The following is a 121,896-nucleotide window of genomic DNA, read 5'->3' as shown; positions in this document are numbered from 1 at the left end:
ACTTCACTGAGATCCTCACCTGAGCCTAAGTTATTGGCTACGGAGTGTTTCTCACAGTAGCAATCATGAGAGGTCTATGAGAAGAGCATGGTGGCCTCGTTCTCTTTTGTCAGGGGGCAGGTGGGCTTTGTGAATCCCAAGGGAAGAGGCATGCCTGCGTGCAGCCCTGGACTAGAACTCTCCCATATCTGCCACTCTTACTGAGGTGGGTCAATTTTTTTGTTGGTTGGCAGGTGCCTCACTGCACTGCTCTCAATTGCTTTTTAGGGTCAGTGGTAGCTCACCACACTTCGTGAGGAAAGCTGGGGCTCCAATGAGTTATGCCAAGCTAGGCACTGCAATACTGCATGTTAGTACCATCTGCAAGGCTGCCTGAAATGTTTTTTAATGTTGAAGTTCAGAGTGGTATGCATGGCATCTGGAGCAGAAAGGTTTCAGTAGCTCTCTAGACGGATTGTAGAGTACACAGCAGCTTTTACAACCTGCAAGTAGGATTACTTCAGCTGTCTCCAGCTTGTATCTGAAGTTTCACACCACTGTGTCAAAGGACAGATATAGATTACATCAAAGCTGCAGCAAGAGAAGCTGCTTGTGGTTGCATCAATATGAGCCAGCCACGTCTCTTCCAATGCCTGAGGATTAATGGCCATTTTAATGGAAGCCTTGGATTAATGTAAATTGCATCACCTTGTAACCAAGACAGTATTGCTTTGTGGTATTTCTGCAAAGCTACCTTTTGCTTTAATAATCTGGATTTTGGAATTGCAGTACCTCCTTTAAATATGATTTTCCACCCCTGTGGGTTCTCGAGTATGTTCCTAATCATGTTCAACCTGTCAGCTGCTATCTTCAGTGCGGTTGCTGGCATTTAACCATGTAATAAATGACTGAGTCTCAAATAGGATTGCAATTAAAGTTTACAATTTATTAAATGAATAGAGGCAAGCAAACAACGCTGGGTGCGCTGGGAGTCTCCGCTCCACCAAGACGCACACCTATTACATCAGGTGGCTGGTTTTTATGCTCCTAGGCTAATACATATTCAGCACCACTTTTGGAAAAGGCAGGGTTATTATAATTAGTTTCCCAGGAACCGAATCATCCCACAGACGCATGCATATCAGTCTCCGGTGGTCCCTCTGGGGGGTCGCTCATACTGAAGGCTCATAGTCTTCCCCCCAGGCTTTATCCTTTGGTTGTTCTTCAGCTTCCCCCCCCCCCCCCCCCCCCCCCCCCCCTTAATTTGGTGATCTCTTAGCTCGGATATCAGAGACCCGTGCAGCGCCCCATGCAAAAGTCAGCAGTTTTTGAAAACTCCTTTTTCTCTTATCCCCTAGACCCGAGTCTCAAGGTTTACCCTCCAAACATTCTATTGACATGAACCGCTAGACCATTCTTTTGCAAGGTACAGGAAGTATATACATTAACCACTCTGTGACTTGTGGTTATACAAGGGTATGTAAGACAGAAGGTCACATTTCATCATGCGGCTCTAGCATTGTTCTATATTGACACGAATCAGATGAACAGATTTCACAACCGGTGTTCTATTTATGGAGAAAGCGGCTGCCAAACGGGAAGGAAAATCTCGCGCTCGTTGTTTTGTTACTGAAGTAACTCGCCCTGCAGTCAGCATAACAACCTTGTGAAAGACTGGTTGTTAGGACCCTGGAACGACCTGGGGAATGCGCACATCCCAACCGCTCGGACGCTGTTTTCCCAGCACGCCTGGTGCAGACCGCGAGGAGGAGCTGTGCAGGCCCGTCCCGCCGGCACGCACACAGGTACGGCAGCGCGCCGGCGCCACCGGGGCACCGGGGAGCGGCCCGGGCTGGGCCTCCAGCGGCTGCCCGGCCCCGCTGAGCACTGCAGGCCGCCGCCGGCCACCGGCCCCGCCGCCTCAGGTGCCCGTCCAGGCGGGGGCAACGAACGGCGCGGCCTCGCTCGCCCGGCCCGGAGGCCAGGACCGCGGCCCCCGCGGGCCGTGCCGAGCTCCCCGGGCCCGGTGGGTGCAGGGTGCGGGCGCCTTGTCCGGGGGAGCCGGCTCCAGGCTGAGGGGAGGGGCCGCGGCGGCACGGGCAGGGTCGGGCCGGGCCCTGCGGCAGGCTCAAGGCTGCGGCTCCTCCCCGTGGCCCGGCCCGGCCGGCTGTGGGCTGCGCTCGCTCCGGGCCGGCCTCGGGAGGTGAGCGGGCGGCGCGCCCGGGGCCCGGCGGGGGGAGGGCGTCCGGGGGTCTCCGAGGTTGGCGCGGGGCCGGGGGGGGTCGGGGCCCGCAGCGTGCCGGGGCCCAGCGGGCGGAGCAGGCCCGCGGTGCCGGCTGCGGTCAGAGCCACCGGCCTGGGCGTCTGCGGCGCGCCCCTGACCGGAACGGGGGCTCCTGGCGCCCAGAAGGGCGGTCCGAAGCCTCGGTTTCGGCAGTTCCTCTCTTTAATTCTTTCCTCGTAAGCGTTATTGTGCTAATGCATATTAAATCGCCCGGGTCTGACTGCAGAGGTGTAGAAAAGCAGGCGCCCTGTTAGTGCAGCTTTGTCTTCTTATCTTTTCAGCATGCTCAGCTCTCCCTTGCTCTGCTCACCTGACGCCTCTCCAGGTGATAACACTTAAGCCCGTCTGTGCATTATCCCCTCTGCCTAGGACACATCTTTACATGCCTGTGTTCATGAGGGTTGGGCGGAGCACGGTTTCCACCTGGTATTTCTGTGCAGGCAAAAGCAGTATGGATAAATGTGACAGGGCTGGCAGAGGTGTTCTTTTGCCATTAGAAGATTGTTTATGGAGAACAGCTGAGAGACTTGTGAAGTGACTGGGATTAATTTTCTTTGCAGAATCACCCATTTGTCCAGGTGCAGGCTGTATGGCTGGTGAGGCAGTGCTTAGAAGAGCAGTTACGTGGAGTTGTAGGCCGTACAACTCCGCAGCAACTCCACATTCAGTTTCACTACGTCTGCTTTGGCTTTGTGAGTATTTCTGTGTTTTGTTGGGATGAAACATGCCACTATAGCTGCAGAGCAAAGCTTTTATATATATTTTTGTCCTGGTTTCAGTTAGAACAGAGTTAATTTTCTTCCTAGTAACTGGTAGAATGCTGTGTTTTGGCTTAGGATGAGAAGAGTGCTGATAACACCCCAATGTTTTAGTTGTTGCAGAGCAGTGCTTATACTAAGCCAAGGACATCTCAGCTTCTTGCTCTGTCAATGCTTCTGCCAATGGGCAGGCTAGGGGTGCAGCAGGAGCTGGGAGGGGACAGACCCAGGACAGCTGACCTCAACTAGCCAAAGGGGTATTCCATGCCATCTGACGTCATGCTGAACAATATATAGGGGTGGCTAGCTGGGGAGGGGGGCCGGACTTCTCGGGGTTAGGCTGGGTATCGGCCAGTGGGCAGTGAGCAATTGCATTGTACATCACTTGTTTGTACACATTATTATTAGTAGTACTATTATCATCATTGTATTATTATTATTATTATTGTTATTATTATTTTCCTGTCTTATTAAACTGTCTTTATCTCAACTCATGGGCTTCACTTTCCATTTCTCTCCCCCGTCCCAGAGAGGGAGGTGCGAGGGTGAGCGAATGGCTGTGTGGTGTTTAGCTGCCAGCCAGGTTAAACCATGACAATTTTTTAAACCAGATCAGTTTTTATGTAAATTTTCATTAGATTTAATGTTGTATTTAGCTCTACAAATATTTAATTATTGGGGTCTGTGTATTGAGTTAGTTGAGCAGTGTCCTGGTTTCGGCTAGGATAGAGTTAATTTTCCTCCTAGTAGCTGGTATGGTGCTGTGTTTGGGATTTAGGATGAGAGTAATGTCGATATCACACTCACATTTTATTTGTTGCAAGCAGCACTCTCATTAAGCCAAGGAAAGAAAGACTACAATAAGTTGATACAGAAAGACTATGATAAATTGTCTGTATGATCATATAGCTAAGCAGGAAAGCTGTGCTCTGATTCTGAGGACACTCATGTGGAACAGTCTTTTGTATTTTGCTGTGTGTAATCCTAGGATACATTTAATTTCACTGAGGGGATTTGTAGTAAACCTGCTGCCTTATTCCTTGTATTAATTAAGAACATAAACTAAGTAATAATTACCAAGAATTCCAGCGGCACTAACTTTTTTTCTGAGAAATGATGGTGGAACAGCTATATGGAACAAGATGGCCGATTGTTGCTAGTAATCCACTCATTGAGTTGCTTTTGAGGCTGGTGTGAAATATTTTCTTAAAGGGATTGTCAGTAGATCAGTTTGTTTGTATTTGGTAAGCTTGTAAGCATTTGAATCTTTTGTTTGCTTGTGTCGCTTCTCTCTGGGTTTAAGGATCAGACTGTGCTGTTGGAAATGGGCTTCCAGGGTAAGGTAAGTCTGATAAGTCAGTCTGTGAGGATTTGTTTGTGCAGTAGCAGTAATACAGGTTTCCTCTGAGGATTTGTTTGTGCAGTAGCAGTAATACAGGTTTCCTCTTAGGCTAAGGCTTTGAAAGGACAGCTAATATAAATATTAGCCTACTGAGAAATTAATCGCATTAAGCTGCAGGATTTCACGTTTGCTTGAGAAAATTGTGTTGAACATCTTGCAAATCCATAAAAGTGTAATCACTGCTAGTGAGAGTGGTGGCAGTTAAGGTGTGGATTTGGTGTTTTTTTTTGTTGTTTTTTTTTTTTTTGAGCAGTTTGGTTTCTCTTGTGTCAGCGCCATGCCATATCAATGGCGTGAGGCTAAGCTGGTAACATGTCCCTGACTCACTTTGACAAGGCATGCAAGAGGGCCTCCTGAGGCTGACTTAAGCACATTGCTCCAGTGTTCTTCACACAGCCCACCGGCTTTGTGTCCCTTAGTCTGACAGCAAAACAGTGGGGGCTATGTGGCCATCACCTCTGTGAAACTCTGTTACTGCGTCCTAGTTCATAGAATCGTAGAATATCCTGAGTTGGAAGGGAACCATAAGGATCATCAAGTCCAACTCCTGGCACCACACAGGTCTACCCCAAATTTTAGACCATGTGACTAAATGCACAGTCCAATCACTTCTTAAATTCAGACAGGCTTGGTCCAGTGACTACTTCCCTGGGGAGCCTGTTCCAGTGTGCAACCACCCTTTTGGTGAAGAACCTCTTCCTGATGTCTAGACTAAACCTCCACTGCCTCAGCTTAACACAGTTCCTGTGGGTTCTGTCACTGGTAATTAAGGAGAATAGGTCACCTGTCTCTCCACTCCCCCTTGCGAGGAAGTTGTAGACTGCGATAAGGTCCCCCCTCAGCTGCCTCTTTTCCAGGCTGAACAGGCCAAGTGACCTCAGCTGCTCCTTATATGTCTTCCCCTCTAGGCCTTTCACCATCTTTGTTGCCCTACTCTGGACACTCTCCAACAGTTTAATGTCCTTCTTGTACTGTGGCGCAGAATAGAGCGGGACAATCCCTTTCCTCGACCGACTAGCAATGCTGTGCTTGATGCACCCCAGGATACGGTTGGCCCTCCTGGCAGCCAGGGCACACTGCTGGCTCATATTCAGCTTGCTGTCAACCACAACCCCCAGATCCCTCTCTGTGGGGCTGCTCTCCAGCATCTTGTCGCCCAGTCTGTATGTATAGCCAGGGTTGCCCCGTCCCAGATGCAGGACCCGGCACTTGCTCTTGTTAAATTTAATGTGGTTGGTGATTGCCCAGCTCTCCAATCTGTCCAGATCTCTTTGCAAGGCCTTTCCACCCTCATCCAAGTCCGCAACTCCTCCAAGTTTGATGTTGTTGGCAAATTTGCTCAAAACACCTAGTCCTACATGCAAATCCTTTAAAAAAACATTGAAGAGGACTGGCCCTAAAATGGAGCCTTGAGGGACCCCACTAGTGACCATCTCTCAACCTTATGTGGCCCTTTTTATCACAACCTTTTGAGCCCTGCCCGTTAGTCAATTGCTCACCCATTCTCTGGGTGAGCAGTTGACCCTCTGAATAGTGAGCAATAGTTCTTTGAATCACATAGCCATATGAAGATTTTGGTATGTGGCTAACAGGACTAGGAAAGTTGGCTCCTGTTGCTCTGAAATATGTCTAAAGTAGAAGACAATTAGGTTCTTTTACTTAAGGGGATTTGAGGGACTTTTTTTTTAATTATATGATAAAGATGGATCAAAATATAGTAATTACTGAGGCAGTGAATGGATACTGTGGTTATTTAACTTTTCCCCAAGGAGCTAGTGCTTATTTTAAAAAACATGAAGGCAAAACAGTTCTTCCAATACAGAAGCTAAAGAGCTTCTATTGTCTAGCAGAACAGTGTAGCCATTGTGTTGTAGTAATCAGTAATGTAATTTACCTCCCATCAGCGGGAGGGAATGGATGTAGTGCTATCTGTAAGTAGGCATGGTCTCAGTTCTTTTCTTAACAAGTGCTACCAAGCTGCAGTCACTGCTTCCGAGCCTTCATGATTACTGAGTGGCTTCTGATCAGGAGCTGAAAGGGGTTGAACAGCAAAGTTGTAGCCCCGCCTTCCATAGCAGAGAGCGAGGTGTGTCAGTGAATAAGACACAGGAAACTGGCGCTGTGGTCATGTGCATTGTAGGATCCGTGGGTAAACAGCATTCACCCATGGATCTAAATACTTGGCATACTGTGCAGGTCTCCAAAATGAGATTTATGATACCTCTCATCTGTAATAAGAATGTATAAAGATAAGTGTCTTGGGAAAAAAAAAAAAGCTGCAAAAAAAATCTTACTGAAGAGTGGCATGGGAAGAATGCTAAGCAGAGTCAAGTGTTGCCAGTTGTTGCATTTGTTTTGTTCAAGTCATTTATCATTCAATTGGTGCGCATTGGGAGAGGGGACAGTACTGTAAATATTTGGTACTCTGTGGTAAATTAAGTCATTTGGTAATGAAACACAGAGGTTGTGTAGAAGGAATTGGATAGATACAAGGCTCTTATTTCCAATACGTGTCAGTTTACAACATGGCAAATAAATACCTCCTGACATGCAGAGTGCTACAGCAAGATACTTAATGCAATACAGTTACCACATACTGTTGAAGCAGTATAATCTTCCAGAGCATGTTACTGAGAGCTGGAAAGGATGCTATGTCCACTTGTTAGCATTTATGGTGCTTATGACCTAGACTAGGACTATTATTGTCGTTAGTTCTGATATTCTACCACCTGCAGTTATCCAATCCTAAATGACATTATGGTTCAATCTACCATTGTTGTTCGGGAATCTGAGTATTTACAGTTTGAGCAGGACAAGGAGGAAAGACTGTCAGGAACATGGAATTTTCTGTGTCTCTGCTGCCGTGAGCTGTAGCACAGTTTGTTTGTGGAACAGCGGCTGCTACTGCTTCACATTCTTGGCTGGTGAATCTGAAGTGCTGATGTGGCCTGGTTCTGCTTTTGGTCTAGGCCCCACATGATACTGCAGCCTGTTTTAATTTGGCTTAAAGGACCTCTTTTAGGTGGACTAAGACAAACATGCACAGACTTCTCTCTGCCTTCCTCTTCCCTAAAGTTGCAGAAGAAATGAAAGGTGATAAAGGGCCTTTCAGATATAACAGTGACTCCAAGCCCGTGACTGTTTCCATGCTGAAAGATGCCTGCTTTGGTTGGAAAGACAAAGGTTAGTTCAATGTGGAAGCATAAGTCCTTTCCTCAGCTGTAGCTGCTGTACTGTTTGACCCAGTCACAGTATCCCTTGTGAAAAGCATGCTTAAAATGCATACTTCTTTGTTAACAGGTGTCCTTTGTTAACAGGTGTAACATGTGGTGTCCACTGAACCAACCTGGTAATAGTACAGCAATAGGGAAGTGGCAGCACAGTTCATTCTGAGTAATGTTACCCTATGGCCTGTGCCTCATCAGAGAGGACAAGGAATGACTTCTCAGGCAGCGAGCGTTGTCCTGGTAGGTGTGCTCCTCTGGACTGCCTAGCTGAGAAGAACAGGGCTTGCAGCTGTGGGTGCTGGCTGATGGTAGTGGTGACAGCCTCTGCCTTCTTCAGCAGCTCTCTGTGCCTCCAACAGTCTCCTACGCAAGGACAGCTGGCCTGGGCCAGCCTGGTTGTGCCAGCGGGCATGGTCTGGTCAACCTTTTGTTGCCCCTCTCCTTGAAGCAGGGCTGACCTGCTTTTTCCTGTCCGTAGGGTAGTGTGACTGAGGAGAGCTCGTGTGAGAGTTGGGCAAGGAAGAGACATATGAAGGTGCTGGTGGCTGAGGAGGAAGTTCTTTGATTCCACAGTGTGTGGATGGATTAGGGGTGTTTATCAAATCCTGCATCTGTATCCCAAGGATACAGAGAATTGTGGTAGGAGTTTTAGGACTGAAGTGTAAGTAATTGCATTTTTTCAACCAGATGTTTCTTTTTTTTTTAAATATGTAAAGCAAAAGGCAGAGTAATGTAGCCTAAAAATCCAATAATTTCTAATACTTGGAAAGTTCATTACTTAAAAGAATGGTTCTTGAATCAAAAGAGGATGGGCCTAATTCATCTCTTTACATTAATTTTTATATTCACGTAGTTCTATCAACTTCAAGGGAGTTGCTCATGAATTTATGCTGTCAGTTATAAGTGTTGAATTGGGCCTAAAAATTTGGTGTTATCCTTGTAATGTGTTGCCGATTGTGATTTTTATGAGCCTGCATATGTAGAGGCCACGCTTCATTTTTTCAAATCAAGATGAAATTTGTTTTTGCAGGATGGCTAAAAGCGTACTTCTGCCTACTTTGTTTTTTTTCTCATATATCGTTTGTTGAAAGATGTATATGTATTCTCAAAGAGAAATTACTAACACTGGATGTCTTGTAAGATTGATTTACCCGTTCATAGTGTTGCTTAGTAGAACTTGGAGAATATTAAACTACTATACAATCCAAGTTGATTTGCAGTTACTTAAACATAGTACTCACAATACAGAATGTCTTGCTTCAGTTGTAATAATATGTGGACTTCATCGCTTTCCTCTTGAAATGCTGAGGAGTGAATTTTAGTGGTTCAGTATGACTTGTAGGCATTGTATTTGATTCTTTTAAACATTTGTATGTAGCTAGGGATTCTACCATCAGTGTGAATATGAGAAAGAAATACAGAGATGACAGTGTAGCAAAAGGAAATTATCAGGGTCTAACCAATCCTCTGACAGGAATCAAAGGTATTTTGTGATGTGTAATTATTTTGTCATATATGATTTGCCAGCAGTGACCCTCTTTGTGTTGCATGTTATATAAAATGCAGCTGAATCATGGAGGATTCTGGTACATTAAGATGATGTGTGACAGGAGGGTGAGACAAAGGAGCTGCGTTTTCTCCTGTTCTTGGACCAGGGTTTTTGAGATAGCCTTGTAAATAAAAGTTCTTGGAAGATCTCTTACCTGTGACTTGTCTCTGAGGAGTAAAAGCCCTACTTTGCACATGAGCAGGCAGTGTCTTCTTCCTGAGTTCTGACAAGTCTGCTGAAATCAGTGAATTGTTGGTAAGGTATTTAAATACTAAGGGACAACTCATTAACTGCAGGCTATTGTTGCTCTACTCCAACCAGTAGAACCCTGTATGTTGACACTGAGGTAACTGTTAGCTTCCCTCCCCAGGCTTACATTTATAGGCTTAGAGGCAGAAACAACTTAATTTTTGAGGCGCTTCCCTCAAATGAGAGCAGTTCTTGCTCCTACTCAACCAGCTTGAAAACGTGAATGTCTCTGGCCAAATGCCCAGCACTAAACAGTGCTTTGAACATGGTCGCACAAGTGGCTTGTAATGGAAAAGTTTTTTTTTTTTTTTAAACAAACAAACAAAACAAAACAAAACAAAAAATAATAAAAAAAAAAAAAACACTTCTGGGACTTTCTGAGTGGTTTTCTTTACGGTTTTTGCATCCAAAGTGATGTCTGTGACTTCTGCTTTTTATTTGCTGAATACAGATCCGTGTTTTCCAGTAATTAACTCCAGGGTTCTTTGACCCTGACTTTGTTGAAACATACTTCCAGCATGAGAATAACCTGAAGTTTTCCTTTCATGTGTGGGTTGCATTACCTATGTTAACATTTCCTTTCCTAACTTGCGTGCGCATCTGTAGCCTTGTTTTCCTGTTACTCCTTCACTTAAAATTTTCTCTTAATGGATAATGCTTTTTGAGCATATGCTTAAAATACATTTAAGCATATTTAAGATAGAATGCGTGGAAGTCAATGGAAATGCTCGCTTGACTGTCTTGATTGTGTTCCTTGCAAAGCTTACTGGTTTAGATGAAGACTCTAAGCTGCGGAGCACATAAGCAGATCTGAAGGGCTGATCTGAATGAGTGGCAAGAGCAGACAGTATTGAGTGCATAGAGAAATCGTATTTGCTATAGTATAGTGTCCTCTTTCATCTTCCTACTCTGCAGATGCCTGGTCAGGTGCTTAAAGCAAAAGTTCTGGCACAAAGTCACTCGCCTAATGCAGAGCAAAAGATAGGTTTGCCAGCTGTTATTTTCCAGTTCAGTCTGTGCTCTTGGGCCAGTGTGGCAAGGGGCTGCCTTTTACACTGGCTTCATGTTAATTCCATAACTAAGCCTTGTAATAACTTCCGTTTAGGAAAAAGGCATGGACTAAAGTTTGAGTACACTTGCTGACTGATCTGGACCTGCATGTGGAAGAAACTGCTCACCAACTTTTGCAGAGAAGTTCGATTTCTAAACTGAATTTCTCCTGGTTGTATTTTTCTAAAAACATATTTATTCTTGTGAAGATTACATTAAGTAACCCTCCTGCCAGCTGGGGCCTTGGCATGCCTGTATGTGGAACTTCCCGAGGCTGCAATTCCTTATGAAAAGTTAGATGTTGGCAACACTGAGATGCAAGTACTTGGTAAGATGTCATGGTAAGCTACATGTATTTTAGCTATGGCTGATTAGGGATTTTTTTTTAATTGCTTCACAGTGTACACAATAGTTAATGGAAGATGGAAGACCATAACTTGAATGCTTCACATAGCTTCAAAGGAGGAAGCCAGGGTATATGTTCTGTGTTTGCTAAGGGCCACACCTGTTTGGTTTGTCTATCTGGAAACCTTTAGGGTACTGCAGGTGATTTAATTTGTCTGTATGTGTGCCACAGTATAAACCCTACTTTGTACACTGCTTTTATAAGTGTCTAGAGACAGCTCTTCAAAGTGGTGGTTTTGGAAGTTAGTAAGTGTTCAATGAGAATTGAGTTTTGGAAGGTGTGGTTAGAAAATATAAATTTTCAGTCCTGTGACTTTTATTGCTGGTAGTTTGAACTTGATTGACTTAATAGCTGTGGTAAAACTCATATCCTGAAGTGTTTCTCTGTGCCGTTAGAGCAGGGAGTTCCCACTGAAGTCCTTGCAAACTGGTTATAAATACTTGACATGCTAGAGAATTATCTTTGAGCCACAAGTAAACCTTTCCACTAGTTAATTGAACAACTTTATAAGTTTAACATATTAAGTTGTTCACGAATGTGGGTCAAGACTGCCGGACCCTCTCCAATGGCATGGAAAGATTCCATCTGCGCCTCCCCTGCCACATGAGAAATGGGCCATGGCTTTTGTTTAAACTGGGGTAGAATCCAAGAAACTTTATTTTGACAAAAACAATGAATAACCTAGTGAACAGTAGCAAAGTTTGAGTGTTGCCAGCTTATCACAAGGAGCTACATGGAAAGCCTTGGTTCTAACTCAAATCAGTGGTCTTTGTTTTGCATAGTAAATGCTTTACAAACTGCATTGCTTGGAATGTTCGGATTATCTGACCAATTCAAAACAAAATCACCGTCAAGACAGCAATAAAACTTCCCTTGCTTAATTCAAACTTTGTGTAATGGTTCCATAAAAGTTATTAATTAATAATTAAGTTGTTTTACTCTGCTAAATGCACAGCTCATCCATTTTGGCAGGGATTCCCTACAAAAATACTTTCATCATTTGTTTTGCAGCACATCCCTTAAAGTACTTTATTGCAATTTTTTTTAGAAGGTATGGACTGCCAAGAAAAATATTAGTTTGTTGAAGTGTGGATTCATTTTTTTCATCATCTGTATGAAATATGTTGTTTCACCCTTTGGTATTTCATGAGTGATGGCACATGTTAGCTATTGCTTATAGTGCATTTTCCTTACGGTTAGCAACAACTCTAGAAGCCAAGAAGTTTGTTTGGTGGGGTCTCTTGCATGTCTTGTTCCTTGCTAAAGTTAGTACGTTAATACATGCATACCCTTTTAGCAGACATACTGGGCATCCTGCTTTGCTGATGGTTATTTTCTGTTTGTCATGCCACAGTTTAATCTTGTGAACCATGTCATTCACTACTCCACAGTGAGTTGGAGGCATGGTTTGTTTTTAAATATGACAGCCTGAGAGCCACTTTGAAGCTTTTTAAATTTTTGCTTGATTTCATGACAAGGAATACATAATGTTGTGTCTACTTTCACTGATGTTCTGTGTGTTGCTTGTATAATGTGTGTTTTGCTTAAGGCTTAGAGTTATATTACGTGTTTTAAGAATGGCAAGTAGGTAATAGTTGTCTTTCAGTAGTTGGTGATAATGTTCTAAGAATGACTAGAACATTTTTAGTTCTAGCATTGACCACCTAACAAAGTTCAGTGCAGGTTTTTAATCGTACCACAGGAGTACAGAATGCAAAACTAAGGAAAAGTCTTGGCTTTGGAATAAACAGGCTATGCAGTTTAACTGCATTGGGCATAGGCATTAATTGATTTGGATAGAGAATTGAAGAAGGTAGTCTTAAAATATCAACACGCTGTTACTTACAACCTTTTGTGTCACAACTAAAAGCCTGGGGTTTTTATCAGTGTAGTTAAAACTTGTGCTGGCAAGCAACATCTTGGCCATGATAAGAAAATTCCTTGTTTTTTTTTTTTTTTTTTTTTTCCCTTTGTTGAACATTGCAGTTTCCAAATGTGGATGGACATTTCATTCCCCATTGATAAGGGTTCTGTTCTGTTGATAAGGAGGTTTCCTTTCAAGGTAGGGACAGACTGGCTACAAGCATTTCCTTTGTCAAGGCTCTTTGTGCCCTTTGAGATCATCAGAATGGGAAGATACCCTTTATTTCACTAGTAAATTCACTAGCTCAGTTGGAGCACTTTGCTGAAATGTGGTGCGTGAAAAGTCCAGTGAGTTTAAGAAAGGTAGATCAGTGGTACAGTTCATGCTCAGCAAACTTTCCACTCAGCCAGGTGTGTATACTTTATACTGCTGTGTATATTTATACTTAGCTATGTATGGTCCATCAGTTTTTCTCTGTTCATGATTTTCTTAATTGAGGCAATTTGTTAAATGAACTCTAATGCAGTGTAGGCCATTAGATTGCATTTAACTCTTAAAGCTGTGGTAAAGATTGTAAGCAAATAAAACAAAACTAAAACACTAAGTCTAGTGACTTAGTGACAAATGAGGTTTAACAAGAGCAAGTGTAGAGTCCTGCACCTGGGAAGGAACAACCCGAAGTATCATTACAGGCTGGGGAATGACCTGCTGGAGAGGAGCTCTGAGGAGAAGGACCTGGGGGTCCTGGTGGATGACAGGTTGACCATGAGCCAGCAGTGTGCCCTGGTGGCCAAGAGGGCCAATGGGATCCTGGTGTGCATTAAAAGAAGTGTGGACAGCAGGTCAAGGGAGGTAATCCTTCCCCTCTACTCTGCCCTGGTCAGGCCTCACCTGGAGTACTGTGTCCAGTTCTGGGCTCCCCAGTACAAGAAAGACAGGGATCTCCTCAAAAGAGTCCAGCAGAGGGTCCACAAAGATGGTACGGGGCCTGGAGCATCTTCCCTGTGAGGAAAGACTGAGAGACCTGGGTCTGTTCAGCCTGGAGAAGAGAAGACAGAGGGGATCTCATTAATGTTTACAAATATCTTAAGTGTGGGAGACGGTGGGATTTGGCCAACTTCTTTTCAGATAGGACAAGGGGCAATGGCCACAAAATGGATCACATGAAGTTCTGCACCAACATGAGAAAGAACTTCATAGTGAGTGTGACAGAGAGCGCTGGGACAGGCTGCCCAAGGAGGTTGTGGAGTCTCCTTCTCTGGAGACATTCAAGGCCTGTCTGGACGCCTACCTGGGCAACCTGCTTTGGCAGGGGGGTTGGACTCGATGATCTCTTGAGGTCCCGTCCAACCCGTTCAATTCTGTGATTCTGTGACTTTCGGGTTTTATAGGTTGTTCCTGGTATCTGTGGAGTGTTATTTATTCTGAGTGTACGATATTCAAAACAAGATATACCGTGTGAATTTTTTGAAAAGTTCATTATGTATGATATCAGTAATTAATGCAACTTTTCTCCTCAACTGAGGAAGCAGGACTATATCACTGTGAATCTGGGGAGCAGGACGGTTTAGTTCTATTACTAGTTAACTGGACTGAATGTATGGCGTTAAGTGCTACCAGATAGAGATACCACTGCAAAATGTGCAAATAAGAGACAGATCCCTGCGGCTCCAAATGTATCTGCTGTCCTGCCTTCTAACCTTCCCACTTCTATGCCAGTAGCCCAACAAGCTTACATATGTGAATATATTTTCTGTCTCCCACTAGCAGCTACACCGCTTAGTATTCAAACTCAGAGTGAGCAAGTGAATCAGTTCCAGCCTTTCTGGAAGATTCTGGCCTAAGCTTTTGGAAGAGTTGGTTTGGGTGCAGTTGATTGCTAAGTACTTGCCAGGCTTCCAGCAGCACCGGATGTTCCGCAGTTGCAGCAATACCAATAGTGACTGGAGTGTGCAACAGTTCTTAAAAAACATCTGCAAGTTTACCACTCCAGGCAGGACTGTAACAGCCTAAGTTTAGACATTCCGTTAGCTAGCAGTATCTCCCAAATACCATTTACAGTTAATGTAAATCAGACATTTCTGTCTTTATCTGTGGCCTCTAAACTGTTAGATAAGTTTTTAGCAAAACTGGATCTATTAATAACCAGCAATATGATTTGATACTGGAGCTGAAATGTTGACTATTTGGTACTTAAAATAATGTAACTTTTAATAAAGTATCTTAACTATGGCATCCTGTCTTGGAAACTTTCCATGTTTCTGAGTTAAGTGTGGATGATATAACACCCTTAAATGGCCTGGGCCAGGATAGGCAGTCTGAGGAGACTTCTTACAAACTGTTTCCTTGCTTTGAGGTGGTATCATGAGCAATTTTTCTAGAGGCTGTCACTTAGGCAAGAGATGAAGTAGTCCTCTGGTCAAGTGTTTTCTGTGTTCAGGACAGGATTTGATTGGGTTTTGGGAGAAAACTTTGTGGAAGAACAGCCAGAGAGCATACCATGCATATCTTTCAAATCCTCAGTGTTGTTTAAACTCCTTTCTATTTCTACTCATAGAATTGTCTACAGCTATCAGTCAGTTAGCTTAATGCCTTTAAGTACTTACATAAAGCTATTCCGGCAGGCAAACACTAATTAAATGGAAGTATTTTGGGGTTAATATGAGGCAGATGTGTAGTAGGCTTTTTTAAACAAGTTGTGTGGTTAGCATCCAAATATGAACAGAATATAGCGAAGTTGTGTGAAAATCAGACCAGGGAATGCCAGTGACAATGAAATAAGCATGAGCTGTGTTCCAGAAACCTGAGGCTCCTTTGGCAAGCCAGCAGTACACTCCCACAGTAATGTGCGTTATTTTGTCATATGTAAGGAGAACTGTCAGCTGACAGTATTGGCTGTTTTAAAATTACTTTTCATCTACAGTTTTCCTGACATCATGACGAAAATAATGCAATTATAAGCTTAAGCTGCAGAGCTGTCGCTTAGGTTGAGAGCCAGCTCTGCAATTGACTTTCCAGTGCTAGGAAAAAAAAGGAAACAAGGTAGGAACTAGATCTGTCTCTTTTACCTGACACTTATGTGTTGTGGTTTTTTTTTGGTCATACTTTTTATGGAATACCAGTGAAATAAGAGGTAAGTTATCTCAGTTAAATATATAGCCTTGGAAACATATAAGATATATAGCTGTAGCCTTATTATTCCTCCCCAAATCATCTGTGCCTGTTATTGTGCTTTTTTATCTAGATGCTAATTGAACTTTGCACAGCAAAGGATTTCTCTACAAGAAGTGTATTTTTAGTAGAGCATATGATGCTTTTTTGTTGTTTGTACTGTGAATCCCAATCTTCCATTGCATCATGTTTCCATTACATTATCTGGTAGTCTGTTGTAGTGCTGCATGAGTGCTGGAAGTGTTATTACTACCAATCTTTAACTTGAAGACTGTTAACGGAGAAACAGTATTAATTCACATGCTTTGATTTTTTTTTTTTATTTAATAAAACTGATAGTCAGATATAACATTGTATTTGGTAGCAGGAAGAAGCTTCCTGAGATGTTGATACATCATGTGTTGACTCCTACCAGTATTTTCTCTTGAGACCTGTTGAGAAGAGAAAAGGTGTATTATTCATACAGGAATGAAGACTATGCTTGACTAGGTGTTGATGCCGGGGTAAAAGGTATTTCTGCCTGTAGGGTGACGCTTTGGTCCTTTTGCTTTTACTAGTCTACTGTGTGATGGCTAACAAAGAGAACTGGTTGTCAGTTGAAAGCTTTTGTCTCAAACATGCCAGCTTTAATTAAAGGCGATATGGTCATTTGCTTTGCTACTTAAACCTGTTTTCTTTGCTTTTCAAACAGTCATTAACCCCAGCAGGGCCTTAGACATTCCTCCTTCAGATCTAGTTGAGCAAAATACTTGCATTGGAATCAGTGCCACTTCAGCATGTTAAGATTTTGTGGGTCTGTGTATGAATGTGGAGGCTAATTCCTAATTGCACATCAAAAAAAACCACAACACTATTATTTACATGTTGGACCTCTCAAGGCTGCACATAAAAATCTTGAGTTGTTGGAAATGTGCAAAGTTAATGTTTTCAGGGGCAGTCTCCAAGGTCTAGCCTTGGTGGTCATGAAATGGCAAATTAAACTGTTCCAGGTTTGAGCATGATCCTGTGGTGTCAGTGTAATTTGTGTGTGTGTGAAATGTGTGAGTGCAAGGATAGGTATGATTCTTTGGGAGTTCACATGTTTGAAGAGACTGGAGAGATGCTTTTTTGTGGCAAGTCGCTAAGAAGCATGGCAGCTGTTTGAAGCTGCTCGTAGGCTGTGTTTCTGATTAAGAAGCCGATTAAGAAGCAAAGGTGCACTGAATGAAGGGTTCTGACAGAAGGCTATTGCTGCTTAACTCCACAGTGCTGGTAGAATGGGATTGTCTGGTGCTGTATGAAGCTGCAATGGTAGGAAGCTTAGGCTAATGTCGTAAGTAAGATGGGCACAGGAGAAATGAAATCAAAGAATGGAAAGTGACTTGCCCACAAGTGCAGTAATGGGTTATGGTTTGGATCTCTTTCTACTATATGCTGCTGAATAATAGATTCCCCAGATAGGAAGGAGCACTGCAGTTGCATTCTGCAGAATATAACTTTTGTCTGAAGGGGAAAAGGAGAAAAACAAATGGTTCTATCCCTCTGAGCTAAGGATAAATGCTGAAACTATGAGCTGAATGAAGTCAAGCTGGCAGCTGACAGCAGCTGCTTCTGTTATGCTTTGGGCTGCAAAGGGAAACAGAGTTTTGCTCCTCCTTTTGAACCCTATGGGGGCGTTATGGAGCCCAGCTGAATGCAGCCATGCCTCTGGGCTGATGAAAGAGAAGATGGAAGAGTGCACTGAGGCTGATAACCACTTCCTTGCTGGGCTTCATAAAGATTCACCTTCTCCAGTAAGGGCTGCGTAGAACCTTGCATGCAGGAGGTGACAGGACTCGGTGGAAGCAGTGATCCTGCAAGTGAGGTCATGGTCCATGAACTGTGAAAGAATTAACTAAAAAGAAAGATACCTAGTTCCTTCTTGTTCATTTTAAGAGCAGTTAATAGGCTTTATTGATTATGTGTTTTTTCACTGTACAGAATTGGTGCAAAGAAACTGTACAAGAGTAACTGGTATCAGATGTAGAAGCAATAACAATGTCATGCTAGGTCTTGAAACTGTAGTATATAACTGCAAGAACTATTTTTAGTCATTGGCACCTTTGTTACCATCTGCAGAAAGAATTTTGTTTCTGTTAGCTGTGTTATTCAAACTATTTTTCTCATTTGTAAAAGGAGAAAGTAAACATTCCTGTATGGTTAGTCCCAGCTCTCTATGTACAGCAATTGCCAGTGTTTGTTGCTAGCAGTCATGGAAATCTTCTGGTACCAGTGTGTCAGCAGGAATTAAACCTAGAAAATATCTTCTCATATGACTGGTACGTTGTTTTCTGGGTTTCATCACATTTAATCCATGTTAGCATTTGTTAGTTTCACTCATTTGTATTTCTTTACCTAACTCCTACACTAGAGGTTTATGTTATGTAAACAAAACTTGTGGAGTCATCAGTGTGTTTTAGTTCAGAATGGTCTGTTGTTGGTACTTTAACCCAGTTTCACTATTTCACTGAATGAGGCTTATTTTCTTCTAAAGCACTTATTTCGAAACTCTGTCCCTGGATAGAGAAGAGAAAACAAATTGTTTACTCAAGGAAATGAAGAGTGGAGAATTAAACACCCACACTTCCTTCTTTAGAAGTTCCTCTAGCAGTAGTTTTTATGAACTTGTGAATCCAGCAGGGAAACAGAAGCTTTTAGTAATCAAATAGGTCTTGATGTGGGTGCTGGTGATGCCGGGGAAACAAACTCTAAGGGTGATAATCTTCCCTATACCCCTGGGGGGGTCAAAACTAGGCAGGACAGAGAAAGGAAAACTGCTGATCCCAGAATCTGAAGAGCGGGATGTAACTTTATTCCTCCCTTGTCCAGATGAAGGCAGTCTGGGAGAGGCTTTAAGCCTTTGTCTCTGCTGTAAGAGACAGATGGTGGCTGTTGCATCAATTTCTTATTCTTTGTGGAGTATGTCCTAGTCATTTGAGGAACTTGAGGAAAGAAGCTAGGTGAGTTATTGGGGCTATGATCTTGGACCACCACCTCAATATAAGCATGTTGGAAGGGGAAGGAATATAAGCATAAGGAAGGGGAGGAGTGGAAAGGCATCTCAGACTTCTGAAAAAAATGCAAGGTCTGGGAGATGTCATACAAAATGAAATATGTTTGTCTTTCCAGGGTCCTTGTGCAGATGTTAGGAAAAAAGGAGTAGAAAAGGAGAAGAGTCTTAGCTGGAGGCAGGAAATAGCAAAAACTGCAAAAAGTGAAGAGAACTGCAAGTCTACAGTGGCAGAAGAAGGTGCATGAAGATGAAGGGGTTGCCCAGGGTAGTTATCAGAGAGGAAATGTGTGTATAGGGAAAGGTCAGAGGGAACAATTGTCTTCTGAAGGAGGGGCAAGAGGAGCAATGTGAGGACAGGAAGGGTGGCCTGTGTTTACATGACTTGGAAGTTGTGCAGACTGAAACCCAAGCCAGGGAGGCTAACCTTGTCAGTCACACATTGTATAGTACTAAGAAAGGAAGAGGAATTGAATTGGTTTGGGACAGATACTTCAACAGCCTTAAGCTTTGAATTTCCTGGGTTTCATTGGCATGTGTCATAACCTTTTTGTTTTCGCTCTATTTTATTTTTCTTTTTGCTGTCAGGAAATTGAACAGAAGAGGAAACAGTAAGCAGTATTTGTCAGAATAGTATGTCATCTTTGGTTTCTCTCAGGTTTTGTTGGTAAAAATATAATTAGAAACTAAATTGTAGATTCTGACTATTTGAAGGTCTGAAATTACCTTGTCTGTTAAAAAGAAAACATCTCCCAGATGATTCCCCCCTTCCCCATTCCCAAAGTAAGAAGTACGAGAGTGTGAGTTGTTTGGGAAATCGTGTTGAAAACATTTTAGAACACAGGTGTTGGTTGAAGTTGTGGGTGACTTTCCTCATAAAACAATCATTCTCTCTATGTAGTCATAGCCTTGGCCTTTAAGGGAAATCATGAGTGTCTTAGAAATGATGCTGAGGCTTAAATTTACTTGCTAATTTCCATACTCTGTACCAGTAGAGGTGCTAGCTTGGTTGCATATTATGAATTCCCTTCCCCTTCTGCTACTAGTTTCTGGAGTATAGAATATTTACTGTTTGTCTTTCTCATTTCCTTAAATAAGCACTTCATGACTTGTTAAATCTCTTCCCCTGCAAACATATGTATCTCCTACAGATAGAATCTAATTCACTCTTCAGATACCCAGTCACCTGCTCTTTTAGAGGAGGTTCATATGTACTTCAGGGAAGACATTCAGACATAAACCACTTTTTTTTTTTTACTTAAATTTTACTTCTAATTAGTTTGTAAAATCTTACTTTCATTTTAGTACTGAAAAAGAGATTATATAACTGAAAGCCTGTATAATTTTTCCAAATATACCAGTTAGCATAAAAGAATCGTAGAACGTTTTGTGTTGGAAAGGACTGTAAGGATCATCAGTTCCAACCGTGCTGCCATCTGCAGGCTTGGTTCTACAGAACTGTCAATGTGCTCTGCTTCTGCCCCTGTCCTGACCTGTTGGTTCCTCAAACAGACAAGGAGCAAGAACTGTTCAGACTTGCTTTGTTTTTTCTGGGATCTTGTGTGTATGTTGTGTGTGGGTTTTTTCTCCTAACTTTATGAAACAAGTCTAGGCATTTCATCTCCTGTGATGTGTATATGGCATAGCTGAGAGTGCTGTGCTTTGGGGATTACACTGTTGTTGGCACTCACAGATATGGCTCAGTCTGTGTTTTATGCTCTGTACAGTCAGTGATTCAGGAACAATTTCACACATTCTCAGCTTGGCAGCAATTTTCCTTCTCCATAATACAGGTTAGGAGCACTGTTTTGTAATATTGTGGAAAGTGAGGAGTCTCTGTGCCCCTTCCTAAAGCCAGGACAACCAACAATACAAGCTTTCTGCACTAAGTCGCTTATCCATTTGGTGCTAATGGATCCTAGCTAGGTTAGGCCATTGAAGACTGGTATAGGTGTAAATGTTTTGCTGTCTCGTATGCTTACATGGGAGGTCTTTGGGGTACGAGTTTGGTTTAAGTAAGTAGAAGACTTTCTTGCAGTCTTTTTTGTGTGCTAAGCAAAATAAAGACAAGTGCTATAGTTCCTTTTTTTTTTTTTTTTTTTCAGTGAAAACATACTCATTTGTTGATAAATACATCTTCTATTTAGTTCTTAACTAGGCCTCTCCTGACAGGAGAGGTGCTCCCAGCCCTTGCTCACCTCGGTGGCCCTGCGATGGACTCTTTCCAGTTCTTGTGCGTGTCTCTTGACCTTGGGGGTGCACAACTGGATACAGTACTCAGGTGTGGCCTCACCAACACTGATTAGAATGGAAAAGATGAATGGTTTAAAAAAAAATAATAAAAAAAGGTTGTGATTTTCTTCATGTAGGCTGTTTGATATCATTAACCTTTTGGTCAGAAAGCAATAGTGAAGATACAGCTGGTGGCATGCAATGTTCTTGGACACAAAGCACATCTACAATGGAATGGCTTGAGTCTGCTCAGGTTAGTTGGTTGTTGCTGACCTGGTTCAATTCAGTATGTAGGACGTTGCATTCTTCAACAGGCAGGATGAAAATTAATCCTCCAAGATCCAAGGATTTCGGTGCGTTTACACTAGCTGACCCAGAATGTTTCATCTGCTTGTTTTCAGAGGGGAAAATAAAGTTCAGTCTCTTTTTTTTTTTCTCATTTATTTAAAGTTATGTAGATGTTCGTATATTATTCACGTTTTTGTACGTGTTTTCCAGGCATTGGTAACTAAGTAGTTTTCTCAATAATGCTGTCCCTGCAGGCAGTGGACCACCAAATTTTTCTTGCCTTTGTTGATGTGTAGCTCCAAAAGTACATCAATTTGTTTGCTCAGATTTTGTCTTCTGCACCTGGAGATTTTTCTCACCTAGCATGAATTTGTATACCCTTAGATACATTTCATTTGCTGATAAAAACAAAGCTAAAAATCGTATTTATTGATCATTTAAGATGATATGGTACTCTTTGATTTTACACTTCATAGCACAAGTGTAATAATTTCTGTGTGATGAGAAATCGGTTCCTTCGGTGAAGAGGCATAATTTAAAAAAAAAAAAAAAAAGGTTTTCTCTGATAATCTAAACAGTATGCCATCAATACCAAGAATAGATACAAGCTTTTATGTAGATCTCGGAATAGCAGGTATGTTCAGTGACATATGGGCTTTGTCTTGATTCTTCCTGCATGCCAATTAGTGTGCCATATACTGAACCTCATTCCAGTACTTACAGGCATCAAAGGAAATTTTTCCATGGATTTTTGAGACACTGCAAGTCACTTTTTTAGGCATTAGCTACCTCCTGAATGACAGTTTACTCCTTTTAACTACAGAGATAAGCAAAAAATATTCTTTGCAAAGCATTTCTTAAGTATTAGGAAAAAAAAAACAAAACAGTTGCAATTAGAAAATTTTCTTACAGAACAATATTTGTTAAGCAGGTAGTGATACAACAAACACACCTATAAAGTGCTATTGCATTATAATTGAAAAGCCACATTTTGTAATTTTTCTGTGCAGTACAGACTTTAACATGCAATTGTTTTATTATTATTAAATAGCGAAGCATCTAAAAGGTACAGTGAGTTATGTATTCATTGGGGAGGGAATGCAGCCTTTGCAGTTATTTTCAGGTTGCTTTAATACATTGCAATCCCTGTCTACTTTTTGCTTTTAAAGTCAAATATCTTTTAGTTCTGTCTGCCTTTCATTTTTTTCCTTCTGTGTGCTGTTTTACATAAACAAGTGAAATCCTTTACAACCAATTACATCAGGAGGAGTAAACAATTTTCAAACAGGATTTGTTTTGCCCTTTCTGGAAAGAGAATTGTTCTAACTGGAAATCAACTGAAACAGGCTGCTTGGTGTTTCTGAAAACACTGAGCAAATGAGCCAGAGCCCCGGTGTACTTAATGCTCTGCTGCACTGGAGGATGTTTTAAAGTGGAAGTTGTGCATGTTCTAAAGTGTTGGGAAACTGATTGCCTAGTGTTTACAGGACAGTGGGGTCTGATGATGAGGGCGAGACGTGCTGTCATTGCTGCTCCTGCCAGTCTGAGAGAAGGGACTGTGGGTGGCCTGCAGCGCCTGCTCTGCCTCCACACCCTGGGCCTGGGAGGAGGCCACGCAGTGCCACTGCTCGCGCGCTTGACCATGCAGAGAAGTCGTGTTTCTGTTGTTGGACTAAAGTGAGTTTTTCTCTATCTTGCTCGATTGTCTGAGATGCTTGGGCAGCATGTTAGGATTGCAGTTATCTAAAGAAAGGAACATTTTGTGTGTGAACTGTTGATGCCCAATGTAGGAGGAGTGTGGTGTTTATTCTTGGGGCAGGTGAGCGTGTGACATGTTTGTACATGTTTCAGGAGGTTTCAAGTGGCCCAGTGAACTTAAGGCACCAGAAATCAGTTCTGGTTTAAAAAGAATTATAAGATGGAGCATCAGCCACAGTCCTGGTTTTTGTGTCTGAATAGCCTGGCTTATTCCACTGAAGTTGAAGAGCCTTGATGGAAGCCTACTAATCGTTCTAAAAAGCATTGTCGTGGTTTAAAGGAAGAACAGGCGAAGGCATGCTTCAGCTGGGGCAGCTGTGTCCTTGGGCTCTCCCTGCAGCCAGGTCAGGAGACCTGCAAAGTGTCTATGCTTCTATGCTCTGTCCTACACCCCAGAGCTGCTGCGTTCTCCCCACTGACTGGGCTTCTTTGAATCAGATGTGGCCCTTGCTGTCATCTACTGGTGCAATGTAAAGCTCTGCAATCAAGGAAGAGAAGGCAAGGTATGGCATTCACGCATCAAGACAGAAGACACACAAAGTTTGGCAAATAAACGAACTAGGAGATATTTTACCATGTCTAGTAGTGAATTTCTCATCACTTCAAATGTGTACCTCAACTGTTAGGTAAAGATCCCTTGTATGCAAGAACCCTTTTGCCATAGCGTGGGTGCAAGTTCAAGTCTGATCCCTTACATAAAGGTGTTGTGGGATTTCTTCTCCTGTTTGGTACAGTCACAGAATGGTGATAATGGAGAACGCTTGCATTAGGCCAACAAAGCAGGCATCCTGGTAGGGGTCTGTTATAGACTGCCAAACCAGGATGAGGAGACAGAAAAGGCGTTTTACAAGCAGCTGGTAGAAGTCGTGCAATCGCCAGCACTTGTTCTCGTGGGGGACTTCAACTTCCCAGACATATCCTGGAAATACAATACAGCTCAGAGGAAGCAGTCTAGGAGGTTTCTGGAGAGCATGGAAGATGCTTCCTGATGCAGCTGGTTAGTGAGCCTACCAGGGGAGGTGCCCCACTATACCTTTTTTTCACAAACAGAGAAGTGGGAGGATGTGGTGGTCAGGAGCTGTCTTGGGCAGAGTGACCACGAAATGGTGGAGTTCCCTACTCTTGTCAAAGTCAGGAGGGGGATCAATAAAACTGCTGCCTTGGACTTTTGGAGGGCTGACTTTGAGCTGTTCAGGATGCTGGTTGGCAGAGTCCCTTGGGAGGTGGTTCTGAAGGGTAGAGGAGTCCAGGAAGGCTGGGCACTCTTCAAGAAGGAAATCTTAATGGCACAGCAGCGCTCTGTCCCCATGTGCCCAAAGACAAGCTGGCACTGAAGATGACCAGCCTGGCTAAACAGAGAGTTGTGGCTTGAGCTTAGAAAGAAAAAGAGGGTTTATGACCTTTGGAAAAGAGGGCAGGCCACTGAGGAGGACTATAAGGATGTTGCGAGGCTTTGTGGGGACAAAATTAGAAAGGCCAAAGCTCATCTGGAGCTCAATCTGGCTACTTCTGTCAACATTAACAAAAAGTGTTTTTATAAATACAACAACACGAAAAGGAGGACTAAGGAGAATCTCCATCCTTTACTGGATGGTGGGGGGAAACTTAGTTACAAGAGGTGAGGATAAGGCTGAGGTCCTTAATGCCTTCTTTGCCTCAGTCTTTAGTGGCAAGAGCAGTTGTTCTCTGGGTACCCAGCCCCCTGAGCTGGTGGAAGGGGATGGGGAGCAGGATGTGGCCCTCATAATCCACGAGGAAATGGTTGGTGACCTGCTACAGCACTTGGATGTATGCAAGTCAATGGGGCTGGATGGGATCCACTCGAGGGTACTGAGAGAACCGGCAGAGGAGCTGGCCAAGCAACTTTCCATCATTTATCAGCAGTCCTGGCTATCGGGGAGGTCCCAGTCAACTGGTGGCTAGCAAATATGGTGCCCATCTACAAGAAGGGCCGGAGGGCAGACCCGGGGAACTATAGGCCTGTCAGTTTGACCTCAGTGCCAGGGAAGCTCATGGAGCAGATTATCTTGAGTTTCATCACGCAGCACCTGCAGGGCAAGCAGGCGATCAGGCCCAGTCAGCATGGGTTTATGAAAGGCAGATCCTGCTAGATGAACCTGATCTCCTTCTGTCACAAAGTGACGTGCTTGGTGGATGAGGGAGAGGCTGTGGATGTGGTCTACCTTGACTTCAGTAAGGCTTTTGACACCGTCTCCCACAGCATTCTCCTCAAGAAACTGGCTGCTCTTGGCTTGGACTGGCGCACGCTTCGTTGGGTTAGAAACTGGCTGGATAGCCGGGCCCAAAGAGTTGTGGTAAATGGAGTCAAGTCCAGTTGGAGGCCAGTCACTAGTGGCATCCCCCAGGGCTCAGTACTGGGGCCAGTCCTCTTTAATATCTTCATTGATGATCTGGACGAGGGGATCACGTGCACCCTCAGTAAGTTCACAGATGACACCAAGTTAGGTGCGTGAGTCAATCTGCTTGAGGGTAGGGTAGGAAGGCTCTGCAGGAGGATCTGGATAGGCTGCACGGATGGGCTGAGGTCAACTGCATGAAGTTCAACAAGGCCAAGTGCCGGGTCCTGCACCTGGGGCACAACAACCCCAAGCAGAGCTACAGGCTGGGAGCTGGGTGGTTGGAAAGCTGCCAGGCAGAGAAGGACCTGGGAGTGATGGTGGATAGTCGGCTGAATATGAGCCAGCAGTGTGCTCAGGTGGCCAAGAAGGCCAACAGCATCCTGGCTTGCATAAGAAGCAGTGTGGCCAGCAGGGCTAGGGAGGTGATTGTCCCCCTGTACTCAGCTCTGGTGAGGCCGCACCTTGAGTACTGTGTTCAGCTTTGGGCCCCTCGCTACAAGAAGGACATCAAGGTGCTTGAGCGGGTGCAGAGAAGGGCGACGAAGCTGGTGAGGGGTCTGGAGAACAAGTCCTACGAGGAGCGGCTGAGGGAGCTGGGCTTGTTCAGCCTGGAGAAGAGGAGGCTCAGGGGCGACCTTATCGCTGTCTATAGTTACCTTCAAGGAGGCTGTAGCGAGGTGGGGGTTGGCCTGTTCTCCCACGTGCCTGGTGACAGAACAAGGGGGAATGGGCTAAAGTTGTGCCAGGGGAGTTTTAGGTTGGATATTAGGAAAAACTTCTTTACTGAAAGGGTTGTTAGACATTGGAATGGGCTGCCCAGGGAAGTGGTGGAGTTACCATCCCTGGAGGTATTCAGAAGACGTTTAGATGTAGAGGTCAGTGATATGGTTCAGTGGAGGATGTGTTAGGTCAGAGGTTGGACTGGGTGATCTTGGAGGTCTCTTCCAACCTAAATGATTCTGTGATTCTGTAAAATAGCCTTAAATGTTTATGGTTCTGGAGAAGAGACAAACATCACATAGCAATTTGAAAAATGTTAATATCTATTTTGGCAAGATCTTAAAAATGCAGGTGAAGGGATCCCCTTCTGCCCTTCCATTGTTGTGTTTGTTTTGTTTAATTTTAAACCATTGGCTGTTTACTTTAGCAGAAAAATCCTATTTACGCTTTTTCTTAGAATCATAGGATCATAGAATGGTTTGGGTTCTGAATCCAACCCCTTGCCATGGGCAGGGACACCTTCTACTAGACCAGGTTGCTCAAAGTAGGTTCCTGCTGTCTTGTAGAGTTTTGCCTGTCCTACAGATGTTGTGTGCGTTTAATAAAAAACTTCATGTGCTGATTTTCAAAAGCATGCTATGGTGTCCTGACTTGGCTTTCCGTGTAAGTTACATGCCTGTATTTTTTTTCCAGACTTAACAGTACGGAAATTATGGTGTGTGTAGGTAATTTTGAGGTGCACAAAAGCAAACTGTAGAAGAAGGTGATGTACAAGGTACTGCTGTCTAATAATAGACTAAGTGTAACCAATCACCTAATGCTAGGCCACAGACCTACTCCAGCAGGTAATGGTGTTTGAGCTCACCGGACCCAAAGTAGGTCAGGCGCACGCTCCCCCTCGCCAACTGGAGGGATGCTGCCTGTGGCAGCTCCAAGCTCGGCTTGGTGCCGGTCTGGGAAAGCAGGTGGTAAGTAGTTACAGCTTGGCCATGGAAAGCATCACGCTTCTCTGGGCTTCACAGGATGGGAGGCACCGAGGGGTGCTTTTCACAGGCCGAGTCCAGCAGGTGGTTGCCTCGTGCCTACCCCCCAGGTGCAGGCGCTGTCTCCCTCTGCTTGTGACTCAGTACTTTGTCATGAATTCTGCGTTTCTTCTAGATTTTGGTGCTCTGCTGCAATTCAAGCAATTACATTTTCTTGCTTCCTGCAGTAACTGCAGCTCAATGTTAAACACTTCTAAAAGGTTTTAAAACATTTCTGAATGTCTTTGCTTTAATATTTCCTGCTTCTGACAGAAATAACAAAGGGAAATTACCAAAGTACTTCAAGAAATTTTAGTTTTGTGAGATAGTCAGGGTGGGGAATTTGAGATGAATACAAATCTTCTGAAAGGTTGTCCAGACCTAAGCCAATCTTACAAATGTATTTCTCTGATATCTCTACAAGTAAAACAAGACATGAACGCATTAGCATATAATCATTCTCTTATAAGAGACCTGGTAATATTATATATAAAGAGGAGAAGGTTGAGGAAGTTTTTTGGAAAGGGTGCAAAGAGAGAGCACTAGCAGCAAACACAGTCCCTTTGATAGTGTGCCACATCCAACAAAGCTTAAAGGTAGGATTTTCTGAGGATGTGGGTGTTACCTAAGTATATGCTTCTGTTGGAAAGAGTGATGCAGCCTGTTTGTTTCAGTGGGAGTGGTCAGGCCAGCTCTGGAGTAGTGTTTGGGTGCTTTGAACATTTGACTGCAGCACAGATAAGCAGGTAGAGATCTGTGAGCGGGACAGTAGATCTATCCAAAATCTAAGGGGTCATAAAACCTCTCCTCAGAGTCCCATAATGAAAATGTGTTCTAAGTAATTCCTCCTTATCCTTTAATGTCTTAAAAGGCTGCCAATGGGCAGGATCTTGAATGAAAGGGAAAAATAAGTCTGTAGGCAAAATGTTGTTTGGGGGCAGAAGCAATGGCTAGCTGAAACCAGATGTGTAAAGATCAGTTTATAAATTTGGCAACGACTGTTTCCTTTTCAGGTTAGTCAGAATAACTTAAGCCCTGATGTGTGGACTGACTCACAGCCCCTGCATGCCCGAGCCTGTCTGTATAGTAATTTCTTGAGCAGTTGCTGATATTTAATGGCTTAAAGCATAGTGAGGTGAAGGACTCCTTGGAAAGATGTCTGTGATTTTAACAGCATTGTTACGTTAGCCAGGATGAGGTACATTGATACTTCACGATGCAAATACCGGCATTGGAAATGATCAGCCAGGAGAATGGAGAGCAGCTGTGACCTGTGATGAATGAGCCAGCTGACAATGTTGGAAGCAGAAGGGTAACCTTTGCATGGAATGTGTGGGGAGCTGGGGATTGGCCTCTTCTCATAGATAATTAGTGATAGTACTAGAGGGAACGACCTCAAGTTGCACCAGGAGATGTTTAGTTTGGAAATTGAGACATACCTTCTCAGAAAGAGCAGCCAGGCATTGCTCAGGTCGCCCAGGGAGGTGGTGGAGTCACTGTCCCTGGGGGTGTTCAAGGAAAGGTTGGACGTGGTATTTACGGACATGGTTTAGTGAGTGATGTTGGTGGTAGGGTGATGGTTGGACCTTGGAGGTCTTTTCTAGCCTTTATGATTCTATGAAGTATGTGTATCCCCTGGCTGGGTCTCAGCTCATTGCTCCTCAGCTGATTTTCCATACTGTCCTCCTCCCAGGAGGCTGCTGGAGCCCAGAGCTCAGCAAGCAGAGCAGGCACATCTGGTGTTTGTCTCTTGTCCCTGTTGCGAGCCATAGGACAGTGACCCTAACTGGATGCCTGTGGAAGAGTAAGAATAGGATTTACTCTCCCAGGCTCCAGCTGATGTCTATACGAGTAATGTCCAGAGTCAGAAGACATTGAAAGGTTTAGTGATCTTCAGTCCTGTCCTCTTTCAGCCCACAGAAATTCAAATCTCAGATTAAAGCTGTAAGTGAAATAAGAGTCTAGGATTTTTTTATTTTTTTTAAAGATGGAACTACCGTGAAGTCTTTGACTTGGCTGCATTTCTGTAATTCCCATTTCATATGTAAACTGTCTGAGTGACTGCCCTGCTACAGATCTTGAGCAAAACAGAGCAAAAAGCATCCCAGCAGAGGAAGCTTTATTCTGCAACAAAATTCCCCAATGCTGTGAACTGCCTGAGAGGAAGAATTATTGCTGTTGGGGTATACTGTGCCTTGGTCTCTCCGTACCAAGAAATGAAACTTAAGAATGAAGGTGCATGATACAGCAACTTAAGGTTAGAAACGTAAAATGGTATGTCAGCAGGTGTGAAATAACGGAACCTTATTTTGCAGACTAAAATACTTGCACACCATTTAATTTTGCTTGTTTCCTTTAACTACCTTGTATATTCTTCTCCTTTCTTCGAGGGGAGAGTTGAAACTTCCTTAGAACAATTTATTGAGGTATGCAACTTCATTGAAGTTGGAGGTATTAATTTGAAGGCATTGCACTTCGAATTTTGCAAAATGCATCTTGGGATACAAGCTGGGAATGGGAAGCATTGCTCACTGGTGATCATCTCACTTTTTCAAAAAAAAAAAAAAAAAAAAAAGTAGTGAGAGCATTGCATATTTTAGCTTCCGCTTTAGTTTTTTGGAGAGTTTTGTTTCCTGCAAGTAGTGAGCCCTTCTGCCTACATGTATAGTGTATGTCTATCTTTTGTAATATGCTTTTAACTCATTGTGGGCAGAAATGCCGTTGCTCGTTGCTAGTGTACTGGTGACAAGCATAATCTTCTCAGGGGAGTAGCTCGCACAAAGTCTCATTCAGGTAGCAAACACAGAAGTAAAAACAGTGCTTGAAACAAAAGGAGGTTGATCAGGGAGTGTTTATTTCCATTTTTTTCCAACACTTCAACTGAAATGACAAGGTGCAAAAATGAGACACTGCATAAATACTGACTTGTCATTTTTGCTGTATGCAGTATTTGTTTTTTACAAGCACAAATAATGTGCTCTTGAGCCATCTGAAAAGAGAAATGATTGTAAACCCTTTCTGCAGTCAGAAGAATGACGGAAGTTACACTCCTTTTTGCATAATCCCCTCTCTTTTTGCTTGTGGATACAGCTGTGCTAACACAATGCAACATTTGAGTCGAGAGGTCTGCAAAATCCTGGCACCAAAGATAGCTTTCAGACTGAGGCTCTTATTTAATAAGTTTTCAAAGTGGTACTGTGCTCAGTTGTATCTGTGTGTCCTTGGAAGTAAGCTTTCAGTTAACTCCTCAAAGGAAACACTTCCAAAAGGAAAAGTTTAATTTTGCCAAGAACCAGAAACAGTCAGAGTAATTAGACAAACAAGAGCTTTGTGAGTAATAAATGAACTCAGCTTTCTGTGGGGAAGTGCAAATGCGTTAGGAGAACAGGAAAACAAAATGCATGAGAATGCTAAATTTGCTGAAGATTTGAGTTTTTCTGTGTGTATCTCTTACCATTTTCCTGGGTATGGGATTGTGTTTTAGAATGAGGGCGGAAAAAATAAAACATAAACAAGGTTTCCAGAGGTGTGTCTAGTGAGCAGATTAACTGAAGGGAGGGAAGAAGGATCCTGATCACTACAGACAGGTGGTGATCAGAGTTTGGGTGGCTAAGTGTAACAATGCATAAAATGCCAAATAAAATTTCATGAGAGGGAGCCAAGAAGGAGCTGTTTTGACAAGAAGTCAAAAGTCTCGGTTTCATTAAGGTGCCTGAACAGTCCTCTGGTATTCCCATGTAAATGAAAAGCCAGAGGAGAAGGACACAGAGGAAAGAAGATGAAAGGCACTTTCAGCTTGCAAGGTGTCAGCATCCATGGAGAGGTGTTGTAGATAGCACTGCATTTCAGAGGAGTTACCCAAGCATCCTGCTTGTTCCTCTGCCGTGTCCTGCCTTGTCACTGGCACACATGGGCTTTGTCCTGAGTTAGCGGTGCTGTGGGAAGGCAGACAGCGCTCCTCGCCAAGCGGGCTTGTGCTGCTGTGGGGCAGCCATCTGAGCTCAAGGCTGCTGGCAGGAGCCCAGCACCTGCTGCCCTCTCAGAGGAATGAGCTGATGAGACTGCTAAGCAGGTGCAGCACCTGCAGTTTAAACACATGCAGAAAATGCTGCCTTCTGGGCAGCTCGGAGAAAAGTCACACATCGTATGGCAACTTGGCTCCTGCAGCTTGATGGCATTTTCAGATAGGTTTCTGAGCACTCACCCAGGCAATGTCTAAGCAAATCTATTCAGACTCTGCCGTAGTCCTTAAAGCACAGAAGGAGAAAACGCCCATCTCAGGCACGTACAGAAGTAGATATGCTTTGCCACTTTTCTCCACCCAGCTTTGCAGTCACAGGAAGGAGATCCCTCCTTTCTGATGGACTCGCAGTGCCCAGGCTCAACAAAAACAGCTTCCAGGCAGTGGTGCATTGCCTGGGCTGACCTGCAGAAGTGCAAGAGGCAGGACCAAGTGGACAAATGCAGCCTCCAGATGGTTTGTCCATCTGCAGTTGTTTCTGCATCCGCTTCGGACATGCCCTCTGAGCCCTGGGGTGAGAGGGGGCTGTGGCCACCCTCACTGCGGGCGGCTGTCCACCCGCCTCCAGCCACCTGCCCCACCATTGGGCATAGCATCTGTTCGGTGGGGGAACAAAGGGTTCTAATCAGAAATACTGAAAGCCACCCGACCAGTATTTAGGTTACCCGAAGTAGTTCGAAAGCACTCTGCGGCCAGGAAGATGGTGGTGTGGAGGTGCGTGCTTGCGTGTTACCTTAAGGGACTGCGTCCAAGCGTGTCCTTCAGAAGGAGCAAACAAACCACCAGAGTCTGCTCACTGCACCAGAGTGCTTCTCCCAGGGTCTCTGGGTAACCTATTCAGAAGCTTCCTCCTCCTATCAATTTCATCAGTGCCTGCAGAAAAGCTGAAACTATTTTGAGAGAAAGGTTGTGATTATCTGACTAGTTGGGAGAATCAGTGTTATGCAGTGTTATTCTGTGCTCTTATGGCTTTAATACGTTACGTGATGTGGGTTTAGCCCAATATAACTTCTGATTTTTTAGGCTGTTGTCTGGCAGAATTGTTGTAATTCAGTTTAGGCTTAGTTTGTTTGCAGTTTTCCCCCTTGTATTCTTGAGGGATGTGGCCAGGCAAATCTGTTTATCTGGCTGCAATGCCAACTGTTGGCATGGATCCATTCACTGGCTCTAGAGAGCTGAGAAGGGCAGGGCCTTGAGCACAGCTGAGGCTCAGAATTACAGTCATAGGGACAGTAACAGTAGTACATTGATGTTAATGACTATGGAAGAGTGTAGAGCCTCAGAACCTCATCCAGCGAATTCAGCAGTGATCTCCAAGGCTTTCTTCTGACTTGGAGACGCGTTCTTGGAAGGGACCTGAGGGAACTGAGTTTGTGTGCTTGCATTCTTCTGTAGGTTTGAGTGTGGAAACTTGAATCTGTTTTGAAATATCTGTAGAAGTCTTGGCATGGTTTTATTTTGGTAATGAGATTGCATGTAGACATCTTTGTGGTAAAATAAAAAAAAATAAAATAAAAAATCCTGTGAAGGAGACATTGTTTGCAAATGGGTTGAAGAACGACCGAGAATAGAGGTGGCAAAACGGATACATGGTCTTGCTCATAACCCCCCCAATGCAACTCATTTGAAATCCATGCCCATGGAGCTGATTTTAATGTTGTCATTAAGAGGATAGCATGAACTTAGAAAATCACATTTTTGTTGTAATTCCTTCCTTTTGGGGTTTCATGGGTCTCACTCTACCTTCAGCATTTCAGGTGCAAATTTCAGAGTTGCAGAATTCATTAAAAGAAAACATAATAATTGTATAATTAAAACCCTCTTGTATGCCAAGCTTCATGTTGTTTAGAATACCCAGTATCAAATGGGAGAAGTCTATGAAATGTCTGGTATTCCCCAGAGCGGAACGACTGTTGTGTACCTGGCTTTCCTTGGCCCTGTTGCTTGTGACAGACAAGGACACAGTTCGTGTCTCAGATGATTTAACAGCACCTGCAGTCCCACCCACTTTGCTGGACTTCAGTCTTCTGTAGGATTGGCTCTATCAAGTTACATAGACTTTTAATAAAGCAACCCAGATGGCAGTGTCTTAGAGCCTCATCAAGAATGTGTTCCTTTAAATATGTTGACTTTTAAAAGGAAGATCTGGATTTTTAATTTTTTTAAGCTTATTTTTGTTCTTTCTGGGTCATCCTCTAGCATTTGGCTTTCATAGCAATGCAGCATTCTGGGTTTTTCTTCTGACCTTTAAAGTCTGCTAACTCTGCCTGGAAAACAGGTTGGCTCCCAACATGGCTGCTTGCTAACAAGACAATGGAAAAATGTAACCTTTTCTAGTGCTCTTGTGGTCTGACCTCTGGAAAGGGGGTGCACATTGTTAAACTTTCTGCTACATCTTAAAACCAAGAGTAAATGTTTTTATCTTGCTTCTACTTCTCACCCTTTCCAGTGTGTGTGCTTGCCAGGGCTTTCCAATTAAACCCTCTGTCTTTCAAGCTCCTCCTTCCTGCTTGGTTCTGTTCACCTCTGTTGATGCCCTCTCATAATGCAGGAGGGGTGTTGGTTTGTTTTTTTTTTATGCCCAGAATTCTCTTGCCCAGCTGCTGCTGTTTGCTCATGTTTCATCTGCAGCCATGCCACTGAACTTGTTTTTCACCGCTGCTCCCAGCCAGTTATTTTCATTGAAGTTTGTATTGAATCAGCAGCCCTACCTTCACCCGTAATGCCTTCTGTATGCAATACTTGCCCCCTGGGTAACTGGAACTTCCAACATAACCACTGCTGTGTTGTCAGTGGACTAGGTGAGTGAGGGAGAGAGTAGGCTAGTTTGATGCTTGCTGTTAAAAATCCTAGAAGGACTTCTTAGCCGTGGAATTTGGTTTCTGTTTAACTTGACGTTTACTTACAAGTTACTGATGTGAATTGGTTGTGACTTGAGAGGAGCTCTGCTAGTCAGCTAGAGATCACCGCTGTGATATTTCTCATTATGTGCATAGGGGCTGCTTACATGTTGTAATGCTCTTCCATATATTAAACTGTTCATTCAGTTTAGCTTCTTCCTAACTGCATCTTCAGCTTCTGGTTTGAACGTGACCCTCAGAAAAGTTAATTGCATTTTAATAACTTCAAGCAGGTGTGTGTTTTTTTTTGTTTGTTTTTTTTTTTTTGGGGGGGGGGAATGGAGTGGGGTGTATTTTTCTAACTTATGATAACGTGTTTTTTTCCCTGTGGGTAATTTTTCTTTCTCCTTCTCAGTCAGCCCCACCAATACTATGAGACTTCAGGGTGGATTGTAGTGACATCTAACATTTTGTTATATTTGTACTTCAGGCTAAGGTCAAGCAAACAAACAAAGCAATTGTTACATTTTAGCATTCCTTTCTAATGAGCACATTGAACATGATCCTAGATCTACAGGATCAGCTGTGAAGAGATGGGAGAAATGTGGAACTTCAAATACTGTCTTTTTGAAGCAATTTATGGAAAAATAAGACTAAAAGGATATGTAATGGCATTGGTACGAAATAAATGGTACCATGTTGTTGACAGAAAGAGTTTTGGCAGAAGGCTTGTTGTGACTATTTCTGTGGCTTAGAAAGGAATTTCCTACAGACTGGACTAACCATTAAAAATGTCTCTGCTTTTAGGATTTCAAGACATTTAGTGGAGTCTTCCCAGGGACGATGTCGTCTTTGACGATGAAAGCTCATTGTTTGGACAAAAGAGGAAGTTTCTTTAAGGTAAATACGGTATTTCATTTATCCTGATAGGAAGAGATGCGTTTGCTTGGAAGCACTAGGTTGCGTATTTTCTAGGTTGCAGTAAAAAGTCTTTTTTTTTTTTTTTTCTTTGACAAAAAAAAACACCAACACCCCTTTCCTGAGAAAGCTTGCCTTAGTTTACATTATTTTTCACTGTCTGAGTTTTGCAACTTAATAGACCAATACAAAACACAAAGTGCATGGTTTTAAGTGAAACTGATGTTGCAGAATGTGCAGTACAATCTGTGGTATGTAGAAAGTTCTGTAAAATTAGAAGCATTCTTTGAGGATCTCTTCTTACAAGTATTAGTTGTAGTTAAATTACCACCCATTTATTCCACGTGTATGTTTTCCTGTATACTGAATAGAGTATTTGGTGTAAAACAGCTTGTGGCATTCTTTGCCAGTGATACTGAGAACATAAGCTTTATTATATGCAGGCATAACAATGTTAGAGCTTTCATAATTTGGATTTGTGTAGTTTGAAGTTACAATATGGGTTTATGATTTCCATTATTGGATTGAAAATTAGTTTCATAGCCTATTTTAAGAAAAAACCTGTGGAGCTCCTCGTGTGGGTAATCTGAACAATCACAAAAATACTACCTTCACATTCTCAATGTGTTCTTCAGTCATTTTTGTATTGTGTTTTGTTTTTTAAAGCTGAAGTGCATCTTCTTTGAAACAAAGAAGCTGTTGTTTAGCTCACCATAGTGTTCTGAAAAATCCAACATCTCACCACCCTCACAGTAAATAATTTCTTCGTTATATGTAATCTAAATCCACCCTCTTCTAGTTTAAAGCCATTACCCTGTGTCCAGTCCCTACACTCCCTGACAAAGTCCCTCCCCAGCTCTCCTGCAGCCCCCTTTAGGCACTGGCAGGCCGCTGTAAAGTCTGCCTTGAGCCTTCTCCTGTCCAAGCTGAACAACCCCAACTCCCTCAGCCTGGCTTCGTAACAGAGGTGCTCCAGCCCCTTTATCATCTTTGTGGCCCTCCTCTGGGCTCGTTCTAATAAGTTCACATCCTTCTTGTGCCCCAGGGCCGAATGCAGGGCTCCAAGGGGGTTCTCACAAGAGCAAAGCAGAGGGAGACAATCCCCTCCCTTACCCTGCTGCCACGCTGCTTTTGGTACAGCCCAGGGTATGGGTGCCTTTCTGGGTTGCAAGCACACATTGCTGGCTTATGTTGCACTTCTCATCAACCAACACCCCAGGTCTTTCTCCTCAGAGCTGCTTTTTATGCATTTTCCACCCAGCCTGTATTTGTGCTTGAAACCTCTGATGTCAAATTGGAAACTGCAGGCAATCAGTGTATCCATCGCCTGTGCATTGTACAGATCATGTATGTTTGTGCACTTGTACAAGTAGATTACCTTTATCCTTCCCCTTTCCTGCATTATTAGAATATATTAGAATAGCTAATTTTGAGTAGCTATTTTTGAGTTTGTTTAATTTAATTTGCCCTGTATTGCTGTGTTTAGGAGACCTGGTGATTAAGATACAGCTTTTACCCACTCTGCTCTCTACCTCACAATGCTCTCCCAGGTGCCCAGATTGCATAGCATGCTTCCACACATGTCTCTTATGTTGTACATGTTCATTTACAGTTGCAAAAAAAACCAACACTTTAGCATGCTGGCATACAGTTTCTCAGGACACTTATATCCTCAAAAAGAGTATCTTACGGTTCTCAGTAACTTTTATGAGAAAGGTTATTAGCAACTACCAGTAGGCAACTCCACCTTTCCTTTCCTTTTTGGTTCTTAAATAGTTCCCACTACTGTAGCTTCTAACCATCTCTTACTTTTTTTTTTGCATTCATTCTCCCAGCTGTTACTACACCAGGAAAACAGTACTGTCCCCACCTTACAAAAAGTGAAGGTCTGTGTGCTTTATAGGGTAAATTCTTCCAAGTTGTTATTCCTAGTACTCACAATTGATGAAGGCTCAGCCAGCAAACTGGAAAAGGGAAGCCAAGATGGAATTAGGCTGGGTAATTTGGGGCCTGGAACGCTTGCCAGCCGCTACAGAGGGAGCCTGTGGTAAAACAAGGAACAGAATACATGTCTCTGACAAACATCCTTTTTACTGAATCAACCTTCTCATCAAAATATTACTAAATTGCAAGCAGTACTGAACTGGCATCAGAAACTTTACACCACTAAATTCTGTACCAAAATCAAGTATCAGTTAAAACTTTGCTGTTTACAGATGAATGAGATGCTGAATAGTATTAATGGTCTCAGAAATCCATAGCTCACTGAGTAAAATAACCAGCAATTGCAGCCGCATATCAAAATATCTAATTGTATACATGTAGAGATGAGCCCAGAAATAGCATTCCCAGTTTGGTTCATCTCTGGCACTTCGCCATCTCATCACACAGGGTGCTTTTTGAGGGTTGCTATGCTCTGCTTATCAAAACAGGAAGGAAAAGATGAAATGCTAAAGAGGATGCAGGTCTCCAGCAAGAATGAAAAACGAGATGCTGGATAAGTGCTGGAGCTCATTTGTCCTTTCTGATGATGATCCTTGTTGTCTTTAGCCTGTATCCCCTTGCCAGATTAGAAATGCTTTCCTTGTTAGCTGTTTTAAGCATAGAGCTTGGAAACATTCTACAGTGGTCACCTTGGTTGACTCTTTTAATGTGATTGCATTAAAGATTTTAAAGATCGCAGTTCTGTTAATGCTTTTACAAGCTTATTTACATTTCAGTACTGAAGACAGGAATTTGATTGCCACGAAGTGGTGGCTTCTGCTTTCAACTGAGAAACTCTTCAAGAGCTGAATGAGTAAAGCAACAGGTAGCTATGCTGAGCTCCAGAGAGAGGCCCTACCCTGTCTCTGTCCTGTACTTCCCACTGCACAACAATGATGTGTGTAGACAGAGCAGCTTCATAAAGGTGCCTGTAGCACCTTGAGGGCTCATTGCTTCTCATGAACATGTTGGAGAGCAGCTCGGAGGCTGTTTTGATTTTTGCTGCTCATGTCACATTCTGAAAGATGTAGAATTGAGATGTGTGTGTTCAGTGGCAGAACACTGGAGAGCTGTGGATAATTATGGTTGTGGTCTGTGTATAGTAGTTACATTGTCACCCCTGCCAGTTTCTAAAGCTGGGACCAGTCTTATTGAAGGAGGCATCAGTTGACAATCATAGCGTGATGCATTATGAAAGGAAACGTTGTTTAAGGTGTTTGCATTTTGTTATTTCATTCATGGATTTTAAGAATGTAAACAGTTAGTACATGGGTATTTGTGACAATCTGATGTTAAGGATAGGTTTGGCTAGGGAATATCATGCTGACTGCTCTGTGAATTCATGCTGTCTGAGTCATAATAATTATTTGGGTTTACAGTAGTGGTTTTATTGTTTCTTTTCAACTTACAGAACAGTATTTTTTCAGAAATAAACCAAAAAGAGAAAACATTAGACACAAAAGTGGCTAGTTATTCTGTTACACAAGTTCTTTTTAATTTTGTTTCTGTTTTACTGTTAACTACCTTACCACTTGCGATGATGTCATCCTTCCAGATACATTTCCATTTATAAAGCCTCTTGTTTCTGTAGCAAAGCAAGGTGATGCTTATTTCATATTTCTGAAGGATTCAGTTACAGGCAGATTTTTAAGATTTAGCTCTAATCTACATTGTTTTGCACTGACAGGGGCCTCTAATGTATTTCTGTCTGCTTCAGTCATTTTTCACTGCCTCTTATGGACTTGATTTCAAGTCTGTTGAAACCGGTGGGTGAGTTTTCTCATTTTCAGCAAAATAGGCATCACACAATTTATGAACAGAGAGATCTGTTTAAAGAATTCAGTCTGAGCCTTCCACTAAAACAAAGGCAGCAGAAATGCCTGTTTTCTAATACTATTATACACCCAGGATCCTTCCAGCATTTTGTAGAAATGTATAATTAAAAGCTCATCCTGTATAACACAAGTCATGCAAGCATCACATACGTTTTATAATGACCAGCAGCTTTGTTGATCCTAAATACTCCAGAAATTATGTCATACATTTATGAGTAGACTTTACAGCATTTGATGGGAAATACTTGTCAGGTGCTGGTACATCAGTTAATTGCAAGAATACCCCAAATGATGCAACTGCAAAAGATGGTTACTCTTCTCCTGATTAAAAACAATTTTTAATGAGAAATAATTTAAGGAAACGTTGAGTGTCATTTGCAGAAAATATTGACTGTTTATATATCTAATATATCTAGGAACAAAAAATTAATTGTTCAGGTGTGGTACATGCCGGTTTCTGATGAGTCAGTTTGATTACAGTGTCCCATATTCTAGGAGACTATAGATCAGGTTCAGGCTTGATGAGGTTTGATCTCAGCCCTTCAGCTTGTCTGCTTCTCCAGGATGCACTCCCTTGTGTCATGAGCAATACATGGTGTACACAAAAAGAGAGCCTGTGGAAGAAGATGAGCATAAGACTGCTTAAAGCATGCTGTTTAAAGAGCTCTTAAATTTTATTTTACTTTATGTGTGTGTGTGTGTGTGTGTGTATATGTATATATATATATATATACATATATATATATATATATATACATATACACACACACACACACATATATATATAAAAGCACTAGAGACAGAAAAATTCCTCTGCAGAAAGTAGCTTCTGACAAGTTCTCTTTAAGGCAGACATGCAAATTAAAAAGCATCAAGAAAACAGTACATTCAAGATACAGAGAAAATTCAAGATGTCCGCAATGCTTGTTTTTTGCTGTTCAGATTTGTTGTTACAACTCCAAAAAAAAATTTATTTTCAGTAACTTAAATCTTAAACAAGTACCTTTTCCAGACCAAAAAATAAATAAATAAATAAGGCAGTTAGCAAAGCATAGCAAATACGCAAAAACAACTACAAATAACTAGCAAAGATGAAGTGTATGTTGGTAAACATCAGAAAAATAGGTACAAGCGAATTAAAGAACTAACCAAACAACGGCAGTGTTCTGCAGTATTTAAACTCTGCCTTTGCATTATGGATGAGTTCTGTCTTCTGGGTTCAAACTGACAGATGAAATGTTTCTGTGAAGTGTTAGCCTTAATTTTTGTGTTTTCATGCTGTTAGTACAGGTTAGGTTAGAATTCTTTTCCAGAGTCCCCAAAGATGTTTGTTTTTTGGGGGGATGGAGTTATTTCAAGTGGTTTGTTTGTTTGTTTGTTTTGTTTTGTTTTTTTTCAACTACGATTGAAGATTGTTAATACAACTAAGCAGTTAACAGCTAGTTAACACAGCAAGGCAAGTGTTGAGGAGGTGGCTGAAAGCCCCTGGATGTTTCTGTGCATTGTTCCTCCTGCTGTATGCTTCAAGGGAAAACTAATGAAAAATTCTTTTTGTGAGCTCTTGGTGTAGGAGCCACTTGCTCTGATCTGATTTGTCAGAGAACAGTGCCTATTTGCTGCTGTGATGTTTTTTTGTGGCTACTGCTTGTCTTGTGGGTGTAAAAAGTTCGGAAGTCTCCTCCTTGAGGAGGAGCTACCTCCAATCAATCCTGTCCTGCTTTATGTCATGCATCAGCAGCCCGTTTGTGGGGAATACCAGCTCTGTACAGTTGCCAGCATAGCAAGTTTTGTGGGGAAAGAAGTCTGGGCCTTGGTGCTGAAAGCCTGCAATTTGCAAGCTAGTGTGGGACAGAGGGGTGCTCCACTTTGCTTACCATTTCCCTCTTCTGTGTTTGAAGCTGAAGTATGTGTTGCCCATGCTACTTATCGCCATGCCTGGTGCCCCCATGCCTCTAAGGAGCTGCTACCCACTCTGTGCCATCTTTGCACCTTCTGCGGGCTGTTGGGTGCAGGTGGCTGCTCCCATGGAGAGGTGTGCGATCGGGGTCGGGTGGGCCTGGCCTGACAGCTGCTGTCCATGGCTGTTCGTGAGGTGTCTGAGCTCCCTGCCTTTCCATGACTGCAGATCCAGAGAAGACATGAGGAGGATGGTGGACCACTACTTTCCTCCCCCCGTGATTCCAGATCAGCTTCTCTCCACAGATGGCTGACTTCTCTGAAGAAGCCAGGGGGTTGCCATGCACTGTGCATGGGTCTTAAGAAAACAACTGAAATCTGAAGTCAGACCATATTGAAAGAAACTTATCTGTTGCAAGGTAAAACTGTCGTAATCCCTTTAGGCTATTTGGTAATGATGATAATCCTTTGAAAATGAACAGTTGGTCAATCCTAGCTGGATTATTCCGAGACTGACCTTCTTTAAGACGTTAATGTAATCATCCTTGGGTTCTGACAGGCTCCATACAGTGCAAGGAGATGGGGGCAACTGCCCTGGGTTCACACCCTCTTAAGGTCCTTCATGATCCCCTAGTCAGGCTCTGCCACAGGGATCAGAGTCACACTGCTAATTCAGCAAAGTCTGTTCTTCAACCTTATTCAAGGTTGCATGTTGCAGAAGCTCATACCTACAGCCGGTCTGTTCCATTAACATAAAATCCTCAAGTAGCATTCAATAATATAGTGACATTCGTAGTGGTTGACATCATGACTTTGTATTTTAAACACTGAATACAGCTTTTGATCTTTCTGAATCAGTTGCTGTCTAGAACAAGATCTTGGGCTCTGACTCGTGTTGTGTGCTGGTAGCCAGCCAGAAGCACCTTCCTTCCAGAGTGATTCCTGGCAAGCCGTACCAGGAAGCCCTAACTTACTTATTTAGAGGTAGCTACGTTGCTCATATTCACAACTGCTTGTGACTGAAAAACTTCACTCTCACATAGTGTGAATATGAAGTGTCTTCAGGGAATGCCGTGATTTAAAATCTGAGGCTTGCTTCATTCATTAGAAAAGATAATTTTTAGCTGTTATTGCGGGAAGAAGGTTCTGTTCTTGAAGGAGAATAGGCTATAATCTCATCAGTTCAAATAGTAACATAACTGTTAGTTGGGTTCGGGTACAATTTTGGGGATGTTTTAACATCAATAGAAAGTTGCTGTACTAAGTGTTGCATGCTATCTTATTGCAGCAGGTGTGAGGTCAGGAGAAATGAAAATACTGAAAGCTTCATAGTAGACAGAAAGAAGGAATGCCTCTACAGCTGCCCAAAAGACTCTAAGGATTTCATACAGCAAACCTACTGTTTTGTGAGTAGGATGGAAGGTGGAAACCTAATGCCTTTGTCTGTTGCAAAAAGGATACTGCCTTAATTAAGTCTGTCTACTTCACCTAAAAGTTTGGTTTCCTGACTCTGAGGCTAAAGTTTGCAAGTGTTTTGTTTGCATACTTGTAAAAGGGACTAGGTTAAAAACATGTTGCTTCTGAGTGGAGGACAGAAAATCTGGAGCAGGGAAGATGTGGCTATGTGCCAAGACATAAGTAAAGGTGTGAGGAACAAAAAACACAAAAAGTGGTGCTAAAGAGGTAAATGGTGCTAAAATAGAGCTGTTTTAAATGAACTGAAATGAAAAGCTTGAGGAGAACTAGAGGGGATAAGAAGACTACAAAAGCTCTAGGTAACATAGTGAGACTTGCTTCATTGGTGTATCTTATTTAGCAGTAGTAGCTTGTATGAGCATTTGACTACCTCATTGCACTAGAACAAATCTAACTATAAATGAAGACTGGGGTGGCGTAGCAGATACTTAAAAACAAATCTATTTATTGAAGTAAAGCAAACCCTTTGGCTATCCGTACTACAGTCACTTATGAAATGTGATTTTAAAATGGAAGAGGAAAATTTTTAAGTAACTGGTAGGCTGTAATTAGACCTGGAATGGATTTTGTTCACCAAAAGAACATTCTGCTTTTTCTGTATACTTGTTACTCGTTATGTAAAAATGGAAAATCATATCTTTGTACTGTATATTTTTCACAACATATGTTTATTAGACTTTTTTTTACTTGTATTTCATATATCTTGATAGCAAGAAATACATTGTGTCAATGTTTTAGAGTGCTGTTAGTTATTTAAAACTAACTGTAAGAAGGTTTATGAAAACACTTGGGTTTGAAACTAATGGAACAATTTGAGTGTTTACTGCAGCTACAGATTGCAACAGATCATTCTTCAGAGACTGAGACCTGATAGAGCTGATCCTCCCGCTTCTACTATTTAATCACGGCTTGAAAGAGAAATGCATTTTTCTGTCTTAGACTTCTGATCAGCTTCTGTGTTTTGAATTAAGTTACTTAGAGCTCAATTAGTGGATGAAACAAAGTGGGAGAACAGTGTTATCTGCTTACAGATACAAAAGGATTGCTGCTGAGAAACCAAAAACTGGTTAAATACGCATCATCTCTAGTTTGTTCTTTGTGTTTTAAAGAAAAAGTACTGATTTACAGAAGTCTTTGGCCACCAAACAATCAGGTTATTACATTTTTTACATAAATTTCATTCTTTTAATGTTTGACTTGAAACCTTGGCAGAGCTTGTCATAATTTCAGGTGTCAGTCTGATAAAATATTTTTCTTTTTAAAATAACCTGGGAGTTGTCACATGTCCATACACACACTCTGAATACAGTGCACGATAGGAGTGTGTGGTTTCTTATTCCCTGCGGAGGCTGGTAGTTAATTTTCTTGTTGTTAGTGTCAGTCCAAAAGTATGTTTCCTGTTAGTGAGTAGATGGCTGAAAAAGCTGAATGGTCTGAATTGCAGACACTTCCTGGTCAGATTCTCGAGTTTGGGGTGTCTGATGCCATTGCCAGTTTGGGATGCCTAAGCAGGGGCCTAAGTCTCCGTTCTGAGGCAGCACAACCAGCCCAAAGGCCCAGGCTGCTTGTGAGATGCGATGCGGCAGCACCCTGGGGCTGATGGCATCTAGTGACCTGCTGAAAGGAGCAGGCTTGCTCCCAGCCTGAGGCTGTCCTCTGTTTCCTGCAGTCTGCTCTGGAGCTTGTCTCACACCCTCTGAGAGCAGGTTCTGGTCAAGACACCACTGGAAAACTAGCCCAATGTCAAAGCAGCAACCCTTCTGCTATTCAGCAAACTGAATACACCTCCTTCCTGAGGGCTGGACAAACAGACACACCAGCCTGAGGAACTGAGCAGAGCCTCCGCGTTTGGGGGCAGCACACCGTAGCATGAGGTTGGTCCCGCCTCCCCCTCCATCAGCACAGCTTATGTTTGAGGCACTGTACTGATGGGAGTGTGGCCTGTGAGGTGATGAGTCCTGCACAGAGCTGCTCTGCTCTGTCAGGGCAGCACGGGTTCCTTCACGGCTGCTCCTCGTGGTCAGGAAGGCATTGCTCATGCCTCGCAGCAGTGACTCACAGGGTGTTTGAGAGGCAGCAGGAGGAAGATCTCTGTAAGTGGTATCACCGGTGGTACAGCACTGTTGTGGGGAGTGCTGACCTTGAAAGGAAGAGGCCTGTGGTGTTAATGTAGCATGTATTAATTCTCACTTAAAACAAACGGATTGTAGTTGGCCTTGTGTTAATAGAGCCTGCAGCTTTGAATTAGAGTAAAGCTGCATGATAAAGTAGGGTGTGAATTTCTGAGGTAGAAGAAAATATGTAAAATGGTATCAAAAAACTTGCTTGATGATGAGAAGCCTTGGAAAGTGCTCCTATACAGGGCTGCATCATGGGTGAGAAGAGGACAACTGTTTTAACTGGAGCGGAAAGCTGTTTTTGCTTCATCTGCTGGGATTTTAGTTTGCTCGCTGTGAGGTGCTGGGGTGGTGGTGGAGCTTACATCACTACAAACCTTTCATCAGGTTCCACTCTGAGCAGGAGGGATGAACACTGCACAAAGCTTTATGTATATGTTGTCACTGTGCTGCCTGTCAAGCGAACTTGATGCAGTTGCTGCAATGAATGTCCAAGGCAGTGAGTCTCGTGAGCTTCACAGTTAACATCTGCCATGTTCTCAACAAAGCATCTCCCAGACATCTGGCTAGCCAATGCTACAATTGTCGGTATGCAGCCTTATTGCTAATCTTGCCTACTTCAAAATGAGTTTCCTGACCTAGTGTCCAGAGTTAGGATTGTGTTCCACATGCGCTGAAGTGTTACAGTGCAGTTTTCTTTTAATTAAGTCCTTCTGTTCAAGTGCAATTTAAGGCCTAATGTGAAAAGCAGTTCCCATTTTCTTGTGGTTTTTGTTACTATTCATCCACTGAAATGCTGTAATGATGGCTCAGTGTACCTTCTGAAATAAAAAATAAATAAATAAAAATAATAATAATAATAAAAAAAAAGCTGACCAGTCTGGAAGGTTTTGTACAGGCACAAAACAGGAATTATTCTTTCTCCAAGAACAATTATAAGTGTTCCCAAGCCTTACTTTTTCCTTTGCAAGGGGAAGTCCAAATAGGATATGATTAAAAAAAAAGTTTGTAATCTCTGGTGACTAAACTTGCCCAGGCTTCTTTTCCACACCTCTTCCACTCACTTGACGTCATACTATTTTTGTCCCTTTCTAGCTCATTGACACAATTGCCTCAGAAATCGGAGAACTGAAACACGAGATGGTACAGACAGATCTCACAGTGGAAGATGAATCTGCAGATTTGCAAAGGTGATTAAAATGCTTATTCTCAAAGTTCCTGGAGGTGCGCCATGGCAGGAACGTTTTTATTGTGCTGATTTCTTGGGTGGTTTATGTCCTAGCACTTTTCGTCCTAGGAACAGAGAGTATAGGTAATCTTGCTCTTGGATAAAGGAATTTGCCTTTGTGTTGGAGAAATGCCCAGAGGTTAGTTGTTCTGTGTATTTGCTCTAATACCTTCTAAAATGCAACTGAACTTCACTTCTGCTTCCTTGTTACAAACTTAGGACACAGATGAATGTCTAAAGGAGGAAACTACTAATGTTTTTCCTATTGTTTATGGCAATGAGCTTTGCTTTCACATTGTTAAAGACTAAAAATGTACGTTGCTCGAGATGTCTTTGCGAAGATTCAACCCAGAATAACATTCATCTTTTCAGGCTAGCAAGGAAAATATGGACTGTTATGAACTCACATTTTTGTGGAATATGTTCTTGCTCATTTACATGTATATTGCAAGTTTTAAAACACAAAAACAGTAGATGGATGCATTTTGTTAACTTCAAAGTTGAGATGCATATTATAGTGCAGACGTAAGCTTGGGCTTTTTGAAATAGCTTATGTCGTGTAGGTGTGGATTGTGTAAATTTGTTATTTAAACATGTGACTTTAAGTGGGCATACTGGGGACCTTAGCATTTTGGTTTGGTTTTTGTTATTCTTGGTTGTTAATGTCTGACAAATTTATATCCAGAGGATATTTGAAATTGTAACTATTGTGTTAAGAAGTTGTTTGTTTGTTTGTTTGTTTTTAACTTAACTACTCAAATACTAGTTGAAAGAGGAGATACTGATGCAAGTGTTCTGTCCTACCTGACTGCACAGTCAAGGCCAGCCCTGGAGGGTTTTGCTCTTCTGCAAGGCAGTGAGTTAACAAAGTAGATAGTTACGTGGAATTATATCTGTGGTGTATTATTTTTTCCCCTTTATTTCTGTAAATACCTTTGAAGTGTGCTAAAACTTACTGCATTGCATTTCAGTTACTCATGTAACATAAAACATTGAGCAGCACTGTTGTTTACAAGTGGTAAAGAGTATAAGACAGATGAGCTCAAAGTCCTTGGCTACGGACCAGATTGCACGTTATTTTTGTTTTAAAGGTTTTGACAATGCACTTCTTCTACAGAGGAAGAAAGGATACTTTCTGGATTTCAGTGGATTCACCTAATTAATTTCAATGATCATTAACTAATTTTGAGTTAAGAAAAAGCTTCATGTGTTGTTTGATGCACCATAAACTTGAAAGACTAAGATACACTAGTGCTAAAATCTTGATGGAAGCACTTAGCTGGAATCATTCAAATTAAATTCTCTGATTTTTACTGATATTTTTTTTAATATATTTTCTTTAAACTAAATCTCTGAGTTTGGAATACAAAATATATTTTGATTAAAATATGCAAGTAAAGTTAACTTCAGAAAGTGAATAATGCAATTTCCATGAACACTTGTTTCCTGTTGAAACAGTAGCCATCCAATAATTTATTTCTTTCTTTAAATGTAAAATATGGAATCTCAATAAATGAATCATGGTCAAGTTTTATGAGTATGTGATTCTGAAGTGCATACTTCTATGTAAGGAAAAAGGTGGTGGAAATTATCTAATTAGTAGTATGCTGATACCTCTTCATTATGTAGAGCTACATAGCAAGATTTGTCATTTCAACTAAGGTTTTCCAGAGTGCTTTGTGAAAACTAGACTCCCCTAAAGGATGTTTGCTATTATAACTTTGTTTCATCATAATTATTTAAAAACTGTAACTAATATAAGATGCTTTTATTTACTGTGTATGCTGCTGTTCAGAAGTTGGTATCTTAATGTCGCATTGGATTTGAATGTAGAGAAATTTGAGCTAAAAGGAATGTGTATTATTCTTGCTAGTTTTCCATCTTTGCCTATATCCACATGCACCCAAGGTAGTTAGTTCTGGAAAGGCAGCATTTGCAAGAGGTCTCAGCTGTGTTCAGAAAAATAAGTATATGAAGATGCATGTCTACAGCTTCAGTGAATTTTGTGGCTGTGTGGTGACTTTCACACTTGATTTCCCTGATTATATTTGACATCCCGTCTCTTTTGACACCTGTAGCCCAAGTAATACTGATAATGATTCGAGTAACCTATTCGGGCCTACAGCTTTTGGTTGTAAGTGTGTAAATGCCCTGGAAAAAAAAAAAAAAAAAAAAAAAAAAGCAAAAAAGCTTGTTAAAACATTGGAAATGGGAGTCTCATGTCATCATTTTCAATATTCCATGGTGCCAAGGTGTTTGATGCCTGGACTTTTGCCCAATGCAGACATGTATCTAAGTAATGCAAGTGAGTGAAGTTGTCAGAAAAAGGGCATAAATAGGATAATTTTCTGATCAGCACTGTACCGGTGGCCTTTGAAAGGGTAGCTAGAGAGCTTCTGTATGGCACAACAGCCCAGGTCCATGTAGGATGGGAGTGTAAGCATTCCTTTGGGCAGCCAGTGGAGTAAGTCTGCCATAGCTGGTGGTGTTCAGATGGTCTTGTAGGGTGCATTCAGCCTCTCTCGAGGGCTCTAAATCTCTTGTTTACAAAGGTAACAGACACACAAGGTGAGGGGGAAAAAGCTTGCAGCCCTTCCTTTGTAGGGAAGTCTCTCAAGCCCCAGTTTGTATGTAACATTTGGTGCCTGTTAAATGGTTCAGGGATATTTTGCTGTCAGCTGCTGCAGCTTATTCTTTCCTGCTCTGTTGTGACAGGAATGTGGGCAGAACCTTGATCCTCACTTGTTTTGCAATGGACAACCTTCATGCATTAGTATTCTACGTTTTTTCCACATCAATTATTAATTTAAGTAGTTTTCTTCTGTGTCTTGCACAGTGATCTGCTTCTGTTACCATGAAATGGTTGAGGTTGGAAGAGAGCTCTGTGTCTATCTGGCCCAACCCCAGACCCAGCCGGGCCACCAAGCAGGGCACCCAGCACCATGTCCAGGTGGCTCCTGAAGGTCTCCAGGGAGGAGACCCCAACACCTCCAGGCATCCAGTGCCAGGGCTGTGGCACCTGCCCAGCACAGAAGTGTTCCTGGTGTTTGAGGGGCACCTCCTGCATTCCAGTTTGTGCCTGCTGCCTCTCGTGCTGTCTCCAGGCACCACTGAGAAGAGCCTGGCTCTGCACCTCCCTTCGGGTGTTCATAAGGCACAGATGGAATCCCCCCGAGCCTGCTATAAAGTCCCAACTCTCTCAGCCTTTCCCCATAGGTGTTTTAGTCCCTTAACTATCTTGGCAGTTCTGCATTGGATTCTCTAACATTGACAGGTGTAGATAGTTATAGTCAGCAGGTAGGTAGGTATTCAGCAACCTTCTCAGAAGCTTTGTTCTGTCCCTTCAGCAGTTATGGGATGGAGAAAAATGTGACAGTCCAGTTTCTGAGGCGCAGAGATAGTCTTCTGAGACTTTGAGCCCTCTCTTAGCTGATGTTTGATATGACTGTATTGACTTGGCTGGTGAAATTAAGACCTGCTAGAGTGCAGGATTTACAGAAATCTAGACCCTTCTGCAGTAGGGAGTCATACTGAATTAAGTGTGGGTTGGGCCTTTGGTGGGACTAGAGCAAGGTTCACACTCATCCCTTTGCCGTTCTATGAAGATTCACTTCATCTGCCTCACTCTTTGCCCTTGTGACTGAGATGGCAACAAACAGGAGGAATATTCCTTGCTGCTGAGTAACAGTAGGGTGGGAGAAAAATGAATCTGGACACAAAGTTGTGTTGTGCAAGGCTTGTTAAGTTGTATTGCTGTGTGTTCAAGTACAAGTCCTTATCTTCATTATAGCATCAGACCTGGTGTCTAACCCTACCCTTCCTCATGACTAGGCACAAACCCTTTCTTCCTGGCTAGTGAGAGTGCATCAGGGATGATATACTAAACCCAAGGCTGCTTTCTCATGTGGGCTGATATCCAGCTTTCTCCATAACAAGGAAGCAGATGTGGTCATCTAGGTCCTTCTCACGGCACCTCTCATACTCCTAGAAGTGCAGGTAAATTCTGTGACTGTTCACTAGGGAGAGGGGGGGAAATCCTAGAGCAGTTTTCATGCAACACTGTGAACCTATGGAACAGCATTGGTCATCCTCATAGGATGGGCACATTAGCTGGATGCACCTTGACTCCCAAAGAGAGAAATCACTTCCTCAGGTCAGCGTCTGTCAGTGCAGACACAGAAGGTACAGAGGGGTGGGGAGCAGATCGTGTAATTGTCCCAGGTCCCACAAAAAATGGGAGAAATGTTGAAAGCTTAAATTTTTGTTGAAAGCTTATATTTGTAGCTCTTAGGTCAGAGCAAGACACAGATGGAGACCAAAAGAAAATCTCACATAAGGCTGGAGTGAGGGGCTGGACAGGAGCACTTGTGTTGTAGTGATGTGATCAAGATGTGTTATAGCCTTGTGGGTATGAGGGAGAAGAACGTTCTGATTACGGGCCTCAACCTCTTATTTATCCTTTTTTATTGTCTTTTACTGGGAGTTAGCCTTAAAAATAAAATAAAAAAATCACAAGTAACACTTCTCCTCCCCAACCAAAAACATCAATGAAAAAGAAAAAACAAGAGGAAAAATTTAATTGTTGCATAATATGCCGCTTATTTTGCTAGTACAGCGGTTACAGCAACTTATTCTGTTTGCTTAAATTAATCAGGTGATTATGATGAATTTGTATGGTTCTTCTTTCCATGCTATGTTGTTTCCAAAGAAGCAACACACAAATCCCAGTCCCAAATAGTTTTACAACCTAAATGATAACAAATTTCAGGAACTTCCATGTGTCAAGACTTAGCTGTGTAGTGCCTGGATTGCTAATCAAAATAATTTGAAAAATCAAAAAAAAAAAAAAAAAAAAAAAAAGTCTGGTGCTCAGTAGTGTTATTCTTTACTGTCCGGATAGGAAATATTTGTTTGAACACTGCTTGTTCCTAGTTCACCTTCCTGGGGATTGCAGTAACACACTAGTACTGATCTAGCTACGATACATCAGAGTCACATGAATTGGTTGTTTTTAGGAGCAGCAAAAAATCTCATCCTGATCAGATGCTTGTAATCTTTGGCTTATTTCTTGGGGGGTGGGAGCAGGTGCTGCTTAGTGCTGCATGTGTATCTAGGTCAGTAAGGTATGGACTCGTGAGTTGCATCCCTTCTTGGATGGGACCACATGGGATGGGTTGTGCACATAAGTACCTGGGGTTTCCAAAGAATCTGGCAACTCCTCATTCAAATTCTTCTTCTGATTTATAACACTTGGAGTGTGTTTGACAACAATTAGCCACCCATACAGCAGAGGAGTGCTGTGACCCAGGTATGTCTGCAAATTCTTACTAACCTCTTATCATTTGTTGGTATCAAACAGTGCCTGACCTTGTAGCTGATACAGTCATGCACCTTCTTCTGCATATGACTTTCTTTTTTAGGCGAAGTCATTTCCCTTTTGTACAGGTTCCCTCAGCAATGTGTTTAGTGCCCACCTCTTGAGCTAGGAACAAAAACAAGTCATATCTAGTTAAGCCTGCAGCCAGTGTCTGTAACTCATTTTGCCCCAGCTATCTCTGGTTTGTAACACAGCTCAATGTTACTGACTCTGAAGGGGAGTGGAAAGTTTCTGCATAAAATTGTCTGGAGGAACAGCTCATGAAAACACTGTTGTGATTCGTGATTTGACTTTTGTGGAGATGCATATGCTACAATACTAGGTTTTGCTGGGACCATGGTAGAAAAAGGGAAACCTAGAATCTGTATTACAGCAGATTTAGAGCCCTGTCATAATTTATATAAATACTACTTCTCTTCTGCACACAGCATTTCTTGTGTATTCTGTGTCTCTGGAAGGCGTATTGTCAGCTTTTGAGGATGTAAGGTATCTGTATTATAGATGCCTTGCAAATCTAAAAGGTGTTACATCATAAACAAGCAAATAGAGAATGAGGACAGAAGTAAGGGAGAAGGCATATAGGTGATCTGGTAGTGATAATTGATCCAGGTAATGAGAAATTTTAATAAGTGACTGTTTTCATATAACCATGCAAGGAAAGAAAGATCAAGCACTTTTCCACCCCATTTATTTTCCTTTCTAGCCCTATCCAGAGATGATGTACATGTAAGATGCTGACCAAAGCTGGGGGGGGAAACATTTGATTCATTGTTTTTTTGTTGTTGTTCTTGTTGCTTGTTTTTATTTCTTTATTATTCAGCGTTCCTGTGCTGAAGTCTCTACCTCACTTGCTCTGGCTACTGTATCTGGCATAATAAAGATGGTACATGCTGTCAGTGACACTTACTGCCTGTCTAAAAGGCAGTCCAGAATTGTTGTGAAGTAGTTTGCAGTGCAGAAATGCGTCTGCATTGCCCTCTGCTGTTCAGGGCCTCTTCTGGTGGCAGAAGGAAAAACAGAGCCTTTGCACCTGACATCTTACTGAGTCAGATCCTGAAACAGGCTGGTGTTTGTCTGTGTGCTAATATCACTACCAGGAGAGCTGTTACTGGAGTAACTGTTCTGTGGTAATTTTTAGCTCTGGAAGAATATCAGGATATACTTTAGCTCAAAAATGAGGAATTTGAGCCAGTGATACACATACAATTGTACTGGGTGTTGTGCAGTGCATGAATGGTGAGGAAACTTTGCATAACAAAAGTGGCTCCTGAAGCAGTACTTTTCATTGGATTTTTAGTGCATTAAAACCGTCTGCAGCCTTTATTGCTGAATTTAGCAGTAACTCTAACTGACCTGACACTAGAGGAAAAAAAAAAAAAAAAAAAGACCTTAGTTTGACACATTGACTTAGCTTGGCTTTTGCCTTCATTGCTCACGTAGCAGTCAATCCAGAGCCAAAAGAATTGGGAGTATAAATATACTCACTATTCCTTGCTTGTTTATTGTGAGAGGTGTAGTACTGAATTGTGAGGAAAAGTCCTTTACTTGGAAAAATGTAAATACGCTGAGAATTTGGAGTATGAAAAAAATGCTCTGATTGTAGGTGATTTCTTAGTGAAGTTGTGCCTTAGGGAGGGTTATTTGTGCTAGAGAAGAGAGGGTTACTAGGGTTTTCAACACACACACGAGAAATAAGATGAAATGTTAAATCAGTTCATGTATGCATATATATATATATGTATATATATATGTCTGTTTGGAGGAATTACTGAACTGCAGTAAGCTAAGAGTTAAGTGCTAAGGCTTTATCTTAAAATTAACTTAAATTGAGGGCAAGTGAAGGAGAGAAATCATACAGATAACAGAATTTGTGTATACTAATTATATGAATTCTTAATAGAAGAAATACCCACCTAGGGTGCCAGCAGTGCTATTAGTCATGTGATAACTGTTTGCTGAACTGAACAACTATTTATAGGTGACTAACGTATCTAACTTCGCTGTTTTGTATTCATCGTAGTCTAGTAAAGGACATGGGTAATGTCTCTCCAGAGAAAAAGGATGTAAAAGGCTGCCCCCGTGACTCTGGATATGACAGCCTATCCAACAAGCTAAGCATATTGGACAAACTCCTTCATACTCATCCTGTGTGGCTGCAGCTTGGCCTGAATGATGCTGAAGCCATGGAAATTCTGCGTGCCCAGCCTGCTGGGGTAAGAAGTTAATTTCAGCTTGTTGATGCAACTGTTTGTCATAAAATAAAATTAACACACACAGGCACATAAACACACTCCATTAAAACAAACAAAACCCAGTGAAACCAACACCTACAAAACTATTTCAGCGTGTGCTTTGGATAGTCCAAGTGAGAGATTCCTGAGTGTTTGGCAGCTGGGCAAGCTGGAGTTTGACCCTTTATCTGGGCTGATATGTCTGGGGACTAGGTTGGGGTCTTCTGCAGCTGAGAACTAGACTGCTACAATTAGAGCACCAGAGGTAGACCTTGCTATGCAGGGTTGTAACAGATGCATTTTTCCACGTGGGGACAGCAGTACTAAATGGGAAATACATCGGTATTTTGTGTTACCTGCATTGAAGCTTCTGTAATGGGAAAAACAAGCCCTCTCTGCTCAGCTAAGGCTGGTGGGACTCTCTGCACCCTGCCGCTGCCTCCATCCTCATGTAGAAGGATTGCACAAATGTGCTTGTTCAACACAGGAGTACTCCACCATCAGTCTCCCCAGGACTTTGTAGCTTGACTCAAAACTGGGATTTGCTTTGTGTTTTTGTAGAGAGCTTACAGAAGGACATAACGGACTTGGTGTTATGTCTGTGTTACAAAAGGATGAAACACTTTTCTAAATGTTCTACTACTGTTTTACACCAAGCTGTTGGACGTGATAGAGGAATGATTGAATGAAATTCTGAGATGCTGAATAGGAGATCAGAGATCCTGAAGTTGTTATGGTTCCTTTTGTCTATAATATCTCTCTCTTTTAAGGCATATGGGGTAAAATTAAAACCACATCTCTTTCCCTTCTCTACAACAGATATTTCTGGTTAGGAAATCTGCAAGACTACAGAAGAAAGTCATATCTCTGCGTCTGCCCAGTGACTGTGGGTCCTGCCTAAAAGAATTTGCAATAAAAGAAAGCACATACAGTAAGTTTTAAGATTTCAGCTATTTGTCAACCTGCATGAGCCAGTAGCAGTCTGTGTTGGTGAAACCTACAGCAGAAGATATCCAGTCACAAAAATTGTGTCTCAGACTGCCTGCCGTGTCATCTGCTGAGGTCAAGAAGGATTGTATGGGCAACTCTGCAAGTGGGTCAGGCATACCCAGGGGAAGGGAAGATACTCTGAAGTCTGTGCTGGACCCAGTTAGAATATTAGTTGGTAATTGTCTAGTTATCCACTTGTGTAGAAACACAGGGTGTAATCCTGTCTGCTGTCAATGAATTGTCGTCACATTTCCTCATTGTACAAAGGTAACTGTTCTTATTATAGACAGAAAAATTTACAGATATGTTTTGTTCTTATTTAAAATGCAATGAATAGGTGGATTTTAACTCTTTGCTAAAACTGCTTGTGTTGTGAGATCAGTAATGACTTGATGTTTATTCACTGTTTTCTAATAGAAATGTTAGAATTCAGTCAGTTTCAAAACACTCATCTCTTTTGAGAGAGGATGTGAGAAAAATGTTGGAGATATAGGAATAAAAAAGGAAGCTGCAAGTGGTGAGTGTATGTGGTGCAGAAACTGGAAGCGGAGCAAAGGGGTTTATTTTAACAAGACAGTGAAAACCACAGACAACCGCTGACAATTTCAGTTAAACTGCCCTGAGGCAGAGGGTCTGTAATTGACTTCTATTAGTGACCTAAGTTAATTTAATTTGAGTTTTTCCTTTCTCCCTATCCCTTCTTTCTCCAGCAACAACAAATTGTGTGCCTGGTTTTGGTTCCAATTGCAAAGAAGGAATGACAAAGAGAAGAGAAAGCTGTCAGTGATAGGGTTGGCCTTTTTGGGTTTTGTTTGTTTGTTTTTATGCAGATACAAAGTAGGCTCTTTCACCTAAGTGAATTATTATTTGTGGAAAGCTGCTTGACTGGCAGTAGTACAGATGTATTTAATCTGTGAGATCTATGGTTGTGTCCTTAGGCATGTGTTATACTAATGAATTCTCTCTCTCCCCTTTAGCAAATGAAGGAGCATTGCATTATCTTTCATGAGTAACATTTTACCACAAGGGGGATGTGTCTTCTGATACTTTTTACTCACCGATCCTATTTGATGTTTTCACTGTAGTCTGGGATCTGAATGTACATCTTTTAATAACCTTCTCAACTGCCAAGGTCACCTGTGTGTTGATTATCTGAACTGTTAGTACATCTCTTAAAGAAATACCTTTTTCTAGGCACGTAAATGGCCAGCTTGACCTGTCTTTCAGTGTAAGGTTTAGGTTAAAAAAAAAAAAAAAAAAAAAGAGTACCTGACTTGAGTTTTGCTCTAGTTCATGTGGGCTTTATAGTCAGTAGCACTGGGACCTTGCTTTAGGAGCTGACTTTGCAACATGGAGTACTGACAAAATGACATTGCTGCTACTCACCAAGAGGTATTGCTGATGTAACTGAAGCTCTTGCATGGCTTTTGGCTTTCCCGTCTAGACTGAAATGAGGGGATCTGCCTCATCCACAAAACCCCATCCCCCCCGTGATGGGCTGGAGCAGTCAGACTCCATGTTCACCCCTTTGCAGAAGTCATCTGAGGCTACACGAGATCATTTGTGTACTTAAGGAACCTGTCTTATGCAGCCATTGTATTTCATAAATGGCCTTCTGTTGTCCTGGTCTCTGTCATGTACTGAGGTAAAAGATCTAGATTGTGTCACAGCAGGAGCTTCTTCTGCTTGATATCTTGTAGTCCTTGGGCGCAGTTTGTCGGTGTAATCAACCAGACTTAAAATTAGGCATATTAGTACACAGGGTAAAACAAAACCTCAGTTGTTGATTTGTTGTCTGTTGGAAAAAACTTGTGCAATTCTAATAACATTTGATCTGTTTCCCAAAAATTAGACCATATGTTTTGAATGCAAAAACCAACCAACCAGCAAGACTATTTTTGAAAAGGGCTTTAGCAGAGACTTGTACTCCTCCAAACAGTTGTTCTGTGTTAACCATACAGTAGCTAGTTTGATAATGCAAGCTTACTAATTTTATGAAAAAATCAGAAATGAATTTAATTAAGCTTTTTCTAAGAAAGAGTGGGTAGATGTGTGACTCAGTACCTTTTGTAACTTTCTTTGCAGCATTTTCCTTGGAGGGCTCTGGAATAAGCTTTGCTGATTTATTCAGGCTCATTGCTTTTTATTGTATTAGCAGGTAAGATGGTGTTATGTTTTATGGGAATTTCTTGCAGTACACAATGAGTTTGTACAAGGAGTCAAGGACTATCTGTTTGCATATTTTGTCTATGATGATGTTCTAGACTGAATTGTCTGTAGTATGATGTGGGCAGTGTCTCTTCAAATACTTTTTAGCTTGCCTATCAGTCTTCTTCATATGCTTGATTTGAATTTGCTTGAAATTCCAAGAACCTGGTATTGTTTGCTGTTGTTTTTTCAACAGTTAAACATATAACTTAGAGAATATTTGTGATAAAAATGATATGTCTTTACTACAACAGATGGTTGACTTGTTTACAGCCTTAAAAATAGTAATAAAAATTATTCCACCATCAGCCATATGTATGATTCCTGTGCTCTGTTTGCTGTCATTTACTCTTAATTATATAGGTATTTATACCTACAGATTTTGCAGTTCAGCAGATACTGTTGCTTGATGGTGTAATGGTACCAGTGGGGTGAACAAGAGGTATGCTGTTGGTTGATGGTAGTAGACACACAATGTACATATGGTTAAGTAGCTTTGTCCCTTAAAAACTGTCTGAAAAACTTTTTACACTAGATTTGGCTTATGTTGTTGATCACCATTCATGCATCTCCCTTTAAACACCCTTTGACCTTCTTGAATGCAGTGAAAAACTGCATGTGAGAATGAGTTATTAAAACTTGTTCAAATGAGGTGTGTTTTCAGCCTAGGACAGAATAGGATCAATACATCCTAGTTGAGAAACGCTTAGGGTAGCTGCCAGAGTACTCATTTAATTTTTTTATTCTGAGAAAATGGAATTCAACATTGAGAACAATTAGCAGTGTATTCAGAAGATAAGAAGCTTAGTTGAAGAGTTAAAGGCAGATGACAATTTGCATCTCACTGGTGCGTGTGTTTAAAAAAAAAAAAAATAAAATGCTGTAATGGGAGAAAATATAGGGTGGAGCAGTGGAAATGAGCCCCACAAGAGTCTTGGGGACTTGAAACTCATTTCTATTTCATGCTGCTTTCCAATGTAAAGGAACCCTGGGGCTGGTAATGTTTTTGTTGTGTGTTTAAAGCTCTTATTACCAGCCATAGCTCAAGAAGAAAGCAGGAATCAGAGCTTAGCCATAGGCTGTGTTGAAAACAAAGGCTTTTAAAACTTTGGATATTGTTTTTGAAAATTGTTATTTTTCTCTTCCACAACAGGGATGTCCTTCCATTCACCCTGAAGTTGCCTCATGCTATTGCTGCAGCAAAGACAGAAATTGAACTTGAAGAGATTGCTCAGCTTGGATTGAGTAAGTATTTATCTACGCAGATGTCATTCCCTGCAGCATTGCTGTAAGCTTGAAAAAATAGGCTGTATCAGTAAATAGCTTGTATTGGTCATTGATGATCCAAATTTCATTTGGAAGACCAAGCTTCTCTTACTGGGAAGGCCAAACCATGTACTTGTCAAACAGTTACCTTGGTGGTTTTCCTTCCTTCTGTGTCTTCGGTGATATTCTTTTCCCTCTTAGTACTGTTTCCTTCCTTCCTTCTCTGTGCAGCCATCAGACTGATGTAAAGCAAGTCTCACATGCCCAGGCAAAATTTTGATGCATCTTGTCCTTGGAGGGCAAATGTTGGCTGCAGGCTCATAGAACAGGCACTAGCTTGATAATTAGCTGTAGCTGCCAGGAGAGTGTAGGAACTGAAATTCACTATTAATAAAACTCTGTTCAGATTAACATGTGATTATTTATCTTACAGTGATGATTTTGACGTGTGGCTTAAAGCAGCAGCATGTTAATAGAAGGAGGGGGTGTATACATAGCATCTGTAGTGCATGCATATTGGTTTGGTGGAAAATACTGTGACTGCTTCAACCAAATACAGGCTCAGTGTGAAATACACGCTGAGCTTGCAGCAGATACAAAGCCTGGCAAGATTTGAACCATAGGCTCAACCCAGATGAATCATTGAGCAACTCCTGCAAAGTGCTGAATGGCTTCATTTCCTTTTACAGGAAGGAAGGGTTAGCTGAGGGCAGTCTTTTGTCCCAGTAGATTTTTGAGTCATCTTTAATTTTAAAATGGATCCTCAGTAACTCAGGGTTAACACAAGACTCACTAGGACTGTTTGGTGGGACTTGGCAGCTAAGCTATACACTGGGGAAGTATTGCATTGCTTTGCATTTCATTTTGCTGCAGTAGCTCTGACAGGGATTGGTTTTAGAGAGTAGACTAAAGTCTTCCACACTGCTCATCTGCAATGTTAGCTATTTAAATGGAAGTGTGAATTTTCATGGGAATACAGAGTAATGTATAACTGTTTATTAGATAAATGTTTAGGGAAAAAGGACTGACTGGGATGCAAGGTGATGAAGATGGTCTCTTTGAGACCCCTGGAGGCCTTGAAAGGACAATTTAGGCAAGTTATTTCCATAGAAGATTATCTCCATAGGCCATCGTGGTTGTCCAGATGAACCACGCTCTTTGTCCTTGGTACTTGAAAGCACCATGCTTTGCTTGCTCTTGAACCATCTCTGTGTGTTTTGTGTGTTGTTTCTTTAAGATAATGCCTTTGAAAGCTGAGGAGAGACTGATGGATCAGCTTCCAACTTTGTGGTGGTTGCATTTGGGATAAGTTATATACTATATACCAGATTAAGCTCACAGCTTATGTAAGCAAAAGCTGGGCAGCAAAGTTGGGATTTTGATGGAGTTCTGGGTGTCCACATGCAAAAGTGCACACCAGGAAGTCAGTCCTGCAATGCTGTGTACCCAAAAGATGCCTAAGAACTTCAAGGGGCCCTTCTTGTTAAGTGTGAGCTTTAATTAAGCAACAAGAAGGCACAAAACATGCTGTTCTGAACACCAAGAGCCTTAGTTCCTGTCAGCACTCTTTCATGCTCTAGGCTCAGAAGGAGAACTGTACAAGGCAGGTCAACAGAACAGAGCCCAGCAAAGCACAGGAGGAAGAACTGGTGGCAAAAGATTTGAGACTGTTGTTAACCTGTTGGATTTCACATGCTAAGCATAAAGTTCCCTCTTTTGGTCTCTATTATTATTTGGCCTGCAGTGGTGCTTACCTCGCACATCTTTGTAAGAGCCTATGTGCTAGGCATGCTGCAAGCAGGATGTGGAGTCATGGAGCAGGAAAAAACAGGGTCATTGCATGACTCCATAGAGAAATATGTCTGTCCTTACATACGTTCTCTGGCAGCAGCCTATCACCAGAGGCTGTTCCCTGTCTTCTGCCCTGTAGGCAGCACCCCACCTGTCAGGCATGGACCCTGCCAAGGAGCATTTGGCATTCATGCAGTTGGGCCTACTTTTGCTCAACAATCAATGTAAGGTATCTTGGCACTAGAGGAAAAGAGGCTGTGTCAAGACTGGCAAACTTGAGCAAAGTCTGCCTTTGGTATTCTTCACTTGTTTCAGTGTGGTTGTTGTCCTCAAGGGCTTGTCTGGTTTCAGTCTTTTTAGTTTCATGAACTGATGGGCTTTACTGTTAACTCAGTTTCACAAACATGCTGATGCTCTGCTGGGACAAGAGGCTGCAGCTGAAACTTGCTGGTTTAGCACAGGTTTTCCACCCTGTGCTGTTCTGTGATGGCACATTCGGTCTATTTCTGTGCTGCTGAGTATCTAAAACCTCAGACAAACTGTCACCATTGCAAACACAGGGCTGCAGGCCAGCACTCATAAGGAGACACCAGCATTTGTTCTGCATAGCTAAAGACTATGTTGCACGCAATGCAGCAAAAAGCAAGATGTCTTTTCATTTGTAGTTTTGTTTGCTCACTTTAAGAGGAAACAAAATGGAAAATTTCTGTTGTTGTTGTAAGTGGTTGTCAGCTGGTGTAGATCAGCATAATTCTGTCCTATTTAATGGAGTGAATTAATACCAGCCGAGAACCTAGGCTTATTCCTCCTGATTGAGATGCTAGTAATTGGTTTGTACTCATTTTAGCCTCAAATTGCTAAGGATTGCTGTGTTAGTCTCTGTTCCTTTCTGTGATGCTCAGCTTATTTTAAGCCTAATTCTCTGGTCTGATTTGAAACTATGCATTGGTCATGAAATATTTAAACAAGTAAGAGCAGCACCAGGAGTATAGCATACAGTCATGTCTGGTAGTGCTTCTAGAGGCTCACTAGGATATTTTTTTCTTGACTTGATAAAAGCTTGTCTGAATTTCTTATTACTTGAAGCTGTTTGTGTTGAGCTGAATGTTTTGAAAGTCCTCTGCATGCGTTTTTGCATTCTGACCTTAACACGATGATTTTTAGACTTCTGGAGCTCTCCGGCTAACAGCAACCCCCCGGATCCTTCACCTCCCCGTAGGCCTGTGCCTTTAGACAGTGCTTGCAAAGGCTCACGTCAGCTCTGCCTTATAAATGGAGTGCATTCTATACGAACCAGAACGCCTTCAGAGTTGGAGTGCAGCCAGACCAACGGAGCGCTGTGTTTCATTAATCCACTCTTCTTAAAAGTGCACAGCCAGGATGTCAGTGGAAGCCTGAAAAGGCAGAGCCTGAGATCTCAGGAGTTGAATGGCACTGAGAGGCCTCGCTCTCCCCCACCCCGGCCACCACCTCCTTCTATTAATAGTATCCTCACGAGTCCACAGCTTTCCAGGACTATAAAGCAGGCGAGCATGCCAGAAACAGTCAACCATAAGAAAGAGAGAGACTTGGATTTGCTGCAGAATAAACCAGCCCCTATTCCGCCTCCCCGGCTAAAGAAGCAGGCTGTTTGTGTGGAGGTGGAAGGTAGCCCAAAGACCGCAGCAGTAATTCGACCTGTCTGCAGCTCTGTGCCTGCCCCTGAAGCTGCTGGTGTTCTGGGCGAAACCCCGCCTGAGCCGGCTCTAGCAGCCTCCAAGAAGAGTGTAGCTACCAGCTCTGAGTCATACACACCCCGGAATGGAGGCAGACAGAGGCTGAGCGACGTGAGCATTTCCACCTCCTCGTCAGACTCGCTGGACTTCGATCGGAGCATGCCGTTGTTTGGCTATGAGGGTGACACTAACAGCAGCCTGGAGGATTTTGAGGGGGAAAGCGACCAAGAGAGCATGGCACCTCCGCTGAAGCCCAAGAAGAAAAGAAACAGTTCATTTGTTCTCCCCAAGATTGTGAAATCTCAGCTACGGAAAGTTAGTGGAGTTTTCAGTTCCTTCATGACCCCCGAAAAGAGGATGATTAAGAAGATTGCAGAGATGTCCCGAGATAAACGCACTTATTTTGGGTGCCTAGTGCAGGACTATATCAGCTTTCTCCAGGAAAACAAGGAGTGCCACGTTTCGAGCACCGATATGCTGCAAACGATTCGGCAGTTCATGACCCAAGTCAAGAATTATTTGTCCCAAAGCTCTGAACTTGATCCTCCAATCGAATCACTGATTCCAGAGGACCAAATAGGTAAGGAACATTGTGCTGTATTTTGGGGGAAGGTAAAAATGTATAATCTATGTTTATAGTGATGGGTTTGACTTTGCTAGCAGAATTCAAGCTGGTGAGTATTTGAATTTTTTTGGGGGAGGGGGAGAAGGTGGAAACAAGCCACACAGCATAGCAACTCAGAACTATGCTACAAAGTTATTTATAAAAAATAAAAAAATCCTTAAAATAACAACAGTAGTTGTTGAACTTTTTACCCATGATTTTTTTTTTTTTTAAATCTGCAGTACTGTTAATGATACAAAATCCCTTATTTGCTGGTGCATGTATTTTTTTTTCTCAGTTGGGTTCATACGTTTCTAGATGCCTTGGACCAAAACTGTGGCAATTTTAACTATATGTTAAGTACGCATTGTAGCCATGCAAGAATTTATTAGAAACTAGTGATGGTTAAGAGCAGAGAGGCATTTTGTAGCAATTTACTTTGAAAATAAATTTAATTCATCCCAACAGTCTCATTCACCCCTAGCAAAGATGCACTGTCCTCACAGTTGAAGCCAACTAAAAAGTTAGATTAAAAAAAAAAGAGAGGGGGGGGGTTGCCAATCTCAGGATTTCTATACCTCTCTGTTGCATGTATGTGTTCATAAATGGTTGCAGATGAGCTATAGGCTTGAATACATGCTTTATCAACAGGGAGAGACTTGCATATCCACCAAAGTGAAATCGTTGTTGCTGTATAAAATCTCACTGTCTCCCTGTCTTGTTGAGTTAAGCAGTATTTGTAAAAGAGCCCATAAGCCACTTTAAGGAGGTAAACATCCCTCAAGGCAAAATACTTTCCTTGTGAGCTCACTTAGTCCAAATTTGCTTGTTTTTCTGCTATAACACAGTGTCCCAACAGTTCACCCAGTGCAAAACTGGCAGGATACCTCTTTCTCTGCGAGTAGAGGGTGATTTTATGTTGACATTTCTGTCTGTCCTTGACTGAGAGGAAGTATTCTTATGTAACCTCAACTTCATTTATGCAAAGTCAAGGAAAAGTAATAAGTATGCCTAAAGCAAATACACAGAGTGTCCTCTAGACAGACTCTTTTGAAGAAGTGTAATGTTCTTGCTAGATTATTAAAGAATATTAAGTGTGTGTTATGTGGAAGAAAAAGGCAAACATAACAGTGTGGGGGGGGTGCTCTTTCCCTGGATTTCTGCAGAATACTGGCTATTTGTCATAGGAATACAGAACTGTATTTACTAGTAGTTTGGTCAAAACTTGATTTGACTTGTACTTTTTGTTGTAAGGGTGTGGTTAAATCAGACTGTGGGTCTCTGAAGATTGGCAAAATTATATCTGCTTTTAAATATTTCAGTAGTTTGGAGTAGCTGAAGTTATGAAACATAATTACATTAGTTTTCTTCAAGGACAGAAAGTCTGGCTCTGATCACGTGATTAAGTGCAGTTAATGTATAAAGCAGGGTAGTTTAAACAAATGAAGCTGCTTTTGAATTGTCTGCTTGCTGCCTATTGCTTGAGCCTGGAAGCAGCCACAGTGATCAGAAGTGTCAGATGTTGCTGATCTCAGCAGATAACTATGCGACAGGAAAATTTAGTCATCCCTAACAGAGAACTCTTAAAATGTAGCCCTGCCTGTTGTCCGGGTATTTTCTTGACTATTTCAGTACAGAATTGCAGCACAGATTTTAACTTTGTAAGTAGTCACTTATCCTTTCTTGTCAGCCTACGCTTTTGTGCTGCAGGTGTTGCTTCAATGCATCGGCCTCTGGCTGCATTTGCAGTGCTGGGAAAATGCTGCTTTTTCTATGTACTGTCCTGTGGCAGTAGTGAGTAGATGTTAGAGCTTGGAGGCTCTGGTCAGGCCTGGTGACTGCCATTCCTTGCATCCCTTTCCAGCCTGCAGGACTGCTCCTACCAGTTGCCTGCTCTGGGGCACCTGGACTTGGCTTTATCCCCATGTCTCCTGAATTTCAGTTCCTGCTGGAGCAGCAGACCCTCAGGCTTAGTGAAGCCCCTGGTGTCTGGGATTTCTGTGTCTGTTTAATGGTCTTTCTGATGGCATAGCTTTTCCTGTAGAGCTGCTTCTTCACCAAGTTCCAGACTCTTGCAGACAAGAGATGCTGTAGGGAGATCTAAGTTTCACAGTCAAGGAGCTTATCTAACTACTTAACTTTTGCCAAGTCATCAGGAGAATGTGTATCAGCCTCTCTAATGGTTTCCAACAGGTGCCCCTTAATCTTAGCACTGAAGGCTCTTAACCCTTCCTGGAACAGTAGGATTCTTAGCGCTGGGACTGAATTAAGACTGTTGGCTTTTTATGGTTTGAGACAGTGCAAAACAACTTACTTATTTTAAGTTGTCAACATCTGAATATGTGTCCCCAGCATAAAGACCTGGGCTGGTCAGAGGAGATCCTGTCAGGCCACAGCTGCTTAAGTAGCAGATGTTTGGGAGCTGGTGTTGGTGTCCTCCTTTCCTGGCAGTGAGCAGAAGGGCATCACGTGGGCTCTCACCATCATCAGGTGTCACAAATAGCACCGGACAGCTGAGCAGCTCAAGTCTCAATGCCTGAATCTGGGCCTAGTCCAGGAAATGTCAGGTTTAAATGGTTTGGCAAGAAAGTGTTAACTGGGAAAAGAATGGTGCCTATTGCTTCTTTGTATATTTCTAAGGCATAATTTTCTGACACTGTGTGTTGCAGCAGGCTGGGGAGGGCTCTGACAGACAGGAGGAGATGGCAGGCACTCAGGAACGTGGGCCCACTACTCTGGTGGTGGCAGCTCTGAGCAGTGCTTGAAAGCCTCTACACGCAGACCAGGAGTCTTGAGGCTCCTGGGAAAGCCTGTTCACTGTCCCTAGGCCTAGAAGAGTTCCCCTTCTGCTGTGAAAAGTCAGTGGATTACTTGACCAGTTTACCCCCCCACACTCCGTACCACCTCCTCCCCTGTTGCTGGGCAGGCAAGCAATCAGTAGTCCCCACCGCAGCAGCTTTTTATGTCTAGGATGTGGTCATACGGCACCTCAGTATTCGCATTTTTGGACTGAAAAGCTCGCTTTGTTTGTCCTGCCTCCCAGGTCCCTGTGTGGGTTTGCCTGACCTCTGCAGCTCCAGCTGGCAGGCCTCTGCACAGTCAGGCAGTGCCTGTTCTGAGCATGGCAGCAGGACTGCTTCCTGGCATTCAAGCATGACCCTGCTGCTAGCAAATCTTACTGGAGGGTGTATTTTCTTAAGAGCCTGCTGTCAAAATGGTTCAAAATGGTTGCTTCAGGAAAAGGACAGTGACATACAGTTTGTCTTCGGCAACACTGCATCCTGCTTGATCACGTTTCGTTTTGTGCTTTTGCCTTTGCATTCTTCTTGCTGAGAACCATAGTTCATACTAATTTTTTTTTTGTGTGTGTGTGTTTGACAGTCAACTGTTGGTAATTGGGATCTCAGCAACTACAGTATTTTTTGTACCCATTCACGTACCCACCTTATAATAATTACAGCTAGACCTTATTCGTTATAGACCGTGTTTGCTTACAGGAAAGTTGTATGGAATAGGGTTGAGGGTCTTAAAAAGGTCAAGATACAGCTCACCAACTGCTCCCTTCTTCTTTGAGCTAATTGTCCTAAAGGAATTGGAATTGTATGCCATTATTTCTTCTTGAAAAAACTCATGTTGGTTGTTTTTTAGCATTGGGTTACTTTCTAGGTGCTTAAGCATTTGTTTTGTTTTGTACTTCCCCCCCCTCCCACCCCCCCACCCCCCAGTTGTTCATCCTTGTACCTTTTGGTGTTTAGCTGGGGCCGACCACTGTTCCCCTGTGCTTCTCCTTTCATTAGTGCCTGACCCCCCTGTCAGGCAAGAAAGAAGCAGTGGTAAAAGCACTGGGCAGAGACAGTGGGTTCAGTTCTCTTTCCTGACCATCCATTTGATTTGCTTTGTGTCTTATTCCCCTGCTCCTTTATTACTACTTTTTGAAGAGAACACACACCACGCAGCCATGGGGTGAGTTTTAAATAACCCATGGCTTGTTTGATTGAAGCAAAACGAACCTAAAACCAATGTCTGTGACTCACTGCTGTGCTTTATGTAAGCAAAATGAGGGGAGGTTTATTTTGGAGATGTTTCTTCCATGGTCACTTGTCAGCATCCACCAGGATCGAGACATCTGGCCATCCTGACATAAACTGTAGGTTGATATTAGTGTCAGCCTACCTACACACAAGGTACTAGTGAAAATCTAAAACAAAGCAAATGCAGTATAGTCAAATGTCCTGCATTTGCATGCCTGTGGTGTAACAAATCAAACTTTTGCTTTCAGCCTCCCAAGTGATGTTGCTTGTGCAGAATGGTGCCTTTTTGCGATGGATCCCAGGCTCATTCTGTCTCTCCATTGAGCCCTATTACCAAAGAATGGTTTGGCCATTATTGGTGATAAACAGGGCTTGTGTGTAAATCTGGGGACTGCAAACTGACTGGTAATCTCAGTGGAGCAATGCTATCTGTTAACAGGGAACAGAGAAGACTGTGAATTTACAGTTTAGAGAAGGTTTTAAGGTGACATCCTGGAAGAGGTGAGCAAGTACAATTCCAGGCAATGAGGGTTGTAAAGAGAGTGCATAAGGACATTTACTATGACTAATATGTTGTTCTTTCTAGATTCAGATTTGTGTGGTTTGCAGTGAAGAAAAAAAAAAGCATGTCAGCACAGGATACAGATGTGTTTCCACAAGTCACAATGAAACTAGCTGGCTGGCTGGCTTTGCAATTCATTTATCAAAGCATTTCCAGTTTCCATTTTGAGGCTAGAGGCTAATTATAAGTACCATTTCAGGATCACTAAATGGTGCCTAACTCAATTTATATTCTTTTGTGTTTTTTTCTTTTGTCTGTTTATTTTTTATTTTTATTTTTTTTTGAAATATTGAACACCCAGGGCTTATTTGATACTTAAAAACAGTTTGCTTTTGCTGTAGTAAGGAGCAGGTTGTGTTGCTGCTTTGAGTCTGAGAAATATGCAGAGCTGTTAACTGAAAGGATCAGTCCTCAATCCTCAACCTGTAGATGTTAATTTGTCTGGGAGACCCTCCTATACTTATTATGGCCATTGGAAATAAAACAGTGAAAGCTGCTGCTGGCAAGTAATCATTTTGTGGGATCACATCCAGGAGCCACTTTCTTTGAAAGGGCCAGTAACAGCAGTTTAGATGAAAGGGGAAACAGTTGGATGGTCTGATCCCAAACATGGTTGTAGGTGTCCAGTGATGGTGAATATTGGTATAAGACCCGGATCACAAGGAATGCCGTCCTTCTGGGCTTTAATAATAGTACAGGTTATTATTTGAATGTTCTTATTAATGAATTACTTACTACCTGACGTACTGTGCCCAGTTGTGCACCCCCAAGGTCAAGAGAGACACACATGACCTGGAAAGAGCCCAGCGCAGGGCCACCGCAGTGAGTGAGGGCCGGGAGCACCTCTCCTGCCAGAGAGGCCAAAGGGCTGGGGGCTGCACAGCCTGGAGAAGAGGTCAGGGGATCATCCCATACATGCCTTATAAATACCTGAAGGGAGGTGCAGAGCCAGGCTCTTCTCAGTGGTGCCTGGAGACAGCACGAGAGGCAGCAGGCACAAACTGGAATGCAGGAGGTGCCCCTCAAGCACCAGGAACACTTCTGCGCTGGGCAGGTGCCGCAGACCTGGAACAACATGCCTGGAGGCAGTGGGGTATCCTCCCTGGAGACCTTCAGGAGCCACCTGGATGTGCTGGGCGCCCTGCTGGGGCTGGGGTTGGACTATTAATAAAACTATTAATAGTTTTAATATTAATTAGGATAGATATGGATATTATTGACCATGGGGGGAAAAAATAAAACACTCCAATCTTTATGAATCTTGCTATGCTTTTGGCCTCGTCAACTTGCTGGAGTTTGCTACTTTTTAACTTGAGGGCAGAACTCTGTGGTTCTTCCACTTGTGCCAGAAATGCATAAGGGAGAAGAAAAGGGATTTCTTGTTTGTTTTGTCTTGAAAACATATATAAAAAAACAACTACTACAAATACCAACAACAAAGTAAAAAACGTGGATACATTGTAGTGTCTTACTTCCTTATTTACTGGCTACTTGTATGCAAACCTGCTACATTAAATCTCAGTCTTTCCTCTATCCTTACCAAGCTGAGACAGTGTTAGCATCTCTTTGGAATCTCAGCTTTGTCGTTTACTTCATTTATCTCCTATTAGCTGTAATACAGATGCTGAACAGTACTGAAAGATGCTTTACTAGATAGCCAGTCCTGATTTTATTTATTCAATTTGGTAACAGCACAGATACCCTCTAGAAGAGCCTTGAGCAATGATCCCTTATCAAGTACTGGGATGCTTTTCCATCTTTTATTTAGCAAGGAAGGGAGCTGCTGCACACTGCCTTGTGCAGAGCTTTGAGCACAGCTACATGAACTATCTGCTCTCTTCCTCTGGGTTGCTGCAAATCAATTTGAGTTCCCTGAGGAACTGTGGAATGTAGACTGGGTAAATTTGAAGTGATTTCTAGACACTGCTTTTGTAGCCTGTGATGAACTGCAGGTATTAAAGAACTGCCACCTCCTCATCTTGCGGTGCTGTAAAAATACATGATTGATCTGTACTGGAAACTGCAGGAGTGGCACTAACCTGCTGAGGGCAGAAGACCTGAGGCTTCCACTTCTTGCCAACAGATAGCAACAAGCCTGGTCCCCTCCCAGGAATTTTCCTACAAAGCCTACCAGCAGCATCCAGCCCCTTCAGCCTCTGGAGATGGGCAGCAGAAGGAGCTCACTCCGTACTGATACTGCAAGCAGCAGCTGTACCAGCCACAGGCTAGAGCCTGTAGGGATTGGTCACAGAAGCGTGTGGGTCTCCTACCCCAGGGTAGGTGCTCCCTTGCTATCAGACCAACTCTTCATGCTGAATTCTTCAGTTTCTTGAGCCTCCTGTGACCAAATGTGGTGGTGACCAAAGTCATCAGGATAAAGACACTAACTTTCTGTGTGCAGAACTGGGTGAAAGCCTATGGCAGCTGAATTTCATGGGGATAGAGAGTTCTCTATCTATTATGTTTGACAGCACTGACTGCTTTATTTTGACTTAAATGAGACCAGGCAGTTGGAATGCAGACTGCAGAGGTGTTCCGCTTACAAGCAAAGCAGTTAGTGTTTTTGCTATTCAATAAATTGCGGAGGGGCAGTAAAAACAAAATAAACAGAACAGCCAGAAAATTCAGTATCACTGAAGCTAATAGGGAGCTGTGTATAGTCTAGAGAAATGTAGTCAGCTAGCATACCTGTAGGTAAGATTAGTGTGTTTTTCCTGGTGGAAAAATATGCCTTCCCCATGGGCCCTGAGGACAATTTTGGTGATGGAGGGAGAGGTGGTTTTGGTCACCGCATGGGAGAGTGATATTTCTGCTTTGCTGGGCTTACTGTCTGGGTTTGGCGTGGCTGTGTGGCTCTACCAACTACAGCAGATAAGGATGAGCCATTTGAAATGTTGACACTTGTTGCAGTACAATTGGTGGTGGTGCTGTTTGGATGGGAAGCTGGGTCTGCTCTTCACGGTGTGATGGTCCATTGTGATCATCTGTCAGACTGGTCATACCTTTACTGGTGACTGTAGGGAATCCTGGAAAGTAGCAACAAAAAGCTACAAGAGTCCCAGTGGAATTGGGGAAAGGGAGATGGGAGCTTGCAGTAGAGTTGGAAATTTGGGAATTGCATGTCAGATAAACACGGAATAAAGGCTATGGATGGAGCAAAGGCACCATAAGAGGAGTAGGTGTGGAAAAGCGAGGTATGACATGAAAACCCAAAAAGGAAAATGGCTGAACAAGGATAAAATAAATGTCTGAGAGAATAAGGCGAAGAAAACAGAAGTAACTGCTTGTTGGAAATAACAAGTCTTGAGCAGTTGAAATAGTCTGCAATTTCTAAAAGTAAGGAAAAAATTAGGGGAGAGAAGGAACAGATTGCAGTCTATGAGAAACACATAGGAAGAAGCAAAGGATTTAGTCTGAAATTAAAGGACCCTGGAAAGGGCACGAGGTTGATGAAACTTAACAAGTCACCACTAACATCAGGAATGTCCACTGCAAGCTTGTATGTAAACATTTGATGGAACAGTGATGCCTGGCCTCTCCCCTTCCCACTGCTGGTCCCTGTGCTCCCCAGGTACGTCTGCCTACCCTGGGTTTCTGTCCTGCTCCGTTATCAGGGTGTGTTGGGGCAGTGGCCAGGCTGAAAGGTCCGCAGTTCCTTTCATGCTTGTGGGAGTTGCGTATGGTACAAATAATGAATGTAAGCAAATAATTAAAGTGAGCTATGATGCTATAGGGATACTTAGTGGGAGTGGAAATTAGCTTATAAAGTGAAGCTTTGCAGGGAAAATGTTTAGCAAAGACCTTTTTATGTGGTCATAACTTTGAAAGTAGAGTTATGAATGTTAAACTTGAGTAGAACAAGAATTTAAAAATAAAGAGTGTTTACTGTACCACGTGCACACTATTGCTAAACAAAGAACTTCAAAGTTGATGACAAAGCTGTATGTAATCTTGTGTGATGAAACCTGAAACGGGACAAACACAGCTTGGTTTTCATTTATAGTTTAAGACCCATAATCTGTTCAAGTTCATAAAGATCTTAACAAAACTGAGCGAAGTTTTTAGGAGACCTTGAGTTATAGTTTGATGGAAACAATGCAAAAAGGATGAGACTTCTTGCCAAAGCAGACAGAAGTTATGGTTTTGACCGTGTTTTAAGTTTGGAAGTTAGACTAAGCTCCAAAGTAAAATAAAAGTCAGACTTCTGGCCAACAAAAGAAAAAAGTGAACTGGAGCCACAACTCTTCTTTGTCAGTCTGTAAACCCCAGTCTGTGGGTTTATTTATCATTGGCTGGTGGTGGTTGGTTTGTTTTGCATTTTACCAGTTTACCAGATTGCCATAAATAAAAATGCAATACAGATTGTGCTCTGCATTCTTGTTTTCTTGTCAACAAACATCTGGAAACTCAGCCTGTGTAATAAATTGACCTCAGCATTTTTTTTCCACAGTGTCTCTTTTGGAAATGGTTGTATTAACACTCACTCTGCTCTAGAGGAGAAAATCAGCTGGGCTTGTGTTTCTTGTTGCAGATGTAGTCTTGGAGAAGGCCATGCATAAGTGCATTCTGAAGCCTTTGAAAGGCCACATTGAAGCGATGTTAAAAGAGTTTCATACTGCAGATGGTTCTTGGAAACAGCTAAAGGAAAACCTGCAGCTGGTGCGCCAGAGGAATCCTCAGGAGCTGGGCGTGTTTGTTCCAACACCAGACTTTGTGGATGTTGAAAAGATTAAAGTCAAGTTCGTGACCATGCAGAAAATGTATTCGCCTGAAAAGAAAGTCATGCTGCTGCTGAGAGTTTGCAAATTGATTTACACTGTTATGGAGAATAACTCAGGTATGGTGCTTCTTGTGGTTCACACTCACTGAGCTTCCAAACCTGGAACTGGGGATTGTCTTTTGATGCAGGGAATTAGACCACCTGATTTTGCAGATGTGTCTCTCCTCCTGGAATTCTCATAGCATACCTCCTTGCTATTTTCAGAGGGGTTCTTCCTCTTTCCTTCTTTCCTGGTATCTCTGATGTGTCTGGCAGCAAATCTACAAATACAATGTGAAAACATATTTGCTTCACTGTAGGCTTCTTAAACTGTGAGGCTGTGATGTGAGCCTTGAATTCTCCACTGAGTATAACTGAGTATTTTTCTGGACAGTATAATTAAGGGTACGCTCAGTATTTCAGTATAGTCATTCAGTGGTGTGTATTCAATAAAACAGCTACAAGGGTTCTGTGTTAATAGGTGGTCAAAATTACCCTCTGATCCAATTACCCTCTGACCCTCTGCTCTGGTAGGTCATGAGTTCAGATGGCCAGTGCTGGTGGTACGGGGAGATTTTTTTCCTAAGTAATTATAAACTGTTGCAGATGGTAGGTACTCTGCTTTCTAAGTGAGTACTGAGTCATCGAGTCTGTAGCTGGGTCTGGTGCTGATTAAGGTGCCTGCTTTCTTTTGAGATGAATACTGAAGGCTTGTGGTCATTAAAGACCCACAAGCACTTTTGTGGCTTTTAGGTCCAAGCTCCTGCTCAGCTTATATTCTGTGCAAATACCTGCATTTTAAAATGGATATAGGAATCTTGGCCTGAAGTGCTGTAGACTCATTTTTCTTTGCCGTTACCATATTGAGTAAGGTGTTTCCAACATTCCAACATGTAGAAGAACTATTAAGAGGCTGCTGCTGGTTAATGCCTATACTTGAGGGGCTTAAGGTAGGTGTGGCACATGTTCTTGGGTTGTCTTGTTTTGTCCTGTGAAGCTTGTGAAGATGGCATTGAGTGTCTGCTTCACCATGTGCTCCCATACAGTGAATGGTGTAATATTTGGAGTCTGTGCTTCAGGTGGCATAACTTTAGATCAGCCCTTCAGTCATCTGGAGTTTCACCAAAGATTAAGGTGGCTCCTGCTCTTGTTGGCTTGAAGTGGTCATCACACCAGTTTTGCAGTTAACATAGTTTATCCAGATTCAGGGATTTGTCCCCATATACTAATTTTACTAATTTGTCCCATATACTAATTTTCTAAACAAAGTTTAAATGTGATAAATGCACAAACAGATGTAGGTAGCCATCTGTGCTTTAGCCATGTGCTACTTTTGCTGATGGTGCTTCAGCAGCCGTTTGGGGATGATTTATGAGGCTTTGCACACTAGTATTTTTAACTATGATAGGTCAAGAAAAGGAACTCAGTTTTCATGTGAAGTCTAATAGACTTTTATATTCAGGCCTCTCTCCTGAGATTGAAATTCAAACTGATATTTGTGGCTGCATCTTTCCAGAAAGTAGGTGTCCCCTACATTGAAAAAGAAAATGTCTATTCATCTTCTATTAGCCTGTGATAGAAGTGGAGTGGAAGCCAGTCTGGATTTCAGGATTAGCCTTTTGGGAGTTGACCAGTTGAACTGATTTCAAGGTGAATCCAGTCTTTACATTCCCTCACATGCTTCAAGGCATGCATCACCAGATTTGTGCCCATTGGAAATAAGGGTTCAAGCTAGTGTGAGTCTCCTGTCCATTGAGTGCCAGATCACAGAATCACAGAATCATCTAGCTTGGAAGAGACCTCCAAGATCACCTAGTCCAACCTCTGACCTAACACTAAAGTCCTCAAGATGAGAGATTACATTCTCTTTGCCACATGTTGAGAACAGAAGGCTGTAGAGCAATATAAACTTGTTGGTCAGAAAAGGCAGCAAAACAATACTTTGCTTTCAGACGACAAAAATGGTAAAAATACATTGTCTGTCTCTGTGTTCCTTTCACCCCAGGGAGGCTATATGGAGCTGATGACTTCTTGCCTGTGCTAACATACGTATTAGCCCAGTGTGACATGTTGGAGCTGGATACTGAGATTGAGTACATGATGGAATTGCTGGATCCATCTTTGCTGCATGGAGAAGGTAATGTTCTTATTGATTTTTATTAGAATTAGGCAAAGAACTAGGGAAGGGGGACTTTCTATCACAGTGTAGCTGCTGTTACCTTGTCCATGTAGAAGTACTCTCAAGGGGAGTGCTAAAGCCAGTGGTGCCGATAGCATAACAAGAGAACATCCTAATTCTTTCAATCTTACATTAAGAGTTCATTTGCTTGAGGTGTATAGGCTTCAGTGATCAGGGAAGCTACTGGTGTATACTCCTTTATGAGGGAATATCTTGGGTTTCATGACTTGGCAAGCAAACACAAGCACTGTGCAGATGCGAAATGTGTATGTCCCTATATGTCCCTGTGTTTAGCCTGAAAATATGCTGAGGGCTAATGTCCTATAGGGCTGCAGCATTCAGTTCAGTTGTGATGTATAATGGGGCCTGGCTTTGGTGCTTTGTGGAGAGCTTTTTCTTGGAGAGCTGTGTACCAGGGCAGCACTTTTGAGAACACATCTCCTTTGGTGGTCTTCACTTCTTCCCAATAGTTGTTTCTCACAAAGCGTTTTTATGAGCCCTAGGAATACATTTACTAAGGCTACGAAGGTACTCTTGGCCTGTGGCTGAAATACAGTACAGAGAGGGAAATCTCCCTCCTCTCTGTTTTCCTGGTGGGTGTTTTGAACAAAAACATATTCTGAAAACCTTGGTTGGTAGGCCCCAGAATCTACTGCTTTATGAAGAAGTTTTAAAAGTTCTTTCAACCAAGCTCAGCTGTGATTTTGTGTGTTCGCGTTTCATGTCCCTGCTACCTTTCAGCTTTGTGGAATTGCTGTATTCTCTTACACGTTGGTATGTATGAAAGAGCCTTGCCAGGATTCCTCCCATTTGGCACTAGTCTGTTCTTTGCCTTTGTGTATACAGCATCCTCTAGTGCATCGTCCAGGAGCCTTTGCATGGAAAATACTTGAGATGTGAAACTGGAGATGGCGAACACACAGTTACCAAACTATTGAGTCACGGTGTTTTTAATTCAGCAAAAGAAGTCCAGCTGTTGTTTGGCCCTGTCTTCAGCACCAGCTGAACTATGCTGCGCAGAAAAAAAATTGTTTAGTGCTTTGGGGTTTTGCAGTTCAAATGAAATGTGTTGTCCAGTTTGGCTCATAAGTCTTGTATGTGTTTGTGTATAAAATCTGTGGCAAAGTTAAAGACCACGAGAATGCTGTTCTGAAATGTTGAAAATTGCATACAGTATGAGTATAGAGTATGTCTTTGAATCACTCCATCAGTAGACTGTCCTGATTCATAGTTGTACTATACTGTGCAAATAATTAAAAAAAATAAATAAATAAAACAAATGAGAGGCATGTCTTTTGTTTCCAGTGGTTGTTGAGGACTGTTATCTTGTGCTGAGACTGTTTTCCTTTGTGACCTGCAGCTTCTTTTGTATGTCAGCAACTCCATCTTGTCTTTAAATGTATTCTCTAGTCGTGTAATGACAGTGAAGTATGTAAGGAGGACTGCAGACATCACCTCTTGAATTAGATGGACATTATGGGGAATGCTAAAAAGGTGAAAAAAACAGAGTTGTCTTTTTAAAAATGAGCAAATTCTGGGATGTTTCCAGAGTGTGAGTCTAAATCTGTCATTATTTCATTGCCACTGAACATAATTGCTTTTGCATTCCTGAACAGTGGTAGACTGACTTCCATTTCATTTAAACAGTTACATTTACTGCATCAATTCTCAAAGCTTGGGAAGGGAGTAAATGTTTGGAAACTGTTTAGGAGAAAACTCTTGTTCCAGCTTTGTAAAAATGTTCAGGAACAAAGGAGCATCTTACACGAGTCACATAAGTAACCAGCTATCCCCAGTGCTACTGGATCCAGAGTTAGATTATTACTGTACCACTTGATAATATGGAGTGTGATAATATGGACTACTGCATCTCTCTTAACATACCATGTAATAGGTAGCAGGAAAACTAGCTGTTCATAAGCATAAATATTTTGACAGTTGAATACAGCAACTCTAAAATATATAGCAATTGTATATAGAAACTGTGAGAACTAGTGTGAGATCTGTGAAATTAAGAACTAGCGTTGTGGTTGTGACCGCTCTGAGAATTTATTCCCTTGCTGTCCTTCACAGGAGGCTATTACTTGACAAGCGCTTATGGAGCACTTTCACTGATCAAGAATTTTCAGGAAGAGCAAGCTGCCAGACTGCTAAGTTCAGAAGCCAGAGATACTCTTCGGCAATGGCACAAAAGGAGGACAACTAACAGGACAATACCTTCCGTTGATGATTTTCAGGTACAGCCCAGGGCTTAAGAACTAAAACGAATGCAACCAGAAATTGTTTTGTTGAAAATGTCAATTTGAGAGGTTTGTTTCATCATGATTGCCATGGGGGTATGACGTCAGTGAAGTGAAGCAGTGCTGAGAACAGGGGCTGGCAAACTTTCCTCAGTTCTGAAGTCTTTGTACTTTATAACATAATTCAATTATGATATCTGAAGAAAGTGCTAAATATGCACCCTCCCACCCTCCCTTCCATCTAAGTCACTCAGAGTATGGACAAACTGAATCCTATCTTTGATTTAGTTTGTTTTTTTTTTTGGTGTGCTCTACTGCTAAAAAGAACAAATCATGTCTCCGGTGGTATAAATCGGCACAGCTCCCCAGTGACTAATGGTGGCATACAGCAGGTGGCACAGAGGAGAGGTGGGAGAATAGTTTCCTACAGTTTTAAAGTTAATGCAAAGAGTAGTATTCTGTAATGTGGATCTTTTCATGTGTGTTTCTTTTTTCCCCACCATTTCTTTCTGCTCTTTTCAGAGTAGGGCATTAACTTCAACTGAAGAATGACAAAAGTCGAGACTGTTTCGTCTTTAAAAAACAGGCCTGCATGACTTTAACATAAAACCATAGGATGCTGGTGACCGGCTGTTCAGATATTTCAGTCCACAAACTGATGTAGGGAAGATGTTGGAGACAAGAAGGAAGGATTTACTACTCTTTCACTTGTTAATAGTCCACAGCACAAAGTTTTTGGAGAGGTTAATGACAACCTTCAGTTAGTTTTGATGTAGTTAAGAGCTTGAGAAATGAGGGTGTGGCATCAGAAGATCATGAAACTTTCCAATTGAGGTTTCCTCTACTTTATCCACGTCCACCCGAAGGACTGCACAGCAACACTGAACGAGAAAGTTCGGGGTGAAGAAGCAGTCTTGTGCAATTCTCCTCTTAGGAGGACAGACAATTAACAGAAACACCAAACTCTACGATCAGTGCTCAAACCTAGTCCATCTTATTGGGATATGTATTATATTGTGCTTACTTGTGTTTAGGTGGAGTCTCAAGCTACTTAAATCTGATGTTCTTTCTTGCAAAAACACTGCACCATTCATAGGAAAATTCATCCTCTTGTATCTCTGCTGGATGGCATGGAAGATTCTTTTGATAGGATCTTGTTCTGTCTGACCTCTTACTCATCAAATCAACTTTAGCCAAGCTGAAGTGCAGCCGGGTGCCATGGTGGAACTGGGAGGGTGCAGGGGATGGGGGAAGAGCCGGCACTGAGTGTGTACACTGCTTCTCATTCTGTTGTCCCTTTCAAAAGAGAGTCTCTTCTGCCTGCTTAGAATGCCAGTTTTCCATCTTTTCTCTCAGTGCCCCATAGTCCTTGAAATAAAGCACCTTCCTTGTGACAAACCTGTAACACAAATTCAGCTATACTAATTTGTCTTGCATCAAACCAGCTTGCATCAAACCAACTTGCATCAGCACCTACTGATCTGTGATGGTCTCACAGCCTTGTAGCTTTTGGGCTTCTGAACACCTTCATCCTCTGTCCTTCAAAGGGATGGAAAAGTCGAAAATCCATAGATTGATGATGATTAGACAACTTTCTTATACTGCAAAAATAATTTTGATACTTACTATATGACTTATTTGTGCAACCATCAGCTTCCCCTTAAAGCAATTCTGCCTGCCTGAAAGCACATGCATTTAAAAATGCACCTTCTGTGTGTTAATTGTACTAGAAATTAGAACTGTGGTATACTTGACCTTATGTAGGGCTGCTTATATTTTTTACTTCAAGTTAGATAACAAAAATAGACAAGTTTTGCCCAGGTGGGCTCAGTCCCAGTGGTTTAAAAGCTCTTCAGTGTTTCAGTCTACAAGCTATCAAAAAAAAAAAATATCTTTAATAAAGACAGGAATGCTCTTTGGAACTGAGATCATCTTAATTCATTTAGCACACAGACACAGGTACAAGCTCACTCAGTAAACAAATCTTTCTTGATTTTCCCAATCTACTTTTAAGTCTTCAATTCCAGTTAATTCTTTGTTGAAACACACCAAAACAAAGAAAAAGCAACAGCAACAAAAAAAGCATTCAACAGAAGGCTGCTTTGTTCGTGTGTCTATTTTTCTTTTCTAGTTGTTGCTTTTCATATTTCTTTACAAATGCTTTTTGTAAGGTAGAACTACATTTCCTCTCAAAGCATATTTAGAATATAACCCTGTTATCAGAACTGTGGGCATATGTTCAATCTCAATAGAGAAAAAAGATCCAGCTTTTGCCTCAAGATTATATAACTTTACTCAAATGTGGCAGAGTAAATGTTGGCATCCCTCTGTCTTATTAAAAAAAAAAAAAATGCCATCACACAAAATTTGTTGCATCATATTCAGACATGTGACTTGATAGTTACTATAAATTAAGCTGAATTACTACCTTTCGCATGCTACAGCATGAGAGCACAAATAGATGTTTATCATGCAGTCAACACCCTTATTTTCTTAAAATAAGCTTTTTTTCCCCTTTCTGACTAACATTGTATGAAGCTTCTGTTTTCTAGTACTGACCTAGCAGTGGCAGCAACAATGTCTCTTGGGCATGCTGCATAAGATGTTTGTTTTGCTTTTCAGAATTTTGTTACCGATTAAAGCTTAATGTGAAGTCCTATTGAAACTGCCAGAGCTTTCCATGTGGCTCTGAAGGCTGTATCTGTTCACTCTTAGCTGCAGGACTAGAATGCAAATTAAGGAAAAAGAGGGATGTTGACTTCCTGGGTTTTGATTATGCCCACAAGAGATTTGTCAGTTTCACCACCACCATAGCAATTCATGGGGTTGGCAGAATTTACAGGAACCACTGGTGTGTGTTTCATAATTAGATATTTGGTGTTCACTGCTGTCTCTGGAGTTTTCAGAGTTCTTATTTGTTTTATTTTCTGATGTCTGTTTTCTTATTCTACAGAACTACCTTCGAGTTGCATTCCAGGAAGTTAACAGTGGATGTACGGGAAAGACCTTACTAGTAAGGCCATATATCACTACAGAAGATGTATGTCAACTTTGTGCTGAGAAGTTTAAAGTGGACAATCCAAAAGAATATAGTCTGTTTCTTTTCATTGATGACACCTGGCAGCAACTGACAGAAGATACCTACCCTCAGAAGATTAAGGCTGAGTTGCATAGCCGTCCACAACCCCAGGTCTTTCACTTTGTCTACAAGCGCATTAACAGTGATCCTTATGGTGCCATTTTTCAGAACAACTCTGCTTCTTAAAATCAGTAATCTGCAGTTTAATTTCTGTTGCTTAACTGTTAAAAACATCTTTGTTGGCTGCCTGCCTTAGGATCTAAAACAATCTATGCAGGTTTTAAACCATCCATGCCTAGTAAAACACATGCAGACACATCTAGCATTGCTTACAAAAACAACAACAACAAAAACACCTGCAAACATATAAACCATGCATATGACCAGTTGTACAGGATATTCAACCAGCATGTTTGAGTAAACGGCCCACAAAAGCTGAATTTCTTGTACCACAGACTCTCATGAAATGAAACATATTATACTCTGGCCTTCTGCAAGTTTTTGTTGTAGTGAGCCAAAATCTATTTTCTTACACTCATCCTTTAGCCAAATGTCACTTTGATTTTAAATATATGTATGCTAGACAAATACTTCAGTAAACTGTCTGGTGTATGCTCAGTTTCACCAGCATGAGTTAAACAAGACTGTCCGATGCAGGGCATCAATTAACTCATAATTACCTGGATGATTGCATCCTTTTCTAATTTTTTTTATTACAGAAAAGCTTCCTGTTTTATATATATTTCCTAGAAATTTTATAGCAGTTGCAGGTAAACTGTCAGGGTTGGTTTTTAAAATATTTTTTTAACTATAAAGTATTATATAATTATGCATGTGATTTTAACACTTAATATACAAGAATAAATCTCTTGCTGGTTTTAAAGCATTGCATTAAAAGTCTCTTTGGTTTCTCTTCTTTTCCTGTTATAGGAGAGTTTTTTTATGAAATTTCTGTTATGTATAAGATTGTAACATTGGCACTGGTTATTTCAGTGCCTTTATATGAACTTGAGGTACTGTTTCCTGGTTTATTGTTTATATGCATTGTGTAAGATAGAACTAGGTGATTGGAACAGGAAGTTGAAAGAAAAGGACGTAGGGAAGGGGCAGAGAAAGAATTTAGAGAACCTGTTTTAGGATTAAAACATGTTAGTCTGCTGGTTCAGGCTCCTTGCAGAAAATAAGCAAAGGAGGTTGGTAAGGAACTTATATGTAAACATTATTGTAGATATGTAGAGGGATTTGACGGCATCTATCCCAGATACTATTTGTGTTGGTGGAAGATCAGATGTATTAATAAGGTGAATGAGAATGCTAACCATTTTGTATAGTCTGTCAGCACCATCAAAATGTGCTTTGGACTGAGGAGTGTGTTGTAGCATTTCATGATTCTAAGTTACTCAGTGGGTGATGTGTGAAGTCAGAGTCCTACATATACAAAGATAAAACGGTATTTAATATGTGTATTCTGTACACTTGTGCAAGATAGATGGTGCTGTGCTGTGGGTCAGGTTGACCTCCTTTAAGTCAGGTATGGCTGCTCTTTTTAGAGGGATGCAGGGTTTTCTCCAAATGCAGTGTGAGCAGCACAATGTAAGGCAGATGACTGCAGAAGTATGTCATGAGCAATGTGTATTGTACATACAAAGATCTGTAGCATTTTTTAATGTTAGTTTGCCTTGTATTTGAAACCCCTAGTAACTGTTTGTATTGCTTTTTGTAAAAGGTAATTGGTGAGTTTTGCACGTAATACATTGTAATACTGAATATAATTTTGGATGTTGTGTGCTGTGATTTTTTCATTTTGTTTAGGAGTGATTCACACTTCTGGATGTGAATGTTTGTGTATCAGTAGACAATACTGTTTCTATTTTACTTACTCTTTTACTGCTTGGCCTACTTTAAAATCTTTGCAAGGGAAGGATGCAATACGTAAAGATGATGCTACATAAAGTAGTTTGTGGGAAGTTGAATGCATGAAGTAATTTGATTTAAGACCAAAGCAGAAAAATAATTGTGTTGTTAGATAGCAGTGGTTGTACTCTCAAGGCTAGACATCAATTCACTGGTTCTTTTTTTTTTTTTTTTTTTTTAAATACAGTATTAACTACTATCACAATTTTGTTAACTATTTAAACAGACTAATAATGTGTAGATGAAGTGAACTTGGTGCTTCTTAGATTGAGCCTGTTCAGTCAGCAGGCAAAGTGTGCAGACAGCTTGACTGCTGAACCACTCACTGCAAAGTTAAGTCTGACATTCAGTGCTAAAGAAAATTCTACTATCTCCATATGATGGCAGCTCTCTTAGGGGAAGAAAGGATCGGGGCAGAGGTGGAAAAAAGTTTCTCTGGTTGAGAAACTCAGAATTTCAGGCATGAAACTAAGAAAAGAGTGTAAAAAGGGAAACACGTGCCTAAACCACCTCAGGATGATTCCACTAATCTTAAGCGATTGTCTTTTGAAAAGTAGAACGCTTTCTTCCCTTTGCTGTGCAAATTCTCACTTCTCATAATGCCAGGAAACAGATGATACCAAAACTTGGAAAGGAATTTGGACTTGTAAAAACAAGTTATTCCATCTCTTCTCAGAGTTAGATAATAGATATTCTAAAATAGTGAGAAACAAGAAAAAGCTTTTAAATGGGGTTGTCAGTGCTGCTTCTTGTCTGTCACAGAGAAGTAATAAAAAAGGCAAAGGAAATAAAGCTGGAGGTAATAAATCCCTAAATCTTGCTAGTAAGAGGCTTAACATACAAGCAGAGGTTATGTGAGGGTATGAGTTGTGAATTCACAAAAAGTATATATTGAAAAATGACAACATGCCATCTGCAGTAGATTAAGCCAAATCTCTTGTTTCTCTGTGCTGTTTTTCTTGTCTGTAATCCTAAAAGCAGTCACCTTCCAGACAGTCTGCCTTCCATGCCAGTTGTTGCAGTATCACAAGGCAGGTTGGGGGGAGCAGACTATTTCTGCTGTGCCAGGAACACAAGTGCACAAAGCCTGTGGTGGGTCAAGTGCTGGGTGTTAGCACAGAAATTATTGGGCTGTGCTGTGCTGAGGGCTATTCTACGACATGCCTGGGTAAGGGAAAACATCCCCCAGGACTGTTTCCACGGAGAAGACAAGGCTCTGGAGGTTGCTGGAGAGCTGCTGCCAGCTGAAGCTGCCGCCACAGTGGTCATGGCAGGGGGCAAGGTGCAGGGGCCCCAGCTGCTGACCCCCCCGAGTGCTCTGGGGCTGTGCAAGCACGGCTTCAGCAGGAGCCCACTGAGCCCTGAGGCTTCTGGAGCGCAGCCAGCAGGAGGCTGCTCCACCCTTTCAGCAGCCAGGCCCTGCTGCCAGCAGCTGCCCATGAGGAAGCCTTGGGGTGAGGCGCAGCTCAGCCAACGGAAGGGGGAAGCCAGGGAGACGGCGAGGGACAAGCGCCTGGGTCTGGGGCTCACAGCTAGACCCAGGATGGGAGCTCCAGGGTCAAGGGTCTGGGGTTCAAGTTTCAGGTCCGGGGTTTGAGTCTGCAGTTTTGGGTCTGGGTTTTGGGTCCAGGGTTAGTTGCGTGGTAAGCTCTGGGCTCAGGGCCAGGGCTTCTGGTCACCTCCCGGTCTGGGGCCCTGGGTCAAGTCTGGGTCCAGGGCTGAGGGGCTGGGGCCTGGGGCTGGAGCTTGGGGTTAGGGCTCAGGGTCGAGGGTCGGGGTTCAGGATCCAGCCTTAAGGGTCCGGGGTCGGGGCTTGGGGTTTTCAATTTGGTTCCACAGTCTGTTCCAGGGGTCAAGAGTCGGGGTCAGCTCCAGGGTTCAGGGGCTCAGTCATCTCCGGTCTCAGGGCTTGGGGTCATCTCCGGGGTCCAGGGCTTGGATTTGGGGCTTGGGGTTAACTCCAGAGGGGGGGGGCGCTGGAGTCAAGGGTCAAGGGTCTGGAGTCAGCCTCTGGGTTTGGGACTCAGGGTCAAAGGCTCAGGGTCAGGGCTTGGGTCCAGGGCTCAAGGTCAAAGGATTAGGGTCAAGGGTCAGGGGCTGGGGCTTGGGGTCAGATTTGGGTAAATCCAGGGCTCGGGGTCAAGTCCGGGTCCAGGGCTCGGGCCCATGTATGGGTATGGGTATCGGGCCCAGTTCCGGGTATGGAGGTCAGGATTGGGTCCCAGGTCTGGGGCTCAGATACATGTCTGGGTCTCGGGGTCAGGGGCTCTGGGGTCAAGGGTCCGGGATTGAGGGTCTGGGTTTGGGGCTCAGGTTTGTGGCTCAGGCTTAGCTCTGGGTCTGAGGTTGGGGGTTTGGGTCCATTACAAGGGTCAGGGATTGGAGTCAGCTCTGGGGTTGGGGCCATCTCGGGAGTGGGGACTCAGTGTTGGAATTTGTGGTCATTGCTTGGAGTCAGGTCTCATGGTCTGCTCTGGGGTCCAGGGCTCCTGTACGGGCCTCGGGGTGCCTCTGGGTCTGGGTCAAGTGTCTGGACTTGAGGGTCCGGGGTTGATGGTTTGGTATTGGGGCTTGGGGTCGAGGGTTTGGGCTTGAGGGTCTGGGGTCAACCGTCTGGGGTTGGGTCTTGGGCCGGGGATCCCAGAGGAGAGTCTGGGAGCCTCGGCACACCCGCGCAATGGAACCCCGGCAGAACCCCAGACGTGCTGGGGGCAACCCCTGCGAGACCCTGCCGCCTGCTGGTGGAAATGGAGAACTGCAGGCGGCGGGGCGGGGCGTGCAGCAAAAGCACAGAGTTCTCGTCTGCACTCTGCTTGCTGTTGAGCTAAACAAGATTTAAAAAAATAATAATAATAATAATTAAAAAAAAAAAAAAAAACACTAAAGCTGCTGCTCCTTCTGTTCTCTTTCTACTTTCTTGTGCTTTCCCCTCCCCTTTCCCAGGTGATTGGGTTTGGGTGCTGGATGGGGCCAAATGGTAGATGAGCCCCAGGTGTGCATTAAGAGAGCTCCTTCTGCCTGGGCTGCTCTTTGGGGTAAGTGCTTTGATTTTTCCTTCAGTCAGTTGCAGGGTTCTTCAGGTGGGTCAGAGTCTATGGACTGATGCGTTTCCAAGTAGAGAGCGGTACGCGCATCTTTTTGAGGTAACAACTAGTAGGATCTCTTAGAATAAACTAATGTAGTACCAGATGCCTGTATTGCATGCAGTTCTTTCTCAGGGGAGTGATCGTTATAGCGTGTTTATGGACAGGATGTCAGTGTTACTTTGTGTGTTTGCTCTGCTGTTCTAGGTCTCTTATGATTTTTGCTGGATTATAGGGCAGATGCTGTCACGTCTCCTCCCCGCCCTTTTTTGGGGGGGGAGGGGGGGGGGGGGGGCAGCTGCCAGGTCTATTCGATGGACACTGTGGGCGGAAGCGGCTTTGTGAGCGGAAGGGAACCGAGGACGGAAGTGATGGCAGTGATTGAAGGCATGCCTTCAATCGGGGCGGAAGCACTTTCTTTTTGGCTGGGAGTCGAGGGCGGAAGTCATGTCAGGGCATGCCTTCGCTGAGGGCGGAAGCGCTTCGTGATTGGTTCGGACGAACCCAGGGCGGAAGCGGCATGCAGGGCTTGCCGGCACTATGGGCGGAAGCTGTCGGGCCAGGCCGTGCAGCAGCGAGGTTGGTGGTTAGTGGCGCCCCGGGGCGGGCTGGGCCGGATCAGGACGGGGCGAGGCGGCGGGTGGGCTTCTTTGGGTCATTCTATCATATAATACTGGGCCATTTTTAATTTACTCTTTCATTTTCTGGGGCCCCTCTCGTTCCAGTTTCTAACCGTTATTCCTAATGGACTTTCTGGTGGTATGTCTGGAAATTTGCTCCCTTTCTTCTGGTCCTTGGTCTTCAATTCTGTCTGACCCATCTGGGAATTTTACTATGGCAATCCCTACAGCCCTTGGTTACCTTAGTAAGAGTGTCTTGCAGAGGGTTTAGGACCTATCACCCACCCACAAATCCTATAGGAATCGCTTTGGTCCTTCACCGGCCAAGTCCCTCACTGGAGATTGGAACCATGGTTAGAAGACCTCCACACTCACTTCGGAACTAAGAGTGTGACTGAGATGGAACTTACACACACAGGCAACCGAATCCCACCCAACCAAATGGTATGCTCCTTAAACACTTACAACTCCGTCGTCTTCGTTCGGACCTTCACGCACAGAATTACAGGCAAAATATAGTGCTGCAGCTGTCAAGGGAGCTCATAAAAAAATATTAATAACTTTGCTTGCCTTTATTCAGGTTCAAGATGGTGTTATTCCAGACAAGACTCGGACAGGAGCCACCAAATGGTGTGGCGCCTCTCCTAGATCAAATCAGAACTCAGGAACCAAAGCCATCCCAGGTGAGCCCCCAATTGTAATAAATGACTGAGTCCCAAATAGGATTGCAATTAAAGTTTACAATTTATTAAATGAACAGAGGCAAGCAAACAGCGCTGGGTGCGCCGGGAGTGTCCACTACACCAAGACGCACACCTATTACATCAGGTGGCTGGTTTTTATGCTCCTAGGCTAATACATATTCAGCACCACTTTTGGAAAAGGCAGGGTTATTATAATTAGTTTCCCAGGAACCGAATCATCCCACAGACGCATGCGTATCAGTCTCCGGTGGTCCCTCTGGGGGTCGCTCGTACTGAGGGCTCGTAGTCTTCCCCCCAGGCTTTATCCTTTGGTTGTTCTTCAGCTTCCGCCCCCCCCCCCCCCCCCCCCCCCCCTTAATTTGGTGATCTCTTAGCTCGGATATCAGAGACCCGTGCAGCGCCCCATGCAAAAGTCAGCAGTTTTTGAAAACTCCTTTGTTCTCTTATCCCCTAGACCCGAGTCTCAAGGTTTACCCTCCAAACACTCTACTGACACGAATTGCTAGACCATTCTTTTGCAAGGTACAGGAAGTATATACATTAACCACTCTGTTTCTCTTAGACTTGTGGTTATACAAGGGTATGTAAGAGAGAAGGTCACATTTCATCATGTGGACCTAGCATTGTTCTATATTGACACAAATCAGATGAACAGATTTCACAGTGTTCATATAGAATGTACTGCTGAACTAAGTGTGCAGTTTAATTTTTTTTATCATAAATTCTTTTTATGACTCAGTCATTTGTTTCTATATGTAGGAATGTTTTCCTGCCTCTGTGTTGCTGTGACAATGTAACAGTGGCCACAGGAAGTCAGACCAAAGATCTGTGATCCTAGCAGAATAGAACAAGTATAGAATGCTACTTGTGACTTGCACTTTAAGACAAGCAAATGCCTTTGAGCATAAAAATGCTTAATGGATTTCTTGTAAAAATTGGTCATATCCTTTGAACCCATGTAAACACTTAGCATCCATGGGTCACAGGAGTCACGAGCCTTAACTAGGTATTGTGTGTAAACTCTGGAGCTAGCTTCACTATGTGAAGAACTGCTTCCTTTATTTTGTGTGTGCTTGTGGGCAGGAGGAGTGAAATTTGCTTCCTGCTAGCTTTTGATGCCCCCACCTTCTGTATGGAAAGAGAACATGGGTTATCAATCTCTGTTCAACGTCTATGACATGAGACGTTGTCTTTTCCCTCATCTCTTTTTCACGTGAAAAAGGTTTTTTCTTAGTCCTTTTCTACAGAAACTGTTCCAAACATTTGGCGATCCCTGTTTCTCTTGGCTGAAACTGTTTTTATTCTACTGTGACCTTTTGAAGGTGGGCAAAAATATAATTTTGTGTAGCATCCAAGATGCAAATGAACCTTCAGTTTATGAGATAGCAAGGCTACCTTTGAGTTTTGATTAGATTGGTGATGCTTTTTGTTGCCTTTCCTAGGCCTTTTCCAAAAGGTTAAACAGGGAAGTTGCTGTTCAATGCTAATGAGCATTGAAGTTATGTTTTCATAGGATTGTGTGTAGTACGAAGGCCTGATTTCCCCTTTTGCCTCTGCATTGCTTTATGTTTATCTGCTATGAATTGTAGTTGCTATTTTGTTGCATAGTGGCTGCAAAGGAATCACAGGCTGGTTGAGGTTGGAAGGACCTCCAGAGGTCACCTGGTCCAACACCCCTTTTGTGTTCAAAGAACACAAAAATACACTCCACGTTATAACACGTGACCTCGCTTTAAAAAGCTGTTTTAACAGTCCTTCATTAAGTCTTATTAATCAAGTGTCCACTAGTTCTTTTCTTACGCTTCCCACTATTACCTCCTTTTATTTTCCTTAACATGGGAATTCCTGCTCTGGCAATTTCTGTAGGATACTTCTTAAATAGAAGTCCAGGCATATTAGTCACGTTTCAAGTTATCTGTTCTACAGACAATTTCAAGAGAGTTAAAAGTGAAAACATAGCTTATCCATGAGCTCCTTGAGAACTCCTTAGTGAAATGCTGCCTGAGCCTTATGACTTGTTACTTCTGTTTCTGTTTCAAAACTTGTTTGGTATCATTTCAGTTTGAGATGGATTCTTTGACATCCATGCTAAGAAAAAAAACCTTTCTCCTGTAGAAGCCCTTCAATGTACACAGAGCGGAGAGAGAGCAGCTATTCTGCAAGCTGTTACTCAGGCTGGTTTTGGCTTCCCATATTGTTTGTACATTCCCATATTATTTTGCAATCTTTTCTCTTTTCAGTAGTTATATAATTAAACTTTTTCAAAGGATGCCTCCCTGTTTTCAGTAGCCTCCTTACACCCTGAGATTTAGCCGTCCCTGTATTCTTTTGCTCTTTGTCAAGTCTTTTTGATACAAGTTGTATACTTGTTTGTTCCCTATGACATGGATGATCTTACTGAATCTCTGTGATGCCTTGAAAAGGGCTATGCTCGGCGACCACGGCAGCATTTTGGTATCTGATAGAGATTTTCCTGTTCTGGCATACAGTAAATTTCTTTGATATGTCTCTTAAGACCATACCTGTTTTCCTGCTTTGAGTAAGGAGTTGGAAGTTGAAAGGTTAGTGTTCATTTCCTTCCACATGGGCTGTAACCTTTGTCTGCATGTCTTGTGGTTGGTTGGTTGTTTGTTTTGGCAGGCCCCTACAGTGGAGCAGCAGGGTGAAATGTCTCAAGCTGGTGGCAGGACCCTGGCAGCTCTGCAGCCTGAGCAGGTGAGAGAACAGTATGTCCTCACTCTTAAAGGCTGTGAACATGTGGCAAGTTTTAAAATACAGGTTTATAACACAAATGGGTCCTGGAAAAAATCAGCTGGTTCCAAGTATTCAGGGCATCAAGACAGTAAGAAGATGTGTCAGTAGGAATGAGCTGAAGTGAGCCAGATGTCAAACACCATGGACTTCATATAAGAATGCAGTTCAGAAACTTTTCTCTTTCGGAGAGCAGAGATTTTTTATTGTCTCGCTGACTTATTAACTGATCAGAGAAAAGAAATGTCCTTGGCAAGCAAAAAGGACTTAGAAGAAGCTGAAAATAAAGGTAATATTCCGGGTCCTTTCACGGAACACCTGTTGTCATGAGCTTTTCTGGGCCTCAAAGGAAATGAGTAGAACTAGAATACTCCGTCACCTGCAATTGGCTATTATGGCTGTCACAGATTAGGGAACCCAGGACTTTGAGAGCTTGTCAGTGTAAACAGCTGCAGCTTCCATAATTACATAAGAGATGTTTTCATCAGAGAAGACAGAGAGAGAGGCCTTTGAAAGCAGCAACCCACAGCATTGTTTAAAAAAATAAAAATAAAATACTGTTGTCTTTTGCCAAAGGAGGCTCACTTTAGAAATTAAATATAGCAAGTATCTTCCCTGTTATTGTCATGCATGAAATGGCATGAATATTCTCCTGGGCTGGTTAATGTAATGTTTGGCCCCTGTGGGGAAGGTTGGTACTTAAAAATGATGCTTTCCGGAAAGAACCACATTACCTTCTGACTGAGGAAAGTACAGTTCAGGCAGCATAGACTAAATCCATTCTTTTTTGTTAGAGTGGTGCATCAGGAAGCTGGTCTTAGGTTAGAAAATGTGTGGAACTGGCACATCACAAATTTTAATGTTCAGTAAAAGACATATGGCAACTATTTTTTACTGAGGAGAATGCCTGGAGGGACATTTCCGAGTAAACTTCCTACCTGAATGTGTTCAGACTAGAAAACTCTGGCAGCTCTTGCCCAATTTGAAATGCTATGTGTTCCTCTGCTCTTTGGGATTTCTATCTGTGAAATAGAAAGAGGCAATTACTGCCCAAACCTTCCAGGAATATCGCAAGGGTAGAAATTTGTAAGAAATTCAGGTACACGGTTGTGTAACGGTACTAGAAATAGGACAAACTTTGTCTTTGTGGATGTTACTTCATATGCAAATCATTCCTATCATATTAGGTGTATATGTGATACACCTAAATGATTCACAAATATGTGAAATAGTTGTCAAATTTGAGCCGTTTTATTGTAGCTACTAAACTTAATGCTTTACATTGTTCATTTTAGGTAGGTTTCTTGCTGTGGTGTGGGAAACAGCTGCTTTTTTTTCCTAGTTTGACCATTAGGTCACTTTTGAAACTAGACAGATAAATCTATCTCGAGCACAATTTTTTCTTTCTTCTAGGAAGATTGGCACTTCCTTTGTTGAAACGTCTAAGTCTGTCTACATCAAAGCTGAACAGCTTGGCTATTGGGCTATGTCAGATTGCAGCATCTTCACAGGAGACAGCATCGGGTGCATAGTTCGGAGAACATGAACAGCAAAAGATCTAGAGTTGGAGCAGGTGACAGTGCCTGTTGGGGTCCTTCTTGTGATTTTTTTTGAGTCCCGTCCTGACGGTCTTCCACAGGTATGTGAGGAGGGCAGAGAGATAATTTGATAACAAAAGTGTATTTCTATTGGTGAGTTATTGGAAGGCTGCAAGAAGTCTTGCCTCAAAAGACTTTTTGCTTGTATTATTCTGAAATGAGTTCTGTTGTCATCCCAATTTTTTTTTCCATGGACACATTCTTGGGACTTGCTTCTGCAATGTTGAGAGTTACTCAGCGTTGGTTTTTGATACCCAACATAGATGAGGAGTTATCTTACATTCAGGTGGTGCAGTTTCTGCATGTGTCTTATAACATAGGTTCCCTGCTTAACTTGCAACTCTCGAGGTTCCTACCAATGAGCACTTTCCTGTCCATGCCTAGTACAGCTGAACTGCAGGCTATGATTAAACCTCAAATGTTTAATATAGATTATTAATAACAAACCACAACTGTTAAGAATATATGCTAAAAAAAAAAATTAGCACAAAGTAGAAGCTCTAGGCTTTGAGTGGTCTGTCCCATACTGATACTGCATATTTGCACTGAGGCAGAGTGATAGCTTTTACTCCCTTGTGGAAAGGTAAGTCTAGGCTCTTACTGCTGGTATTTTTAGCAAGACTGAGCATTTCTCTGACATATAAGTGTTTGAGGAGCAAGGGATGGGTATGGGCACTTAAAAAGAGACTGCCAAAGGGCAGCTTCATATTTCATAACTGAATGTTGTGTTTGTCCTCATTTCATACTGAAGGGGAGTATACTCTAGGCAAAGTTCATGTGAAAGGAAAAGGCACTAGTCTCCCTTGTCTGCCATTGTTACTTCCTTGCTACTAGATTTGTTCTTCATAGAAAACCAGTATGTTTCATTATCAAATTCTAGTCTGCGTTCCTAGACTCCAACCTTTGCTTCCTGGGTCTCTTGCCTTGCATAGCCAATCTCTCCCCTTCTCCTCTCTTCTTTATCTTACTTGTAAACATTTTATCAGGCAGATTCTTACTGGCTTCCCACCCCTGACCTTTTTTTTTTTCCCTTTTTTTTTTTTTTTTTTTACCGACTTAGGATGACTTGTTTTGTTAGTTACTTTTCTTCCTGCCAGCCCCCATCCTCAAGTACTCCAATGCAATTTCAGAGGATCATCTTTGATAGCTCTGCATCTGAATAATATGGTTTCTCTCCCATGCTATAGCTGATAGTAGGATGGACTCTGAGTGCACAGGATAGGTTGCTTCCTCAATAGTTTACTATTGCATCTCATACTGGTTCGGGTAAGCAATTACAGAGGATATTTGACTTCTCCATGGAGTAGTGTGTGCCTGATAGCTAGCTGGAGATAGCATACATGGAATTGAGTCAGTGCTCAGAGTTCAGTCTTGAGTTACAGTAAAGGTGAAACAATTGCAGACTAACAGTTTAGCTTCTAATGAGCATATACAAATAGCATGTTTGCCTCTAGTACTTACAAGGCGAAGTTCTGAGATCATATTTCACAGACTGCTTCCTATAGATTTCAAGAAATCCAATCATTCTGAAGTATAGCCATGATCTATTATATAAAGGGAACAAACTGTTTTGAAACCCATTATGGAATGGATTTTTTTATTTAAATAAGCTTGTCTCTGAAGCTTTCCTTTGTGATGCTGATCTTCAGAGAGGCAGATTCTTAACAAGATACAATCAAATTGCATTTTAATGTCTAGTTTTATATGTTAAAGACACGCAGTATCTGGGTACGGCAAGGTTCCTAGATCATTGTCATTTAGTGTATCTTTCTGAAGTATTGCCTATTTTTTCAGTTTTCTTTTCAAATTGTGGACAGCAGGATGAGGTAGAATATCAAACATGGTGACTGTTTTTACCCAGAGGACGCTAGTAGGGAAAAGGAGTTGGTCTGAGTTGACCTTGACATGCTTAAGAGGTTGGCCCATGCGAACCTCATGAAGTTCAAGAAGGCGAAGTGCAAGGTTCAGCACCATCATCAAGGCACTCCCAAGAATGAATGCAGGCTGGCTGATGAGTGGATTGAGAGCAGCCCTGCAGAGAAGGACTTGGGAGCGTTGATGGATGAAAAGCTCTACATGAGCCAGCAATGTGCAGTTGCAAACCAGAAAGCTGGCTGTATCCTGAGCCACATCAAAAGTATGACCAGAAGGTCCACGGAAGTGATTCTCGCTAACTACTCCACTCCTGTGAGGCCCTACCTGGAGTGCTGCATTCAGCTCCGGGGACTCCGACATAAGAAATAAATGTGTTAGAGCAGGTCCAGAGCAGGGCCACGAAGTTGATGAGGGCTGGAGGACCTCTCCTATTAAGACAGGCTGAGAGAACTGGGGTTGTTTAGCCTAGAGAAGAGAGGGCTCTGAGGAGACCTTATAGTGGCACTCCAGCACCTAAAGCAGGCTTTAGGAAAGCTGGCTAGGGACTTTTTGTCAGGGAGTGTAATGACAGGACAGGGAGTAATGGCTTTAAACTAAAAGGGTAGATTTAGATTAGATAAAAGGAAGAAATTCTGTACTATGAGGGTGGTGAGGCACTGGAACAGGCTGCTTGGGGAAGTTGTGGATGCCCCATCCCTGGAAGTATTTAAGGCCAGGTTGGATGGGGCTTTGAGCAATCTGGTCTAGTGGGAGGTGTCATAGAATCATAGAATGGTCTTCCCTGGAAGGGAACTTAAAGGTCATCTACTCCCCTCCACCAAGGGCAAGGTCACCTTCTGGTTATAAACATGAAATTAGTGCGATAAAATAAAAGGCTTCTGTATAAGACAGCACAACAAAAATGTTCTTCATAGGAAGAGTTTATTAGCTACTTCCAGCCAGAATGATTAGGGATAAGAGTTCTTGCATCTGAAATAGTTTTATACGGCTACCAAATTTGTGCCAGAGCCTATGTTCAGGGTTTCCTTTGACTTACTCACTACAGTCTCCCTTTGCCAGTAGTACCCTGAAGCTCAAGTTTGTTCCTGAAATGTTAAGATACTTCATTTCTGGAGTTACATGTTCTGACTTGGAAGAATTTCTTGGTGCCATATATTAATATTGAGTAAGTTAGCAGAATTCAAAATCCTGTTTTTACTCTATTTTGCAGATGTTATTCTCACAGAGAAGTCAGATTATTTTTTCTCTTATTTTTTTAATTCTGTTCTGACAGGTGTCTGCTTTGGCCATAGCTAGTGGAAATGGCTTGCTACTAAAAGGAGGGAAAGAGGCTGCATATAGCAATCAAATCCTTCACCATCTGACCCAAGAAGCACTCTCAATTCATGGAGTCAAAGATGCAGTGCAACTAGTAAGTGTCTGGAATTAAATCAACAACTTTTTTGCTGTGGCATGTATAAAAAGTACAGGCAGAGCCTGAGAATTCAGGCCATTGACTGTTTGTGTCACAACTTTCACAGGTGAATACAAGAGAGGAAGTAGATCTCTGCTGTTTGGAGAAGCTGATAGATCTAATCATTCCACGTGGTTCATCCCAGCTAGTCAGGAATATCCAGAAAGCTGCTAAGGGAATTCCAGTGATGGGACACAGTGAAGGGATCTGTCATGTGTATGTGGACACAGATGCCAGCATTGAGAAGGTTGCGTGAATAAGTAAGCTGTGAGAGGGGGACTTGGATATCATGAGTGTAACTGAACTTCACATTTGGAATATGTGTGGTATGGTTATAATAATAACCATAGATAATAATAATTCACATACTCTTCAAGTCTTTGTCATAAATGTTTGTTACATATAACCAATTGTTTGAGTCTCTGACTGAGGTTTAAGAGTAAAGTGTGAATATCCTGCTGCCTGTAATGCTCTGGAAACACTCTTAATTCATCAAGACTTGCTGAGAACCCTGTTGTTTGATCAGATCATAGACATGTTGAGAGTAGAACAGGTTAGTCATGTATACTTGTGTTGGTCTTTGTTTTATTTACTTTTCTTTTTTCATTTTAGGAGCCTTTGGTCTTGCTGACATAGCCCTATGTAGTTGTATGATAACATAACACTTAACGTTACCCACTTGTCTCTTTGTACACCTAGATGAACTTCTGGAGAGCTTTCTCGGCTTCTCCATGAAACCCTAAGCTTTTCAGTGGAAATGATCTAAAAGCAGCTTCTTCGGGGTGGCTGTGCATGCCAATGCTGGGATACAACTACTTCCTTTTACGTAGCAAAAAATCATTCTCTACCTTGGAAGAGCATATCCACAACCCTTTCTCTACTATTCTTAATTCTGACTTAATGGCTGGCAACCTCATGGACCCAAAGACTATTCTTATTAAATCTATTGATTTACCTTCTTACCTCAGTCATTTCCCATGTTATGTTTCTCCTTCTCAAATCTGCTTCATCCACGTTGTTTAAATGTTTTGCCTCACTTGCCTTTATTCCCGCCCATTATTTTCCCCTCCTACTGTTCCACAGGAACAGTGAAAGGCCACTATCCTACATAATCGCTTTGACATGCGTAATGTTTCATAGCAGAGATGCATCAGGAGAGAAATATTTGTGAAGTACTTTAAATTACACTTAAAACATGGATTTTTCACATAGCATTTGCATTTGGCAAATAGTGTATATAAGCAGTGATTCATGCAGGAAAACATGGTAAAATAGGCAGGTCATGTTTTGATGATGTTAAAGAAGTCATACTAAGAGAAGTATGTTTTTTTTAGGGGGGGGAAGTGAAGGGTAAATTTATGGATTTTGTGTGACAACGGGTAGATTTCCACAAGCACCCAACAGCTCCTGTCCCTTAATACAGTGGGGAGGACTTGATGTTACTGTTGTCAAATCTGACTTGAGAACAGGAAACACACAAATACTGGTCAGGGTTTCATTATCAACAAAATGTATAGTTGCACAGGAAAATGCCATCTTACAGGCACCTTTCTTGAAAGCCTTCAAAGGTAGGGATTCTAATCAGCAAATCTGAAGTATCATAGAATACCCTGAGTTGCAAGGAACTCACAAGGATTACCAAGATCAACCCCTAGCTCCACACAGGACCACCCAGAAATCAGACATACATCTGAGAGCATTGCCCAAACACTCCTTGAACTCCAGCAGGCTCAGTGCTGTGACCACTGTCCTGGGAGCCTGTTCCAGTGCTCAGCCACCTCTTGGTGCAGAACCTTTCCCTAACATCCAGCCTGACCCTCCCCTGCCACAGCTCTATGCCATTCCCTCGGTTCCTGTTGCAAGTCTCACAAATGTGGGTTAACCCCAGACCAGCAGCTAAGCATCAGTCAACGCATTGCTCACTTTTCCCTGCTGCTCTCAAGTGGGAGGAGAAAGAGCAAGAAAGCTCATGGTTTGGAACGAATATAGTTTAATTAGCAAAGGAAAGAGGAATAAGAAAGGGAAAAACAAAACAAGTGATGAAAATACAGTCACTCACCACCTGCCACAAATAGATCAGTGTCGTGAGCAATGTCTACCTTCCTCGAAACTCCCCTTCCCTCATTTTATATTGCTGACTATGATTATATGGCATAGACTATCCCTTTCGTCAGTTTGAATCAGTTGTAGTTATGTCCTCTCCTATCTTTTAGAACACCCTTGACCTTCTCACTGTGGGGGAAAAAGAGAAAGCCTTGAAACCGGGTGAGCAGTGTTTAGCAACAGCCAGAACAGCGGTTTGTTTAAAGTGCAAATCCAATATATAGCAGTATAGGGACTGCTATGAAAAAAATTAACTCCATCCTGGCTATACCCAGAACAACAAGCTGCACTTTTCACCTGTTATGCATTGGTAAAATCTACAGCACAAAATACGTATACTTCTGGTATTGCAGGTGAAGATTCATGCTGGCCCAAAGTTTGCCTCTTACTCAGCCACTCAGAAGTGAAATCTCTCCGTGATGAATATGGGGATCTGGAGTGCTGCACTGAGGTTGCGGATAGTGTACAAGAGGCTGTTGAACATATCCACAAGTATCGAAGTTCTCATACGGATGTTATTGTCACAGAGGATGGTTTGTGACCTAATCTGTTTCCTTAAGCTTCTGCTTTGGTTTCACTGCGGGCTCTTGTTATTAGCATAACTACTTACATTGCAGTAGTTTCTCTTATCTTGGTTCTGTAGTAAGCATAATCAGCCGGAACCCTATGAGCTACATCTATCTATAGTTGTGCTTAATTCAAGGAAAACATGTTGTGTGCCCTTATTCCAGGAGGTGAAGGCATGTGTTTGAGCAACTGGCCAACGGCAAGTCAACACATGTTCTTGTCAGGCAGGCTGCTTTGTGTTCTTGTATTGTACAGACTTACCACGTCAGACAGTTTTGCAGAAATGTCTCCTGAATCCTGGAGTTGTCTTCAGGCCTCTGAAGGAGGAAGAGGTGAGCTTCTATAGAGGGAATAGGGATTGTGGGAAAGATCAGACTATATACACTTTGTCTTCCCATGTCACTTTTAAGTCTTGCAAACAAGGACCACAAGCATTTATTTATTTTTTAATCTCTTCCAGTCCTTTATCTCCCCATTCCGCATCTGTAGTGTAAAAGCTGCATGTATCTTAGCTCCCAGTTTCTTGCTCCTTTGATGCTGTGAACTTCTGTTCCTATGTGCCTCTCTGTGCTTCTTCCACTCCTCCGCATGAGGTTTGAACACTCTGCTGCTTGAAAACATAGCTAGAGCTGCTCCCAGCCAAAGGATGACTCTCGATACAAGCCTAAAACTTCTGAGAGTCAGCTACAGTAAGGTCATTTTGATTTGTGGCTCATCCATGTGAGATTCAAGCAGGCATCTGTTTTCTGCACCTTCTGCAGAACTTAAATGAGTAGTACTGAAAGGCTTGCTTTTGATACTGTAAGCCACTACCTGGTGCACCAGCGATTTACTTGGGTGTGTACTGGAGATAGAGTTCATCTTTAGCATTCGTCCCATTGCTCTGGGTGACTGACTTGCAGCTTACAGCTGAACATGTAGTTTAACCATCTGACTGCAAAATGTAGCTTGGGGCTGCTGTCACTTCTCCCCGGTCATACGACTATCCCTGTTTGCAAGGGCTAGACTGTAGTAAGAATTAGACATCTTTTCACTTTCTTCTTGTCTTTGCAAGCTCCTTGTAATATTTACAGTTGTGTCTATGCGCTAAATGTACTCTGAAGGTGTGTGTGAACATGTTTTAATCCAGGCTGTTAAATGCTGTCTGTGCAGGTGAAAGTTCTGCTATTGCATCTGTTCACAGTATGAGGCTGTGCCTGTTGGACTGCATGATCATTCTGTATCCTATTTTCTGCTTTGCCTCTTTCTCAGAGAAAACAGCGGAGTTCTTCCTCCAGCATGTGGACAGTGCTTGTGTTTTCTGGAATGCCAGTACCCAATTCTCTGATGGATAGAGATTTGGACTCGGGTAAGTGCCTGTGGTGTGCAGGCAGCTAAGCACCACAAAGCCGTTTGCTCACTCAGCAGTGTGGGAGGAAGGAAAGACTGAAACAAAACTGAGTATCAGTTACCTAAGTAAACACGTGCACGTACTAGGAATTGCAGAAGACAAGGGAAACATTAATTCCTGAGGTAGAAACTACTAGAAATCTCTGTAGTAGGCTTGAACACGCAGTGCTCTGCGTGCTAAAAAAATTGTAATTAGGGTTTTATAAGATCATGCAGTGGTCTCTTTAAGAAGAGGGAAGGAAAAAAAGGACATAAGATTGCGATCTTGACTAATTTAGTTCTTATGGTTCAAAGGGTAAACCCTCAGATGAATGCATGATATACGTAAGACATGCGTACCTTTCTGGCTCACTTTTCTCTCTAAAAGTGAAGCTGTAACAGACAAGTATAAACATTCCAATTTATAATAGTTAAGTTCCTCTAATCAGAACAGATAAAAATCACTTCTTACACTTGGGGAGGAGCGAAGGAAGGGAGATCGCACTGAATGACTGCTTCTACATAAAGATGCAGAGCTATATAGTACAAAGTTGAATATCTTCCGAGGATCAACTGCCTTTACCTTGTGTGTTTTCTACAGTTGCTGAAGTTGGAATTAGTACTTCTGGTATCCATGCACGTGGACCAGTGAGAATACAAAATGGTTACTTCACTACAAAGTGGTTACTGAGAGGGGACAATCATGTTTCTGACTTCTCAGAGCATGGGAGCATGAAGTATCTCCATGAGAGCCTACCTCTCCCTCAGAGAAATACCAACTGAGAACATTGTGAGAAAATTCAGGGTTAAAATGTTTATTGAAGATGTTCAGGCTTCAGGGTGCTCTTTGGGGAGAGAGATTTTGTTTTTCATCTCCGGGATCATTGGTCTTGGTCATTGTGCAGTACAATGAATATGAAGTGATCCTATCCGTGACACACATTATTTGCTGCTGTCTGTTGCTGTTTCCTTAGATAGTATCTGCAAACTGACCTTGCTTCTGCCAGAGAGGTTTCTTCAAAACATACAGATACCATAAGGAGAAGTTTAAACATCTGCTGCATTCTTTTCCTCCTCTTCCTCCCCTCCAGCAAAGATGCCTGGTGGTAGAGTGTAAGTTTTTTTTTCCCTGTCTTTACTTTGAACAGCTGTCTTGGTGAACAAACTTGGTAGCTTTTCTTTAGTCATGTGATCGTGGCAGCTCTTGAAAGCTCTGAAGCTTTAAGACACTTACTGTCTTTGTTTGATCACTCTGCCACTCCTATGCATTTGGAACACATAATTATTCATTAATGTTTCGACCAAGCAACCTTTTTTACCTAATTTCATTGTATTTTTGACAACTGTAGATAAATAGCACAACTGTATACAGCGTGAACTTTGTTACCTATTTCTACCAGATATTTATTTCTCGTGGGTTTTATATAAAATATAATCCCTCCAAACCCATCATCCAGATGCAGTACTACTTTGAAGTTTAAAAGAAGCCCTGAATAAATGTTTCCTTTTGCATACTGGAAGAAGTGAACTCACATGTGCATGCTGCAGCCAGGGGCTCAGTGCAGCCTTCCATAGGTCAGGGTTGTGGGAGTGTCAAGGTGGGTGGGGAGGGAGTGGAATGGTGCCACACTGCAAATGCTGGCAGGGCAGGGAGAGGGGTGGGTGCAGGCTGCACAGGGACATCCTCTCCTGTGCATCAGTTTCTTGCTGCTAACTTGCCTCTGCACGCTTTGTAGACTGCTGGCATGTGCATGGTGCTCAGGAGCCGACACAGTGGCACGCAGGGCTTGTCTGGGCATCTGGGTGTCTGTTGGGTAGCCATGTTACCCCCACTCACCCATTTCAGACCTTTGCACTCTACTCTGGAACCCTGAGAGAGACATTATGCCCCACACGCCTCGTGCTTCTATGCTCTCCTGAGACTTTGTGACTGCTGCTTGCACTGAACCTGCACAGCATTGCAACCACAACTGGTACTGCCCATCAATGACAAAAGCACTGTACTGCAGCACCCAGGTTTGTATGCCTGCAGTAGCATTCCCTGCAATTCCTCTGTCCAGCTACCACTGTTACTCCTTCCTCTGTCCCACTCCTCTCTTGATCTTTTTTGATGGCAGGGACCGCGCGACGGGGCTGCCGCGCTGGCTCTGGGGTGTCCCAGCAGAGGGCGGCAGGGAGTGTCTTGCCCCGCAGCACGCTGGGAGTTGTGGTCCTCAGGTTGGCAGTCGGCCACGCTAGCTTCCGTGGCACGCTGGGAGATGTAGTTCCGCCTCGCTGCTCGGCTTCCAGGCTGGGAGTGGCTCGGGGACTGAGGTCACTTGACATTTGGAATTGAATTGCACAGAATTGGAGTGTTTCCAGGGAACTGTAATACACATTAAATGTTTGTTCATTGTCTTTTGTATTATAAAAACAAGGAGTTCTGTTTGAGGAACGGGAGTTGTGAAAACTCCCTGCTGAAGTAAGGAGCTGTATAATGCTTGTCTAGACACTATGAAAATTCTTTTGCTTAATGTAACAAAAAAGAGAACCCCCTCCCCTTCTCTCCTTCTGCATCTCAGTTGCCTCTTTTGTTCAAAGACACTGCTGCAAAGCTCATGTAACCATCTCCTGGTAAGTTGCTAAACTAGTGTATCAACATCCTGCCTTCCTGTCTCACGCTGGGCCAACATGACCAAATAAAAAAAGAAGTTGAACCACAACGCGGAGGAAGACTACGGCCTTCATCTTCACGACCACCAGAGGGACAGAGACAACCCCCTAGCAACAGTGCACGCAGTCGGAGAATATACCAGGATGTGCTGCGTAATCCCAGAATTACCAAAATATAAAAAGGGACCCTGGCGGGGGTGAGGTGCGCGCCGTTGGCAGAGCCGAGACTCCCTGGCCGCCCAGCGCTGTTTTGCTTGCTGTTGCTTACTCAATAAATTCCTATTATTAATGCAATGCTCTCTGAAAATTAATTAAGGGGGCAATTTATAACAAATTTGGTGCCGTGACTCGGATGAAGGCAATCTGATTGAAAGACCTTCGGAGGGGGCGCCCCGCTGATTTCAGCGGCCTTCGCTAGGATTACTTTCATTCAAATCCTTCACCGACGAACCCTAAATTCGGCAGCAAGCAAATAAAGCTGGCAACCCCTAGTAATCTTTGTGCACGAAGACCAAACGAAGACTCAGGAGTGAGTAAGTATAGGCCGGTGATCCGTTCGGTTGGGGTTGGGTATCCTGGAGCGTGTCGCTGTGAGATGTCCAATTGCGGACGAAGCGATTGTGGACCCCTCGGTAGTGCGGTTCCCACATCCCGCGAGGGACTGGGCCACGAAAAGGGGGAAGCGATTTGTGTGTGTGTGTGAAGGCGCTCCAGAAGATGGGACAGAAGAAGAGTAAGCCTTCTGGTCCCATGGGCAGGGTAACGTCTGATGTTAGGTTACCCCGGGATTAATGATTAAAAATTGGGAGGATTCCCCTTTTAGGCGGGGAAGGAATAAAGTAAAAATGATACATTATTGTGTTGAAGTTTGGGGTGGTAAACAGATTCGAGGAGACCACCTTTACTGGCCCGTATTTGGGTCCTTTGAAGATTGGGTTTGCCAGGCCCTAAATATTTATGTAAACTCAAAAGAACCTTTTAGTTTGGAAGAAAGTGAATATGCACATTTGTGGATCAGCTCGGAAACTTGAGCCAATTTATATCCTCTAAAAGAAAAAGGAGGGAATGGGAGGCACAAGAAAAACCGAGAATTAGAGATCCCAGCCCCACAGCCTCCCTATATTCCACCACCCCCACCTGCAGCCCCTCCGACTCCCGGACTTCCTAATCCGCAACCCCGGGGAGACTCTGATAGTGACTCTGACTCTAGCGCTCAGGGACCAGTGACTAGGAATATGTGGCCGTCCCCATTAACTCTGGGGACGTCCAAGATTTTAAGAAAGAGACAGGAGGAGGGTAAGCGAGCTTTAATGGTAACTGGTATAATGTTTGAAGCTGCTGAGGAATAATTCTAACTGGAATAATAACTGCACATTGTATATTGTATATATATAAGCCCGGGCATTTTTGTTAAAGTGTTCTTTTATACATATGTTAATATGTAAATATGTAAATATAAAAACTGCCATTGAGGTGTATGTCTAAGGGAACAAAATTTGCCCAGGCATATTATCGGCGCATCAGGTTTAAATGTCCTCAGTGTAATTGTCTACAGGCAGTTAATTTACAGTGGTCTGGTTTTACTTGTGTATCTGTATATTGTGGATTTTGGAGGGATTGGGATTGTCTAGTAAAGAGCTTCTAGTAAAACGGTGGAATATTAACCACTGTAGATTACAATAGGAAAAGTTCAAAGCAAAGAAATCCGGAGGAAAAGACTCCTACGATATGTACTAACACATTGGAGGGATATAGTGGGGTGAGAGGGTATAGAGAGTAAAAGAACCCTTATCAAATATTGTAATCAGTGGTGGCCACTTTATAAACTAGAGGATGTGATTAAGGAGGTATTGGGGAGGCACTGGGGAGGCAAGGACAATCCCCAGACATGGACTGTATATCTCGAAACAAGACACTGGAACTCATGATAAGGAAGCGGCAGACGGACAGAGAAACAAACGTAAGGACTATAAATCTCAAAACTGGACATTGGAATTCATTATAAAGATACAACAAACAGAAGAATTAGCAACAACCAGCTCTTGCAATTAAGAAACATGCCAATTCAGCAGATTCCTGACCAAAGGTGAAAAGTACACTGAGGAAGACTCGGGGTCTTCCTCCCAAAGACCCCTGCCCACGTCCCAAATACCCCTGCCCACAATTCTTGGGAGGCTCTACGCAGGCGCAAGGTGCCAAAAGGCTAATTAGCATGAGAAGCGAGGGAAGGTGAGGATAGGTAATGAATATGTATAGGCACTTGTAGAATATTGATAGATTGATTGTATAAATTCAAGACTGCTTTCCGCTTTGGGTATGCACGTTAGGTGGAGAGATCCCCCGTGCATCCAGCGCTGCAATAAAGAATATACCACTTAAAGGAATTTCGGCTTCGATCTTTGAATCAGATGGAGCGGAGTGGCCCCTAAATGGAACTACTAATTATAACACCATATTACAGTCAATGTTGTTTTTGTGGAAGGAAGGAAAACAGGATGAAATGTTGTATATTGATGTCATTTCAGCATCTTGGAGGAAAAAGGTACGGAATTAAGTTGGCCCCTGACTGAGCCTTTGATGTCGGCATTAGAAAAGTAAAGGCTAGAGAAAGATAAAGGAAGTGTTAAAAGGTTTGTTGAAAGTGTTAATGGTATTCGAAGTTGAATGAGCAGGGAAAGGTGATGTAGGCATTATCTAAGTAACAGTCTAGAAGTTTTGGTATGTTTGCATATTTGCTGTGGTGTCTGTTCAGTTTCCCAAGCATCGGGGAGGGGGGAACAGCCTGCTCCACCAGGGGCCTCTCCAGCGGCCGCAGGGGGGCTTCGGCTCCAGCGCCTGGAGCGCCTCCTCCTCCTCCTTCTGCACTGACTTTGGTGTCTGTGGGGGGGTTTCTCGCTCTCCCAGCCGCTGTTGAGCAGCAGGGTTTTGTTTGTTTCTTTGTTTGTTTGTTTTCGTGGATGTGCTCTCACAGAGGCACGGACTGTGTTGCTATGGCTTGGCTCTGGGCAGCAGTGGGCCCCTTTGGGGCCAGATGAAATTGTCCCTTATCTACCACGGGGAGGTTTCTGTTTTTGTTTTGTTTTGCTTTGTTTTGTTTTTTCACGGGGGCTGCCACTGCAGTTTCCCACTCCCACACCCCTCACACCCCCCGAACCTTGCCATCAAATCCAATACACTGGGGCAGCTAAGTCATTACTGACTTGTAAAGTATCAGGGATTAAATTAACTAGTGAAACCCTAAATGTGACGGGGTAGAAGGGACCGGGATAACAGTGCCACTTTTGGGGGATACCAAGCTGAGACTAGGGGATAAAATGATCACTAGGCAATTATTGTATGTATCCAAGGCAGGGACTAACTTGTTGGGAAGGGATTTGATGATTAAGTTGGGCATTCAACTAGTAAATTGTTAGACTGGAATAACAGTGTTATTAATGGAGTGCTCTCTGGCCCTGAGAGCAAACAAACATGTATATTCACCTCTGACTGGAAAGACCCTGAAATGGGGGCGGAAGCAACAATATAGGTGGACAATTTTACCTCAGGGGTTTACAGGGCCACCTATCTATTTGGGTAAATTCTAAAAAAGATTTTGGAGCAATTACAACCTCCCAAGGAGGTATTAATGTTACAAATATGTGGATCATTTTAAGGAAAATCGATACTCCCTGATGGGAGAGAAATGCTGAATAAAGTGATAATGAGGCAAATATTAACTGTTTTACATCAGAAGAGTCATTGGGAGGTGCAAGCAATGTGTGATGTTGTTCTAAGAAAGCATGTCTGTGTAGGAATATATACTTTAGGGAAGCACACATGCAGAGGATGTACTACTATATGTCAAAGGGTAAATAAAAAGGTCTTCTGTAACCTATCTAGAGGGGGACGGGAGCCAGGGCTTTGACCTTTCCAAAGTATACAGGTAGACTTTACTGAGTTACTTGTTTGTCCTAATCGACCACGTGACTGAATGGGTGTAAAGCTTTACTGCAAGGATTAAAGCAGGCCTTAGAGATTGAGTGGGATTTTCACAGCCCCTGGCATCCCTCCTCTTCTGGAAAGGTAGAGCGAATGAATGGTGAAATTAAGAAACAACTAACAAAACTTGTGCTGGAAACTAAGGCTTTTTGGGTAAAATGCTTACCCCTTGCACTGTTAAACATATGGATGCAGCCCAGAACTGATGTAGGAATTTCTCCTTTTGAAATGCTATATGGTATGCCCTATGACTTGGAATTGCCACTTGATCACTCTCAATTCTAATTAAGACTTGGAAAGAGTCTTCTTTAACACCACGATGGGGAAGGCCCCTATGTTGTTTTGCTTACCACAGAAACAGCTATTTGAACTGCGGAGAAAGGATGGACGCATGCCAGCCGTGTGAAAGGACCAGTCCGGGAAGGTAAATGGGAGGCAGCTCCAGGCCCTGATGACTTGAAGCTGACACTAAGACGGACTTGATAAGTATTGTATATTATCTGTGTATCATGGGAAGGGGAGGAGGCCCTGTTTTGAAGGCTCCCTAGTAGGTTCCTCTGAAGAAAACTGCTGCTGCCAAGAAGAACCGATATCTTGTAGTTCGCTGCAACCGAACTGACAAGCGAGGCAGAGAAGTGAAAACGGTGGGGGACTGAGGGGCCGACAATTTAGATGGGCTCCGACCACCTCCTACGATACATGAGAGTCAGTATCATCGTTTTGGTCAGCTATGGGTCTGCGCATCCCCACCAGCCTTTTAAATGGAGCTTGATCAGATGGAAGGATCAATTCATCATCCAGCAAACAACGACAGCGGGTGCTCCCAGTTTCCACATCACATTATGTGACCTGGTGTCAGTGCAGCCATGCTTTAACCGATCAGGATTTTATTTCTGCCCAAGTTCTAACCCGGGAAAGGGGTACTGTAATTACCCAAATGTGTATTATTGTGCATACTGGGGGTGTGAAACCATTGCTACGGACTGGACCAAATTGTTCTATTAAGTATATATACTGGGGTCCTATAGCCCCAGGATCTGTCTTCTGCCCACGTATCTGGATCATAATAGGCAAACGCCTTCCATCAAGGAGTTAGGCCCGCTTTCAGGGTCAATTCAGGCTTGTGTTACCGTTCGGCCTGTCAGGGTGATCCAGCTCCTGTAAAATGATCACAATTTTATACAGGTTTAAAAAAGAGGTTTTTTATGTTATTTTCTCAGGACAACCTGATCTTAGTGTGGGAGAAGTCCGGTCGAGGCCCTCTCACTCGGCAGTAAATACCCATAGGGGTTGCCTCCCTCGGTAGACCATACACACCGCAGTGGAGGGTCCTGCCCCGGTCTTGCCTTCTCCCTTTTCTCCCTTTAGGCTTGTCCCCTTTATCTGGCATCCTTAATTCATGCAGAGCCTCATTGCCAGAATATTAGTTCTCCCTTAGCTTGAGTTTCAGTTTCCCAGGAGCGGACTCAACCCTCCAAGTTTCAGTAGTTACTGGTCCTTTTATTCTGGATGCGTGGGTCCCTTTCTGCAGTTCTCACAGCTGTTTCAGTAGTCAGTAAAACAAGGTACAGTCCCGCACATCGAGGGTTCAGTGATTCTTCCCTCCCATGGCTGCTTGTTGAAACACTTTCCTTTTTATCTTCTGACAAGTTTAATAACAGTTATCTAATTTGCTTTGCCGTATGGCCCTTTCCAGGTTCCTGTAGCAGGATTCATCTGATAGCCTTTCAGGTTGATACAGATTTGACTACAGATACCAGGGTTTTGGCATTCATCACTATCTCCACAGTTTCCCAGTTGGACAGTCACATTCATTTATGTTGCATTCCTTCAGGGGCTCATCACCCCAGTCCTTGCAGTCTCTCTGCTGGTTGCACACTTTATTGATATCTATGCATTCTCCACTTCTGCACTTGAATTTGCCAGGTCCAGAGCACTGAATAACATTGTTACATTTTGCTTCATCAGTGCCATCCAGACAGTCTCTCACACCACTGCACTGCCTTCTCCTATGGCCACAGTTCCCATCTTCACATCTGAACTGGTCTGGCCTGCAGGTCCAGGAAGGGCAGTTAATTTCATCACTTCCATCCTTACAATAAGGATCTCTGTCACATCGCCACAATTCTCTTCATCTTCTCCACTGTCACAGTCTTTTTCACCATCACATTTCCATGACACTGTTCTCATATGACACAGCTCAGCACTTTCGTCAGACCCATCTTCACAATCTGGATCCCCATCACACTGCCATCTGTTTGGCACACACTCACCACTGTTGCACACAAAGTCAGATTCAGCACACATCTTCTTCACACATCTTCTTCACACAAGCACTCTCATCACTGCCATCTGAGCAGTCTTCACATTTTACTCTAGCACCGTCGGCAGCAGTGCACAGTCAGGCGAGGGCGAGCAGCAGGCAGAGTGCCCTGCACCGTCACCTGTGTCCCTTATACTACTCCTATTACCCATGCTGTTAGTGTCAGTGGCATCCTCCTTGTACCGTTTTTGTCTTTGTCTCCCCCCTTTTCTTTTTGCCACTGGCCATTCACCACAAATGGATAAGACACATGATTACTAGTTAGGAAAGAGAGTGTAACGTCTGCTATACGGCTGCAGGCAGTGCCAGCTGCAACCTTAGGTTTGTGAAAGAGCCTGCCAGTGGTCATTTGGCAGTGTAATCTGCGTCTCTGCACTCCTGCCCTGCAATAGAGCTAAGTCGTCATTAGTAATAGCTATAACACCAATCTGGGGACTAACAGTCTTTTTTGCATTGCAAGATAAACCTTTTATAAAAAGAATGCTAGAGTGAAGCAGCACAGCCGCTGCTGCCGCTGCCTCCATGGTCACATCAGACAGGCTGCAGGGTCCTGATGTCCGCCCCTCTGCTCTGTGCCAACTCTCCTCACGGTGAGAGTCGACTGCCGGTGTCCACTGACGCCTCTGATCTCCCGTAGCAACTCGATTTCGGATGTTCCGCAATTACTTCAATTTCCCCGTGTTTTACAGCTTCTGTCAGGTCTCTCAGAGCCGTCTGTGGCTCTGCAGCGTCCCAGGGCTCTCTCCGTCCAGCGGTAGTACCTCCGTAGTTTCTCTGGTCTCCCAGCGCTGCTCCAGTCTCTCGGCGCCGCTCCGGTCTCTCGGCCTGTTCAGGTCTCAGCGAGTCCAGGTCTCGGCCTGTGCGGGCCTCATATGTTGCAGGAAGCATGTCATATCATGCTCCTGCCTTTTTCTTGTCACAGTCAAAACATTTAAGAGCAAAAATAGGATACACAAGATACACAAGATACATCGGGCCCATATATTAGGCACCACCACTCAAAACTTGGATAAAACAGCACTTCTTTTCAGTCTGTCAAGCACTTCGTTCGTCTCTGCCCGCTCCCCTTGCGGAGAGTACGGAACAACGGATCAGAACTCTGCACTCGCTTTGCAGCAACGCTGCGTCTCACTCACACAGCACAATCGCACACGGAGGCCTCCAGCACATCTCATTCATACCACAGGAATATAATTTAGAATGATAACCAACCAAATAAGTATTGTCTCTGACTGTGTTCTTCGTGAAGTGACTTGTAACACTTTGTTTCAAACCCTTACACTTACACAAATACTTTCAACACAAAATACATACAATATGCAAATATTACAATATACAAAATTTCAACACAAAATACATACACAAAAACACATACAATTATTAACACTCCAGTTAGTATCCCTCCAGCAGCTGAAAACGTACCGTTTATCTGCAGTTTCAGGAGATCTTTGCTCCTGCGGTGAGCAGCCAAGAGTGGAGTCCCCTCCGAGCAAAACGCTCCGGGTGCACCTAGGGGCGTCCACGCTGCAGCCGATCCCACAGCCGAGCAGAGTGTCTCCTGCCTGGCTCACCAAAATGACTCACAGAAAGCTGACTCCACAATCAGTAAGATTGTAAAGTAGGTATGTTTACTCAGTTCCATGCAGCACGGGGCAGGTAGTCCCACCAAAGTCGTGCACGCCTAATGTGGCAAATTGCTTTAGTAAAGAGTTACATATACATGAACATTCCTATACATATACATATTCCTAACGTGTCCCTTTGTGAACAGTCCTCCTTATCTCAGACCCCTTAATTAAAGTCTGTACCATGAGGTTGTTTTTGATCTGGTTCTCGGGGTCCGAGAGGCTCCTGTTATCTGGTGCAGCACAGGCACAAATGTAGCACATATTCATTCTTAATCAATTGCTCTCTAGTTTCTAATTCCAATGTTTCAGCTTGCTCTTTTCCGGATCCACGGGTATTCTACTATTAATGTTCAAAGCCTGACAGACCCCGTCCTCCGTGGATCAAAATACATGGGGTCTTAAGGGTTCTTTTGGTCATTCTATCATAAAATACTGGATCATTTTCAATTTACTCTTTAATTTTCTGGGGCCCCTATTGTTCCAATTTCTAATCATTATTCATAATGGACTTTTTGGTCATGTATCTGGTAATTTGCTCCCTTTCTGGTCCTTGGTCTTTGATTTTATCTGACCCATCTGGGAATTTTACTAGTGGCAATTCCCACAGCCCTTGGTTGCCCCCAGTGAGAGTGTCTTGCAGGGGGTTTAGGACCTATCACCCACCCGCATATCACTCCCTTCACCAGCCCAGCCCCCCCACAGGAGATTAGAACCGGTGAGAAAACAAAAAGACCTCCACGCTGACTTTAGAAGTCTCAGTTACACTCTCACACACACAAACACGGGCAACCACACCTTTACCCAACCAGACGGTATCTTACAAATCAGTCGTCTTCATCCAGAATCCAACTGGACGGTATCCACAAGCATCTCTGCTGTCTTTGTCTGGGATCGAACCAGACGGTATCCAAACAACTGTCGTCTTCATCCGGTTCGATTCCGGACACCGGAATCCAACCGAACGGTATCCAAACGACCCTGTCGTCTTCGTCCGGATCTTCACGCGCAGAATTACGGGCAAAAAACAGCCGGCAAGGGAGCTCAAAAAAAAATCAAATTCTTTGCTTACCTTTATTCAGGTTCAGGATGGCATTAGTCCCGATCTGACTCAAACAGGAGCCACCAAATGGTGGGGCGACTCTCCTAGATTAAATCAGAATTCAGGAACTATAGCCATCCCGGACGAGCCCCCAAATTGTTATAAATGGCTCAGGATTCAAATTAGGATTACATAAAAAAATAGGATTTATTGAAAGAATATAAAGGAATAGAGGTAAGCAAACAGCGCTGGGTGCACCGGGAGTCTCCGCTCCACCAGGACGCATACCAGTTACATCAAGCAGCTGATTTTTATGCTCCTAGACTAATACATATTCATTACTACTTCTAAAAAACTAGATTATTATAATTAGCTTCCGGGGTCCAGTCCCTCCTACTGGAGCATGCGCATCAGTCTCCTCTGGGGGTCTTTCATGCTGAAGGCTCGTAGTCTTCCTCTCCCCCTTTGTACTCCCTCGGCACCATGCCAAGTTTATAGAACATCCTCTTCAAGTCTTGTCTCCCAGCCGTCCTTCAGCTTCTTTCTCCTTCCTCTTTCTCTCTCGGCCCCCCCCAACCAGATACCAAAGATCCACATAGTATCCCATAACAGTCACTAGTTGTTATCAGTTGTTCTGAAACTCCCAGACATCAAACACAAACAGCTTTCTTATTTGACGCTTCACGAGTAATTAAAACATTCTTCCCCAGCCATTCACAGACACATCTATAGCAGTGTTAAGTAAATCTCGAAGAAGACAGGAAAAAAAAGGCTGTAACTGTTAGAAATAGAAGTCTGGAATAACAAAAGCAAACAGGTTCATAAATTTAAGACGTGATAAATTGACTAGAATGAGGGGGAGACTGGGACACACTGCATCTGTGGTTCAAGAATTAAATTGCCAGTGCAGGGCCCAGAGGCAGACAGGATTCAAACAAAATTGTTCTTTATGGACACGAATTGTTAAAACATTCCTCACAGTGCCAACCCTTAGCAGCCCTATGAGCTCAGGTAAAGCCGAGAATGATAACATAGCTGAGAATAACATATGGGGGGGTCATGAATGCCAGCTACCAATTATTAAACAAAACAAACCCAAATGTAACAAAACACTGTTGATTATGCTTTAGTATAAGGCCTTCATATTATGATGCTATCGGGGATCCTGGGGAGCCCACCCGCACAAACGAGAACAGCCCTCTACAATGCAGTTGGGGAAAAGACATAAGGGTAACACTAACACAAGTCACTGGAGGTGGTAGGTGTGTGGGCACAGTTCCTAGTGGGAAGTGTCACCTATGTAATATCACGGAGAATGGAAAACAATCAGCTGAGTGGTTAATCCCAGCCAACAATGCTAGCTGGGTTTGTTCGTCGGTGGGTGTAACTCCTTGTCTATCACTAAAACTCTTTAATGCATCTTGTGATTTTTGTATACAGGTGATAATTATACCAAGGATTCTATACCACCCTGAGGATTATATGTACACCCAGACACAGTGGAAAGTCATCATCTGGAAAAACGGGAACCATTCACGGCTCTAACTTTGGCCACCCTAGTAATCCTGGGAGGAGCTGGAGTGGGGACCAGGGTAGCTTCATTGGTTAAACAAAATCAAGGATTTACTTCCTTACGCATTGCTGTGGACGAGGACCTGACCCAAATTGAACAATCCATCTCGGCCCTGGAAAATCTATCAGGTCGCTTTCAGAGGTAGTGTTAAAAATTGTAGGGGATTAGATTTGGTATTTTTTTTTACAGCAGAGCGGGCTGTGTGCAGCCCTGCAAGAGGAATGCTGTGTGTATGCTGATCACACTGGAGTGGTAAGAGATACAATGGCAAGACCCAGGGAAGGGTTGGAAAAAAGGAAACAGGAGAATGAAGCCCGACAGAGCTGGTACGAATCTTGGTTTAATTATTCACCTTGGCTTACTACTTTATTATCAACAATAACAAGACCTTTGTTGTTATTAATAATAGCACTAACTTTTGGACCATGTATTTTTAATAAATTGATTGCGATTGTAAAGGGACGTTTAGAAGTGGCACATCTAATGCTCATAGATGCCAAATACAAGCCAATAAGGACCAACAAAGGAATCGAGGAAACATTAGTTCTTAGTAGCCAGGCATTGCAGAGATTCAATGAACAAAATGAGTAACTTAAAGAAAAAGGAGGGATTGTAATACACAATAAATGTTTGTTCATTGTCTTTTGTATTATAAAAACAAGGAGTTCCGTTTGAGGAGCGGGAGTTGCGAAAGCTCCCTGCTGAAGTAAGGAGCTGTATAATACTTGGCTAGACACTATGAAAATTCTTTTGCTTAATGTAACAAAAAAGAGAACCCCCTCCCCTTCTCTCCTTCTGCATCTCAGTTGCCTCTTGTTCAAAGACACTGCTGCAAAGTTCATGTAACCATCTCGTGATAAGTTGCTAAACTAGTGTATCAACATACATGCCTTCCTGTCTCACGCTGGGCCAACATGACCAAATAAAAAAAGAAGTTGAACCACAACGCTGAGGAAGACTACGGCCTTCATCTTCACGACCACCAGAGGGACAGAGACGACCCCCTAGCAACAGTGCGCGCAGTCGCAGAATATACCAGGATGTGCTGTGTAATCCTGGAATTACCAAGATATAAAAAGGGACCCTGGCGGGGGTGAGGTGCGCGCCGTTGGCGGACCTGAGACTCCCCGGCCGCCCAGCGCTGTTTTGCTTGCTGTTGCTTACTCAATAAATTCCTTTCTATTATTAATGCAATGCTCTCTGAAAATTAATTAAGGGGGCAACTTATAACACCAGTAGACTGGAAGCTGGCAAGTGTTGTACCAATTTTTCAAGAAGGGTAAGAAAGAAGACCCTAGCAATTAAAGGCCTGTCAGTCTCACGTCAGTGCCTGGTAAAATTATGAAGAAGATGATTCTTGAGGTTGTTGAGGCATATCCAGGGGACAATGCAGTCATTGGTCCCAGCCAACATGGGTTCATGAGGGGTAGGTCCTGCCTAACAAATCTGATTTCCTCTTATGATAAGATCTGGTTGACACATCTAGTTGACCAAGGGAAACCAGCTAATGTGATTTTTTTGAACTTCAGCAAGGCTTTTGACAGTTTCCCATAGGATCCTACTGGACAAAATGTCCAGCATACAGCTAAACAAAAACATCATGCGATGGGTGAGCAATTGGCTGACGGGCAGGGCTCAAAGGGTTGTGGTAAATGGGGCCACATCAGGCTTGTGGATGGTCACAAGTGGGGTCTGTCAAGGCTCCATTTTAGGGCCAATCCACTTCAATGTTTTTATAAATGATTTGGACTGGAAGGTGCTTTGAGCAAATTTGCCAATGACACCAAACTTGGAGGAGTTGTGGACTCTGATGAGGGTGGAAAGGCCTTGCAGAGAGACCTGGACAGATTGGAGAGCTGGGCCATCATCAACCACATGAAGTCTAACAAGAGCAAGTGCCGGGTCCTGCACCTGGGCCGGGGCAACCGTGGCTATATATACAGACTGGGCGATGAGATGCTGTAGAGCAGCCCCACAGAGAGGGATCTGAGGGTTGTGGCTGACAGCAAGTTGAATATGAGCCAGCAGCATGCCCTGGCAGCCAGGATGGCCAACCGTATCCTGGGGTGTATCAAGCACGGCATCACTAGTTGGTTGAGGGAGGTGATTGTCCCACTCTACTCTGTGCTAGTCCCGCCTCACCTCAAGCACTGTGTGCAGTTCTGGGCACCACAGTACAAAAAGTATGCAAAACTGCTGGAGAGTGTCCAGAGGAGGACGATGAAGATGGTGAAGGGACTAGAGGGGAAGATGTATGAAGAGTGTCTGAGGTCGCTTGGCCTGTTCCTCCTGGAGAAGAGGAGGCTGTGGGGGGACCTCGTCACAGCATACAACTTCCTAGCGAGGGGGAGTGCAGAGGCAGGCACTCACCTATTCTCTGTAATCACCAGTGGTAGGACCTGTGGCAATGGTGTCAAGTTAAGCAGGGGAAGTTTAGGCTGGACATCAGGAAGAGGTTCTTCACCGAGAGGGTGGTCACACACTGGAACAGGCTCCCCAGGGAACTAGTCACTGCACCAAGCCTGTCAGAATTTAAGAAGCGATTGGACTGTGCTCTTAGTCACATGGTCTAAACTTTCAGGTAGACCTGTGCGGTGCCAGGAGTTGGACTTGATGATCCTTATGGGTCTCTTCCAACTCGGGGTATTCTATGATTCTAATTTTGACAGTCTCTTTTCATGTTTAAACATCAGAAATTGCAAATCACCTAGTTCTGGTTCACAAGAATGTGAGCTTCCCTGGCAGCTGAGTTGAAAGCCCAAGCTATTTCTGCCAGTAGATGATTTCACACCCCGCCCGCCTGCACAAAGACAGCTTGCCTGGTGCATCAGCCATAACACGGGGAGAATGCTAGCCATGCCAGGTAGCCACATCACCTCTAGGTAAGTGTTTAGTTTCTTCCAGCTCCTGTGCTCATTCCGTTACCGAAGAAAATTCACAATGTCACGGGGGCCTGGCCATATCTATCCCATGAACTGAATAAAGTGCCCACTCCTGGCACCACTTGGAGAAAGGTATGAGTAGGAACTTGTACAGGAAGACCACTTCAAGCATTTTAAAGCAGACATGGCTCTGCATTCCCACGCTTAGGTTCTCTATTGTCATACTGCATTTCAGGTAACTTAGTTCACTATCTGTTTCCTTGCTGATAGCAATGTAGGGACAGCTTCTTCCAACACTTCTTAAGTTTGGAGTACCCATCTGCCACCTGTTGGGGGTGGGTCTTGTCCTCATCTCTCTGAAGGGTCTCATGAATGCCAGCATTTTTCTCACATTAGTTTAAGACAATGGACTATGTCAGAGTGCCTTATGAAGTACTGTGAATGAGAGAGGGCCTTAGAATCATACCATAGAACGGCTTGGGTTGACAGGGACCATAGACTATCCAATTCAAATCCCCCTGCCATAGGCGGGGATGCCACCCACTAGATCAGGCTGCTCAGGGCCTTGTCCAACCTGGTTGTGAACACCTCCAGGCATGGGGCATCCACAGGTTCCTTCTCTGGCCAACCTGTTCCGGTGCCTCACCATGCTTACAGTGATGAATTTCCTCCTAACCCCTAATCTAAGTCTCCCCTCTCTTAGTTTAAAAAAGGGTCCTCTTTTCCATCCTTTTTAAAAATGGGAGTGATGTTTCCCTTTTTCCTGTCACCAGCTACTTCACCTGACTGCCAAGACTTTTCAGGTAGGATGGAGAGAGGCTTGGCAACGACATCAGCCATTTCCCTCAGGATCCTGAGATGCATGTCATCAGGCCCAACAGACTTCATAGAATCATAGAATCTTAGAATATTTGAGTTAGAAGGGACCCACAAGGATCAAGTCCAACTCCTGGCTCCCCAAAGAGCCACTCAAAATAATAATAAAATAGTGAAATAATAATAATATAAGATCAGATCATGCACCTGAGAGCACTGTCCAAGCGCTTCTTCAATTCTGTCAGGCTTGGTGCTGTGACCACTTCCCTGGGGAGCTTGTTCTAGTGCGTGACCACCCTCTCGGTGAACACTGACATTCCCTCAGGTCTTGTTGCTGGTCACCAGAGCAGAGACCAGTGCTTGCCTCTCCTCTCCCCTTGTGAGAAAGCTGCAGACCACAATGAGGTCTCCTGCTGTCTCCTCCAGGCTGAACAATCCAAGTGACTTATCTGCTTCTCCTACATCTTCCCCACTAGACCCTTCTCCATCTTTATTGCCCTACTTTGGACACTGTCCAACAGTTTTATGTCTTTCTTCCTTATACTCTGGTGCCCAGAACTGCACACAGTACTTGAGGTGAGGCTGCACCAGCGCAGAGCAGAGTGGGACAATCCCCTCCCTTGGCCAGCAAGCGATGATGTGCTTGATGCACCCCAGGGTATGGTTGGCCCTCCTGGCCACCAAGGCACACTGCTGGCTCATGTTCAGCTTGCTGTCAACCAAAAACCCCAGATCACTTTCTGCAGGGCTGCTCTCCAGCCTCTCATCCCCCACTCTACGTATAACCAGGGTTGCCCCTTCCCAGGTACAGGATCTGGCACTTGCTCTTGTTAAACTTCATACTGTTGGTGATTGTCCAGTTCTCTTAATTTGTCCAGATCTCTCTCCAAGGCCTCACCACCCTTGACAGAGTCAACAACTCCATCCAGTTTGGAATCATTTGTGAACTTGCTCAAAAATCCTTCAAGTCCTTCATCCAGATCGTTTATGAAAACACTGAAGAGGACTGGTCCTAAAATGGAGCCCTGTGGAACCCCACTAGTGATAGATCACCAGCCTGATGTAACCCCATTTACAAGAGCCCTCTGGGTCTCACCTGTCAGCCAATTGTTCACCCATCTTACTATGATTTTATCTAACTGTTCTCTGGTCATTTTGTCCAGACAAGTTCTGTGAGACAGTATCGAATGCTTTAGTGAAATCCAGAGAGACTACATCAGCTGGCTTCCTTGGGTCAGATAGCTGGACTTTTCAAATAGGATGGAGAGAGGCTTGGCATCTGCATCAGCTTGTTCTATCAGGACCTTGGGATGCACATCATCAACCCCCCAGACTTGTACCTGTTCAGTTTGATCAGGTGGTATCAATCCTTCTTTTTGCTTACTATGGGAGTGACTTTGCTCCCCCTGGGAGACTTTATAAATAAATCAGTACCAGAGTTGTTCATTAATTGATAGGACTGCTCTTCCATTTATTTAAAATCAACTTTCTGACTTGGATTAACAACCTAATTTCTCATACAGACAGGTTCAGTAATATTAATAGCTATGCGGCAATTTAGAGGCAGATGCATAACAAAGCAACGTCCTAGCACTTTATACAAAAAGAAGACGGAGGTGTTTTTGTTGTTGTTGTTGTTGTTGTTTTTTAAACAGTACCAGAAGTATTCCATCATAACATACTGCTTCCTGTAGTACAGAGTACTCTGCGACCAGAAGTCAGCTGCAAGAAAAACAGACATCTTCCCCACACTCCCAACCACGCTATCATTTTCAGGTCAGATATGCTTAAATGTCAATTTTTAAAACCATTTAGGACTGTCTCTTGCACAGCGTTTAATTAACAACAAAGGGAAAGCAGCTACAGTTCATTTAATGTTTTCAGAAGCCGCGTCTTCTTTGCAACTCGTACACTGTTCATACACCGTCCAGCTTCTTCAGGATGAAAGGAGCTGAAAAGAGAAAACAGAAGGAGCACCAACGAGCCTGCCGCGAAGCTGCAGCGCACCTCAACCACCCAGACGGGCTGCGCCTCCGCCACCCAGCTCCCTCCCCCCGACCTGGCGCCGCTCCTCTGACCGCCGAGGCCCCCGCCCGCCCGGCCCCGCCGCAGCGCGCAGCCCGCCAGCAGCAAGGCCCGGCCCGGCGCGGTGCCGCGCACTCACTGATCCGCAGCAGCGCCACGTAGATGAGGAAGTTGCGCACGGAGGCGAGGACGTCGCGGCGCATCTTCCGCCGCAGCTCCTCCGGGTCCATCTTGGGCCCCAGCCCCTCGATGCGGAACATGCCGCCGGCCCCGCGCCGCTACGGCTGCCGGGCAGGGACAGGCGGCAGCGGGGCGGGCTCCGAGCATGCGCACGGAGGGCGGCGGCGTTACCGGCCCCCTGCGGCGGGGCGGGGCGGGGCGGGGCCGCGGGGGCGGGGGCGGGGGCGGAGGGCGGCTGAGGCGGAGGGCGCGCGGGCGGCTGCCTGCTTGTGCCGGTGGGTTCCGGGGCTCATTGCATCCCTGCCGCCTGGGGAAGCTGCTCTGCCCTTAGGTGCTACCACAGGAACCCTGACTTTGGCAGAGGATAGCCGAGGAGGAGCCTTCCCAAACCACCCTACTCCGAACGGGGACTTTGCCCAGCTTGCAGGACACTCGCTTGCAGTCCCTAGTCCGAATGAATGGGCAGCCCTTCCTCATTACCGCAGCTGAAAGGCTGTCCTCCCGAGAGTTTTAGGGCAAGGCCCTAAAAGAAAGTACAACAGATCTAATCATCTGAGATCTCAAGCGCTTCTGTGGGGGAAAAGGAACTTGACAAGACACCTTGATCCTCCTTAATGAAGATGCTTTGTGCAGTGGCCCTGCACACACTGTTCTGGGGTGTTTCTCCAGGGCTGCTCCAACATCCAGGAGATGGCTCATCAGCCACCTGAAAGGACAGCACACCTTCCCTTTAGGCAAGGCAACAATAGCTTTCTCTAGCCTCTTGAGCACCTGCTAATAAGATACAGAGAAATACCAGAAACCTTCACTGCTGGAGTCAGATCAGGATGTTTATCACTGATGCATACCAAAGAGGTTTCAGAGACCCAGGGGAAGACTTGCAGAAGCACAAGGGGGAGGCAAAGTAGATAATGCTGGAGCCTTTGTGCTACCTACTATGTTGACCCTTTCGCCCCATCAAAAGGATCAATATTGATACATACACTAATGGCAGTGTTTACCTTTGTGAAAGCAAAAAGAATTTGTCTGTCTTCATCTGGCCAATAAATTTCAGTTCTGTAATCTCTCTCTATGGGCTCCGCACAGTCAGTCAGACTGTGCAAAGATACATTTTCTGCGTTTCATTAAGCCAGCCTGAAAACAAATGAATGTCAGTGCTGTTTCAAGTTGAAGGGACAGTTCCCATCCACTCTACTGATGCCTCCCCGCTTCTCAGACTTGGTTTACGGCCATGCCACCTCTCCATGTGTGTTTTGAGTCTAGGGCTGATGCATATACAATGGGCTTACATGGCAATGTTTTGGTAGTGGGAGAGGCTGCAGGGTTGGCATGGATGAGCAAAGCCCAGCAGCTGCCCCATGTCAGATCAGAGCCAGCTCCAGCCAGCTCCAAAATAGACCTGCCACTGGCCAGAGCCGAGCCAGAGAGTGATGCTGGTTGTGCCTCTGGGAGGTGTTTAAGAACAGTTAAAAAAATAAAAAATAAAAATGCTGCATTGTAGCAGCTGGAAGAGGGGACTGAGAAACTGAGAGAGAAGAAACCCTGTTGCCACCAAGATCAGTGTAGAAGGAAGGAAGGAGGTGCTCCAGACGCCCTGCAGAGAATGACCTGCAGCCTGTGGAGAAGAGACCACACAGGAGCAGGGGATCTGGGGGTAGTTGCTGCCCACGGGAGACCCATGTTGCAGCATTTTGCTCCTGAGGGATGGACCCCATGATACAGACCCATATTGGAGATGTTCCTGAAGAGCTCCCACTTCCTGTGGGAAGCCCACGTAGGATCAATTTGGGAAGGATGGCATCCCATGGGAGGGACCCCACATGGCGCATGGGCAGAGAGTGACCGTGAAGAAGTATGTGACTGGTGCTCCCTGCTCCTGATCCCTGACAGTATGGTTAGCATGACAAAGAATATGTGAAATATCCATAATATTCTAGAAAACAAGTCTAATGTGGAGTGGCTAAGGGAGCTGGCATTGTTTAGCCTGGAGAAGGGGACGCTCAGGGGAGACCTTAGTGTACTTCACAGTTCCCTTAAAGGAGGCTATGGCGAGGTGGGGATCGAGCTCTTCTCCCAAGCACCAAGTGATGAGACAAGGGGAAATGACCTCAAGTTGTGCCAGGGAAGGTCTAGGTTGGATATTAGGAATTCCTTCACTGAAAGGCTTATGCAGCATTGGAACAGGCTGCCCAGGGAAGCAGTTGAGTCACCATCCCTGGAGGTCTTCATGAAATGTGTAGATGTAGAACTTAGTAGCATAGGTTAGCATGGGTTCTGGTTCAGGGAAGCGTAACAGCACCAGGAGCACTGTCTGCCAGCAGGCTACCAGCCCTAAGGGGGTCTTAAACTGGAGCTGCTGCTGGGTGGCAAAACCTGTGGTCTCTCAGTAGACAGGGGCACCTCTGCTGTTGTCTTCTTCCTCTGAGCAGTGACTGAGTGACTCCTGTTCTTTTATGTAAATCCCGAGTCTAGGTTATGCTTGTATCTTGCACCGGTTGATAAGATTTTGACCCAATCTGCAGGGGTCCAGGTGACTGAAAAGCCTGTGTAACTAGTAATTCTACTGTAGTTCTAGAAATTCGGTGCAGCTAGGTGCTGGAAATTGTAGATAATAAAATATGTTAATTGTTAATCTCTTTATATATATATATATGTATAATTATAACCACAAACCTGTGGCCAGTCCTCATTCTGCCAAAGGTCCCTGAAGAACCTGCCCGTCCTCTGTAGTGTTGGGTGAGAGAGCAACAAAATATTCTGGACTGACCACAACCTCCATTCCCCATTCCTCTGCACTGCTTGGGCAGAGAGGTAAAAGAGAGTGGGTGATAGGAAGGTGGGTTTAGGTTGCTTTTAGTTCTCACTGCTTTAGTCTATTAGTAATTGGCAATAAATTAAATGAGTCTTCCCCAAGCTGAGTCTGTTCTGCACATGCCAGTAATGAGTGAGCAATCTCCCTGTCCTTATCTCAACCCACTTTTTTTTTTTATATCATATTTTCTCCCTCTGTTCTTCTGAGAAGGGGGAGTGAGAGAGTGGCTGTGTGGTTTTTAGCTACTCACCAGTGTTAAACTACAGCATGTATCTTCTGCAGACAATACTGCACAGGCACATGGGAAGATACAGGTATCTAAGCCAGCCTGTGGCAGACCCTCCCAGACAGGATGGCACTGGCAGAATTGCCTCTGAGGCTTGGTCTGCCATGTCATTGTGCAAGCTCTTTTCTTTTGGGCCAGTCAATATTGGATAGCTTTCTTATTAATTGCATTTGTTTTCCATGGAAGATGACAATGGCTATTATGTAGGGATTCTGCAAGTTTCTAGCCAGTGTATCTACTCAAATGGTGCACATGTAAATCCAGACGTTGTACATGGTGTGTCAGGGGCAGCTGTACAGCAACATCAGTGTCCAGTCAGTGTTCACAGCAGTCATACCATCCAGGGCTATCGTAACAGACACCCAGAGGGGGCACAGTGTTCCCTCTGTTTAGTCCCTCTCTTCATATCTGCAGCAGGTAAAACCATCCCCAGGTCACCGAAGAGACAAAGTCTTCAAGATAGGCATCTAACTATGCACAGTTAAAGCTCTGCTTCTGAATTCACCGGACTGGAAATCTTGTCCTCTCAACTAATTCCATCCAGAAGCTCTGCCATGGATTGCAGCTCATGTCTGCTTCTTAGGTCCAGGAGAGTCAGCAGAGCCAAGCAGGGTTCTTTTGGTGACTGTACAAGGGGGGAAGATGTTCTGGCACAGATAACTGCATTGAATGACAGAGACCAAAATGGAAATTACATTACTCTTTCGAATGCTCTGCTGCAGTAGTGCTGTCAACTCCTAATCTGAAGGGGAAGCAGAATGGTAAGGAGCTTAATCAGAGAAAGAGACTTAAAATACTATCTTGCAGTGACCTCTGTTAGGCATAAGGAAGGAGACTGCATAAATTCTCATGCAGGAGTACATTCAACATGGTACTCCTGAAGAAACTGGAATCCTTAGGTGACATTAGGACTGTGGGAGAGATGTTATTTTCCTGCAGACCAAGTAACAACAAATAAAGCAGCATTCAGGCCCACTGTCCTGTGTTACGTAAACCAAGTGGATAATATGGGGAAAAAACACACCTGGACAGATACTCAGGAAATACTTCAGTATTACCACTACTGGGTACTACTAGTGGTAATGCTTCAATCTTCCCTTGTGTGCCTCTGCCACAGTGCTGCAACTGCCTCATCAGCAAAGACATGATCTTTGGCTGTTCCCTGTCAGGGGATGATGGATCCAGCAGCTCAAGAGTGGCAAGTTTGCTGCATCTCCAGGATTTGCCAGGAGCAAATCTGAATGTGTGTTACCAGAAGGTGCATGCACACACTTAGGTACATGGCTGGCCACACACACCAACACAGACAGACACCCTCAGCACTCCTACAAACTCAGATGGCCCAAACAACTTTATTCTGCTTCTCTTTCTGTCTCTGAAATGCCATAAAACACCTGCACATGAAAAGGACACTCCCTCCCCCAGGAAAGCAACTAGAAGTGCAGTTCAGCTGGGAGGCAGGACAGGCTGCCCCAATCAGGCAGACGGCATAAGAGGACAAGCATCCTGACCAGCAAACCATTTATATGCTGCTGGCCCTTTTTATCCCATTATCTCTCATTTTTCCCACATTTGTTCACCACAGGCTATCACCATCCCTGCCCTTCCCCACGTTTATTCCTGCCCTGAGCACCATGCAATAAGCCCTCTGCAATCTTGAAATGCTCTTCTCCTGCACGCCATAGCATGTCCCATGCTCCTGGCAGGGTCTGTGGGGTGGTCAGGGTAGGGTGGGTGTCCACCCCCCACAAGGCCAAGCTACCTTTTCCAGAAGGGGCTGGGCAGGGGCTTCTGTCTTGGAGTGTATCAGTGGGGATCCTTTGACAGCCCTTGAGTCCGGGGGTCTTCTTGTTTGTGCAAAGGAGCTTTTTGGTGCCAAAGTAAGCACCTGCAAAGTATGTTTTCTTTTCTGAGAGACAATGCTTAGAGAAGTGTTATTTGACCAGTCAGGCTGGAATCTGCATTAGTCAACCCAGGTGAGGTCAGACAGTTTGAAATCACCCATCGGTTCTTGATTCAGGAATCCCAGGGATGTTCCCAACACCCCAGGCCTTCGGCCAGTCCTGTTTTCCTATTCTAGCCTGGGACTACAGCTCCAAGGGGGTACCCTGGCTCTGCTAGGACTCCAAGGGAAGGCTTTTCCTCCTGTTCTGCCCAGACATGATTGAAAATTATTTCTGATGTCTTCTGAAAGTTTAATGCACTTTATACTGAGGAGAACAAGAAAGGGAACATCACTTGTATCATTTGTGTGGATGATTTTGAGAAGCAGTTGCTACTCTTAAGAATGACAGAATATTATGATGTGTGTCTGCAGTTTGAGTGAGCCTGAACCTTCTGGAGAAATGTTTTCTGGTCACTTGGGAATGTTTTCTGGTCACTTTCATTAGCAGAAGCATCTCTCTTGTCACTCTCTCCCTTTTTTGCCTTTTACAACAGATATAAAATGTGTGGGTTCCTTTTTGAGCTTTCTGTCTTTGAAATACATTGTCAAAGGTGTAAGAAGGAAGTCACAAGTTTCAAGGCCAAATTGTGGGCCATGTAGTTTAACCCCCACACATCTGAACTGTTCTTGCATTCTTCAGAAGAACATCTCAGAATCAACCATTTGGACGCTTCCACATGGTTTTGCAATGTTTCCCCAGATGGAAGGCTTTTATAGATCAGCTCTGACATGATGAATACACAGGCAAGGAAGAATACTGCTGAGAGATAAAATGTCTCATGCCTTTTTAGATAGATGTTTCCCAAACTTCTGAAACTTGGAATACTCAGAGAGAGGAAAACTACATGTTCAGCTCTACAATGTACACAGGTAGATACCTAATGCATCTGATAGTTTGACATGGAGCTCTGATTCATCTTTTTAATGGATTCCACTTTTCATGAAAAGACATGAAAGACAACTATTGTTTAATTTTGTTTTTAATTAAGATTCTGCTTCCTGTGTAGATTGCTTTGGAAACATCATCT

At 43.3% G+C, this 121,896-nt stretch overlaps 2 protein-coding genes and 1 pseudogene across 7 annotated transcripts; 2 read left to right on the top strand and 1 right to left on the bottom strand.

Moving 5' to 3' along the window:
* The first annotated feature begins 1,666 nt into the window (after positions 1 to 1,666).
* On the top strand, positions 1,667 to 80,432 carry RIN2 (Ras and Rab interactor 2). 5 transcript variants are annotated; one of them, XM_084284899.1, is made up of 13 exons: positions 1,667 to 1,784; positions 2,824 to 2,955; positions 35,016 to 35,108; positions 45,529 to 45,623; positions 53,059 to 53,251; positions 54,089 to 54,200; positions 56,345 to 56,417; positions 57,621 to 57,712; positions 60,689 to 61,819; positions 70,968 to 71,273; positions 73,201 to 73,332; positions 75,448 to 75,611; positions 78,568 to 80,432. In XM_084284899.1, exons 1-13 carry the CDS (start codon positions 1,686 to 1,688, stop codon positions 78,877 to 78,879), a joined length of 2,934 nt encoding a protein of 977 aa, XP_084141025.1. In that variant the 5' UTR covers positions 1,667 to 1,685; the 3' UTR covers positions 78,880 to 80,432. The 5 variants fall into 5 exon arrangements, with proteins under 5 accessions (XP_084141025.1, XP_084141026.1, XP_084141029.1 ...); XM_084284902.1 differs by lacking the exon at positions 1,667 to 1,784 and adding an exon at positions 1,805 to 2,005; XM_084284901.1 differs by lacking the exon at positions 1,667 to 1,784 and adding an exon at positions 1,805 to 2,182.
* Positions 80,433 to 84,210: 3,778 nt separating this feature from the next.
* LOC311207377 (delta-1-pyrroline-5-carboxylate synthase-like) lies at positions 84,211 to 97,678 on the top strand (annotated as a pseudogene). The gene is made up of 11 exons (XR_014619365.1): positions 84,211 to 84,269; positions 84,891 to 84,993; positions 87,655 to 87,740; positions 87,957 to 88,054; positions 89,179 to 89,404; positions 92,512 to 92,649; positions 92,759 to 92,943; positions 93,130 to 93,244; positions 95,148 to 95,327; positions 96,613 to 96,709; positions 97,331 to 97,678. The product of XR_014619365.1 is annotated as a delta-1-pyrroline-5-carboxylate synthase-like (transcript).
* A 17,392-nt stretch (positions 97,679 to 115,070) lies between these two features.
* TOMM5 (translocase of outer mitochondrial membrane 5) lies at positions 115,071 to 115,957 on the bottom strand. The gene is made up of 2 exons (XM_084283280.1): positions 115,785 to 115,957; positions 115,071 to 115,571 (listed from the first exon to the last, which is right to left on the bottom strand). Exons 1-2 carry the CDS (start codon positions 115,903 to 115,905, stop codon positions 115,537 to 115,539), a joined length of 156 nt encoding a protein of 51 aa, XP_084139406.1. The 5' UTR covers positions 115,906 to 115,957; the 3' UTR covers positions 115,071 to 115,536.
* Positions 115,958 to 121,896: the final 5,939 nt, after the last annotated feature.

The sequence above is a fragment of the Netta rufina genome (genome assembly GCF_964035555.1).
Source record: "Netta rufina genome assembly, chromosome: 3".
Taxonomy (NCBI): Eukaryota; Metazoa; Chordata; class Aves; order Anseriformes; family Anatidae; genus Netta; species Netta rufina.
This window is presented reverse-complemented; position numbering and strand designations above follow the sequence as displayed.

Bases quoted from the DNA above. Each gene is read 5' to 3' on its own strand.
- TOMM5 (XM_084283280.1), bottom strand. From the start codon at position 115,905: ATGTTCCGCATCGAGGGGCTGGGGCCCAAGATGGACCCGGAGGAGCTG. The intron at 115,572-115,784 runs GTGAGTGCGCGG...TTCTCTTTTCAG, and splicing joins CGTGGCGCTGCTGCGGATCA to CTCCTTTCATCCTGAAGAAG.
- RIN2 (XM_084284899.1), top strand. From the start codon at position 1,686: ATGCGCACATCCCAACCGCTCGGACGCTGTTTTCCCAGCACGCCTGGT. The intron at 45,624-53,058 runs GTGATTAAAATG...TATTCATCGTAG, and splicing joins GAATCTGCAGATTTGCAAAG to TCTAGTAAAGGACATGGGTA. The intron at 71,274-73,200 runs GTATGGTGCTTC...CTTTCACCCCAG, and splicing joins TGTTATGGAGAATAACTCAG to GGAGGCTATATGGAGCTGAT.